The 110,997-nt window shown below is 42.0% G+C and overlaps 1 protein-coding gene across 1 annotated transcript; it reads left to right on the top strand.

Annotated features, from left to right (window-relative positions):
* The first annotated feature begins 37,025 nt into the window (after positions 1–37,025).
* Positions 37,026–106,358, top strand: met (MET proto-oncogene, receptor tyrosine kinase). Its single transcript, XM_033967963.2, has 21 exons — positions 37,026–37,234; positions 43,211–44,399; positions 68,402–68,605; positions 75,481–75,597; positions 76,169–76,342; positions 78,518–78,675; positions 79,494–79,608; positions 80,195–80,331; positions 80,525–80,689; positions 81,361–81,460; positions 90,399–90,608; positions 93,210–93,350; positions 95,276–95,429; positions 95,558–95,692; positions 97,887–98,135; positions 99,068–99,148; positions 100,355–100,536; positions 100,968–101,077; positions 101,178–101,343; positions 101,776–101,912; positions 103,178–106,358. The coding sequence occupies exons 2-21, from the start codon at positions 43,212–43,214 to the stop codon at positions 103,470–103,472; spliced, it is 4,218 nt and encodes a 1,405-aa protein (XP_033823854.1). The 5' UTR covers positions 37,026–37,234; position 43,211; the 3' UTR covers positions 103,473–106,358.
* The last annotated feature ends 4,639 nt before the right edge of the window (positions 106,359–110,997 follow it).

Raw genomic sequence — 110,997 nt, 5'->3', positions numbered from 1 at the left:
GGCAATAGAGAGAAGAGAAGAGAAGAGGAATTAGAGGTGAAAGAGGAGGAAAAAGAAAAGGAGTGAGGGAGACGAAAAGAGAGAGGTGGAGAAGAGGAGTGAGGGACAGCAAAGGAAAGGGGGGGAATAGAGAGGGATAGAAAGAAAGAGATGATGGAGCATGGGAGAGAGGAGAGAAAGGGGTGGAGGTGAAAGAGGGGAGATAGAAGGAAAGAGAGAGAGTGTATGAAAAGCGGTAGAGAGGGAAAAAGAGATATGAGGGGTAGAGTATGAGTGAGAGAGAGAGAGTGAGAGAAAGAGAGAGGAGGCGATGGCGGAAGAGAGGAGAGAGGGAAACTCCTTCTGAACGTATCATTAGTGACTAAACTAGACCCGTAATCATCGCCACGGCAACCAATGAAATAAAAAATGTTTACAGGGAAAACCTTGAAAGCAAAAAGTCATTTAAGAACAGACTTGTGCGTGAGACATAGCTTTGCCTGAAATATTCCACAGTATGGCATTAAATGATTGTTTTTGTTTGGGTTTTTTTCTCAAATATGATGCATGCAGGATCGCCTCTGCACAGATCTGACCTGGTGGTGTCACTTGCTTGTCTCCATGGACAGAAGATAAATTTAGAGATATATATGAGGGAGCAGAGGATGAGTGAGAGAGAGGAGAAAGAGGAGGAGATGAAGAGAGAGGAGGAGATGGAGCGAGAGGAAGTGATGGAGAGAGGAGGAGATGGAGAGAAAGAAGGAGATGGAGCAAGAGGAGGAGATGAAGAGAAAGGAGGAGATGGAGCGAGAGGAAGTGATGGAGAGAGGAGGAGATGGAGAGAAAGAAGGAGATGGAGCAAGAGGAGGAGATGGAGAGAAAGAAGGAGATGGAGTGAGAAGAGGAGATGAAGAGAGAGGAGGAGATGGAGAGAGAGGAGGAGATGGAGAGAAAGAATGAGATGGAGAGAGAGGAGGAGATGAGAGAGAGGAGATGAAGAGAGAGGAGGAGATGGAGAGAAAGAAGGAGACGGAGCAAGAGGAGGAGATGAAGAAAGAGAAGGAGATGGAGAGAGAGGAGGAGATGAAGAGAGAGGAGGAAATGGAGAGAAAGAAGGAGATGGCGAGAGAGGAGGAGATGGAGAGAGAGGAGGAGATGGAGAGAAAGAAGGAGATGGAGAGAGAGGAGGAGATGAAGAAAGAGAAGGAGATGGAGAGAGAGGAGGAGATGAAGAGAGAGGAGGAAATGGAGAGAAAGAAGGAGATGGCGAGAGAGGAGGAGATGGAGCGAGAAGAGGAGATGAAGAGAGAGGAGGAGATGGAGAGAGAGGAGGAGGTGGAGCGAGAAGAGGAGATGAAGAGAGAGGAGGAGATGGAGAGAAAGAAGGAGATGGAGAGAGAGGAGGAGATGGAGCGAGAAGAGGAGATGAAGAGAGAGGAGGAGATGGAGAGAAAGAAGGAGATGGAGCAAGAGGAGATGAAGAAAGAGAAGGAGATGGAGAGAGAGGAGGAGATGAAGAGAGAGGAGGAAATGGAGAGAAAGAAGGAGATGGAGAGAGAGGAGGAGATGAGAGAGAGGAGATGGAGAGAAAGAAGGAGATGGAGATGGAGGAGGAAATGGAGAGAGAGGAGGAGATGAAGAGAGAGGAGGAGATGAAGAGAGAGGAGGAGATGGAGAGAAAGAAGGAGAGGGAGAGAGAGGAGGAGATGAGAGAGAGGAGATGGAGAGAAAGAAGGAGATGGAGAGAGAGGAGGAGATGAAGAGAGAGGAGGAGATGAAGAGAGAGGTGGAGATGAAGAGAGAGGAGGAGATGAGAGAGGGGAGGAGATGGAGAGAGAGGAGGAGATTTGACCTCAAGTGGACTAAAGGAATGCGACGTCACCCATAACATTCAGCTCCAGCCAAATGAAGCTCATTTCAATAGAAAATGAATTGGAGTCAATGGAGTCAGAACCGTGCCCATCCTCACTTTCTGATTGGAGCACGGCGGCTAACAGGTTAGCTATGTGCATGTATATATAGAGTCTATGTTAAATACATGTGTGCAGGGTTTTTAGTACGGACTGTACTGTTAAAGCTCGAATAGGAAGAGAATGAATACTGTTTAAAAAATGCACTTTATAAAAAAAAACAACACATGATTCTTTTCTGGAGTGAACGGTGGAGCAGGTGGAGGAGATAAAGATGATTTAAATCGCCATGGAGATCCTGGGTCCTGGTTCCTGTCTCACTTTAGAGCCCTTTCAGAAGCAGTGAGAGTGAAATATTGTTGACCGAGTTCAAAGTCCACAGTTAGCGATGGAGAGTTAAAAGAGGAGTGGAGGGGTGGATAAGAGAGAGGAAGAGATGATGAAGAGAAAGAGGGAAGGAGAAAGGGAGGAAGAGGGGGCGAAGAGGCAGAGGAGAGAGAGGTAAGAGGGAGAAAGTAAAGACAGGGGTGAGAGAGGGAGGAAGAGAGACAGGGAGAGAGGGAGAGGGTGGAGAAAGAGAGAGGGATGGAGAAAAAGGTGTGTCCATACAATGAGCAGTGCGAGAAAGGGAGGGAGAAAATGAGGACGGGTGAAAGGGGATAAGGGAGAGACAGAGTGAAAGAGAGAAAGATAAGGTGAGACAAATAGGGTGAGGAGAGAGAAGTAAGGGAGAGGGGGGAAATGGAGACTATAAGAGAGAAAGTGAAGAGAGGGTGTGAGAGATAGAGATGGAGAAAGAGAGAGATGGAGAAAAAGGTGTGTCCATACCGTGAGCGGTGGATCTGAGGGAAGAAGTAGAGGAGATAAAGGGAGGGGTGTGTGAGAGAGAGAGAGAGAGAGAGAGAGAGAGAGGAAGATAGAAGTGAGCAATGGACCTGAGGAAGAAAAGGAATGAGGTAGAGAGAGAGAAGAGTGAAGAAGCAGAGGGGAGAGAGAGAGAAAGAGAGAAGTGTGAAGAGGCAGAGGGGGAAGAGAGAGAGAGACGGAAGGGTGAAGAGGCAGAGGGGAGAGAGAGAGATGAAGAGAAACGGGGGGAGAGAGGTGAAGAGGCGGAGGGGAAAGAGAGAAAGAGAGAGATAGAGGGGTGAAGAGGCAGAGGGGAGTGAGAGAGAGAAGGGTGAAGAGGCAGAGGGGGGAGAGAGAGAGAAGGGTGAAGAGGCAGAGGGGAGAGAGAGAGAGAGAGAGAGAGAGAGAAGGGTGAAGAGGCAGAGGGGAGAAAGAGAGAGAGAGAAGGGTGAAGAGGCAGAGGAAAGAGAGAGGTGAAGAGGCAGAGGGGAGAGAGAGAGAAGGGTGAAGAGGCAGAGGAGAGAGAGAGAAAGAGAAGGGTGAAGAGGCAGAGGAGGGAGAGGGAGAGAGAGAGAGAGAAGGGTGAAGAGACAGAGAGGAGAGAGGGGGTGAGAGAGTATTAGAGAGAGGGAGGGGGTTAAAGATACAAAAAGAGGAAGAGAGAAGAGATAGAGAGAGGCAGTAAAGAGAGAGGAGATAGAGAGATATATAAAGGTGTGTCCATTTGAGAGCAGTGGATGTGAGGGAGGAACATTCCAGGAGCGGAGGAGTGGAGCTGACCACACACAGCACTCACACAGGAGGAGGCGCTCTGGAGAATGTAAAAAGCAAATATCTGAGCTACATTTAGAGAAAAAACAGCTACAGTGATCATTACTTTAGGCTTTTTTAAAACTGTGAACAGGGCAAACACTCCTCTGTCTAAATATATATGTTTATTTATCTATTTCTATATCTGTTTAGCTCCGACAGTAGCTCGGTATGGCGTGCTTGTTCTCGGACCCAAAGGTCGCTAGTTCAAATCCCGCTGTTGATGTGTGAGTGATTTCTTGATATAACATGTGTTGAAGGTACAAAAGTGACTATCTATATATCTTTTTATTTATCTATCATCTAGCTATATATAAAAAATAAAAAAGAGCTCCGGCAACTCTGGCTCCAATTCACTTTCTATTGAAAAACTGTCATCCCTCTCTCTGTAACTGCTGCAGCGAGCCTCGTCATTTTGGTCTTAAAATGTTCGTATTCACCCGCTGTACACGATCTTGTTGTTTTTATTTCACAATTTTATTTCGCTAAACCTAAATGTGCAGTGTGTTGTGTGTTAAACATGTGTGAATGAAACAAAACACAACTCCAGGTCTGTTTGTGATGAGGAAACTACATTAGAACAGACCAGAAAATAGCCTAATATGGGCTTTTTAAACAAGATGGAGCCTGATGCTGAGACGTGGTGCTGCTTAAACATTTATCTGCGCTGTATCTCTGGAGAATCTCATATTTACATTATATTTACAGCATATGCAGGCCTGTGTTTCATTCTGCATCTGCTCAACTGGAATCAGGCTGTATGATTATTGCGTTTCCATGGAGATGTGGTGAAACAAGTACTACATTTTGTTACTTAAGCAAAAGTGCAGATACCGAAGCAAAAAAAAACCAAAAAAAAACCAAAACTCAAGTAAAAGTATCACATGAAACAAGTATTAAACTACTCTTTTAAAATGTACTTAAAGAGTAAAAAGTAAAAGTATTCTGCAGAGATTTTGAGACCTAACAAAGCTTCAAATGTAGTGATTTAGATAAAGATTTTTGCTGAAGTAAAGTACAGATGCGTAAAATTTAAACTGTATACTTAAATGCAGTACTTTCCTCCTTATATACAGCTGTAACGTAGCTATTTCCAATACAGACACACAGGTAGCACGACACGACCAAGTTACAGGTCAGATCTGTTAAGAGGCGACCCTGCTCACAGTAAGATATAGATTTGTGAGCAAAACATCAATGAATAAATGAATAAATGAGCTCAGTTGGTAGAGCGTTTGTCCACTGATCTGCAGGTTAGTGGTTCGGATCCCGCTCTCGACATTAGCATTATTGGTTGAGCGGTCTGAACCACTAATCCACAGGTTGCCGGTGCGATTTCAACTCCTACAGATGAATACTGTCAACTATTTACCAAAAAAAATAGGTCTAGTGTGTGTGAACAGGAGCGTTGAAGAAGTCCAGCTGCTGACTTTGAACAGTAACTTAAGTTCTTTTAGGAAGCGCCCCCTGTGGCCACTTCTTCTCACTGCACCCTCCCATTATGTCCATTTTACCCTCATCATTATTTATTTCCAGTTTCCTGCGTTTGACAAATGACAGTTTAAGTCTGATTTATTTAAACTTTAGCTTTACATTAGCTTGACGTTCGCTGGTTTTTAGCTTCTGCGGCTCATGTCCTTTTATAGACACACAGCAATAGCCCAGCTCACTGACCAAGACAAAACTTAGCTCAGCCTTTATTTTTAGAGAGTTATTTTTAGCTCCTCTTGTCTTGAATCACATATTTTTTACATTTAAAAGTCCATAACTCTCCAGAGGAAGTGAGTGTTCATCATTTCTAAAGACTGTGGTCCTTGTTCATATGCTGTAGAACATGTGCAGAAGTGTCCAGAGAGATTTGTTCATGTAAACCGTAGATACATTCAGCCTTAAACACAGTGCAGTCCTCTGGGGATGGTCCAGACTCACTTTCCCAGAAGTCTTTGCTCTTAAATATATCTAAATCTGCAAACAGGAATCTTAAAGACACGACTTCTAGTAAAATGTAAAGAAAAAAAATTACAGGTGCATGATATAACTTTTTTGGAGCTAGTGACACCAGCAAGCTAAGTCAGATCTGTGGAGAGGCGATCCTGCTCACAACTTAGACATGGTTCCGGGTTCGATCTCTGGGTTCCTGCATCAACCCAAAACGCGCACAATCCTCCAGCTGAGGTAGTCCTGACCAAGAATAGACCAAAATCTGGAGATGTGTCCCACTGCTCCTGACACGTTTAACCCAGAGACACAGAAGGATGGGTCAAATGTAGATTTAAACCAGAGACAATGTAGGATAGGTCAAATGCATAGGGGACAATGATGTGTACCTTAACTTTAACCTTAACTTGATTGTATTTGCTCATATGTTTAAAGTTGCACCGTGTAACTTTTCTGATGTTGGGTTCAAACTGGGACATATTTTATCAGACCGTCCTGAGTGTCCCTCCTCAGGGTGGCACAGTGAGGAGGGGCGGAGGAGTGGGAGGGGCGCAGGGTGGAGGAAATGTGGAGATGCAGAGGTGCCAGTGTTTGGGATGAGCTCAGACTTCAGGAATCCGCTCGGTCGTCCTGCCAAGTTTAATGGTGCTGCTGCGAGGAAACTGATAACACGAGCACTTCACTGTACAGGGAGAGTGTAGGAAAACTGTGTGTCCTCCTGACCACTTCACTGTCCTGTAGGAGAGTTGGAAATCTCTGCATCCTGACCAGTCCTAATCCAAGGTCCAGGGTAGGAAAATCCAGACTGCTTCATTGTCCTTTAGGAAAACTCTGTATCGTTACCATTTCCAAAAGCAGTCAGTGTGTAACCTCCACAGATCTGACCTGTAACTTCACACCAACTGCTTGTGTCCATGAAGATTGATCGAGAAGACATCTACAGCTCCGTGACATGTCCAGTCAGCTGATTTAAACACGTTTTGGTGCTGTCTTTCTACCGGTGGACGCAGAGAGTATAAAAGCCCCCTTGTCCCGGTTTAAAGTCCTGTGGGCACTTTTCCGTATTTCGATTGCCTTCTTAATCCAACGACGATGTTTTTTGTCCTCTGTCCTGATGGCATTTGCTCCATCTTTTCGTTTTACAATGGTCTGAAATGGACGATTTGGAGATGCTGAAGAAATCGACCTGCAGATGGCGCTGTCGTCCTGCCTCCACCGGTAGAAAGATAACGCCAAAATCTGCTTAAATCAGCTGTCCGGACACGTCACAGCAACATCACGTAATCACGGGTCATTTTACTCTATCACTGTTTCCATAGTTACACCATCTCTTCCGCTGTTGTAAATTATCGTAAGGCCAGATGAAGGTCGTTGGTCTGGTGAGAGGGGGAGTACCATCTGCTCGTCACCATGGAGATGTTCTTGCATTGCCTGGAATGTTCCACAGGATGACATTGAACTTGAACCTGTTACTTATCAAAGTCGAGCCAGATGTTTAACCCCATACTTTGGAACATTCTGGCAAGCAATGATGTATCCATGGAGACAAGCACATAGTTTACTGACTGACTAGCTGAACGCACCCTGCTCGGGTTCATTGAATCATTCCGGAACATTCCTCGCGTCTCTCTCGTCCTTCATATTTCCTCGTGTGGGATATTTCTGAGGTTATGACTCCCCTTTTTCAAATGTTTAAATGTTTGAGCATTTACGCCAAAGGAAGCGTCTGACTTCCTGATGGAGAGTGGGATTGTTTCAGCCTTGGAAACCTCTCAGGGCTCTGCTAACAGAACACACCACAAATGTTTCATAATACGGACAGTGATATCAAAATATTTGGAGTGTTCGGCCTATAACCAGAGGGTCGCCAGTTCAAACCTTGCCTGAGTGCATTCTGTTGTTGTGTTCATGAGCAAGACAACTCCAGGCACAGTGTTTGGATTGATGGGGACTGGAAGAACACAAACAACAACAGCAACAACAAAGACGTATCTATCTCCATGGAGACAAGCGGGTAACACGGGCCAAGTTAGAGGTCAGATCTGTGGAGAGGCGACCCTGGACATAGTAAGAATGTGTGTTCTTTCAAGGAACGTGTGACGAATCAAAGCAGCTGTCATCGAAAATGCAAAAATACAAAATGATTTGATACATTTATTAATGCTATACTGTGGAACATTTCAGGCCAAGTAATACCATGGAGACAAAATGGCAGACAAAAAAGGAGCATTGTGAGCCTTTAGACACAATGAATGACTATGAAAAGGTTGCTGGTTCCTCTCTCTTCTTTCTCTTCTCCTTGTGCATTCTGTTGTTGTCTGTTGTTGTGCTGTTGGGCAGGACACTTCCTCCACATGGCTCACTCCAGTTACAGGAGGGAATCTCTCTGTGGTTTTGGATTTGAATCTAAAACCTAAAATAGCCATGTCTCATAAACTAATGACAAACTCCCACCAACTTACACTGTGATTAAATATGACAGATTTACATGAGAACAGGAAACAGAGCTCTTCAGGAACTAAGACCAGGACTGAACCAGGACTAAACCAGGACTGAACTAGGACTAAACCAGGTCTAAACCAGGACTAAACCAGGTCTGAACCAGGGCTGAACCAGGTCTAAACCAGGTCTAAACCAGGACTAAACCAGGTCTAAACCAGGACTAAACCAGGACTAAACCAGGTCTAAACCAGGACTAAATCAGGACTAAATTAGGTCTAAACTAGAACTGAACCAAAAGAGAGAGTGAGTGAGGGGGATGAGTGGGTGAAAGGAAGGGTGAGAGAGAGAGATGGAAGAGAGGAAGGGGGGGGGGGGGGGGGTAGAGAGACATAAAGGGTGAGTGAGTGGGACGAGGAGAGAGAATGGGAGAGGAAGAGATGAAGGAGGGATGGGAAGAGAATGGGTGGGGATGAGAGAGAATGAGGATGCGTAGACAGCAAAACAGAGGTGCAAAGGGAGGGAGAGAAAGTGGAGGGGGAGAGACAGAGTGGAGAGATGAAAGGGGGTGGTGAGACAGGAAACAGAGGGAGTAGAGAGGGGGGAGGAAGAGGAGAGGGGGAGAGAGAGTAAAAAGGGATTGGAGAGAGAGAACAGAGAGAGAGAAGAGGAGGGGGAGAGAAGGGGAATACCTCCGGCTCGGACCATCAAATCTGAGGGAACTCCTGCGGAAAAACTGTGTCACAACTCAAACAGTCAAATAGTTTACACCTCCTGTACACACCGGCTATTCAGAGAGACGGAGGGAGGGAGGAAGCGAGGGAGGGAAAAAGGGAGGGAAAGAGGGAGCAAGGGAGGGAGGGAGGGGGGGTAAGAAGCCTGTGAAGAGGGAGAGAGAACCAGAGGGGTGAGAGAGAGAGGGAGAGGAGGAGGAGAGAGAGAGTGGAGAGAGAGGAGGAGGAGGGAGAGAGGGGAGGAAAGAGAGTGGAGAAAGGGAGTGTGAAAGAGTGAGGAGGTAAAGAGAGAGAGGGAGGGACAGAGGGTAAGATAGAGGTGAAGCGCGAAAGAGAGGGAAGATGGTGGAGATGGGGGGAGAAGGTGGTGTGAGGAGTGAGAGAGAGAGAGAGAGAGAGAGAGAGAGAGGAGGAGGAGGAGGAATGAGGAGGAAGAAAAGCAGAGAAGGAAGAAGGGGGTGGATAAGCGGGCAGAGAGAGGGAGATGATGGGGGGGTTAAAAGGATGTGAAGAGGCACAGAGTGACGGGACAGAGAGAGTAAAAAAGAGATGAGAGAGGAGGAGGGGGAGAGAGGAGAAAAGAGAGTAGAGAAGGACTGAGGAGGTAAAGAGAGAGGGAGGAGGAGAGGTAAGATAGACGTGAAGTGGGAGAGAGAGTCACAGAGAGACAGGGAGAAAGAGAGAGAGAGAGGTGGTGTGAGGGGGGAAGAATGAGGGGAATAAAATGAAAAAAGGAGACGGAGAATGGGAGAGGGGGAAAGAGGATAGGGAAGGGAAGAGAGTGGTGGGTCTACATCAGGTCTAAACCAGGTCTACAGCAGGTCTAATCCAGGTCTACAGCAGGTCTAAACCAGGTCTACATCAGGTCTAAACCAGGTCTATAGCAGGTCTAAACCAGATCTACAGTAGGTCCTGACTAACCTGATGTGTAATGTCTCGTAATTGAGTTTCCATTGTTTTGATGTTAGCGAGTGCAGCTAACCCTCTGCAGCCTCACTATAACATGTGTGGTCGGAAACTACTTTATATAGTTAAATCAAACCTTTCTTCTCTCTCCCTGCATTTCTCTCTCCATACCCCCTCTCTCTTTCTCTATGTGCTCCTTCTCTTTTGTTTCTCTCCTCTTGCTCTTTCTCGTTCTTTATCCTCTCTTCCTCCTTCCACTTTATCTACCTCATGTCTCTTTCTTCCTCCTTCCCCTCCGGCCTCCACCCTCTCTCTTCCTCCCTCTCCTTTTCTCTATCAGGCTCTCGCTTTTTCTCCTTTCTCGCTCTCTCCGTCTCTTTCTCCCTCTTCCCTCGTTAATTCTAAACTTAGATTAAATGAGTAGCAGACACAGCACAGGGGGACCTCCTATAATCACATCCAGATCTTTGGTTTGAAAAGCTCCAAAACAAGAAACCAGCAGAGTCAAACCAGGACACACAGAGAAGGTACCGCAGAGGAACAGAAAAGAGGAGAAGAGGATCAGAGAAGAGGACAAGAGGAGCAGAGAGGAGAAGAAGAGGAGCAGAGAGGAGAAGAAGAGTAGCAGAGGAGAGGGTCAGATGGAGCAAAGGAGCAGAGGAGACAGTCAGAGGAGGAGAGGATGCAGAGGAGCAGAGAAGAGGAAAGGGTGCAGAGGAATGGGTCAGATGGAGCAGAGGATGCAGAGGAGGAGAGGAGCAGAGAAGAGCAGAGCAGAAGAGGAGCAGAGGAAAGGATGCAGAGGAGTGGGTCAGATGGAACAGAGGAGAGAGTCAGATGGAGCAGAGGAGCAGAGGAGCGGAGAAGAGGAGCAGAGAGGTGGAGAGGAGCAGAGTAAAGGACGCAGAGGAGTGGGTCGGATGGAGCAGAGGAGCAAAGGATGCAGAGGAGTGGAAGATGCAGAGGAGAGGGTCAGATGGAGCAGAGGAGAAACTCAGAGGAGCAGAGGACAGTAGCAGAACAATGGAGTGAGGAGCGGTGGAAACTTCAGGTGTGGCTCTAACATGAGATACATGTAAGAACAGTTTCCTCTCTCCCTCTCCCCTCTCTCATTTCAGAAACACCAAACCAAACAAAAGAGATTCAACAGATATATTATATAAACAGCTGTTAAGGTCAAAATAAGTCCACTGTGTACTGTCTGCATCTAGTTAGAAAGACTTTTATTGTCTTAAAACCAGGAAGTGATGAGAGTTGGGAAAAGCTCTTTTAAACTCATCATGGTGAATAATTATGATGCTCTGAATGCATAAGATCAGTGAGGAATAACTTTGGACCACTGCAAACTGTTTACAATGAACTAGCTCTGTTTCTTAGAGCAGTAGGACGTCAGCGCCATCTGCAGTCTGACTCCTTCACAACAGTATCCCGGGTGTGAGAGACTTGGTACACCCCCTCGTCCCAATTCACAGTCTGGTGGGTACGTTTCCGGCCTCCCTGATCCAACGATGGGACTGGTTTTCCATCTTGCAGGGGTCTGAGATTACAGACTTGAGCTGTTACTGTTCTGCTTGACACGTAGTTGCTTGTTTCCTCATCAATTTAATATTTTAGTAAGGTATGACAAAAACTAGGGGTGTCGAAAATCAGATGCTAATCAATGTTAAAACTTGTGTCGAAACTATATACTCATTTAAGCAGGTATAAATACTAAAAAACACACTGGACACAAAACAATTTAACTATAAACCGGGACGAGGGGGCCTTTTTACTCTCACACACCTGGGAGATTGTCCTGAAGAGCTCGGGCTGCAGATGGCGATGTTGTTCTGCCTCCACCGGTAGAAAGTAGTAGTTTGAATCAGCTGACCAGAGACGTCACAGTAATATCATGTGACCGTTCTGAGGAAGAGCGCTAGTGAGCAGTCCAAACTGTGAGGTATGAAACAAACTAAACCTGGTCTGGGTAACTAGGGTTGCGGAAAGTTTCGAAAATCTGCCACTAACCGTTATTATAACTAGTATTGAAATAAGACACTCATTTGAGCAGGTATCGATACTAAAAAAGAACAAATGGGACGCAACACAACTGGATCAAACTGAACTGTTCACGAAGGTTTATCTTGAGTTTTATCAGATTTATTCGCTTTTAAAATGATCATTTGGGGATCAAAATCAGTATTGAGTAGCAAATGTGTTTGTTAGTATTGAAAATCAACATTTTATTATTGTGACAACACAGGAAAACAGGTCTGTTCATGAGAAACAAATCAGATGACCTAATGAACCCGTAATCTAAGTTTAGAGATAATAACATTATGACTATGAGATCGAGCTATGAAACATTTTTTCATCTACACGATTCCCTCCGTCTCACATATTTAGAGAAGGATAAGTCTTCTGTCATCTCTACGGCGTGAGCTCACAGATAGACTCCTCATTCAGAGATAAGACGAGTGTTATTGTGACGTGAGCCAAATCAAATCATGTTGTACTGATAAAGAGGAGGAGAGCGCCACTGACAGAAACGCTCTTTCAAAATCAACTTTATATATATATCATGTTTCATGTAAAAAAAAAAAAAATGTCTTCTGCCCCAGCACAGATATATTGTAAAAGCAGCTCTTAAGGTTGAATTGAAAGCCACAAACTAGGAAGTGATTGTTAGCATACTGGTTCTTAGTATAACCGAGATGGATAAACTGATTTATGGACAAAATAGTGAAATAAAAAACACCAGAATCATGTAGAGCAGGTAAATACGAACATTGCAAGACTAAAATGATGAGTCTGAGAGCAGCAGTTACAGAGAGAGGGGCCACAGCTTTTCAATAGAAAGTGAATTGGAGCCACAGTTAATAGAAAACTGTTTCCGTGAAAAGACTTAAAATATGTAGTAAAAACGCTCATTGGAAAAGTGCTGTAAAGAGTTCAGCTGCTGTAGTTTAGCTGGAGGTTTGTGTGAGCTCTGAGTGAAACCAGGATGAAACCATGACGACAGGAGCAGAGACAGAGCGGGTTGTTCCTCATTCTACACATTTGTTCATTTTGACTTTTACAACAACAGCAGCAGCAGCACAGAGAGGGGAGCTGACAGGAGACAGGACAGGGACAGGGACACTAAAGGAGACAGGGAGTTTCAGTGAATGTAATCTAAAACAGGGTTAATATAGGACTAAACCAGGACTAAACCAGGACTAAACCAGGACTAAACCAGGACCTTGAACTTTCTTATTGCAAAAAGAAATGATAGCAATATTTTTTTCTGTTGAAATGTTCCAGGTAAAACAAAAAGATCTCCATGGAAAAAAGAAGGTTCCAGCCTCTCCACCTAAAAAGTTACACAGTGCCCCTTTAGCTAGTATTATGGTAATTTAACGATAGACCAAACTCCTGCTGCGAGTTAAAGAATAATAATATTACAGTAATGATTTAATCAACTTATAAAACCAGAGACTGAGCTCAAATCAGCCAAAGAGCAAATGTGGTTCATTTCATAATCCAGACATTGTTACTACATTACAGTTAAACCAGTGTTTGAAACACACTGTGTGTATAAATGGACACAGATAACCTGCAGGCCAAATAGGAAGTGAGCGTGGGCGCACTTCCAGCTCCATCAACATTGAAAACCTGTGTCCCCTCTCTCTCTAACTGCTGCTGTCAGGCTCTTCATTTTGGTCATCCTCTGTTCATATTAACCCGCTCTACATGATCCTCGACGTGGAGGAGCAGTGGAAGAGGAGTCAGCTGAGGTGGCTCGGGCATCTGTTCAGGATGCCTCCTGGACGCCTCCCTAGGGAGGTGTTCCGGGCATGTCCCACTGGGAGGAGGCCCAGGACACGCTGGAGGGACTATGTCTCTCAGGTGGCCTGGGAATGGCTTGGGGTCCCACCAGAGGAGCTGGGGGATCTGTCTGGGGTGGGAAGTCTGTTTAGAGTGCTGCCCCCGCGACCTGGCCCCGGATAAGCAGAAGAAAATTGATGGATGGATAAATGATCCTGGTGTTTTTATTTCACTATTTTTTCTGTAAATCAAGATATGAACCTTAATAACAGACAAATCAGGCGCCTTCTTCTCTCAAAGTTGCTCCTCCTAGCATTAGCAACATGTTTGATTGATAGCGTTGCTAAGTGCCCACTCCCTGCTAAACGATCAGTACAGGGGCGTTACCTTCAATAATCTCATTCTGAATTCCTAATATAGAACTCAGCTCCAAATTCGCCTCTATAACTGCCAGACGTCACACTCCCTTAGTCCACTTCTTTATACAGTCTATGGTTTGAAAGTGAAATTCAGATCTTGCCGTTATTACCTCTGTGTACATAGCACATGTATTAAGAGTTCAGAGACAGCGAACAAAAGAGAAACTAAAGGGGAAGTTCAAGCTGTCAATATTTGAACTGTCACCAAAGGCAGCCATGTTGGATTTGGTAACGCACATTCTGAAATGCTTCCAAGTGTGAATTCCGAGTGGGAAGGCTGTTCCAGTTTAAATTTATTAGTGGAAACTCAGGCTTAAGTGGTTCACATCTATTTCCTCCTGTCTCATATCTGCTCCTGACAGGTTTAAGCCAGAGACACTGAAGGATGGGTCAAATGCAGAGGACACATTTCTCTTTAAGAGCATTTATTTGTTTGTAAAAGCGGCCATGGGTCTTCTCTTAAATGTTTACACAATCCTTTTCCTTTTAAGCACATGTGAGTTACAGCGCCTCTTCAGAAGCACTTCCTGGGGTCAAAGGTCAAAGCTCCTGCTCTGTTTTGTGTTGATGGATTCTTCTCCTAAAGCACATTCTCCACAGACCCAACACATAATTCAAACTCCCATATCCCTGTGTATCAGATGCCCTCCCCGTCCTCATTTAAAGGTAGAGTATGTTATTTTCAGGAGATGGCATGTCACCTGCATGAGTCCATGGAAACAGAAAGTTAAAACCATACTTCGGAACATTCTCCATGGAGATAGATGAGATTTGTGCCATATTACGGAAAGTTATAACTGAAGGAACAATGATCCAAATGATTCTATTGAAGGTGTGTGGAGTTTAAAAACACAGTGGAGCACTTCCTGTATTACCACATGACATCATAAGGTGGAACTGAGTGTTTTCAGTTTGAGAGAAGAACTCAGCCTAAATATGCAGACATTAAACATGTGTGTATGAAACAAAACACAACTCCATGTCTGTTTGTGATGAAGAAACTACATTATAATATATCAGAAAAAAATGCGTAACACGGGCCCTTTAAATTCAGAATTATAAATACAAAACTCTGCTCATCCTTTTCTCTTTCTCTCTCTCCTTTTCTCACTTGTGGCTGAAGCTTATCTTTATTCAAACCAGGCTCTTTAAACTCATGACCAAATAAGGAGACCTGACCAGAGACAAGACCAGAGACAAGACCAGAGACCAGAGCAGAGACCAGACCAGGGACTAGGACTAAACACCAGAGATCAGAGACTAAACCAAAGACCAAAGACCTGAGACCAGACCAGAGACCAGACTCCACAGACCAAACCAGGGAGTCAGGACTTAATGTTGGTTTTGGTCTTATCTAGGACCAGACCACAGGGAGGAGGAGGAGGAGGAGGAGCAGGAGCTAATGTGCAAAATGGCAGGCCAAAGTAAATAAGGTCAAAATGAACTAAACAAGAGATTTGAGATGGAGGAGGGAGGGTTAATGTACAGAGGAACATGGAGCTTGGGAGAGCATCATTTTAAACATGTTGATTATTTTAAAGAAGACATTTTGCAGAATTGACCACAGCTTTTTATATTCCCCTTCTCATTTACCCTCTCTAAGTTGTATTTAGAGTGATTCATGCAGCGTGAGTCATCTTTACTCTCCTGTATTCAAGACGTCATTGGTCCAGAAATCTCTGTTTTCTAACCCCCTACACACCAACTGGCACTTACTTCGTTCCCCAATTTTTGTTTTATTTTTTTCTTAAACAGTGATACACGTTGGATTCAGCAGCAAGTGGTTCATTTGTCACCTTCAGTCCATTAGTTCACCAGTTCTAATCTCTCCACGTGGCCACGCTGTTAGTCACATGTTACATCTGAGGGGAGGGCATCTGGCTTAACATTATGCAACTAAAACAATAAAAAAAATTGAATGAAAATGTCAGATCTGGTCCTCTGCTCCTGACAGGTTTAATCGCTGAAGGTTGGGTCAAATGCAGGTTTAATCCAGAGACAAATGCAGGTTTAATCCAGAGACACTGAAGGATGGGTCAAATGCAGGTTTAACCCAGAGACGCTGAAGAATGGGTCAAATGCAGGTTTAATCCAGAGACAAATGCAGGTTTAACCCAGGGACACTGAAGGATGGGTCAAATGCAGAGGACATTTACAAGGAAAATAAAAGAACACAATTGTACATACATGTAATAACATAACATTTAATATACAATTTTAATTATTTTTCTGTTAAATTGAAGAAAAAAAAAAGTAGATACCTTAAAAATTTGGTCAAACTGAAAACTTTACAAAACCTAAACCAGAACCAAAACCACACTACACTTTACAAAACAAATATTACTGCATTTTGACATTGTTTAGTACAGTTTAAGTCCCAACAAGTCTGTGTGGAATTTGTGGTGTGTCCCAGTCATCCTCGGAGGTCGGATTTTCTTAGTTCCGACTTGTACATGACGACAGGAACGCACCGGGATGTCGGAATTTGTACTTGGAAACTCAAAGAACATTTCAGAGTCTGAAAATCCAACATGCATTTGGATTGATGCTACTTATAAATGTGCTAATAACATGCTAATATTATGCTAATATTATGTTAATGCTGCTAACGTGTATCCGGACTTAATGTCAATAAAAGCAGAAATTCACTCTCAAACGTTGCTTTATTAACTGTTGCTGTAGTAACACAGTCCGAGTTACTACATTAACTTAACTGGATCCTCATTTTGGCTGATTTGAACTTTCCTCATAATCATTACTTTATAATCTTTAGTTTGGTCATTGTTTCTTCCAACTTGAAAACTGGAATGGGCATCCGATGTTGAACTTGGACATTACGTCAGTCCGAGTCTCGATCTCGGAGGGCGACGGGAGCACAGCATTATGTTGTTGTGAAGGATGGGTCAAATGCAGAGGAACAGAGTCCATACTTTCCTTTAACCTTCACAAACTCAGTGTTTTTAATGAAGACGTTTCTCTCTCTTCTGTATCTCAGCCCTGTCAGCTTCGGTGTCAGAGGTTAATCCTTGTCATTCCTCCTCCCTCCTTCAGATCACTCCCTTTTCCTACACTCCTCCATCTCTCTTTACTCCCTTTTCTGCCCTCCCTCTCACCCTCTCCACACCTTCTCTCTCCTAATCCCTCGCTCTCCCTCCTTTTCCTCTACTGCCTCTTTTGCTATTGCTTTTTTTCTCTCCTTTATTCTCCCTCTCTCTCCTTCATACTCCTCTTTTTTCTTTTGCCTCTCCTCTCCCCCTCAGTATACTTCTTATTCTCTAATTTCTTCTCTCCCTTTCTCTCTCCCTCTCCTTACCCTTCTCTTCTACCTCTTTCTCTCTTTCTCAGCCCCTTTTTTCCCCTCCTCTCTTCTCTCTTCCCCTTTTCTACCTTGCTCTACCTGTTTCTATTCTTGCTCTCCCTGTCTCTATTCTCTCTTTCCTTGTAGCAGAGAGTAAGTCCTTGCGCCCTCTACTGACAAGTGGTGACACTGCCATTTTCTCTTCAATTTAAGATGAGCAAAATTAAAGCTGCATGGTGTAACTTTTCTGTGGGAGGGTTAGAAATTTTCCTGTGTCTATAGAAATCTCATTGTCTTGCCTGAGATGCTCCACACATGGCATTAAACATATCTATCGCCATGGAAACATGCAGGCAACGCCACAAGGACATTATTTTTTTTCAGCAATAAAAACACCTATAATTGAAATGCAAAATAAGTTTAATGCCATACTGTGGAACAATCCAGGCAAAACAATGGAGACAAGAGATGATAGTCTCTAACAGAAAAGTTACATAATGCAGCTTTAAACACAAATATTAAGGAGTTTGATTTTTACAAAAGAGTTTTCGTATTTCCAATGCGTCAGGAATGACCTCTTTGTTTTTCCATGTTTCTAATCTGTCAAATCTGGTTCCATCGCCGCGGTAACAGTTGGATTGTGTTTGTGTTCTCATTGTTGTCTTGCTCATTAACAGCGTCCGGTTCTATTCCCGCTTCCGTTTCCCGTCTTTGTGGAAGTTTGGAAAAATCTTGGAGCTAATGAGTCACGCTCTCCGAAACTCCAAAAACAATGGAACAATATGAGAGGGTCCCACACGCGCACGAGGACCTGAAGCTAAAGTGCAGATGACAGTTTACTCTACCACAGCTTCAGCTAAACAAAACTAACACATTTTTACTTAACATTTCTTGAAAGTCTTGCCTAGTTTTTTCTCGTTTGCTTAATTTATTTTGGTGAAGTTTATCATTTGACTTCCTGCTTTGACCCAGGCATGACATGAGAAATTTTAAGAGTCATTTTTCCCTTTAGATTATTTGGCATTTTTATTATAAAGATGCAAAACTTTAGTTCACAAATGATGATTTCTGTCTGTGACTAGACCTCAGAAATCTAAACTTTACCACATTAATTCTGACTTTTCTCCATGTGTGTTAAATGTTAAGACCATAGACTGTTCTACAGAGTGGCCCAAAAGTCACTGACAGTTGAAAAAAAATCATCTCTTTTGTTATTTTTTCAGAGCATTTAGTACTTCCCTTCCGACATTAATATGAGCAAATACAGCACCGAGGAACGAACTCTCATTGTACAGTGATAATTTGAGTCACATGGGTCAAATTCAGAAACCCAGCTTGGTATTAAAAAGTCAACAGTGTTACTGTCGACATTTTAATACCAGAGATGTGCCGAGCGTAAATGCCATTAAGAGGAGGTTTGTGAAGAAATTTGAGAAAAGCACAAGAATATAAGGTGTGGCAGTGAGTTCCAAAACAAAATACCTCTACCTATGTCATCAACACGGAAAATGCCATCCAAAAAAGCAGGGACAATTGTATTTTTCTGGCATGGTAATCTCATGATTTAAAGTCCTTTCAACTGAAGACAATCACGCCTTTAGACTTTAATAATACCACCACTTTCTGAGGTTATTTTGAAAAATAACATTTAGAAAAAAAAACTTTTTGAGTATTTATACTGACAGAGAAGACATTTACTTTTGTGCCAATTTTTGTTTCATGTGGGTAGGGCCACTAATTGCAGATAATAACCATAATCCAAAAAATCTGTAATCTGACAGTTAAACAAAGGAAATTCTACCATAGAATTCTGACCTGTCCTCCAGCTCAGTGTAAACTATAGGGATCCTAGACTGTTGTGATCTTGTGAATGCAGCCGATTACTCCTGACAAATCCAGACTCAGGGTTACACTTTATGGTAACTTGGTATACTATACTGAACCCCATAAAGAAATATGTACAATGCATTTGACCCATCCTTCAATGCCACCTGTCAGGGGCAGTGGACGACTGTCTTAATAAAACCTGTAGGAGTGTCATGGTCATAACATATTAGGCACTTTTTAAGATTAGTATATAGTAGTGTTAAATTGAATTATGTAGCTTCTCTTATGTGATGTTTGTGCAGTTTTCCAAACCTAAATTGGAAAGTGTTGTAAATTGTAATAAAACATCATTTATAAGTAATACACAGGTATGAACAATGGAAAATATGATGTGTGCATATAATACATACACATACATAATACAGTTATTTGAAGATACACAGAAAACCAGAGTCAATATTTGAGCCAATTTAATATTTATTTTCCTTTTGAGCCAATGTAATATGTATTTTCCGATCCTCGCAACTATTTCATAAAGTAGCTGCAAGGATCAGTTGGTCTTTACATCAATTTATCAATTTAGTTTTTTTGAAGAACCCCTCCACCCCATTATCCATTCAAGCAACATACGGGTAGGCAAAATGGATTATTATCAGATTTCTAGAGTTCTAAGACTATTAAACTGGCAAACAGCAAAGTCATCTTATAGTTCCAGAAATGGGATAATAATTAGATTTTATTGTGCATGTGAACACAGCCAGTGATTGGTGGTGGTTGGAGAAGCAGCAGAATGGTTGCCACATCCCTACCATGTCTAATCACTCACTCTAACAACAAACACATTCACGCATAGGCCAGACTGGTGAAGTGTCTTGCCCAAGGACACATATTTTTCTCCTATGTGTATAATAAGGGTTGCTTTTCTAGTCTTTCCTCCAGTAGTTGCATGATGGTCTCAAAATCTTCCTTTAGCTTAGCCATCTCCTTTACAAGACAGACTATAGTTTCTTGAAGCTCAGCATTTGTCACCCTGAGGTACATGTTCTCATTAGAAGCTCAATTCTTCCGACTTTGCTGTTTTGTAGGATGCTCCAGGTGTGAGGTGTTATTTTCTCAAACATTTTTGGCATTTCGAAGTCTGGTGTTTTCCAATTTCAGCTGTGCAATCTCGCCAGCAAAATCAAGACTTTTCAGTAACTGTGCAGCCAACTTGTCCTCCAGGTCTTCTATAACTGCAAAAATGTCTCTTTGAAAGTCTGTGACGGTCTCTCTTGCACAAGCTTCAATTTTCTCATTTTAGGTTCTCAGTTGATCTTCCAGACTTGAGATTTTATTTTGAAGTTTGGTGTTTTCCAGGTTCAGCCATGCAGTCTCTTCAGCAGAATCAAGACGTTTCAGTAACTGTGCAGCCAACTTGTCCTCCAGGTCTTCTAGACTTGAGATTTTATTTTGAAGACTGGTGTTTTCAAATTTTAGTTGATAAATCTCTTCAATGTAATCTTGAGTGGTTATTTCTTGAGGCACCAACCTCTTCAGATCTTGAAACGCTAGAGTTTGTCTTTCAAAGTCAGACAAATTTGTCCGGGGATCATGTTGTGTCGATTTCAACTGCATCATTTCTCCAGAGTGACTGTTCCTGTCCTGTTGGACGTTGGTATACTCCTCATTTTGTTCAGTTTGGATTTTTAAGTTCTTATTTAAATCCAACCAACTAAATCCTTCAGCTTGAAATTTTCATTTTTGGTTTCTTGCAGTTCTTGTTTCAGAAGACCAATTTCATTTTCAAGTGAAGATATTGCTGCATTGAGGTTCTGATTTGCCAGTTTGAGCTGATTACTTTCCTCTTTTTGGATGCAGAGATTTTCTTCCAGATCCCAAATAGTTTTCTTACAGATTTCCACTTGGCTGAGGTTTGTGTGGTTACGTTTACAGTTCTCTTCTGTCACCTGAAGATCGTGGACCACCATCCTCAGCTGTGAATTCCACCTCTGAGATTCACACAATGCTTCTTTAAGCTGAGCGATCTCCGCTTTGTCTCTTTGGGTTTTCAAATCTTGGTTCAAAACACTTATGACCTCATTGTGATTGTCCACTATCATTTGGAGGTCCACCACATCTCCTTGGGTCTCCTGGTTCAGCTCTCCAAGCTCTTTGTTTTCCATTTTGAGGCGCTGTAACTCCTTTTTCAGCTTGCTTTGCTGAATATTCTGCAGTCCTCCTCTCCTCTGATCTTCGACTTGGCCATGCCTGTGTATTTGGTGACGTTCTTGGCCAGTCTGGAAAACTTACTGGGATTCTTTTGGTCTTTTCTGTCTGGGCCACACACAGTCATATCTGTCTCCGCTGAGTCGTCATCGCAGAGCAAAAGGTCAGAATTATCCCAGTCCTCTAGACTTGGATCAGTCAAGTATGGTAAGAAGTACCAGGGACTCTCAAACTCTGATATGAATTCCTCTTGGAAAATTGTGTTTGTCTTCCATTTTTTATCTTCTTTAAAGTTGAGTAGCAACTATTCTTTCGTCTGCTGTCTCTCTGCTGTGACTTTCTCTGTGGCGTCTGCACTATTTGTGATATCAAATAAAGAAACGGTTAAACAATCTCCATCAACTTTGCGTCAAAGGACGTGGATGGAGACCGAATAGAGCTGCATGACACCACTCGACCCGGCACAGAAAAAGAAAATCTGTGCTGCGCACAAAAAAATCGAACCGGAATTGAAAATAAAATAAACACACAACAATTCAATCTGCGCTATTTTTCAGTGTGAGCCAGTGAGTGTGGCCGGGACGAGCTGCTCCAGACAATTATGTGATTCACAGACGTATTTGCGCAGCTTGTCCACGTCATTGACAGGCTCCTCATGCGCCGCTATCAGAGTTTTAGCCGATGTGGCCGATGTGGAGTGAAAACTCGCTAATGATGCTAATGATGCTAATGATGCTAAGTGCTGTTTATCCCCTTAACGTTCCGACGGCCCGCGCTCTGGCGCACTGTTTTGTAGCAGTTTTGCTTTTTAAACATGACGAAACGGACAAAACAAAGGAAGTACGTGACCGAGGACACTGTGGATGTTTGTACAAGTTAAACTAGAGGCATCTCGGACCCGGAGCGGTTCGTGGAACCGAGTGAAGATCTCATGGTGGACTCAGGAGCAGAGGACCTTATGTGCTGATGGACTGGATGCTGTTCCTGATCGGTAAGCGTGGTTTATTCTGCTATTGACTTAATTGTGGGTCAAATATATCATGCGTAATCATTAGCGTTAGCTAATGCCAAAGTGTCTTGCCTAAGGACACAATGACAGAAGTTGGTCCGAGCGGGACTCGATTCTCCAACCTCTAACCACTGAGCCACTGTAGCAGAATGACTGTCACACTGTACAATCATGTACAGTGTGTTCTTAGTTTCCAGTGTGTGTTTGTTTACATATTAAAGTTTGTGTTTGTTCACTGTTTGCAGTGTGTGGTTTGTAAATATATATTTATTTTGACCCATACAACTTGTTTTGAATATATTTTATATACAAATACACATTATATATTGTGTTTTGATATGATATATAAATGTACAGTGATAGAGCAGCTGTGCAGATACAGATTCCTCTCAGTGTGTGTTGGTCATTGATACTGTCACTAGTTTATGAGTTGTAAAAATCAAGCAAAAGCTTCACACAATGGCTTATACTCATAATACAAGTCAGAGCTTTATTATAAAAATGTTAAGTGTGTTTTCAACATTGGAGTTTACAGTTGTCTTGGTTTGGTTGGAAGCTCATGTTTTGCCAAAGTTAAAATTAAATATTTATACTTCCAATAGCATTAACATACTACACAGGTCATGAGCAAGATTTTTGTTTGATTTTCATTGTATAAGTGGCTAAAGCACTTAATTAAAAGTCTTATAACAGAAATGTAAATGCGGTAATTTGATTCTTTTAATAAACCATTTAACTTGGATGGATGTGATGCAGCATGACCACAGTGCGCACGTCTGATGTCGCTCACAGTGGCCCATGGGACGCTCAGGGAGTTTGTGTGTTTGCTCAGACTGGTGAAAAATTAGAGGGAACATTGATCACAACCTTTTATAAGGTAATATTTAATACAGATGAGAGCAGCTGAAGTTCATATTGTTCACATGCAGATTTGTGTTGTGATACAGTGAGTGCTTGAGTCTAGTCATAATAAAATGATCAGGTTCAACATTTGTGGATTTACCTTTTGCTTATTTCATGGTCAAGTACAATGTAAACAATTAATAATTTGCAGCTGATGTCATCAACATGGCTTGGGACTTTAATCTGAGCTTTATTTTAACACAATCTGACCATAAAGGACTGACTTTAAGAGTAGAGATTATTTGTGCTGTTAAACAAGTCTCTCACATAAATCATAAAAGCAAAATCAAACTCCTAAACAGGACCATAAACACTTTTGATCACAGGCTCCTGAAAATGTGCTGCTTAAATCCATTTTGTATTTTTCTTGAGTTTTCAGGTCTTAAAACTCTTTTGGCAGAACATTCCACCATAGATGTATATTGATTGATTGATTGATGTAGTTTATTATTGTGTCTTGCATACAAAGAATACCGAGCCCTTTAATGGGTTTATAAGACACCATTAACAAAAGTACAATAGTCCAGACGTGTGATACAACAAAAAAACAACAATAAACTCATTTAAACAAACTCATTTGCCACTTCTTCCAGGCTTTATATAGAAATGATACCAACTTATAAACATTAGAATTAAACAACCATTTCATCTTACTGTCATCATCACACCAGAACATTTCAGGCCGTTGAGTGAACATTTCATCAAATAAAGGATTTCTAAATTCATCATAAAATGGACAATACAACAAAAAATGAACTTCACTTTCTACCTCGCCCAACTCACATAAACCACAAAGTCTTTCTTCTTCAGGGGTTTGAGAAAACCTCCCAGTTTCTAAGGCCAGGGGAAGGATCCCTGTATGTAACTGTGCCATCAATGATCTTTGCTTCCTGCTCAAATTTGCTCTGACATAAAACTCAGCCTTAAACGTATCTTTTAATTGAATGTATGTTCTCAACTTGGGTTTAGCCAAGATCCCATTCAGCCACTGCTCTTCATAATTAGATATCAGTTTTGTTCTTTTTTTTTTTTTACGCTACATGACAAATTATTATGAAATACATACTGAAGTTGTGCTTCAGCAAAAACAGCCCGTAGCTCTGCTGCCCAGGGTGACTTAGGCTTACTCCATTCAAAGACCTTTTTAGAAACTCTGTCATCAGGTTGATTAATAATTCGATTCCACAATCTGACCATATAACACTTTCTTTGGATTAAGCCAGGGACCCAACCCGTATCACCCTGTGCTGCCAAGACTGGGACAAACTTGTGCACTCCCAAAAAACAGCGGATGGCTTGGTTTTCCACAGCATCCAAGGCTGAACTTTGTCTAGCCCCCACACACCAGCAGCATAGTTTAAAACAGGAGATACACAGGCCTCATAGAGGCTTTGAATATGTTTCATAACGAGATCTTTACACATTTTCACTTTGTTAATCACAGAGCCTAGAGCTCGACTGGCTGAAGCAGCAAGGATTTTTACCCCACTGTCAAAACTCATAAATTCATCAAAAGTGAACCCCAGATATTTGTACTGAGGGACATACTCAAGATTTACATTTCCGAATGTAAGGACCTTTTTTACTTTGAGGAGCTGTCTTTTTTCTAAAATGTATTATTTGGGTTTTAGCTTGATTGATAGCAAGTCTCCACCTACAGCACCACTGTTATAATACATTTAACATTGACTGTAGGTCCTCTTCTGTTTCAGCCAGGAGTGCAACATCATCAGCATAGAGCAAAATGCCCACAACAACACTGTCCATATGTACACCAATGTCCAACTGTTTGATTTCAAGAGCCAAGTCATTTATAAAGAGCGATAACAGGCTTGGGGACAGAACATCCCCTTGTTTTACACCAGTAGGTATAGGAAACCACTCAGTCCTTAAATCATTTACTTGAACTGCATACAGGGATTTTAATGCTTGATAAAATCTCCCATCAACCCCGGCCTGAAGAAGTTTCAAACACAACAAATCTCTATTGACCCAATCGAATGTACATGTAAAACACTCCCAGCATGAGGAAAAAAACTAAAGTCCGATGGCAAAGTATCCCAGAGAGAGATCGAACACTGAAGCTCTCAGATCCGAGTGTGGAACAGTGCCGTCGTGTTGATGAAACACTGTAACGACACCACTCTGAAGGAGCTGATGGAGACGAGGAAGAGGCTGAGAGAGGAGGAGGACGAGAAGAAACACATGGAGAAAGAGTCATAGGAGGAGGGAGGCAGACGGAGGAGGTAAAGAGAGTAAAAAATGATGTGGAGAGAAAGTTAGAGGAGGAGAGGGAGAGGAACAGAATGATGCAAAAACATATACAACAATTGCAGAAAGAGAGGGATGAGACAGAGGAGAAGAACCAGGAAGATAGAGAGAAGTTTGACTAGCAAGAAGTACACCGAGGAAGTAAGAGACAAAGGTTAATGCTGCATAGTATGCGCCGGGGGAAGGTTCAAAGTGATAGAATTTAGAAAACGGGCTGAAGTTAAAGTGCCACAGTTCATGTACTCAGTGTGCATCTAATTATACAGCACTGTACGATAATCTGACCATTATCAGACTAGAATGCATAAAACAATTTAACAAATGGGTCAGCAAAAACGGGTTTATATATATCATGTTTAGACCTGGTTTAGACCTGGTTTAGACCTGGTTTAGACCTGGTTTAGACCTTATTTAGACCTGATTTAGACCTGATTTAGACCTGAGTTAGACCTGATTTAGACCTGATTTAGACCTGGTTTTGACCTGGTTTTGACCTGGTTTTGACCTGGTTTAGACCTGGTTTAGACCTGGTTTAGACCTGGTTTAGACCTGGTTTAGACCTGGTTTAGACCTGATTTAGACCTGATTTAGACCTGGTGTAGACCTGGTTAAGACCTGGTTTAATCCTCCCCATGTTTCAATATGCATTGTCAGTGTAAACGGACTCGCTTCATCACAGACCTGGCGTCACCGTCTTCATGGTGATAGACAAGTTTAATGCCATACTGGGGAACACACTCTCCATTGAGGCGGGCAGATGGCAGACTCTCCTGGAAAGTTACATAGTGCAGCTTTAAAGTACACACAAAACAGAAACAGTGTGGAGGTAACTAAACACATGTACTGCAAATATATGCGGAGGATACACATGTTAAGTAACTGTATTCTGTTTCTTTTGAGGCTATTCAGAGTACATGTACTTTACTGAAATCAAAGAAATGTATTGTGGGATTGGATCATGTGATTTAGGATTTGAACTTCGTGTCTCTTTTGTGGTGAGTGCATGTACCATTTTTCTTTCTCTAAAACTGAAATTTGAATGATATAAATGTAAATGGCACAAATAAAATTAAAACTGTTTAAATCCTGTTGTATTTTCACACTATAACAATACTCTGGTTGGTATTCACTACTCTGTAACTAAACACATTTCAAAGTATTCTTCCCCAAACTGTTTAGAACTTAGTAACAGAGAGTGCTTTGAGAGGGGTTCAGTTCAAGTACCACATCTCTAAAAGCAGAACAACAGCGTCACCTTGTGGTAGTGGCTGTTAATTGCTGCTACACTATATTGAACTTAATGACTGTGAACACTGAGAGGTCGTGTTTATGAAATACTCCATACAACATCTTTAAACTATCAGGGAAGTATTTATCTAATGGATAAAAGTGAAGTCTGCTCCGTGTAAAACTATGGAAAATCACATGTAATAGTCTATAAACTGTTTAAAGGGCCATTTTAGGAGTTTTCTGATCTATGTTATAATGTAATTACCTCATCACAAACAGACCTGGAGTTGTGTTTTGTTTCATTCACACATGTTTGAATAACTCTTTATTATTAATCTGTCTACATCTCTTTATGTTGTTTGCATATTTAGGCTGCGTTCTTCTCTCAAACTGAAAACACTCTGTTCCACTTTGTGATGTCATCATGTGGCAATACAGGAAGTGTGTTCTCAAACTCCATGCACCATCACCAGAATCATTTGTATAATTTCAGTCCTGGAATTGTCAATCTGTGCTGAACTAAAGGTAAATGCAGCTGTTAACTTAAAAACTACCACTCCATGACATCACAAGGTGGAACAGAGCATTTTGAGCTTTTGGAGATGTAACAGACTAATTATAAAGTGTTACTCAAACATATGTGAATGAAACAAAACATAACTTCAGGTTTGTTTTTGAGGAGTTAACAGTATTATAACATGGATTAAAGTTCACAAGAGTCAATTTCATGTAATATAGAACCTTTAAATATATAATGTGTTGCTTTTTTTTCCTGAGTAATTAGCATTAAAGGTCCTGTACAGATGTATTGTAAAGCAGCTCTTGAGGTCAAGTCCACTGTTTACTGTACTGAATTTAATGGGAAAGTGTTTTATTGTCTGGTAATCAGGAAGTGTGCAGTAGCATGCAAGTAACTCCACTCTGGTCTGGGGGAGCTAACAGTGAGTGGAGAGAGGGGGTCGGTGAACTGACATTTTGCAGGATAATACAGGATTAGGCTACTCAAATAAATCAAAATACAACTTTGAGGCCTAAGATAATACAGGAGAACCACAGATAACCCCAGGAAACACTTTTATTTAAAATTTCATATAAGTTGATTTTGCATAATGTTAAGTTTAAATGAAGTTTAAGTTCATGTACGTTTCTAAGTTTGCATATGTTTCCTATGTTTTGGCTTTTCTGATCTGGTAACACACACTCAAGATATTCACCAACACAGAGCTCCACAGTGACAGACACTGAGGAGGTGTTTATCCCAGTGCAGCCTGCAGGGGACGCTCGTGGACTGGGAATCAGCCGCAGCGCTCGGCCTCAGACATATTTATATAGCACAATTCGTAGACAAACAAATCAAAACATAAATAATCACAAATAATCATCATAAAATTAACATTAAAGGAGAAAAGTGCAGAATAAAAACCTTTCAGTCACATGCACAGCTAAACAGAACTGTTTTAGCCTGGATTTAAACATGGTCAAAGTCGAGGCCTGTCTCACATCTTCAGGAAGATTGTTCCAGGTTTTAGCTGCATAAAACTTAAACTCTGATTCCACATGTTTAGTCCTGACTCTGGGACCAGCAGGAGGCCGGTCCCTGAAGTCCTCAGTGTGCGAGATGGGTCCATGGAGAGACTTATACACAAGCAGAGCTGCTTTAAAGTCTATTCTTTGAGCCACAGGAGCCAGTGCAGAGACCTGAGCACAGGACACATCTGCTCGTACTTCCTGGTTCTAGTCAGGACCCGAGCAGCAGTGTTCTGGATGTACTGCAGTTGTCTTAATGCTCATTTGCAGAGGCCAGTGAACAGGCCATTACAGTAGTCTAACCTACTGGAGACAAATGCATTTATAAGTCTCTCTAAGTCTTGTTTTAATAGTAAACCTTTGATTTTTGCAATGTTTTTAGATGGTAAAAAGCTGCAGATGTTGATTTGATGTGGATGTTAAAGTTCAAGTCTGAGTCCATTATTACCCCTAGATTTCAAGTCTGATTTGAAGGTTTTAGAGAGAGAGACTGGAGGTGACTGCTGACACTTTCTCTATGTTTCTGTGGGCCAAACATGATGACTTCAGTCTTGTCTGAGTTTAGCAGAAGAAAGTTGTTTTTCATCCACACACTGATCTGTTGGATGCAGTGGTAGAGTGAATCCACTGGTCCATGTACGCCTCAGAGCGCTGCTACAGAGGCATATGAAATGTGTTTGTGAGTTGGTATCTTAGAGCACTTTTGTTTATGTTTCATGCAAATGTTGACATATTAACATTTTTCTCTTGTAGACTCTAAAAGCACTTTGGAGAACAGTGCGTACTTTAAAATGTTTTAAAATGTGCTGTTTACAGTTCAGTGATTACACTTGTTCAGTGTCATTTGTCATTTTGACATTTTTTTGCAGATGAAAATGATTTGAAACAGATGAGCCACTATTTTAATGACATTTTCACAATATTTTAACTTTTGTCTTTTTCCCGAGGTCCTGCTTCAGTCCTCATTCCTGGTTCAGCCCTGGTTTAGTCCTGGTTTAGTCCTGGTTTAGTCCTGGTTTAGTCCTGGTTTAGTCCTGGTTTAGTCCTGGTTTAGTCCTGGTTTAGTCCTGGTTTAGTCCTTGTTCAGTCTTGGTTCAGTTGTTGAGCCTGAGGACATAGTTTGATGAATGGGACAAAGCCTGAGTCTGTGTGTGTAATGTTTCTGTTTGTTTCGTTTGAATAAAAAGTGAAAAGCTGCTTTGTTTTACAGTTTGTTTGTTTTTTGCTGTTATTCACAAAGATACAGGTATTAAGACACAACACAGAGAGTTTAAGAACTGTAGCCTGGGCTTTTACCATTTAAAAAAAAGTTAAAAAGGTGCTACATTCACAGAGCCTTAACCTGCAGACACAGACACACACAGTACAAGTGAGTCTCATTCTCAGTTTATGGACAGGCCTCATGTGAAAGAACCTCCAGAAAGAGTCCTGATCTGCTGCAGGTGCTGGAGTTTAAGTAGAGAACATTCAGATCAGAGAGAGGAATTTTAGGTTTAAACAATTGGATTTCAGCTTTGAAACTGGCAACTCAAATGAGAGACTCGGGTGAGGCTCATTCTGCTTTTTGATTGGATAATCATCTTGAACCAAAACACCAAATTACAATAACATTTGATTTGAACATGAGGTCAAGTTCAAGCAATTTAAAATCAAAATACAGCTGCATACAGTTCCTTTAAAAAAATACATACTTTCTTTCACCTTTTTGCTGCTCTCTCTGTCTCTCTCTCCCCTTTCTCTCCCTCTTTCATTCCATTTCTCCTGCCCTCATCCTCCTCTTCCTCCTCTTTGATGACATAATTCCAGATGTTTCTTCACACCTGGATTCTCACCTGTTTCTTCTCTCTGAGCTCATCTGGAGTCAGAGCACAATGTCATGTCCACACTCATCTGAGGGGAAACCAAAACACACATCACTCTCCTTCTGTTTTTCATTTCATTTTAGTTGTGTTTACTGCACTGAAAATCACAGAAAAACGTATGTCCTTACTGTGAGCGGGCTTGCGTCTCCACAAACCTGACTCTTATTTAACCAGGAGGAGCTTGTTTCCATGGAAATGTTGTTCCTTTGCTGATATTCTTCCACCGTATGGTATAAAACGTATCTATCTCCATGGAGGATGTTCTGAAGTATGGTTTTAACTTCTTAATTTTCATGGAGTCATACAGGTGACGTACCACATCCAGAGAGTTACATACTGTAGCTTTAACATGTTCCATGTTTTCTTCAAATACCTTTTCAGCATTTTTGGTTTAAATGTAATCCAGTTTATTACAAGTCTGTCCTTGTAATCTCACCATGGACTTTTCCTCTGAGCCAATCATCTCTCAGGAGAGTCATAATTCCTGATATTTCTATGGAAGGTTCACTGCATTTGAAGCTTCATCTGAAAATCTGCACAAAATACTTTTTACTGTTTCAGTACATTTTTAAAGAGGTACTTTGGTACTTTTTCTTAAGTAGATTTTTCCATGTGATACTTTTACTTTTACTTGATTATTTTGTTCTGGCGTGTGTACTTGTCCTGATTGCTTTTTACCTGATATACCATCTTGATATATGCCCTTTGTGCCAGTTTTTGTTTCATGTGGACAGATCCAGTAATTACAGAGATATGAACCATAAACCAGGTCAAACATCTGCAGTCTGACAGTTACACAGGTTTATGTCATTGGTCCAAACCAGGGGTCAGCGACCTCTGACACCCAAAGAGACATTTGGACCTGGTTTCCACAGAAAAGAATACACTGGAGCCGCAAATATTTTTGACATCTAAAATGAAGATAATACTGTGTTTTACCTTCTGCTCTGAACCTCTGCACAGCTTCTATAAAATGGGGCTGTATGAAGTCACTTTCATCTTTACACAGGACTGTGAGCTGTCGTTTGTGAGGCGTGAAAGCTGTTTGTTTTTAACATAGTTCATGGTGGAGAATAGCAGCTCACAGACATACGTGGATCCGAATATCAACAGGACTTAAAATGCATATTTCTTCATGTTTATGTTGGTGTCGGGGATGGTATTCCATGTTTTAAACACAAGTTTGCCCGGTCTTGGAGGGTTCTTAATATCCATTTATGAACAGCGGCCTTCTGATGGGCAACATCTTCAAGATGCTCTGTCAAGTGTTTAAATTTGGACACCACATGTCTTTGTCATCCTGGTCAGACAGCTCCAGATCAGGTTGACCTACACCTGCAAATGCGTTTTGGGCGGCGTTTTGGAGGGTATACCAGCTTCCGTGAGTGTGACGCTTTATTTTAATATTTCTAGATCAGAATAATCTTCCAATTTAAAAATACTATTAAAAAAGAACTAACCCAAATAAAATACACGTTAATTAAACTTATAATTTATTTTCCCAAGCCACGCAGAGTACAAGGATGAAAGAGCCACATGTGGCTCCGGAGCCGCGGGGGGGGGGGGGGGGGGGGGGGCTGTGTCTGTGTACACTGGTGTGTTGAATGTGTGTTGAATGTGTGTGTGAATGTGTGTGTGTGCGTGTGAATGTGTGTGTGAATGTGTGTTGAATGTGTGTGAATGTGTGTGAATGTGTGTTGAATGTGTGTGAATGTGTGTGAATGTGTGTTGAATGTGTGTGGGGGTGAATGTGTGTGTGTGTGTGTGTGTTGAATGTGTGTTGAATGTGTGTGTGAATGGGTGAGTAGTTCCTTGATGTAAAGTGTTTTGAGCCTTGTAGGTTGAAAAGTGCTATGTAAAAAAGTGACCTTTTACAATTTTAGACAATGGGAGCCCTCGTAGTCTCCTGTATTCAAGGCAAACACTGTACATTATGTAACTTTCTCAAGAGGTTACGCCACCTGCAAGATTCCATGGAAAGAGAAAATTAAAAACATACTTCGGGACATTCTCCATGACGGTAGATTTCAAGTTTCAAGATACACTGTAGCCAAAAGAAGAATATTTCCATGGAAACAAGGAGGAGGTCCAAATACGAGTCAGGATTGTGGAGATGCAAGCCCGCTCAGTGTAAGGATACATGCTTTTTTTTTCAGTGCAATTAGATTTTTGTTAAAAAGTTACATACTGTGGCATTATGTTCTATCTACTGATGTTTTTGTATGTTTTGCGTTGTCATGGCCGCACATGTTCCACTGTTCATCTTGTTGTTATTAGTTTGACAGCTCCTCTGACCCGCTCTGACCTCTGCTTTATCAGAGCAGGTGAGTCAGACATTATAACGCCTTGTAGAAAATCATCATAAAAACACAGGAAGTGACAGGGGCCCGCTGCATTCCATTTCCTGTTTACTATCGCGCCGCCATCTTTGATTTCCTCTGTCAGCTCGGGCCTTTTATTAAAGAGAACACAGGACACATCAGATACGGTCTAATGTTATACGCTCTGAAGGAGAAGAGGGTTCATCTACACGCCTGGATTTATATAATAGACTTCATATTTAAAGCTGCACTATGTAACTTTTCTGGAGGATAGTACACTACTGGCTTGTCTCTATGGAGATGTTGTTACTTCACCTTGACACTTTCACAGTACAGCATTAAACATATCTCTAGCCTTTAGTCAATTACACATGTCTTTATTGCTTTAAAGCCCTTGAAAAACAGACTGGCCTCTCCACAGATCTGACCAGTAACCTGTAACTTGTAACCTTGTGCCACTTCCTGCTTGTCTCCATGGAGATAGATAAAAGACATAGTGCAGCTTATACAATAATGTTTAGGCTTTAATTACAGAACTGCCTGACGTGAAATGGGGGTAAAGAGTGGGTCAGACATTCAGCAAATTTGTCCTGATTTAGTCCGAGTTTTAGTTCTAGTCCTGGTCAAGTTGTGGTCTAGTCCTGGTCTAGTCCTTGTTTAGTCCTGGACTAGTCCTGTTCTAGTCCTGGTATAGTTCTGGTCTAGTTCTGGTCTAGTCCTTGTTTAGTCCTTGTTTAGTCCTGGTCTAGTCCTGGTTTTAATTCTATTTGTTCTAGTTTTGATCTGCTATAGTATAGTTTGGTCCTGTTTAAGACTTGATTAAGACCTGGTTAGGTCCTGGTTCTAGTCCTGGTTTAGTCCTAGTTTAGTCCTGGTTTTTAGGCCTTCCTGTGTTTTGTTTTTATGCATGATTCAGGTCAGGTCCTTGTTAGTTCCTGGTTTAGTCTTGGTTTAGTTCTGTTAGTCCTGTTCAGTTTAGTACTTGTTCAAATCCTGGTTTTGTCCTGGTTTTGTCCTTATTTATACCCCGTTTAGTCCTAGTTCTAGTCCTGGTTTAGTCCTGGTTTTGTTGTTGTGTTGTTTTTGTTTAGCCCTGCTTCAGACCTGGTTTTGCGGTGCGGTCTAACAGTAGTTGCTTGCGGTGGCTCGGTCTAATTCCTGGGGCATTATTCACTCTCCATTGCTTTCTATAATAAACTGCAGGATTTACCCTCCTCCTTCATGACGCATTATTGTTGTTTACTGTGGTTCTCAACATGTGGCCCCACGCCCCTCGGATGCGGTGCACTGCGGAACATTTTAAAGCTAAATATTGGTTCAACAATAAACACTATGTTTAGTCAAACATGGGAACAGTTAAACATATGACTGTGGACAGATGCAGAGGTGTTTTGTACATTCAACAGAAATACTTAAATTGGAAACTTTTACCAGCTACATACTGTTAAACCCTGGTTTAGTTCCTGGTTTAGTCTCAGTTTAGTTCTGGGTTAGACTGTGTAAACCCCGGTTCAGTCCTGGTTTAGCCCTAATCTAATCCCAGTTCACTTTAGTTCTAGTCCTGATCTGGTTCTGGTTTAATCTTGGTATAGTCCTGGTTGAGTTCTTGTTTAGTCCTGGTTTAGATCAGTGGCAGTAGTAGTACCAGTAGTAGTAGTAGTAGTAGTAGTAGTAGTAATGTCAGCAGTAGTAGTAGTACAGTAATAGTAGTAACCTTAGTATCAGCAGTACTACTACTACTACTACTAGTAGTAGTAGTGGTAGTAGTAGCAGTAGTTGCAGTAGTTGCAGTAACAGCAGTAGCAGTGGCAGTAGTAGCAGTAGTAGTAGTTGTAGCAGTAGTAGCAGTAGTAGTAGTTGCAGTAGCAGTAGTAGCAGTAGCTGCAGTAGTAGTAGCAGTTGCAGTAGTAGCAGTAGTAGCAGTAGCAGTAGTAGTAGTTGCAGTAGCTGCAGTAGTAGTAGCAGTAGCTGCAGTAGTAATAGCAGTAGTAGCAGTAGTAGCAGTAGTAGTAGTTGCAGTAGCTGCAGTAGCAGTAGCAGTAGTAGCAGTATCAGTAGTAGCAGTAGTAGCAGTTGCAGTAGTAGCAGTAGTAGCAGTAGTAGTAGTTGCAGTAGCAGTTGCAGTAGTAGTGACAGTTTTACAGTCCTCTCTGGAGGTAAGCGGTTACAGATGAGAGATTAGAGCCTTTTACACAGAGCCATAAAACTCTCACTGTTCAGAGTGAGTTCACTGCAGACACGTCTGTTTAGTCTCTGCACTTTATACACACATTTTACACATCAGAAAGATCTGCACAAAATACTTCAAATAAAGGCTGTAACAAACAAACAAACAACAAAGATTAGGGTAAACTGGTGCAAAACATCCCCCCATGTGGGATTAAACCTTTAACTGATGATCGAGGGAGGGCATCTGGTGCACACCATCTATCCATTTTCTTCCGTTTATCCGGGGTGGGGTCATGGGGGCAGCAGTCTAAGCAGGGATTCCCAGACTTCCCATTCCACACACACATTTTACATACTGAGGCATTCCCAGGTCAGCCAAGAGACATATAGTCCCTCCAGTGTGTCCTGGGTCTTCCCCGGGGCCTCCTCCCAGTGGGACATGAACACATCTCCAGGGAGACGTCCAGGATCCACTTTTGGACGTGGGGGAACAGCGGCTCTACTCCGAGCTCCTCCCATGTGACTGACCTCCTCACCCTCTCCCTACCTCCTGATAACTTGAGTTTAAACTGCCAAAGTCAGGGTCGGCTCTGGGTATATCTGCTGGAGGGCGCGCCAAACTACGCCCATAAAGAAGAAGGTGCCAAACCTCACCTTCACCTGGTGCACCTAGTTGCCAAGTTACCTAGCGACGCCTCTGAGTAATACGACTCATGTGTGTCACTCAGGGGAGTTCTGCATAATCCATCTGAGCTGTGAAAACACTGGAGAAAAGGTGTAATGTTCAGGTGAACACTTGAACTTGACTGGCCGCTGGCGTCGCTGTCTTTGTTTTGGTTTGTTTGGTGCTTAGTTCTGGTTTAGTTCATATTAAATTCTGGTTTAGTCCTGAATTTGACCTGGTTTAAACCCAGTCTCTCATGTGACTGACTGCTCCAAACTCACCCGTCAGAGAACGCAGTTTTAACTATAGGTTCTTTCAGCTCCTTTACGCAATTACACACATGTCAGACCCTCCTCTCTGTGTTTATCTTTGAGGATCAGAGCCGGACATGTCTCTGATTCACAGTTTGAGTCTGAGCTCAGGTCTTTAGCGGCAACAGACACACAGGAGCAGAGTCTGAAGTCTGAGTCAGATCTAGGTGGGACATTCCTCGGGCCTCTCTTACATGGAACTGACTTTGATGTTAAAGAGCAGGTGAGACTAGTCATTGCACAGTAACATAGTTAACACCAGTAGATCTAAAGCTACAGCATGTAACTTCCTGGACACAGCACGTCACCTGCACAGTTCTACAGAAATAGCAAGTTAAAACCAGATAGACAGATACGTTTTATGTTATACTGTGGAATATTATAGTCAAAGGAACAAGCAGGTGGAGGCCCTTCTTCAGGCCATGTAAGAGTGAAGTCTGTGGAGATGCAAGCCCACTCACAGTAAGGATGCACATTTTGATATTTTGCAATAAAAACATCCACTACATTAGTCTATTTTTGGCCAAAAAAGTTGCATACTGGTACTGGGGCTTTAAGATTTTACTAAAAAAAAAAAGTTTACAATTTTACTTCCTGGTTGGACACAGGCAGCATAGAGGTAATTCCATAGCTGTTACCTAGCAACCGTAAAGTTAACAAGGGCCTACTCGTGTCTATGCAATAGATATGTTTAGACTAATACAAATAAAAGACAAAACACAAACTGAAAAATGCTTTACTTAGACTTAGAGTAGAGTAATAGACCTGTCATCACACCTCCTAGAATTTTCAGTGAGCCCAGTATTAAACCACTGGATATTTTAATTTGCTAAATGCTAGCGTTAGCATTTATTCAAACCATAGTGTGAAGAATAGTGACCAGCAGGTTATTCCACAGTTCCACGACACATCTGTGTGTTTTGTGTGTCTAAAAGTGACATAAAGATTTTGGATGATCCCAAGCTCTATATTGTTTTAAACTATATTTTATTACATGTTTATAATTTCTCTATCCCTTCTGTTTCTTAAAGGTCCTACATTACACACAACTGACTCTTGCGAGGTTTAAGTCATGTTATAATGGTGTTACCTCCTAAAAACATGCCTGGAGTTGTGTTTTGTTTCATTCACATGTCCACATCTCCAAAGCTCAAAATGCTCTGTTCCACCTTGTGATGTCATAAAGTGGTAGTTTTCAAATTAACAGCTTCTTTTACCTTTAGTTCAGCAGAGATTCACAATCCCAGAGTTGAACTGATCCAAATGATTCTAGTGAAGGTGTGTGGAGTTTAAAAACACAGTGGAGCACTTCCTGTATTACCACATGACATCACAAGGTGGAACAGAGTGTGTCCTGTTTGAGAAAAGAACTCAGCCTAAATATGCAGGGTTCGTGTGTTAAACATTGTGACGAGGAAACAACATTAGAACAGAGATCATAAAATAGTGTCAAATGTGGTAGAATTCCTTCTGTTTTCTGTTTGGTTTTATTGTTTTACCTGTCTGTATCTGTATGTGTCTGTGTGTGTCTCTCGCACGTGCACACCTGTTTGTACGTCACCGTGCGCGTGTATGTGTGAGGGGGCGGGGCCTGCACGCGGGGGGGAGCGCGTGTAGAGGCTCGAGCGCTGGATGCCCTCAGTCTCACGAGAGAGGCTTGAAGTGGCACAACGTAACTCCGTGCGTCACTTTACGTGCTGCAAACTGCACAAACACGAGCGAAACTTTGGATTTAAACTTTTGCGGATTATTTTTGGAAGAAAGAGAAGAGAAAATATTAAGTTTTTGGAGCGGAAGAAAGAGTTTGACGGGAATTTATCGGAATATGATTTGAACTAAGGAGAAGGCTGCTGCTGCTGCTCCGAAACAGGTGACTTTATACTGAGCAATATTTCACTATGAGATCTGGTTTAGTCCTGGTTTAGTCCTGGTTTAGTCCTGTTTTAGACCTGTTTTAGACCGAATTACAGCCCATTGATCATTTAGTCCTGGTTAGTCCTGGTTTAGACCTGCTTTAACCCGTTTCAGTCCTGGTTCAGTCCTACTTTAGTCCCTCTTCAGACCTGTCAGGTTCATGTTGATCCAAGTCTAATCCCACATCTTTTTACTTTAAATCACCTGCCTCTTCTTCTCTGCGTAAACGTGCGTCTCTTTCTCTCCCTCCTTCTCTTTCTCTCCTCTTATTTTTGTCAGATTTATTTCTTTTTTCTCTACCTCCGTCGCTTTCCCTCTCTCCTTATCCCCCCTCTCCCACTTTTCCTCCACTCATCTCTGTCTTTCTCCTTCATCTCTCCTCCCTCTGCCCCTCGCTCTTCTCTATTTCCCAGTCTTCCTCCTCTCTCCTTCACTTTCTCGTATCAAACTCTCCCCCTTTTCCCCTCACTCTTTTCTCTCTCCTCTAACTCTCAGCCTCTCCTTCCACTCTCACCTCTTTTCTCCTCATTCTGTTATATACTTTATCCTCTTTTCCTCCTTCACTTTTTACCCCCTCACTAACTTGCTCTTTCTCTCTCCTCCTTTCCTTTTCCCTCTTCTTCTTACTCTCTCTTTCCTTCCTCTCTTCTTCCCCCTTTCTTCCTTTTTGATCCTCTCTCCCCTCCATTCTCTCACTTTACTCCACTCAACTCTCTCTTTCTCCTTCATCTCTTCTCAGTCTGCTCCTAACTCCTCTCTATTTCCCTCTTTCTCCTCTCTTTCCTTCACTCTTCCTCACATCAAACTCTCCCTTTTCCCCCTACTCCTTTCTCTCTCCTCTATCTCCCTCTCAGTCTCTCCTTCAATCTCTCACCTCTTCTACACCATCTCTTATCTTCTCTCCTCACTCTGTTATATGTCCCTCTCCTCTTTTTCTCCCTTCCTTTTTGCCCCTTGCTCTTTCTCTTTCTCCTATTTTCTTTCCTCCCTCTCTTCCTCCCCCTTCTTCTCCTTTGACCCCTCTCTCCTATTATCTTTCCTCCCTCTCTTCTTCCCCCTTTTCCCCTCTCCTCTTTTCTCTCCTCCCTCTCTTTCTCCCCCTTTCTTCTCCTCTGACCCTCTCTCCTCTTTTCTCTCCTCCCTCTCTTCTTCCCCTCTCTCTCTCCTCTTTTCTCTCCTCCCTCTCTTCTTCCCCCTTCTTCCACTCTGACCCTCTCTGTCCTACTCCCCTCTTTTCTCTCCTCCCTCTATTCTTCCCCCTTTCTTCCCCTCTCTCTTTCTCTCCTCTTTTCTCTCCTCCCTCTCTTCTTCCCCCTTCTTCCCCTCTGACCCTGTGACCCTCTCTCTCTCATACTCCCCTCTCCTCTTTTCTTTCCTCCCTCTCTTCCTCCCCCTCTGACCCCTCTCTCTCCTCCTCCCCTCCCCTCTTTTCTCTCCTCCCTCTTTCTTCCCCCGTCTCTCTCTTCTCCTCTCCTCTTTTCTTTCCTCCCTCTCTTCCTCCCCCTCTGACCCCTCTCTCTCCTCCTCCCCTCCCCTCTTTTCTCTCCTCCCTCTTTCTTCCCCCGTCTCTCTCTTCTCCTCCCCTCTTTTCTCTCCTCCCCCTTTCTTCCCCCGTCTCTCTCTTCTCCTCTCCTCTTTTCTCTCGTCCCTCCCGCTGCCTCTCTGTGTGTCTCTGACTCAGTTTCCCGCTCCTCACTCTTGTCGCGTGCTTTTGTCTCGCGCTCACAGTCGGACCCTCGCGCTCGGCCTCATTGTGCTCGCGCAGGTGCCTCGCGCTCCGGGAACATTACTCACGCGCGACGTCGCTCCCGAAAACAAGCGCACCGTGACTCCAGTGCTCTGAATGGATTTGAGTTTCATGGTTGTATAGAAACAATCCCTGACATTAATACGCACACAAAACATATTTAAAGGTGCACTGTGGAACTTTTCACGTGGGGAATAACCAGTCTTCTTCTTATTTCCATGGAGATGTTATTGTTTTGCCTAAAATGTTTCCCAGTATGGCATTAAGTGTACGCTTGTGCAGCTCAGAAATACCTTGAAAAAATGTATTCTTAGTGAGTGTAGCATCGCCTCTCCAGAGATCCAACCTGTACTTTGGTCTGGTGCCTTGATCTGCTTGTTTCCATGGCTGTGGAACATTCAAGAAAAGTTACACAGCGCAGCATTAGCCCTTTCCAGGTGATAATATTATTTATGTTGATCCAAAGCAAATAATGGACTTTTTTAGATGACGGATTAAAAACACTTTCAACCTGAATTAAAATTGAGAAAGCACTTTAAAGCTGCACTGTGTAACTTTTCTGATGTATGGCACGTGACCTGCTCGTCTCTATGGACATGTTAGAACTTTGCCTGGAATGTTCCGCAGTATGACATTAAACCTACTTGCGTTTTTATTTCTAGCATAATATTTGGCTCGTTGGCATCACCTGCTTGTTTCAGTGAATACAGATCGGTTTAATGCTATGCTGTGGAACATTCCAGGCCAACCGGTAACATCTCCATGGATACATAAAGTAACAGATACTTCGCCAGAAAAGTTACACAGTGCAGCTTTACAATTTGAATTCAAAATAAGAATAATAACGTACTGATAAGAGGCAGACAGAGACTCAGAAAAACACGAGGTCATAAGAATGCCTGTGGATGGATTGTTACATTTTACATGAGTCCATCCTGTTTTTTTTCCCTGTTTTTTCCCCTGGTCCTTGAATGTAGCGCTCTGATTCAGCCCTGTGTTATCTGTGGAATCCAGTCTCTTTTGGCGCCAATGGCAGGGCCTCCTCCACACCTGCCTCTGCACCTGTCACTGTCACTCCTCTTCATCATTTTAACATCATTTTTCAGCCCTGCCAATGGTCATTTTTGGTCATGTGTAACGCTGTGTTCAGGTTTGGACACTCAGTGGAGATTAGACTTAAAGGAAACATGCCAGAATTACTCGTGAAGGTCCAAAACTGACTCTTGTGAGCTTTAAGACATGTTATAATGCTGTTACCTCCTCAAAAACACACCTGGAGTTGCGTTTGTGTTCTCTTGTGTGTTCTCTACCTGCAGGTTAAGGCTCTGGTTCAGTTGTGATTGTAAGACCACTTTTAAAACCTATAGTTCCTTTGAGAGAGTTCAGCCATGTTTCCCTCGTCACAGACACGTTTTACTCAGAGTCAGCGCTGTGCTAATAATCCAGTTTGAATAGTGATTATAAGTCTCGCTCCAATCAATACCAAAATGCTGTAATCACATAAACATTTAATGAACGTTCAAACTCACTTTTCTTCTGGCGGAGCGTCACCTACTCGTTACTATGGAGATGTTATTGCTTTTCCTGGAATGCTTCACGATATTGCATTACCATGAACACTATACATATACTTACACTTATAAAGTAAATACATTCTGTGCCAAGTATTCACGGTTTGTTTGCGGTTCAAACCACATCTGTCCAAATCATGCAAATTCATATTCAAATGTATCTGTGTATTTGTGTTTATGGCAGGACTGCAGCCGCCACTTTTATAAGAGGAACTGTATCAGAAGGAGTAGTAGTAGTAGTTGCATAAGTAGTAGTCGTTGTACTAATAGTTGGAGTTGTAGTAGTAGTAGCAATAGTAGTAATTGTACTAGTAATCGCAGTAATAGTAACATTCGTAGCAGCAGTAGAAGTAGAAGCAATTGTAGTAGCACAGTGTTTGTACTTGCTACCCTGGTTCAAACCTGTTTAAGAGCCGGTGTAGTCTTGGTTAGCTTTAGTCCTGGTTTGATCCTGGTTTAGTCCCTGTTCAGAGCTGCTTTGGTGCTGGTTTAGTCCCAGTTTAGTCCTGATTTAGTCCGGGTTTAGTCCTCGTTTATTCTTGGTTTGGTTTGTGGTGAAAGTTCCGGTCTTAAGGCAGTGTCCAGTCATGTGCTAACCCATCATCAGAGTTACTCAGCTCCTTCAGTGAAAGGGAGAGTGACCAGAGGAATGCATGAGTGTGCGCCATGGTAACGGACGTTCTGATCAAATCTCTCCACTGGCAAAATATGAGAAAAATGTCATGATAATTATATGGCTGGGTTTCAAATGACATCATAACATTGTATAGGCCAATAATATTTAATACAGATGGGAGCAGCTGAAGTTCATATGGTTCAAACGCAGATGTGTGTTGTAATACAGTGACTTCTTGGGTCTAGTCACTGATAGAAATGATTAGGCTCAACATTTGTGACTAGGGAATAGCAAAGCAAAACAGTCGCTTTTATTAAAATCTAAAAACATAAAATAAACAACCTATTCAAATTCAAACTAATAAAAATAAAAACTACCCAATTATTTTTGTATGTAGAAGACCTCAGTTTGTGGAGCTGTTTTCTCTTTCCAAACACAGAAGAGTCCGCTGGTGAAGTATTAATTTGCGTTCACTGCCCTCTGTCTCTGTGGGTTCAGTCGGCGGTGCGTTCGCTGTCTGTGGAGCAGTGAGTAAATCTGTGTTCTCTGAAGGCTCTTTGTTTGGGGCAGTTGTGGTTCATTGGAGATAAGATCATTCACAGATATAGGGATACACTCAGAGCTGTTGATTCACACTCAGGCCTGACACAATAACACAGTTTAAAGTATGATATATTACTGAAGATATAAACCGTAATACTGATACAAATTCATGCCACTGACACAATGACCCCTAAAGGAGCTGTACCTGTTTTTACTGTCATAAAAAAACAGAACTAGTTCATTTTAAACATTTGCAGTAGTCCAAAGTTATTCCTCACTTTATAGGCTGTCGAAGTTTTGTTGTTACAGGAAAGCTAACAACAACTAGTATGCTAACATGCACTTCCTGATTATCTGACAATAAAGCACTTTATAACTAGATGCAGACAGTTCACAGTGGGCTTATTTTGACCTCAAGAGCTGCTTATATAATATATCTGTACTGGGCCAAGACACATTTTGAACTAGACCAGGACTAAACAGGGGACAAAACTACTAGGGGACAAGTCTGACGGGACCAAACCAAGTCTATATCAGGACTGAACAAGGCACAAACTAGGACTAAATCAGGACTAACCAGGACCTAACCAAGACTTAACTGAAACTGAACCATTACTAAACCAGGATTAAACCAGGACTAAACAGGACTGAAACAGCACATGAATTCAGACAACTAAAAGAACCTGTTTTTGTAAGGCATCAGACCAGCACTAGGGGGCGCTGGAGCAGGATGTCTTTAGTGTGAATTTGTTGATCCAGAGTAAACACTCTAAAACAATAGGTCACTTTCATGACATTTAAAAATGAGCATTTTGTGTTTTTACCCTGAATAGAACAAGCTTTGTTTTAAATGTCAGAGATCACTGCTCTGTTCTGGCAGTTACTTGACTCACTGTAGGATAATTATAAGGGGGGAAAGGTAAAGGAATATACAGGAAGTTGAAGTTGTTGGCACTAATAGGTAGCTCCAATTCAATTCAATTCATTTATTTTTGTAACGCCCAAAATCACAACAGTTGTCTCGAAGGGCGTTCATGTTTTGGTTGATGGGGGAAACCGGAGTACCCGGAGGAAACCCATTCAGACACGGGGAGAAACATGAAAAACTCCACACAGAAAGGCCTGGGCGACCCGGGGATCCAACCAAACCCTCTTGCTGTGAGGCATGAGTGTTGCCACTCAGCCACCGTGCTGCCTACACACAAAAACAAAACAACAGGAAAAATCAGACAAAACAAGAAAAATCCAATCCAAGCTAGTGAGTTGCAGTTTTTTTTTGTTTTTTTTCATTTGTACCAAAATTACTACTGCTAAATCCTATGCATATCACTGATTAAGAAAATCAGCTTTGGGTGAGTAAATGGTGAGAGGATGTAACACTATAACATGGTTAAAAGCTCTGAAAAGTCCATTATGCAGAATAGGTGTGATTTAACATCTTTTTCTCTGTTTCAGGATGTCTGCCTCTGGTCTGTACCCCTCACTGCTGCTCCTCCTCTGGTCTCTTCTCTCCTCTGCCTCCTCTCAGTGCGACCACTCCTCTGAAAACTCCAAAATCAACTTAAATGTGGACTACAAACTTCCCACTTTCACTTCGGAATTCCCAATCCAAAACATGGTCACACTGGACGGAATCATTTATGTCGGTGCTACGAACCGGATCTACGCCTTGTCGCCAAATCTCACCAAACTCTCGGAATACAGCACAGGACCATTGAGAGCGAACGAAACTTGCAGACTTCAAACACACAATCCGAACACTAAACTCGACAATCGGAATATTGCCTTGGTAACGGAAAACATTTACGATAAAGGATTGTACAGCTGCGGATCTGCAGATAACGGGATTTGCAGACGGCACGTTTTGTATGAAGATGACGAAATTGGCCCCAAAATGGTTGATGATGAGGTCTACTGTTTTACCGATAGAGCTAGGCTCCGTAAAGGAGTTGATTCGGATGTTGTTGTTAGCGCTTCCGGATCACAAGTTCTCAACGTAGAAAGCAACCTAATCAAATTCTTCGTCGGAAATTCGGAAATCCCTGGTAACACAACAACACCAAACACGCACACAATCTCTGTACGTAAAATGAAAACTAGCCAAAACGGATTCACGTTCTTTTCTAGCGGCGCGCACATGGATTTGCTAGCATCTTTACGTGGAAACTACTACTTACGCTACGTTTATTCCTTCAACAGTGGACCATTTACGTACTTTCTAACAGTACAACACGTCAGTAAAGATTCAACAGCTTTCCACACCCGAATTATACGAATGTGCGCAACCGATTCGGTAATTAGACGCTACGTGGAGATGCCACTCCAGTGCATTAGCACGGACAAACGGCGCAAGCGCTCCACGGAAGACGTTCAAGTTTTTAACATCCTGCAGGGGGCGTACGTGAGCAAAATCAAGGAAGACACGGAGTTGCAGAAGCAGCTGAAAGTTGGACCGAATGACGATGTGTTGTTTGCTGCGTTTGCCAAAGGGAAACCGGACTCTCCCGAAGCTACGTCAGATTCGGCGGTCTGTGTCTTCTCTTTAAATCACATAAACAACATGATCCGGAGGTACATGCAGAGCTGCAGCACCGTGGAGCCGTACCACTTCACCGGCACCGATCACAAATCCTGCTACAACGTGGTAAGAGACATTTAAGCTTTATTTTTAGTGTTGTTTAAAGGTGCACTATGGAACTTTTCTGGTAGAGACTGACCCCTACCCTCATCATGGCTCTTAACCCTACAACTAGGCCTGTCACGTAATTATTTTATCGACTTACCATTCAATATTTATCTTGAATACTTTTTTCTTTGTACTAGTGGGAATTTTTGACAACACAAGATTTTAGCTGTAGAAGGCTGAATTATGAACTAAAACTGTACAATCTAATCTCCATAAAGTCACACACATCTCCGTAGAGACACACACATCGCCGTAGAGACACACACATCTCCGTAGTGACACACAGCCAGCGTGGTGTGCTGTCTACAAGAAAAGTTACATAGTGCAACTTTAAAGAGTGGTATGACTGTGAATGTTTCTAGTGTTTGGAATGTTGTCGATTCCCTCTTGGAAAACATGTCTGAAATGGAACAGAGCTGAAGTTGTGTCTCTTCTATTTGTTTATGAGGTTGGTGGGTAGAATTTGTTAGAGGATGCAAAGGAGAGGGTCAGATGGAGCAGAGGAGAGGGTCAGATGGAGCAGAGGAGAGGGTCAGATGGAGCAGAGGAGAGGGTCAGATGGAGCAGAGGAGAGGGTCAGATGGAGCAGAGGAGAGGGTCAGATGTCAGTTTATACCTCTAAGCTCATTTCTATGCATTGTCTACATTTTCACCCATAAGTAGTTTGTGCAGACTCCCTTATGGCGGTCTCCGATGGACGTTTACCCTTGACGTGCTAATCCCGTGTTCTCGCTTCAGTCCTTAGCGTGTCCTGGGTGGTCCTCCTCCTAATCACACTTGTATTAGTCTCATAACTCCAGCTCAGTTTGAAGACCGACTTTCTTCAAATTGACCTTTGAATTCTGACCTATCTGAAGCTTAAGTAAACCCGGCTAACGTCCACATATATGCAGCCTGTGTGGCTACGGGGCTGTGTGTGATCTGAGATAAGTATGTGCTCACTAAGACCGACAATTTGAACATAAGGGAAAATTAAGTCTAAACCAGGTCTATGTCAGGATAAACAAGACAGGTTGGAAAATCAGAAGGACTAAACCAGGCTAACCAAAACCAAACTCTAAACTACGTCAAATCAAGGACTAAACCAGGACTTGGTCTGAACATGCTAAATATACTGAGCTTTTCCAAACACTCAAAGCCACAACTGCCCTGGGGTCGACTGAAGCAATGCTGCCAATCTGCACCATCGGCCCCTCTGACCACCACCAACACTCACACCCACACCACATCAGGGGCAACAAATCGTCATTGGTAGAGGGGCCAGGTCCACTGACCTACCGGTTGGCGATGTGTTTCCAGCTCCCACAGATGAATGCTGCTGTTGTGTCCTTGGGCAAGACACTTAACCCACCTCACCTCCACTGTCTGTGTCCACTCGTGTATGAATGTGTGTGTGATTGGGTGAGTGATTCCTTCATATAAAGTGCTTTGAGTACCTTGAAGGTGGAAAATCGCTATATGAAAATGCAACCGTTTGCCATTACATTCATACCATTAAATGTGGGTAAAGTGTCTTGCCTAAGGACACAACAACAGTTTGCACTAGAGCCACTGCTGCCTCATTGTGGCACCTGGTATTCCCAGCGGTCTTCCATCCAAACTGAAACTGAACCAAACCACATCTAAAACAAGTACTAAACCAGGATTAAACCGGCTCTAAACCAAGGTCAATAGGGCTACACCATAAAAATGAAAAAAACATCAGTATCTTGTCATGAAATATTATTCCATATATAACCTCTTGCAGCGGTTTGTCCTTCTCATCTCTCAGTGATGAATGGCTGTTGCATTACTGGAGCCCTGAGTTTGCACAGAGCATAAATTAATGGCAGCAGTAGCGTTTTCAATGACAAAGTGCTTATGTGGCGAAGGTTCAGGCTCCGCTCACTCATTTTGGCTTTGGGAATTTCTGTTTCCAAATTCACTTAAAAGGAAATGAGAGTTATTCAGGGAAGCTCAGTTTGAGGAAGAAAAGCAAACATACTGACTCATGGGAGTGTGTGGTGTTTTTGATATTAAAGCGGCACTAAGTAACTTTTCTAGTGTTGGGTTTTGCCACCTGCTTGTCTCTATGGAAATCTATTACATTGCCTGGAATGTTTCACGATACAGCATTAAGTATGTCTGTGTTACATTTATTCAAATACATGTACTTAATTAGTTTTTAGGCAAAAAAAAAAAAAGCTGAAAAATATCCAATCCATTTTTATCTCTATAACAGAAACTAAAACTCTAAACTGGTCTCTTACTTGTCTCCATGGATATAGATCATTTTAAAGCAATGCTGTGGAGCATTCCAGGCAAAGCAATAACATCTCCACGGAAACAGGTGGCCAAAAGAGTCAAATAAATCAGAGGCGAGTAGAGTGGTGTCATCATGTTCTCATGGACACTGGACTTTTAGGCACATTGTGTTTTGCAGTTACCCAGAACCAGCGCTGATGAAACAGTTTGTTTTTCACAATCTGCTGAACTTTACCAGTGTGTGTGTATGTGTGTGTTTGTGTGTGTGTGTGCGTGTGTTTGTCTGCGTGTTTGTTTGGTAAAGTTTCCTCAGGCTTACCCAAACATGCACATTAATCCTCCAGACCAGGATGCTGCTCAGACCTGGTCCACTGCTCCTGAGGTTTAACCCAGAGACACTGAACAATGAGTCAAAAGTGCAAAATGCAGAGTCCTCAGACTGCTGCAGTGTAGTCATTACTCACTCACTCCATTATCTGTGACTGTGAGATACCACTGTAGCCACAGCTGCCCTAGGGCAGACTGATGGAAGTGAGGCTGCCAAACGGCGCCATCAGGCCCTCCAACCATCTCTCCTCACTCACCACTTTCATACTAGGCATTGTGGGTAAAGAGCCTAAGGACACACTGTCTGTGTAATCATCCAGGTATGATCCATAGTAAATGAAAAAATCTAATTCACTCATAAAACTTTTTGTCCTATTGACAGGTTTGAATTTTTCTTTTATGAAGGGCACAATGACAGAAGTGGCAATTGAGCGTCCAACCTTATGGTTAGTGGACGTGCGCTCTAACCACTGAGCCACTGTGGCCCCACTGGGACTGGCCTCCTCAGAAGCGAGTCTGTTGTTTTTGAAGTCATGTAGTTGTTTAGCTGTAGTTGAGAAACAGTGATATGATAAGTGTGGTTTTTGTGGTTTGAGATCAGAGTAGGTTAGAAACTCCATACACTGCTCACAACCAAGCCCAAGAGCGGTCCTGATTTGGACCAGACCAGAGACCAGACCAGAGACCAAAGACCAGACCAAAGACCAGACCAGAGGAATGTGGGGCATGCCTGTCTCTCATCGGAGCGTGATCGATTTGCTTATGGCTGCAGTGCCTTTGAGCAGTTGGGAATTCAACTACAGACCACAACAGGCTAATAACAGAGGGTCCCTGAAGTACTCACTCAAACCACAAAATCTAACGCAGGGTCCCTGAAGTGCACACGGGTCACACCTGTCTAAAGGACATGGAAGAATCAATAATAAATATACATAAATATACAAAATCATGATAGGAAACAATACACTACAACTTCACAAACCTGATTTGATGTGTAGTAGTTTCATTAGCGGGATGCACTGATTGTGTTGTGATAGTGTTCTGAAGGGGGAGTGACTTAGCATGGAGGGTAGGGAAGAGTCATTTTAATATGTTATTTTCTGTGAATATAACATTTTCAAAACAATAAAAGGAAACATGGTGATGTAAATATGTTATGTGTTACAGTTAATACCACGCAGAAGTAAAATATCTCCTCTTTAAGTCCTACCTCTGTTTTGAAATTTGTACTACATAGAAAATATGAGCTGTCACAAGTGTCACAGTTTACAGCCCTATTTCATACACTGTCTGCTCAATACTCTGATTTCCCGAGTGTCCCTGAAGTGGCCTCAGGCTGCACCTGTCACACACACATGGGAAACAGATATTTAATATGGACACCAATACTGAGGGATTAATGCAGAGAACGGGTCTGAGTCTGGGTTTAGTACTGGTTTAAGTCCTGGATTTAGTCCTGGTTTAGATCTGATTTATATCTACAGTTTTCCCATGAAAAATGTAAGTGGTCGAGTCTATGGTCAGTCCAGATCAAATGATACTGAGAGGTTGTGTTTGTTTTTGTCCAGTGCAAATCTCCAGAAAAGGAACAAAAGTATTTACAAGTATATGTCTCAGTTTTGGTCTTATATTTATTATTACTAAACCTTTTTCATTCAATAAGTAAAAGTTGACTAAAGGGGTGACCATATCTTAGTCATAACCTGAAGGTCTGTGCTTGAAATGGTGGGGCTGATGGTGCAAGATCTGGAGATGTGTCCCACAGCTCCTGACAGGTTTAACCCAGATATACTGAAGGATGGGTCAAATGCAGAGAATCAATTTCACACATGAGGGATCAATATCATGTATACCTACCTATAGTCGAATCTATCTGTAGTTCATAGATTTGCACTCCCCTTAGCTCTGTTTGGGTTTACTGTTCATTGTACACTCCACTCCCTAATATCTCACTCCTCCAGGTTGTATTGTTCTGTTTGTGTCTAAATGTGTTGCCTGAAGGCACTAAAACAGCAGAACCTTGTGTTATACTCCCCATAAAGACACACGGTTCGACCTGGACCAGCCTCACTGCAGCGTCACAGGGAAAGAATGTGCCATCATAATAATAGGAGACTACAGTATGATGCTGTGATTTAGGACGGAGGGCGGGGCCTATTTAAGATCACTGTTTTAGAAAGAAATCTCCAAACTTATGATCCACAAATCTCAAACCTTATCAGTCGCGTATACATTTAGGCCAAAGTAACTGTGTCAGGTGCCTTTTCTGTGTCTCCATGGGGTCTTATTCTGTTTGAAAGCTGCTAAACCCTGTAGATTATACCTCTACAAACATGTTCTGAAATGTCCCTGTTTGCCAGATGGCCTCCTCGTGTGTCAGATGCCCTACCTGTGTCTCTGTGTGGTCTTATTCTGTGCAAAAGCTGTTAACCCTGTAGTTTTGACCTCTACAAACATGTCCTTGTGTGTCAGATCCCCTCTCGGTGTGTCAGATACCCTCCCTGTGTCTCCATGGGTTTTATTCTGTGTAAAAGCTGCTAACCGTGTAGTTTTGACCTCTACAAACATGTCCGTGTGTCAGATGCCCTCCTTGTGTCTCCATAGGGTTTTTATTCTGTGTAAAAACTCTAGTTGGGACCTTGACAAATGCATGGGATTCTTGTATTAGTTTATCAGTTCATATTTACTTTGATCCAGAATATCTGTGTTATGATTCACTGCAGAGGTATTGCTTGTGTAATTGTGGCTCTGGGGGAGTCATGATTCCTCTGCAACTGAGACGTGCCACGACAGTTTGAAGTTTGTAAACAGACTTCAGATGCTGGAGGTTAGCACTAGCACGGATTAGCAGAGAGAAGACCTGGATTAGACCTGGTTTAGTCCTGGTTTAGCCCTGGTTTAGTCTTGTGTAATTGTTGTTGTTGTCCAGGAGAGTTTGAACTTTGTAAACAGACGTCTGTGAGCTACTGAGGTTAGCATGGGTCTGATCTCCCTCTCTTCATATTCCTGTCTGCCCCCCTCCCCCACCGTGTCTCTCACTCCCCTCTCTTTCCCTCCTGCTTTCTTCTTTCCCTCGCCCTCTCTTCCTCTCTCTCCCCTTCTCTCCTTTTCTCTCTCCCTCTGTTTCTCCCCCGTCTTTCCCTCCCTCTTTCTTCTTCCCCTCACCCTCTCTCCCTCTCTCTCTCTCCTTCTGTTTCCCCCCCTATCTTTCCCTCCCTGTCTCTTCTTTCTCTAGCCCTTTCTCCCCGTGTCTCTCCCCCATCTTTCCCTCCCTTTCTATTCTTTCCCTCACCCTCTCTCCCTCTCTCTCCCTCTTTCACACTCCCCTGTCTTTCCCTCCCTCTCTATTCTTTCCCTCGCCCTCTCTCGCTCTCTCCCTGTCTCTCTCACTCCCCTGCCTTTCCCTCCCTCTTTCTTCTATCCCTCGCCCTCTCTCCCTCCTTCTCCTCCTCTCTCTCCCCCTGCCTTTCCCTCCCTCTCTATTCTTTCCCTCGCCCTCTCCCCCTCTCTCTCACTCCCCTGTTTTTCCCTCCCTCTCTCTGCTTTCCCCTGCCCTCTCTCCCTCCTTCTCCTTCACTCTCTCCCTCTGTCTCACCCCTGTCATTCCCTCTTTCCCTCTCTTTTTCCTGCAGTTCTTTAGTGATAGTGTCTTTATGATGGTGTGTTATCAGTGCAGCTGCCTCTGTCACATTAGTTTTATCAAACCAGACTCCAAACACTCCACACGGCTCCACCGCTCTGCACCATCAAAACACTTAAGATTAAAATAGATTGGTTCATATATTATTTCATTTGCTTTGATTAAAAGGCTACAAAGAGGAAGTAGGTTTGCTTCACAGTGAAAGGTTTGGTCCTGGTTTAGTTCTGATTAGGTCCTGGTTTAGTTCTGGTTTAGTCCTGGTTTGGTCCTGGTTTAGTCCTGGTTTGGTCCTGGTGTAGTTCTGGTTTAGTCTATGTTTGGTCCTGGTTTAGTCCTGCTTTGGTCCTGGTTGAGTCCTTGTTAAGACCTGGCTTTTTTTTAGAGCTGTTTAAGTCCTGGTTTGGTGCTGTTTAAGTTCATTAAATACATGTATCTCCATAGAAACAATCACTAAGTTTTACACTAAGTTACAAATCTAATCTGTGGAGAGGCAAGATATTTTTGGCAATAAAAACTGCTGCAGTTGAATAAATGGTAGATGGACAAGTTTAATGCCAACTGATCAGAAAGTCTAAGGTGTATGAAGTTTAAAACCACAGAGGAGCACTTCTTGGATTGCCACCCCATGACATCACTACGTGGAACTAAGCATTTCACTAAGCCCTTTGGAGAGGGAGGCTGACAAAATATTCCAGTTTAGGGTTTTTAAGAGTTCAGATGTGATTTTATGAAGTAAAAGTTGTGAGTCTTAAAACCAAAAGAGTGAAGTTTGCTTTTGATACTTTCTACTGTTATTTTACATCCCAGCTGCTCAGTGGTGTTTTCTGGACAGTTTTAAACCAAATCACAAACTTTATTTCTCAGTAAAAGTCAAACTGTAATTATTGTGTTAAAGAGGTTTGAAGCCAGAGCTCAGAATAACATCAAGAGCCCTCTAGTCCTCCACTGGACCGCATCACAGACAGATGCAACCGCAGACAGAAAAGAACTGAGTTAGACCTGGTTTGGTCCTGGTTTAGTCCTCTTTTAGTCCTCTTTTAGTCCTGGTTTAGCCCTGGTTTAGTCCTGGTTTAGCCCTGGTTTAGCCCTGGTTTAGCCCTGGTTTAGTCCTGGTTTAGTCCTGGTTTAGCCCTGGTTTAGCCCTGGTTTAGCCCTGGTTTAGCCCTGGTTTAGTCCTGGTTTAGCCCTGGTTTAGCCCTGGTTTAGCCCTAGTTTAGCCCTGGTTTAGTCCTGGTTTAGCCCTGGTTTAGTCCTGGTTTAGTCCTGGTTTAGCCCTGGTTTAGTCCTGGTTTAGCCCTGGTTTAGCCCTGGTTTAGCCGTGGTTTAGTCCTGGTTTAGCCCTGGTTTAGCCACAAACTAACGGAATAAAAACACTAAGATCATGTAGAGCAGGTTGAACATTTTCAGACCAAAATGAGGAGGCTCGCTGCAGCAGTTATAGAGAGAGGGGACACAGTTTTTCAATGTAAAGTGAACTGAAGCCGATAGAGCTAGAAGTGCGCCCATGATCGCTTCCATGGCGGCGAGCAGGTTAGCTATGTCCATTTATATATACAGTCTATGACTGGACCGCATCAGAGCTAGAGCTAATCAGACAGAAAAGACCTGGGTTAGACCTGGTTTGGTCCTGGCTTAGTCTGTCCTGAATCAGTAGTTTAACATGAACTGAACCATAAGAACATGTTCATGTTAAACTATGTCCCAAGAAAAAGCTTCACACAACTATTAGCTCCCAGGTTTGTTTGTTTGTTTACTGGAGGTATTTTGTTCCTGTAGTCTCCATCTTCTTCTCCTGTCCTCTCTCTCTGTCCCCTCCTCCCCCTCTTTCCTTCTCTCTTTCCCTGCCTTCCTCTCCCTCATTCTTCCTTTCTCTCACCCTTCCCCCTCTCACCTGCTCTTCTTCCCCTCTTTTTTCCCCTCCCTCTCTCTCCCCTCCTCCCCCTCTTCTCCCTCTTTCCTTGCCTCCTCTCCATCTCTCTCCCTCCCCTCCTCCTCCTCTTCTTCCTCTTTCCCTGCCTCCTCTCCCTCTCTCTCCCTCCCTCCTCCCCCTCTTCTCCCTCTTTCCTTGCCTCCTCTCCCTCCCTCTCTCTCTCTGTTTATTTAAAGGTGAATGATTAAACTTTTCTTTGAGTTCAGATCCTGAAGCTGAGCCATACTTGTGTGTTTGTCCAACGTTTCTCCACTCTCCAGAGAAGGACTGATACAGAACTAAACCAGGACTAAAACAGGATTTAAACAAGACTAAAACAGGACTAGAACTGGACTAAACAAGGATTTTGAACGAGATTAAAATAGGACTAAGCCAGATTTTTATAGTAGGACTGATGTAGAACTAAACCAAGAACTAAAACTGGACTAAAACAGTACTAAAGCAGGACTAAGCCAGGTTTTTATACTAGGACTAATGCAGAACTAACTGTGGAGGATATACAAATGTAATATGGCTTACTTTCTTTATGTGCAGCAGTGGCCATATGTCACACTAAGGGAAAATAACAGCTGTGTTCTGGTCATTTTGGTTAAGTCCTCATCTCTTAATGTGTGACCTCCACTCTGGGTATTATAGAACACTGATGCAATCACATCGTTTGACTTCCTGATGTGATCACATTGTTCTACTTTCTGATGCAATCATATCGTTTGACTTATCTATAGAATGTTTTATTCCCACTCTTCAAGTAGTATAAAACATTGGTGCAAGTTCACCTTCTTTAGACTCTGTTTTAGACTCTGCACTAGACACTATTAACTACACTCTGCTCCAGACATCGCTTAAGACACTACTCATTTGACTCTGCTTTGAATTTTGCTGCTACTTTTAACCCGAATGTACTGCTGTAACTGAAAAAAAAGATCTACAGAACAATCCAAACACCTCTGCGCCTGTTCTTCATGCAACAGGACAGAAAACGACATAAACCAGGACTGAAACAGGACTGAAACTGGTCTTTATAATGTAATTAATCTAGAACTAAACCAGGACCAAAACAGGACTAATCTAGAATCAAACCAGGTTATGTGACTAATAACTAAATTACTGCGTTACTCCTTGTAAATCAAAATTAAACCTGGACTAAACCTGGACTAAACCTGGACTAAATCTGGGCTAAATCTATTTTTTATTAGGACTGAAAAGACCAGAGTCAAACAAGCAGGTTTATTTTATTCACTTATGAATAATCCTGGCTTATCAATAATGAAGTAGAAACAGGGAGGGAGTGGTCATGAGTGCTACACAAAGTACTGCACAAAGTACTGCATGAAGTACACATTCACAGTACATTTATACAAAGCACAGGGAGTACCCAGAGGAGCAGGCAGAGGCATGTTTACTCTGAATCACTAAAATCTATTGTTAAAGATACGGGTCAGGACTAAACATTGCACCATGTATCTCTATGGGAGATTCACTGTTTTTGAAAGAAATGTACAAACTTATGAAATCTTGAATCTTATTATTTTTGTTTGGGATTGGCTCCACAAACTTGTCATTAATTTTATGGCTAACGTCCTTTCAACTGACAATTTTCTCACTTTTGTTTATTTAAAATGACAGAGCAGACATTGGACTTTGTGCCAGTTTTTATTTCATGTGGATAGAGCCAGTAATTACAGAGATATTAACCATAAACCAGGACCACAAATCTGCAATCAATTATGCAGCAAATAGACTCTGTACATAGTAGCACACTAGCTCACTGTGTTTCAAAACTAACATTAAATTCGGAAAAGTTTTATTTATATTAAAATAAAGATTACCCAATTATTTTTATATGTAGTTTGTGGATCTGTTTTAATATTAATTAAGTCTCAAAATTAGCATTAGTATTGAGAAACAAACATATCCCTTTCTAAAAGCCGAGGTAAAGTATTCATTTTATTTGTGTAGTGTTTAACATGTTGTCAGTGACATCCACACACAGCTCCCTGTCACTGCCTCGTCTTTAAATATTGATTTATTTTAGTGTGACATGGCAAAAAGCTTATAGAGACCAAAGGTCTGTTGGACAGGATGTAGTGACATTTATAATGATGTTTGTGTCTCAATGCTAACGCTAATGATCATGTTGAGGCATAATACATTTTAAAACACCAACAGAAACTGAAGTATTCTACATATAAAAATAATTGGTAGTCTTTATTTTATTTTGGCCTAATTAGAATTTTAATAGGTTATCTATTTTATATTTTCCAATTTTAATAAAAGTAGCTGTTAGCTTTGGTAGGCAGTGAGCTAGCTAGCATGCTACTGTGTGCAGCCTATTCCACCACAGAATTCTGACCTGTCCTTTAGCTCAGTTTCTAATGTAGTATAGGCCTATATATTTTTTATTTTATGCAACAAACCAAATTACAGATCATATTAGTGGTTAGACATATCCCTTCATCTTTACTTTTCAAATGACGCCACCAAAGCCTTATATTTTATTGACTTAGCTTCACAATGTCCCGTTTCCATTAAAACCCCACATATTTCTTAGCGCGTGGCTAATGTAGCGCGCTAAAATCATTTCCAAAGCTCCGTCTCCCCATAACTTAACCCTGTGCCAGTTATCATCTGATTAGCATTGACGTAGCGGCGCCTGGCTACGCTAACAGCTCGCAAACCCAATCTAAGCGTGATGGATTCGATTCTGTTGAATGTACTTGTGCACCGAACGGGCGGCCATTTTAATTAAGAGTCTTGCTTTTATAAATGGGGAGGTTGGTAAAAGGCGCACACTGATTTATGAGGTAATTTTCAAAATCTATAGAAAAAATATGGTTAGTTCAATGGATAAGTGAAATAAAAGTACAAGTACAGGAGGACTGCAGTAAACCAGGGCTGAACAAGGTCTAAAGCAGGACTAAAACAGAACTGAACCAGGACGAAACGCAGGCTGAACAAGGATTTAAACAGGAATAAACCAGGACTAAAACAGGGCTAAACAAAAACTAAACCAAGACTAAACCAGGACTAAACCAAGACTGAACCAGGACTGAACCAGGAACCAGGACTAGTAAGGTCCTTGTTATCAGCACCTGCTGTGTGGACGGTTGCGTGCCTGTGTCCTGCTGCAGATATGAGTTTCATAGATTTATGACCATGACTGTGACATATGGTAAACCTCCAGACACTTATCTACTGAACCAAAGAGAGGGATGAGAGGAGGGTAAAACTATAAACAAACTACTCAACAAAAGAGAGGAGAGGAGGAGAGAGAACTCATAAAACTGAACAAGAGTTGAAAAGGGAGAGATGGAGAGAGAGAGAGATAGGTGGTAGAATGAAGGAGCGAGGAACAGAGAGAGAAAGGAGAGGACGAATAGAGAGAGAGTGAGGAAAAGGAGGGAGAAAGAAGAGGGCTGTAAAGTCATATCAAAACTACTGGATGAAACAGGAGGAGGAGGGGAGGGAGAGAGAGAGGGAGAGGGAGGGAGAGGGATGGGGGAAGGGAGGCAGAGAGGGAGAGAGAGGGGGGGGGAGAGAGGGAGGGAGGGAGAGGGGGGGGGGAGAGAAAGAGAGAGAAGCAAATACTGTGGAACATTCCTACATTCCATATCATCTCCATGGAAACAATCAAGTGGCAGACCCTTCACTAGAAAAGTTACATAGTTATGCACCAAGCTGGACTAGCTCTGTCTCCATGGAGATAGTGTTTCAAAGTATGACATTAAACAGATCTGCATCACATTCACGCATCACAGATCTGACCTGTAACTAGGCCCAGTGGTGTCCCTTGCTTGTGTCTATGGAGCTGGATACATTTTAATGCCTCACAGTGGGACATTCTCCTCCAGAAAAGTTAAGACAGTGCACTTTAAAGCTTATGTAAGGTCTATTTGTGAAATGTAAATGCGTTCTGTCATTTGTCTCCTAAACTGGAGCGTATCGAATCTCTGGCCTCTCTCTTCTCTCTGACACAACCTGACTCACCAGGGCACGTTTCCAGACGCTTCAAATCACCACTTCCACATCCAAAACCTCAAACTCTGCTTTTAACTTTGTCTGAAAAAGGAAACGCCGACAGATCAAGCGCCAGTACATCAAATCTGACACGAATTCAACTCACAACCACATTCATGAAAGCTGAGGGAAGTGTCTTGCTCAAGGATGACAGCTGCTGACAGCAACAGTCAGAGCTGGAATTGTACCACCAACTTACTACTGAATTCTACTGCCACAGCTACTGTTACTTCTATACTACTTACTATCTACTATTACTACCACAACTGCTACTAGTGCTACTACAACTGTTACTGCTACTGCTACTACTACTACTATGATTACTACTACTACTGCTACTAGTACCACTGCTACTACTATTACTGCTACTACTGTGACTAGTGCTACTACTACTGCTACTACTACAACTGCTACTACTACTTCTACAACTACTAGTACTACTGCTGCTACTAATATCTCACATTTTGTCAGGACTCCAAAGTACTTTTTTCCACGTCACTAAACAGGTCTGCAGAGGCCGTGAGCCTGAGCGCTCTGATAAAATGTGCTGTAGGGAACGAGCTCGTACTAATTGAAAACAGGTTTAAAACACATCATGTTTGACATTTGAAAGTACAGCTGGGAGCACACCTGTCTCACTGCAGTTATATGTGGGCTTCACAGTGTTTCTGGTGAATGTTCCACAGTATGGCATTAAATAGTGCTGTGCTTCTAATGGTCAGTGATCAGTTTGGGTTTTCTAATGGTCTACAGCCCATCCTGAGGCTTTGTTTTCCTTATTACCCATCCTTATCAGAAGGATGTGATTGACAGGTGGATTAGACAACCAGGGACATGTCTGGTTTGTCCTCTCCTGCTTCTGAGGAAAAAAGAGATGAAAAAATATGACAGGGGACTGAAAAACATGGAGGACTTCTTCAGAAACAATCAGTAAAGCACTAAACTCTGATAATCTGAGGGGAGAGAAATATGATTTTGTTTGTAAATGCTGAGTGACCAATGTGCTCCTTCGTTTTACATGCGTCACTGAAATAAACAAATCTGATTGGACGATCGTGTTTGGTTTTGGCCCGAGATGCGACAGAGTGGAAGACTGAAATCCCTCTGTATAAAAAATAGAGATATGATTCTGGATGTGCAGGGCAACTTCCTTAAAGCATTAAACATATCGATCTTCTTGAAGACAAGCAGCAGTAGTGCCACTAGGTTAAGTTACAGGTCAGATCTATGGAGTTGCAAGCTGTGGAACACTCCAGGTAAAACCATCTCTATGGAGACAAGCAGGTGGTGGACTCTCTTGAATATAACAGTATACACAGACCCTTTGCGACAGCCTTTCAGTTTCACTGCTGTTTCAGTTTTGTTGGTTTTGTTGAACAGGAGGAAACTTGAATATTTTCATTCTTGTGTGAAATCCACATGTTGGTGCTTCAGGCTCGGACTTGTGTCATGAGCCCAGGCCTGAGCTTCTCTCAGTGTGAATGTGAGGTCTTAATCTCAGATGGAGGACAGGGGCAAAAACTCCTGTAATAGAACAGAGCCAAGACAGAAATTTAAAACAATACTGTGGAACTTTACAGGTAACATGGGTGATGGGACAAGTGACCCTCTACTAGAAATGTTCCACAGTCCACCATCTTCTTTGAAATTGTACTTGGAGTGATTCTTGTTTGAGTAATCTTTATTCTCCTGTATTCAAGAGTCATTGCTCTGATCTATCCCTGTTTTCACCTCCTGGTACACGCCCACTGTGACCTACGCACTTCACACATGATACTCGTAGGATTCGGCAGCATCGTTTAGTCATTTTTGTACAAATCATGGTACAAATCTGCTATTTGCTGGTGTGATCTGCAGCTATCTATAGGACGGGCCAACAGCATGGAACAGCGGGAATCGTCTGTTAGGAACTCACTGAGCTCAACACGTTTCCAGTTAAGAAGTCAGCGGATTTGTTTCTTGTATTAAATAGTTTAAAATGAATATTACAATTTAAAGGTCCTGTATTACACAGAATGGACTCTTCTGAGCTTTTACCCATGCTATAATGTTGTTACCTCCTCAAAAACACACCTGGAGTTGTGTTTTATTTCATTCACACATGTTTGAGTAGCACTTTATTATTAGTCTGTCACATCTCCAAACCTCTAAATGCTCCACCTTGTGATGTCATGAAGCAGTAGTTTTCTACTCCTTTCACCTTTAGATCAGTAGAGATTAGCAATACCATGACTGAAGTGATCCAAATGACTGTAGAGAAGGTGTATGGAATGTAAAAACACAGTGGAGCACTTCCTGTATTACCACATGACATCACAAGGTGGAACACAGTGTTTTTTCTATTTGAGAGAAGAATTCAGCCTCATTATGCAGGTTTTTGTGTGAAACATGTGTGAATGAAACAAAACACAACTCCAGGTCTGTTTGTGATGAGGAAAGAACATTATAACGTAGATCAGAAAATATCCTAATATGGGCCCTTTAAAATGTGCAAGTTATAACATAATGATCCACAGGTGTCATAGATTAAAACTATGGAACAGACACAAGCACAATATGTCTTCTTTAAACTATTAGAATGATGTAATCTGTCATGAACCCAACCTGCTGAGACATCTGCATCACTTTTAAATGTAAATGAATTGAAGCGTACCGTTTGTATCCCTGTCATGCTCCATAGAAATGAGCTTTTAATCATTTCTGACAGCCCTGATCTTTCTCCTAAGAAGCAATTGGTAAAACATGTCTCAACAACCTTTTCACAATAATAGGACAAAAACTTAGAGGAGCAGAGGAGCGTGAGCATATTAAAGATCGTATAGGAACAATGTTAGCATGCTAGTTGTTGTTAGTATTACTGTGATGGCAAAAATCTGGTCTCTGAAAGTTTTGAATAGCACTTATAAACTCACTGTGGTGAATAATTAGGATGTTCTGAATGTGTAAGGTAAGTGAGGAGTAACTTTGGACCACTGCAAATTGTTTAAAATGATCTAGTTCTGTTTTTTTTTGTGTTTTTAAAACGGTAAAAATTAGGTACAGTGCCTTTAACACAGATAAAATAGTTTTGAGTAAAGGTATGTCAAAACTTTGAGCCTATAACAATTTCCTCTAAAGACTCTCTCCCTCTCTCCAATCTCTCTCCTCTCCCTCCTGTCCTTCCCTCCCTCTCTTCCTCCTTCCCTTCCCTCCCTCTCTCTCTTCTCTTTCCCCTCCCTCCCTTCTCCTCTCTCTCTCTCTTTCTTCCCTTTTCTCCTCTGTCCTCCTCCCCTCTCTCTACTCTGTTCTCCTCCTCCCCTCTCCTCTCTCTCTCCTGTCCCCTTTCTCCCCTCTCTTCTCTTCTCCTCCCCTCCCCTCTCCTCTCTCTCTCCCTCTCTCTACTCTCTCCTCCTCCCTCCTTCCCTCCCCTTTCTCCTCTCTCTCTCTCTACTGTCTTCCTTCTCCCCTGTCCTCCTTCCCTCCCCCTTCTCTTCCCTCTCCCTCTCTCTCTACTCTGTCCTCCTCCTTCCCCTTCTCCTCCCTCTCCCTCTCTCTCTCTCTACTCCGTCCTCCTCCTTCCCCTTCTCCTCCCTCTCCCTCTCTCTCTCTCTACTCCGTCCTCCTCCTTCCCCTTCTCCTCCCTCTCCCTCTCTCTCTCTCTACTCTGTCCTCCTCCTCCTCCCTCTCCCTCTCTCTCTCCCTCTCTACTCTGTCCTCCTCCTTCCCCTTCTCCTCCCTCTCCCTCTCTCTCTCTCTACTCTGTCCTCCTCCTCCCCCTTCTCCTCCCTCTCCCTCTCTCTCTCTCTCTACTCTGTCCTTCTCCTCCCCCCCCCCCCCCTCTCTCTCTCTCTCTCTCTCTCTACTCTGTCCTCCTCCTCCTCCCCGTTCTCCTTTCTGTCCTCTGCGTTTCAACACACAGTTATAAATCCGTTCTCATTCGGCTCCTGTCTGTCAGCCCTCTGCTCAAACTAAACTTAAAACACAACTCTCATTTCCTGGTGTCTTTGAAAGTCACATTCACAGAGGTCAGTGAACGCGCCATAAACCCCCGACAAAGCAGCTCCTCATCCGTGCACTCGTCTTCTGTGTTTTCTGTTGTGTACAGTGAAAGATCAAGACTGTGTAACTTTTTCACCACTTGCTTCTCTCCATTGACATGTTATTGCTTTGCCTAGAATGTTCCACAGTATGACATTAAACTCATCTATATCCATGAAGAGGTCACAAGTCAGATCAGTGGAGGTGCGACTGTGCTCACAGTAAGAATGCATGTATTTTGAGCAGTAATGCCACACTGTGAAACATTACAGGCAAAGTAATTACATCTCCATGGTGCAGCTGACCCTCATCGAGAAAAAATACATTGTACAACTTTAAAAAACATATTACTTTTGGGCTTTGAATATGTATTTGAATATGTATATGTATATGTATTATAACTGTTATACTCTTAAAGAAGTAGTAGAAGTAATAATGAAATGATTGATTTGAAGTGTCTTGCCCAAGCGCACAAGTGTACTACTACTAAAACAACAACTACTACTATTGCTACTACTACAACTACTACTACTATTGCTACTACTACTACTACTACTACAACAACTACTACTATTGCTACTACTACTACTACTACTAAAACAACAACTACTACTATTGCTACTACTACAACTACTACTACTACTACTATTGCTACTACTACTACTACTACTACTACTACTACTACTACAACAACAACTACAACTATTGCTACTACTACTACTACTACTACTACAACTACTACTACTATTGCTACTACTTCTTCTAGTAGTACATTCTTGTGTTTGTAGACAACATAATGTAAAACTAAATACTGTATTGTGTAGAGGGTAGACCACATGTGTCAAACTCAAGGCCCGTGGGCCAAATGCGGCCCGCCACATCATTTTATGTGGCCCGCAACAAGGTCAATTAAAAGGTATGACTGTCTTAAAATATCAGTTTATCAGGAGATACACAGTTACACAATCATTTTTTTTCAGATCCATGCAATATTTGTAACTTGAATAAGTATACAAAAACGATTAATTAACAAGATTAAAAAGTAGTTGCATTTATTTTACGTTACATTTGGTTACATTTATACTGTCTTAAATTATATCTGGCCCTTTGATAGCAGCCATTTTATTTATGTGGCCCTCGGTGAAAATGAGTTTGACGCCCCTGGGGTAGACTGTAGCGTTGACCCATACCTCAGACGTCCTGTTCAGACCTGCTCCTGCTCTGGTCCATAAACAGAAGTGATCCAGGCTTTAGTAAATCTCACTTTAGAGATCCAGGTCAGTGCAGCTCAAACTCAGGTTTACTCTGGTTTAATCCAGGTTTAATCCAGGTTTAATCCCACAACAATGCACTGGAGGAACTCTGGTTAAGAAAGTAAGCAAAATCTCTACTCAATGTGTGAGCTTGTATGTCAGATGCCCTCCCATCCTCCTGTATACCTGTGTATCAGGTGTCCCCCATTCTCCTTTATCCCTGTGTGTCAGATGCCCTACCATCCTCCTGTATCCCTATGTACCTCTCTGGGTCAAATCCAGTTCTCTAGTACTCTTTTCTCTGGTATCTGATAACAAGCACATTTTGAAATACCATCGAAAGAATTAATTATACAGTTTATTTTTTATGAAACTCAGTATTTTGATGTGAGAGAGTGAAGGAGTGGAGACATTAGTGAGTTTCTGTGTCAGTCTGACCCAAACTTAAATACCTGTATGAAATATGCACCGATACTGAGATTAAGATTGAGGGTGCGACAGAATACACTATCAGAGGGGGTTAATGCTAAGGGGTTAAACGAGTCTAAACATAAACCAGAGCTAAACTAGAGCTAGAATTTCACCAAGTAACATACTGTGCATAAAGAAAATACATTTGACATAGGCCTACCTATAGACTGTATTTATAAATGGACATAGCTAACCTGCTAGCCACCACAGTCCACATAGGAAGTGAGCATGGGCACACTGGCTCAATCAGCTCCAATTCACTTGCTATTGAAAAACTGTGGCCCCTCTCACTGTAACTGCTACTGTCAGACTCGTAATTTTGGTTTTAAAATGTTCGTATTAACCTGCTCTACATGATCCTGGTATTTTTATTGGGCTATTTTGTCTGTAAATCAATATATGAACATTAATAACAGACAAATCAGGCGCCTTCTTTCCCCGTCGTCGATCCCACTAGCGTTAGCAATAGGTTTGATTGACAGCATTGCTAGACACCCACTCCTTGCTAAACCAGCGGTGCAGGCAAGAGGTGGAGTTACTTTCAACAGCCTTGCTCCGGATTGGCTCTTTGGTTGCTATGATACTTCCAAATATGGAACTTGGCTTCAAATTGGCCGCTATAACCGCTAGCCTCGATGAGCTTCATTTGACTAGAGCCGAACGCAGTGGGCAACGTAACACTCACTCGGTCCACTTTTTTATACAGTCTATGGACCTACTCAATGTTTGTAATTAAGATACATGTGCAAAAGCTTTATCCATTTTTATATCAGGTCAGAGTGTGGATTTCAATTTTGTTTAATTTTAGAGGGAGGGATATTATCTACAAAACTATGTAACTATATAACTAGTAGCCTACTTACTGTAATAGTAGCAGTAGTGGCAGTAGTAGTAGTAGTAGTCTTTTTTTACCGTCTACTTCTCCATGTGTTGTTTATCACCTCAAGAACATGCGCTAGCAAATTTCCACACACTTTTAAACCATTAGCACCTCACAAATGTATTAGCTTACACAACAACGTGCCAGTGTAGCCCAGGTGAGGAGTTAGCCCTTAGCACGCTAGTGACACATGCTAACAGACTGCTAGCTTTCACTTTTATTCACTCACGGCTCAGGAACAAATGCTACAGCTATAAATGTTAGTCTCAAACCCGCAGGGGTCAAAGGTCGAGTATTCGAGTCTGAGTTTAGTCTGAGACCAGCTTAGACCGCGGATAGTCCTCGATAAGACCCAGGAATTTCATAAGAATTTTGTAGCATTAGCCAGAGATGTGTCTATTCTGGTTGTAGCTGGGCAGGCATAGTTTAACAAATTATCAAGGCTTAAAAACAATAGAAGAGGTATTATGGGAAATTATGGCCTTGACGTATTTATACTAAGGATTTTTAATGGAAATGGAATGATAACTTACTCAGTGCAATGTTTGAATTTTCATTTAACCTACGGCTTATAATAGTTTGACAGCTTTATTTGTTAGGGTCAGAGAAGCAGAGGATGCAGAGGAGAGGAGCAGAGGAGAGGGTCAGATGGAGCAGAGGATGCAAAGGAGAGGGTCAGAGGATCCAGAGGATAGAGAGGAGAGGGTCAGATGGAGCAAAAGATGCAGAGGATGCGGAAGAGAGGGGTCAGAGCGTCAGCCCACTGTGAAACAGTCAAGCAAGTGGCAGACTTCATGGAGATGCTTGGAATGATCCAGAGTATGGTATCAAACTTGCATCTCCATGGCAACTATCAGGCAATGCCACCAGGCAAAGTTACAGGTCAGATCTATCGAGAGGCGACCGTGCTCAAAGTGAGAATACATGTTATTCAAGCCAATAAATCAGTGCCAAATTGAAATCCTAATGCCATAGTGTGGAACTTTCCAGGTAAAGGAATACCATCCCCATTAAGACCAGGACCTGGTAAACCCCAGAAAAGTTATGTATTACAGCTTTAAATATTAACATTTCTAAATAAATACTCCCAATATAGTGATTTGACTTCATATTTCATAGTGTCTTCTTGTGTCCCGTCTCCTCTCTCTCCTCTGTGTCTTCGGTCACACTTATAAAGCCCACGATAATCCACTGCTCTCGGATTTCGCTCCTGTTTGCGCCTCCGCATGGCCTGGAGGAGCATGGCGTGTGAAACCTTATCTCCACTCGTTGTTCTGGTCACAAAAGCGTTGGAGAGCTGCGGAGGTGTATATGTCCCCTGTCCCTCGGTGAATCAAAACCAAACGCCAAAAATGTCCAAAATCTCATAAAATGTGAGCCCGACCTGAGACCAAAGCAGGTTTACACAGCGCCATAATGGGGCGGAGTCAAGTTACTGGGATCAGAATACACAAGCTATTATACAAGTGTTTTAAGGTCAAAGGAGAGAGCGGTTTTATCACTTTACTTAATGGTGTTGTCACGATACTAAAATTTCAAACTCGATTTCAATACTAATGAACAGACTTGAGACTCGATACCACAATAAAAATAAAAACACTCTTTTTTCAGACAATGGTATTTGATCTTCCACATTAAATGGTAGTACTTTATTTTCTATTTCCATGTGTCTTATATCTCAGTGTCCAGTAGGTTCCATAGTGGTCCATGGGTGTTTACTAGTCTATGTGTCTTATATTGGTTCTGATACAGCTCAAGATCAAGGAAAGTTTCATTTCTGTCCTGTGAATGAGACTTTTTTTTAGTATCGATACGGATCAAATGAGTATCTGGTTTTGATACTTAATACTTTTGATACTTCAAGGTCTGAAAAAACAATACTATTATCATCAATATTTGGCTTAAAAACAGAATTAGTTCATTTAAAATGGTTTGCAGTGGTCCAATGTTATCCCTCACGTATCTTATGCATTCAGAACATCCTAATTACTCACCATGATGAGTTTACTAGGGCTTTTCACAACTTTCAGATAAAGGCCAGAGTGGAGTTTTGCGGGTTTGTGTGTTAAACGTGTGTGAATGAAACAAAACACAACTCCAGGTCTGTCCAAAGAATTCTGACCTTAACATGGCCAATTAAAATGTGATGAGGTGAGCAGGTTAGTCACTCTTTAATGAACTTTAACCCCTAGACCTTGTTTGTTTTCTCTAAAAATAAATTAGTCCATAGGTTTCTCACCACACAAGCAGAAAAGACCAGAGATGTTAGTTGCTTTCTTTCAATAATTCTCCCTGTTACTCATTTATATAGATCTATTTTCAACTGGACCCCAAATAGTTTGAAATCAGTGAAGTGTAACTGGGGCAGATGAGTTTGTGTGAGGCAGTTCAAAGCTGAACAATAGTAACGAATAAATCATGTTTTATGTTTTGTTTTTTTGGTCTGCGTGAAGTCCAGGTCCGCAGAAAACCCCGGAGAATTCAAACCTATCGCAACAATTCAAGGCTAAAGGACAATAAGAGGAGGAAGTCTGAGAGAGAGGAGGGCAGCTGCAGCTAGAAGAATGTAAAGATACAAACTAGAACTAATCCAGGACTAAAACAGGTCTAAACAAGAACTAAACCAGGACTAAAGCAGGTCTAAACTAGAGCTAAACCAGATTTAAATGAGAACTAAACCAAGACTAAAGCAGGTTTAAACCAGGACTTAACCAAGAATAAAACCAGGACTAAACCAGAACAGGTAACAAGCACTAATCAAGACAAAACAGGACTAAACTAAGTATAAACCAGGACTATACCAGTACTAAACCAGGCATGAACCAGGCCAAAACCAGGACTAAACCAGGTCTTGACCAGGTCTGGGTCATGACCTGTAGATTTTGTCATTAATAAAGGTAGAAGTAGAAAAGTAGAAAAGTAACTCGAGAGCTGTGACTAATGACTGGAGCAGGGAGGCTAGCACACAGCAGATTTATGCTACTTCTAAAACTATTACTACTACTACTACTACTACTACTGCTGCTACTTCAACTACTACAGGTTGAGAGTAACAGATAAAAGACAAAGAGATGACATAAAAATTCACACAGACTGGAGTCAGAGCACGTCTCATAGTCCAAGGTTCGACTCCAGTCTGTGGCCTAAACCTGGTCTAAGCCAGGACTAAACTAGGTCTAGTCTTTGTTTAGTCCTGGTTTAGGCCTAGTTTAGTCTTGGTTTAGTACTGTCTTAGATCTGGTTGAGTCTTTATCTAAATATGGTTTAGACCTGGTTTAATCCTGGTTTTAATCTTGGTTTAGTCCCGGTTTAGTCCTGGTTAAGGCCTGGTTCAGTCCTGCATTAGTCCCGGTTTAGTCCTGCTTTAGACCTGGTTTAGTCCTGCTTTATACTTGGTTTAGCCCTCGTTTAGTGCTTTATTAGTCCTTGTTTAGCCCATTGTTTAATCATCAATTGCTAAATCCAGAGGTCATGACACAGACCTGGTTTAGACCAGGTTTGGGCCTGGTTTAGTCCTGGTTTAGACCAGGTCGAGGCTTATACCTGTTGTCGACTTGACTTTAGTGGTTTAGGCCTGATTAAGACTTTGTTTACTCCTTGCTTAGACCTGGTTTAGTACAGTTACGTCTAGACACTTTAAAAGAAATAGCTATAGTTCAGACTCATGCATATATTTCTCGTTCTTCTCATATTTACTTCACAAACTCCATAATAAAACCTGATCCGTCCTTATTAGCATTATTCCGATTAGGCTCTAAACTCCATGTCTGCTCTCCCACACTTTCCTTTTCCCTCCGGAGCTCCAAAGACAGTCCCAGGACAACATTACGAGCTGTCCCCGATGAAAGATGAGCTCGAGTGGGCTTAAGTTCTGAGCTAATGCCCCCTCTCCTCCACCCTCCACCCTCCACCTGCCCACGCACCCCAACAATAAAGCACCAAGCACCCCCCCCCCACCCCCTCATGCTCCAGAGAGGGGCAAACACAGGGGTCAGATTACACAATAGCCTCCTGCACAAATGCACTTTATACCAGGTCTTTACTGTAGCGCCCCCTACGGCTCTGTTATAGTCGTCATATTAACAGGGTTTGAACAAAATATTAAATCAAATGTTTTCCTTTCTAGTTTTTATTGTTTATTTTTAAATTCAAAGTAATGTTAATATGTAATAAATATGTAATAATATGTATGTAATAATATGTAATAAAATGTTAAAGGCGCTGTACTTTTTTTTTATTATTTAAAATTGTGAAAAACAGAATTAGTTCATTTTAAACAGTTTGCAGCGGTCCAGAGTTATTCCTCACTTACCTTATGCATTCAGAGCATCCTAATTACTCACCGCGATGAGTTTATAAGCTCTTTTCCACAAGTGATCAGAGCCGTCACAATTATGTTAAAACAACAATCCGTACTTCCTGACTCTAATTATTCACCGCAGTGAGTTTGTAAGCACTTTTCACAACTTTCAGAGAGTGGAGTTTTGCTATCACGGTAATGCTAACAACAGCTAGCATGCTAACACATACTTCCTGACTCTCTGACAAAAAAAGCTATTTAGCGTCCTGTTTAGAAAAAGACCCAAAACACTGGTACGCATTGGTTTCTTTTTCCTGCTGTAGGTGACATTTTGAAGACATTTTGAATTGTTAATCGCTATGGCAACGGTGCAAATTTTTCAACACTCTGAAAGTAGCCGTGAAATCAGGACTGAACGGGGCAGCTGTGGACCAAACGTTGTAGTATTTGTGATGGGCACAGAGGGAGCGTGTGCAAAGAGAGAGAAATATCTGAAAAACTGACTTAAGGATCAGTGCGGGCAGCTGTCGGCCATGTTAGAGTCGTACTTTTAACAAGGGGTGTCTAATGCGTGGACATGCTCCGTGTATTCACAACAATATTAAAGGTGCGGTGCTGGTTTGGTTTTGATTTAGGGCCCATGTTTGAGTCGTGGTTTAGTCCTGTTTTAGTCCTGGTCTAGTCCAAGTTTAGTCCCATTATGTGAACAAAGTCGAGCTAAAATGCTTGTGGAATTGTCAACCTTTACAGCATTAATTCATTTTAAACAGTTTGCAGTGGTCCAAAGTTGTTCCTCACTTACCTTATGCCTCTTTCTCTCTCTCTCTAGCTTTTCATATTTGTTTATGTTTGTTGACACACCTCTCTCTCTCTGTCTCCAGACGTCTTCAGACGAGTGTGACCCTCATGAGGGCATGCACGAGGGCAGAGAGAGCACATATCGTCTGCAGATCACACAGTTTCTGCCCAGACTGGAGTACTGGCACCAGGACCTGTCCCACACTCTCCTCACCTCCATCACCGTGGCAACCGTGCACGCCAGGACGGTGGCCTACCTGGGCACCAGCGACGGTCGCCATCTACAGGTCAGGGTGGTACAGGCCAGGTTTAGTCCTGGTTTAGTTCTGGTTCTTGGTGTTGACCTGGTTTACTCCTGGTTTATGTCATGGGTTTGTCCAGGTTTATTCCTGGTCTTGGTTTAGACCAGGTTTAGTCTTTTGAAGACTTGAGGTGCGTTCACACCCTTGTTGGATCCTGGTTTAGATCAGATTAGTCCAGATGGTAAACCTGGTTTGCTCCTCTTCTAGTCCTTGTTTAGCCCTGGTTTAGTCAAAGATTAGTTCCTAGATTAGTCCCAGTTTACTCCTGATTTTGATGTGGTCTGTATGATAGTGTGAACACACCTGTGTTTTTTGTCCTGATTTAGACTTAGGTTTAGTGCTGGTTTAGTCCTTGTTTATACCTGGTAAAATGATCAAATGAGCCTGGTAAATGTATATAGACTTTAAAAACACAAAGGCGTTCTCCTGGATTACCACCTAATGACATCACAAGGAGGAGCAAAGCATTTTGAGCTGAAAAGAGGAAGGCAGACTATATATATCAGGTGCACACACACACACACACACACACACACACACACCCCCACACACATATTTTAATGTAATAAATGTAATAAACTCCATTATTACAGTGCTGTTTTAAAGCCTGTAGTGTCTGTGTCACTGGTTGTAAGAGAGGTGTTTGTTCAGATGTTTGAGCTCAGGACGCACTGAGCTCGAAGTCACAGGGTTCATGGGGTCAAAGGTGAAAGGTTGCCTCACTGAGGCCAGATCAGTTTGTGCACCACCTGACACTCCACACATTTACTTTACGCTGACAGGACAAAATAACATCATTAGTTTAGGGTAGTTAAATTTCAAACTGGATTTCAGTTCTAAATAATAGACTCTATTATTATTAGTTATATTTTGTACTATTTTAAATTATTCAGTTCAGGGATCTCATATGAAGTGGTAGTTGGTTTTCTAGCTAGTGCTAAGTTGGTTTGAAATCAGATATTTTTGAGAAGTTATATTTTATTTTTTATTTATTATAACTTTTGTTTAAATTATTATTGTTGTAAATATCTTCATTATCATATTGATTCTAATTATATGTCCTAAAGGTGTATGATGTAACTTTTCTGGTGGAGGGTCCAGCATCTGGTTGTCTCCATGGAGATTATTTCTTTATCTAGAATATTCCACATTATAGCATTAAACGTATTTGTCACCATGAAGACTAGCAGGTGTCGCCAGGTCAGATCAGTGGAGAGGTGACTCAACTCACAGTAAAAAGTGGCTGTTTTCTATAAAAAGATAAGTTTAATGCCATACTGTGGAGCATTTCAGGCAAAACAATAACATCTTTACGTGGAGCCGTGAAGCCGGTAGACAAGCAGGTGGTGGACCTTTTAGTTATTTAGTTTGTTTTAACCATTTTCAGTTGTAGCCCCTTTGCAAAACAAATGAGACAAGACCAAACCCAAACCACATGCAAATATCTGAGACCAGAAAGTGGCTCAGGGGTCTTGGGTTAGACCTGGTTTAGTTCTGGTTTAGTTCTGTGGTTGTCCCAATTTAGTTCAGGTTTAGACTGGATTTAGTTCTGTGGTCTCGTTTTAGTTCTTCAGTAGTCCTAGTTTAGACCTGGTTTAGTCCTGGTTTAGTCCCGATTTAGTTCTTGGGTAGTTCTGTGGTAGTTTTACTTTAGACCTGGTTTAGTTCTGTGATAGTCCTGGTTTAGTCTGGGTTTGTTCTCAGTTTACGTGTGGTTCTTATTTTTGTTTAGTCATAGACATATTTTAGTCTTATTTAGGTCAAGATTGAGGTCGAGTAGTAGTAGTAGTAGTAGTTGTAGTAGTAGTAGTAGAGTAGCAACTGTCATATTTACTCATAGTAGAATTGGCATGTGTGTATGTGGGCCTACCAGAGTACAAAACAAGTAGTAGTAGTTGTATCAGCAGTAGCAGTAGTGCCTTGGTTTTATCCAGTACATGCTTCACAGTTGTAAAATGTGAGGCACGTGAATGATCTAGTAGTAGTAATGGTGGAAGTAACAGTTGTAGTAGTTGTAGTCATCATAGTAGTAGTACTTTGTTTTACCCAGTACATAGTTGGCAGTTATAAAATGCGAGAAACGTGGATGATGTCATGTATTTTTGAAACAGAATCTGAGTCGGACGCGCGGAGGAAACAGCTGCAGAGAAAGTGTGGCCAAACAGGTTAATGTGAGGGCGGCCATGACACCTCCACTGTACAGAGCAGACAGCTGTTTACAGAGGGGAGGAGAGAGGAGGAGAGGGGGGAGAGAGGGGGGGACGAGAGAGGGGGGAGGGAGGGGGGGAGGGAGGACAGAGGGGAAGGAGAGGGGGGAGAGGGGGAGGAGAGGGGGAGAGGGAGGACAGAGGGGAGAGGGGGAGGAGAGGAGGGAGGAGAAGGAGAGAGGGAGGAGATGAGAGGAGGGGGAGAAGGAGAGAGGGAGACAGGGGAGGAGAGGAGGGAGGAGAAGGAGAGAGGGAGGAGAGGAGGGAGGGGGTGAAGGAGAGAGGGGAGGAGAGAGGGGGGAGGGAGGGGGAGAGGGAGAGAAGGGGGAGAAGGAGAGAGGGAGACGGGATGAGAGGAGGGAGGGAGGAGAAGGAGAGAGGGAGGAGAGAAGGGAGAGAGGGGGTGAAGGAGAGAAGGAGATGGGGAGGAGAGGAGAGGGGATGGAGAAGGACAGAGGGGGAAGGGAGAGGAGAGGGGGTAAGAAGGAGAGAGAAAGAGGGGAGAAGAAGAGAGAAGGGGAGGAGAGGAGAGAGGTGAGTGAAGGAGAGAAGGAGAGAGGGGAAGGAGAGGAGGGAGGGGGTAGAAGGGGACAGGGAGGAGGAGGAGAGAGGGAGAGGAGAGGAGGGATGGGGTAGAAGGAGAGGCAGGGGGGTGAAAGAGAGGAAGGGGGGAGGGCAGCAGAGGGAAGGAGAGAGAGCGAGGGAGGAGGAGAGGGGTGAAAGAGAAGAGGAAAGGTAGAAGAGGAGCGGGAGGAGGAGGAAGTAAGGAGTGAGTGGAGAGAAGAGGAGATGTGGAGGGAGAAGGTGGGAGGGAAAGAGGGGAGAGAAAGCATGGAGAGAGGAGGCGGCGAGTAGAGGAAAAAAGAAGAGGATAAATTTATTCTAGGTGAGAGAGAATGGGGGAGAATGAGAGAAGGGGAGGAAGGGGGGAGAGGGAGAGAGAGATAGTGAGAGAAACAAGAGATCGAAGGACCTAGAATAACGAGAGAGGAAGGAAAGGGAAAGAGGGGAGAGAGGAGGGAGGAAAAAGAGAGGGGATAGAAAGTGTGAATTGAGGAGAGGTGGATGAGGGGAGGAAAAAAGAAAGGGGAGGGGGAAAATGAAAGAAAGGGAGGAAAGGGGGAGAGGGAGATAGTGAGGGGAACAAGAAATAGAAGAAAGGAGGGAGATAAGTAAGGAAAGACAGATTGCAAAAAAGGAAGGGAGAGGGAGAGAAGGAGGAGATAACGAGAAAAGACAACGGGAGGAGAGGGGAGAAAAAGAGGGAGAGATATAGGAGGAGAGATGGGAAATGTGCTTAGCGAGGGAGACAGTGAGTGGAAGAAAGACAGAGGAGAGAAGGAAGGAAAGAGAAAGAGGAGATGGGTAAATGAGAGAGGGGCCGGGGGGGGTGAAAGGAATTTCAGTGTAAATTGGGAAGAAAGCATGAACATTTCTACGACAACTGTCTGAGGTTTATGAGCCGAGAGACAAAGATGTTTTCACTGAGGTCCAGATTTTACTGTGGCCCCAGTGTAAGATTAACAGCATTTTTACTGATTTAAACACGTGAAAAACTGAACTAGTTCATCTTAAACAGTTTGCAGTTGTCCAAAGTTACTCCTCACTTACTTTATGCATTCAGAACATCCTAAGTATTCACAGCTATGAGTTTATAAGCACTTTTTACAACTGTCAAAGATGAGAGTTAGCAAGTTAGCAACAATTAGCAACAGAAATTTGGGGGCTAAACGGTTTATATGGGCCCCTGTCTAATATAAATTAACAGGCAGAGTTTACAATTCTGTTTGGGGCTTGGGACAACCCCTTTGTTCCCCTCTGACGAGTCCCCTGATGCTAACTACGCACCTCCTGATTATTGGACAGTAAAACACTTTATGATTAGACACAGGCCGTACACAGCGGACTTTAGTAATAATTCTAACTACTCCTTTTTCATTTTCTTAACTAAAACATGCTCAATATCTCCATCTAGGTTCTTTTGAGATTCTGGCTTAGATCTGGCCCACTTCTCCTGACAGGTTTAACCCAGATACATTCAAGGATGGGTCAAATGCACATACTATTTAACCAACAACACTGAAGTTTCACTATGTAACTTTTCTGGTGGAGGGTATATGCCACATGCTACATCCTACAATATGGCTTTAAACTTGTATATCTCCATGGAGACAAGGAGGTAACACCACCAAGCGAAGTGACTGGCCAGATCTGTGGAGAGGTGAGCCCATTCATTTTTTCATGACACTTGTAAATGAATTCAATCAAAACATCAAAACAGATCGGATTAATGCAATACTATGGAAAGCAATAACATCTCCATTGTGGCGTTTACCCTCCAGCAGAAAAGTGACTTAGTGCTTCTTTAATGATTTGCCCCCCCTCCATTAGAAACTATTATTTAGATCTGTTTCGTGGTGTATACCCAGTAGGCCTATAGTGTACAAAGTAGGTTATGAGTTTGACACAAGTGTTTGACAAAAGCTGAGAAATTGTATACTGTCGCATTGTGTGAGTGAGTTTGTTTGTTGTGGTCTCTGTTCCCACAGAAAACATAACCTAAACCACATTTCAAATCGCTTCTTTCTATTTTTGTGACATCACAATGTGGAACAGAGCATTTGTAGTTTTGGAGATGTAGACAGACTAATAATAAAGGAATACTCAGACATAAGTGAATGAAACAAATCACTGCTCTAGGTCTGTTTTTGAGGAGGTAACAACATTCTAACATAATTTAAAGCTCACAAGAGTCAATGTTGTGTAATACAGGACCTTTAAAGAGGGGCTATTTTAATTCTTTGGGGTATTAACTTCTAACATATAACATATTTAGATTACCATGACACCTTTTATTGTTTTGAAAATGTGAATATATTTGCAAAAACAACATAATAGCAGTCCTCCCTCACTTTGCTCTCCACACTAAGTCACTCCCCCTTCAGAGCACTATCAGAACACAATCAGCGTGCATCCCGCTAATGAAACTACTGCATAATACCCGCTCTAGGTTTTGTCAAAGTGTACTCCACCCGCTTATCTCCATGTAGATGTTATTGCTTTGCCGTTGTCATTTAATTAAGCAAATGGTGGTTACAGGCCGAGTTACAGATCAGTTCTGTGGAGAGGTGAGTTTGAGAGGTGACTTTCCCACCGACTTTCCATTCTGGTGTATGCACTGGTCTCCCCCCTCTCAATCTCCCGCTCTAGCCTCACTCCTCCCTTCTTTTTCTCCCAATCTCCTTCCCGTTCTCTCGCTCCTTCCCTCTTTCTCTTCCTCTCTCGCTCATTCTCTTCCTCCCTCTCTCCCTCTCTCCATTCTGACAGAGTCCTTTGTGTTGTCTAATGTGTCTAATGTGAATGATGTGGTGTTTCCTCTCCACAGACTCTCCCTGTTTCACTAATGTCACTCTCCAGCACGGATCATTGTATCAGGGAGCAGTTTGGGACTGACGGAGAGGGGGAGAGAGAGAGAGAGGAGAGAGGAGAGAGGGAGAGAATGGAAGCAGGAGGAAAGGAAGAAACAAAGAGAGAGATGCTGAGAGACAGACAGGGAAAAGGAGAGAGATGAAGAGAGCAAGGAAGAGAAGGGTGAGAGAGAAGAGGAGGAAGAAGAAAGACATAGGAGAAGGGGAAATAGAGAGAGAGTAGGAGAGGAGAGGAGGAGAGCTAGAGAAAGATGAACAAAGAGAGAGAGTTAGGGAGAGACAGACAGGGAAAGGGAGAGAAATGAAGAAAGCATAAGAGAGGAGGAGGGAGAAAGAGACAAGAAGGGAGGGAAGGGAGAGAGAAGGGGTTGAGAAAAAGAGTGAGATAGAGATAAGAAAAGGGGAAAGAGATAGGAGGAAGAGGGAGAAAAAGAGAGGAGACAGAGAGAGGGAGGCAGCAGAAAAGCGAGGGAAAGGCAGGAGAAAAAACAGGTGAGAAAGGGGAATGTAGGTGAGGAGTTACACGGAAGAGAGATGGAAAGGGGGAGAGAGGGCGGTGTGAGAAGAGAGATCAGGAAATGAAGGGGGAGACTAGGAAATAAATGGGAGAGGAGGAGGAAGGAGAGAGAGAGACGTGAGAGGTCAAGAGAGTGGGAAAGAGTGAGAGGGGGCGTCAGGCTAAGGAAGTAAATATGAGGGTCTGACAGGTCTTTCTTCACCTTTAAACAATGAAACAAACACAACTCATTGAATCGAGCAGGTGCCAAAGGTCACAGGTCAAAACAATGGCACGTCTTTGAGAAAGTTGTAAAGGAACTGTTTAAAAAAACAGACATAAATTTGAGTTTGTTTGAATAATGTCAGAAAAACAAAGGTCTAAACAGGTCTGAACCAGAACTTAAAGGAGCTGCGTGTTTCCTGAGCTCGTGCAGCTTTAAATACGGTTCTACATTAACAACTGAACCTATGCTGCCAGAGCCTTAACCTTTTAGTTTAAAAGTTTAAAATAAAATAAATAAAAAAAACATACAAGAAGTTTCTTTAGAAATTACACATCAAAATCATAATAAAATACAAACTACTTCCTCTGCGACTGCTCATCCCACTCTGCATGAGTTTAAACTAAATGAGATTTGAACTTGTGCTTAGCGGGTTTTCTGGTCTGTACTTTGCGTTTGAGTAGAATTTGTTTTGTAAATGTTGTGGTTCACACTGTGTGTTTCAGATCCTATTCTCGCGCTCCTCCTCTCCTCACGTGAACATCGCTCTGGACTCTGCACCCGTCTCCTCCAGCCTCCTCCTACAGGACCAAGGAAGGCTCCTTGTCGCCACCGGCAACAAGGTACACTACAGAAAAAATCTGATACTTATCGACATTACAACTAGTATCGAACATTTGATCAGGTATCAAAAAAACTCATATTTACAGGACAGATTTAGTCCTGGTTTATTCTCTAGTTTAGTCCTGGTTCAGTCCTGGTTCAGTTCTGGTTTAGTCATGGTTTAGTCCTGGTTTAGTCTCTGGTTTAGTTCTGGTTTAGTCCTGGTTTAGTCTCTAGTTTAGTCCTGGTTTAGTCCTGGTTTAGTCCTGGTTTAATACCTGTCTGACTCCTTTCCTCTTTCGACTAAAAATAATACATGGGTTATATATGAGTAAGTAGTAATGAGAAAGTAGAAATAACCTGACCTGTACTTTGGCGTGCTGGCTATACTGCAGAATATTCAAGGTAAAGCAACAGCATCTCCATAGAAACAGGCCGTGACGGATCGTCCATCAGAAAAGTTCCATAGTGTACATTTATAGTCAGAGAAGAAGAGGCTCGATTATAGAAATATCAATACATTCCACCACATGATTTCATTATATTAATTTATGGGGTTTTTTGTGTTTGTGTTCGGTTTTGTTCCTGCAGATCACATCGGTGCCTCTGATTGGCCCTGGCTGTGATCAGCTGACCACATGTACTTCCTGTTTGCTGTCTTCGAGAGTAACGGAGTGCGGATGGTGCAACGGGCGCTGTACGAGATCCAGTCAGTGTTCATCTGCAGAGTGGAGCCAGGAGTACTGCGCTCCTGTCATTACTAAGGTACAAATACTACTACCACTAAGTACTAAGGTACTACTACTACTACTACTACTACTACTACTACTATAAATACTACTGCTCCTACTACTACTATTACTACTACTGCTAATGTATTTTCAAAAAAACATTAATGGTGATCAGAATGTCAGCTCTCTGTTATTCTGCCCCACGGCATCTGTGGCACACTGTGTAGAAAACAGTGTGATGTGTGTTTCCTGATATTTAAAAGAATGAGCTGTATTCAGACTGAAGAGAGAAAAGGAAGGAAGAGAGGATTGAGAGGGAAGAGAGAGAAAGGTATACATAATAAAGATGTAACATAACTACACAGTGATACAGTGGTAAATAACGGGAGAAAGGAGAGACAGAAAGGAGAGAGAGAAAGGAGAGAGAGGGAGAAAGGAGAGAGAAGAGAGAGCAGTGAGCTATGAAGTGTAAAGATGCTTAACTCTAACTGAAGTGCACTTTAATCTCTGACTCAGAAATGCATCAACAAGTGGAACTGCTGACTGTGACCAGAACAGTGCTTACACTTCTATGTGATCTCTGGGTCTGGTTTAGTCCTGCTTTAGTCCTGCTTTAGTCCTGCTTTAGTCCTGCTTTAGTCCTGCTTTAGTCCTGCTTTAGTCCTGGTTTAGTTCTGGTTTAGCCCTGCTTTTTTCCTGGTTTAGTCCTGGTTTAGTCCTGGTTTAGTCCTGCTTTAGTCCTGTTTTAGTCCTGCTTTAGTCCTGGTTTAGTTCTGCAATAGTCCCGCTTTAGTCCCGCTTTAGTCCCGCTTTAGTCCCGCTTTAGTCCTGCTTTAGTCCTGCTTTAGTCCTGGTTTAGTTCTGGTTTAGCCCTGCTTTTTTCCTGGTTTAGTCCTGGTTTAGTCCTGGTTTAGTCCTGCTTTAGTCCTGTTTTAGTCCTGCTTTAGTCCTGGTTTAGTTCTGCAATAGTCCCGCTTTAGTCCCGCTTTAGTCCCGCTTTAGTCCCGCTTTAGTCCTGCTTTAGTCCTCGTTTAGTCCTGCTTTAGTCCTGCTTTAGTCCCGCTTTAGTCCCGCTTTAGTCCCACTTTAGTCTTGCTTTAGTCCTCGTTTAGTCCTGCTTTAGTCCTCGTTTAGTCCTGGTTTAGTCCTGCTTTAGTCCCGCTTTAGTCCCGCTTTAGTCCTGGTTTAGTCCTCCTTTAGTCCTTCTTTAGTCCCGCTTTAGTCCCGCTTTAGTCCCTCTTTAGTCCCGCTTTAGTCCCGCTTTAGTCCCGCTTTAGTCCCGCTTTAGTCCCGCTTTAGTCCCGCTTTAGTCCCGCTTTAGTCCCGCTTTAGTCCTGCTTTAGTCCTGCTTTAGTCCCGCTTTAGTCCCGCTTTAGTCCCGCTTTAGTCCTGCTTTAGTCCTGCTTTAGTCCCGCTTTAGTCCTGGTTTAGTCCCGCTTTAGTCCTGGTTTAGTCCTCCTTTAGTCCTTCTTTAGTCCCGCTTTAGTCCCGCTTTAGTCCCTCTTTAGTCCCGCTTTAGTCCCGCTTTAGTCCCGCTTTAGTCCTGGTTTAGTCCTCCTTTAGTCCTTCTTTAGTCCCGCTTTAGTCCCGCTTTAGTCCCTCTTTAGTCCCGCTTTAGTCCCGCTTTAGTCCCGCTTTAGTCCCGCTTTAGTCCCGCTTTAGTCCCGCTTTAGTCCCGCTTTAGTCCTGCTTTAGTCCTGCTTTAGTCCCGCTTTAGTCCCGCTTTAGTCCCGCTTTAGTCCTGCTTTAGTCCTGCTTTAGTCCCGCTTTAGTCCCGCTTTAGTCCCGCTTTAGTCCTGGTTTAGTCCTCCTTTAGTCCTTCTTTAGTCCTTCTTTAGTCCCGCTTTAGTCCCGGTTTAGTCCTGGTTTAGTTCTGCAATAGTCCCGCTTTAGTCCCGCTTTAGTCTCGCTTTAGTCCCGCTTTAGTCCCGCTTTAGTCCTTCTTTAGTCCCGCTTTAGTCCCGCTTTAGTCCCGCTTTAGTCCCGCTTTAGTCCCGCTTTAGTCCCGCTTTAGTCCTTCTTTAGTCCCGGTTTAGTCCCGGTTTAGTCCTGCTTTAGTCCCGCTTTAGTCCCGCTTTAGTCCCGCTTTAGTCCCGCTTTAGTCCCGCTTTACTCGCGCTTTAGTCCTACTTTAGTCCTGCTTTAGTCCTGCTTTAGTCCCGCTTTAGTCCTACTTTAGTACCTGTCTGACCTCTCCTGTTTCCCTCAGTTCTGGCCGATCAGCGCCCCCCTTCGCGGCTCCACGTCCCTCACCATCTGTGGACACAACTTTGGCTTTGATAAAACCGAAAGCTTCAGGTCGTCCATGGTCAGTGTGGAGGTGGGAGGAGCCTCCTGCAAACTGGACCGACACGGAGGGTTCAACAGGTGAAACATTCAAGTCAAGATTCAAACATTATATTTAGAGAACGATAAATAAACTTGCAAGATGGACATCCACTTTTACAATCAATTTAAAAAAGAAAAAGGTGGAGGTGAGGGGGGAGTCAGTCTTTTCCAGTAGTTTATTGCCTTGTTTCCATGGATATGTTATTATTTTGTCTGCAATATTCCATAGCATTGCATTAAACATATATATTTCTAATAGATATAAGCAGGTGATGTTGTTGGATCAAGTGTATTTTAGCAATAAAGGCACCTGTGACTGAATATGCAATCTCCATGGAGACAAGGAAGTAGTGAACTTTCCACCTGAAAAGTTACAGAGTCCATCTTTAACAAATATCATGTTGGATTAGTACAGGGACTAATTTGTGGTTAATCCCATTGGTAGGATTAGTAGTAGTAGTAGTAGTAGTAGTAGTAGTAGTAGTAGTAGTAGTAGTAGTAGTAGTAGTAGTAGTAGTAGTAGTAGTAGTAGTAGTAGTAGTAGTAGTAGTAGTAGTAGTAGTAGTAGCATCTCTACTGTATTTTTTGTCCCTTGTTTCTCACACAAACACTGTCCTTTTGTGAATGAATGAATGCTGTTGACTCGTACTTCCTCGTTTAGTGATCACATGACTCCGCTAACTCCAAAATGAGTGGGAAAAATGCACCGTCTCAGCTCCAGCCCCTGAACAGTGTGTCCCAGGCCAATCTGTAGCACAACAGTCCATTCTACCTCACAGTTATCCAATAGAGGCCCTAATCACACTCAATGAGGCTGTAATTTGTGAGAGTAATGCGATTGTTTCGGTGTTGTGTAGGTGGACAGAGCTGCAGTGTACGCCGGTTTTCAACGGGAATTTTACGATAAAAAATAAAGATGTAAAAGTGACCAGTGGAACCAAAGTGGCCAAGATGGAGGGCTTCGCTTTTGGGGTAAGGAAGTTTAAGATGTATATATTTTAATTGATATTTTTACATAAATTAAGAAGCAGACTGGTTCAGTTCCAAGTTTAGTTTCTGGTTTAGATCATGGTTTATTCCTGGTTTAGTTCTTTGTTTAGTTCCTGATTTTATTTCTGGTTCAGTTCCTCGTTTACTTCTTGGTTTACTTCCTGGTTCATGGTCTAAACTAAACTACTAAACTAGGACTATGTCAAGTCAAAACCAGGACTAAAATAGAGTCTGTACTGTGTTCACACTAACACATGGACCACATCAAAATTGAGAAAAAACAGGACTAAATCAGGACCAAACCAAGTCTACATCAGTTCTAAATGTATCGTAAATCAAACCAAAACTAAACCAAAAATATAGACTAAAAACGGGATTACTAGACCATGACTAAACCAGAACCAAATCAGTTCTTAACCAGGACTAAAAAAGGACTAAATCTAAACAGGACAAGGATGGACAGTAAATATATTCTACAGAGGAGAGGGTCAGATGGAGCAGAGGAAGCAGAGGAGGGAGTCAGATTATAATCTCAGTAATAGATTTTTGTTTTTGTTTTTTCCTCCAGGAGCCTGTGATCCATGAAATCTTCCCGACATTTGGGCCTAAATCTGGGAACACGATGCTGACGATCCGAGGAGCGTTCTTAGACTCTGGAAATAAAAGGGAGGTGACAGTGGGAAAAGGAGCCTGCAAGATACAAAGGTGAGGTGTACTGGGCTCCATAAAAACTCTACAAAAACATAAAGACACATTTTAAAAAGAACAAGATAAACAAATGTCAAAAAATTCCATGGAGTGGCATTGATATTTTAGTTTTAGTTTAACATCAATGTGATTAATCGCACAGTCCTAAAACATGGCCGCCGTAGATGCCTGATTTCTTCTCTCTGTACAGCCTGTCGTCGTCGATGGTAACCTGTAAGACTCCGCCTCAGCCCCTCCCCTCACAGGAAGTGGTCCGGTTCAGCCTGGACTCTGTGGAGCTCAGGGCCCCAAACGTCTTCTCATACAACCAGGACCCCATCATCAACAGCATCCAGCCCTCCAGGTCCTTTGTGAGGTGAGGAACTGGCTCTCCCGCTCCCCAGACGCTTCCTTTTCTCTTCCTTAACCCCAGACACTGCCCTCTGTCCTTTCTCTCCCCAGACATCTATTAAGTCCTATGTCTTGGTTTAGTCTTATATTGTCCCTGTTTTATCCCCATTCAGTCCTGAACTGACCCAAACCTGCATAGATTAATAGTATTTTTGTGACCCTAATCCCATATGTTTTTGAAATCATGAGACTTCGAGTCGCTTCCTTTGGGTTTTATTGCGTAGTGTTGTGTTCTGAGAGGTCAGGAGACGGGCGAGCTAGCCCTGAGCGAGGATGCAGTGAGAGAGTGAGGAGGAGGTGAAGAATGAGTTCTTTATGGAAATTTCAGGACAAATGTTCAGAACTGGGACATTTTATTACAATTGGAGGAGGATAAGACAGGAGGAAGAACTGAGGCTGCAACAGTAATCATGTTTGTTGACATTGAAATTAGCATAACTCAAAGTAAAGCAGCAACAATATAATGTCCTTTAGTTTAGAGCTCTGCAAACAGGAACAGAAATGCATGGGATTCTTGTATTAATTTAACAGTTCAGATTTCAGTCTTATAAAATAAAATGAAATAAAAACAGCTGTTCAAAGCCTCTATACATATATTATCCAGTACAATGTTTATTTTGTGTGTCTCTGTTGCAGTGGCGGCTGCACAGTTTCAGCTCACGGTTTCTTCCTTCAGTCTGGACTTCAGCCTGAGATGGTCCTCACCACCAGTCACGACCAGCACGTCTTCCATGTGGTGAGTAACTCTCTGCGTGTGTGAAAATGGCTCAGTGGTTAGAGCGCTCACCCATTGACAGTTCAAATTCTTTGTGTGAGTGTTGGTGGTAGTCGGAGTGCACACGGCAGCCTCCGCTCTGGCAGTCTACCCCAGGGCAGCTGTGGCTATAATAGCAGTATACCACCAGGTGTAGCGTGAATGATAACTACACTAATGAGAATATTTGTTATGAATGAATAATATCTAGAGTGCAGGAGGTGTAGAATGCCAGCCACATCACTGTCAGTCTACCCCAAGGCAGGAGTAGTAGTAGTAGCAGCAGTGAGTTGTTACAGTAGTCACAACAATATAATTAGCTGTTTCGCTCTTGTCTAGCAGTAGTAGTGGTAGTAGTAGTAATAGCAGCAGCAGTAGTAGTGGTAGTAGTAGTAGTAGCATGAAAAGTAGCAGTATATAGTTTCTCTCTGTCATCACTCTCTCCTCATTCATTTTCACTTGAGCAGACATACTTCCTGTTCCTCTGGTCTGGACGTCCATTTATGGTCTTGATCATGATGACCTCACAGGTGCTTTTCCCATAATTCCACATGTGTTTTGGTCATTTTGTAGCATAATGTCCTCACTCAGCGCTGACAATAGAAAAGTGAGACGTAGAATGAGAATCACACACAGGAGCAGAGGGCTGTGGTTTCAGATGGAAGGAGGATTTATGGCACAAACATATGGAAGAGTCAGAGATTAGACATGACCTCAGCTCTGAAGAGGAGCTCTGCTGTCCATAAGGAGCTCTGAGCTGAATACAGGTGAAGTGAAGTGCAGAAAATACAACAAAAACACAGAAAACGATTTATAAGAACAAGGTGGGCAAACTTCCTTGTCAAAGTCTGATCTCATCAGACGTCAGAAGTTAAGTAGGGCTGGGACTGGTTAGTACTTGGATGGGAGACCACTGAGCAGGCCTATTGACAGAAATGTGGGGGCCTGGGACAAGAAGCCTCACATGGGCCCCTCTCTAATATAAATGAATAGGAAGACGGTCCAATTCCGGGCCTCTAAGTCCCTGGGTGCCCCCCTCTCATGTTGACTTCCCTGCCACTGGGAATACCAGGAGCCAAAGTGGGGTGTTAGGTCGTAAGGGTTGATGGTGCAGATTGGCAGCTTCACTTATGTCAGTCTGTCTCAGGGCAGCTGTGGCTATAATAGCAGTTCACCACCTCCGAGTGTGAAGTGAATGAATAATCTATAAAATTGTAAACCAACTTTGAGTGCCTGGAACTCTTCACTCACTACACAGCCCTGGACTCTTTAGTGCACTGTAGAGAGCCTCATTCACAGAGTGATTCAGACACACTGCTTTCAGATCACATGACTCTGGCGTCTGGGGGAAAAAAGTAAACTAAACTCTCATAAAACCTGAGTTGTCATAAATAATTCCACTGGTATTTATGGACTAATAATAACCATACAAGTTTATGTCATGCTGGATCTCATTTAAACGGACTGGATTTATTTATTTTTATCTGAGATGTGGAAATTATCGCTGTTAACAGCTCAAGCTGAGGTAAGCGGCTAACGCTATAAGCAATGGTTTATTTAAGAGTGATTTATTCATAATCAGGGATCAACAGTGAGATAGACCAGCACTTCTCTCTGCTTCATTCAGTCATGGTGTGTCCAGTTAAAGACTTGTCGCTGTCTATTGGTGTTTTTCTGATTTTCCCAATGCATTGTGGTTTATATGGACCACTCTAACAGCCACCAATGCCCACTACTTTTCAAGGTGCATTGTGGGAAATGTTGAGTGCACTACTGGACATTAGGACACCACTAAAAATGGCGTGACCTCTAAATAGTGCTCTACATAGAGAATAGTGTCTGCCCTGGCTAGTATAGAGCAGTAGCATTAACATTAGTCCTAATAGCTGTTATTTTTATTACATAACGATTTGTCTTGGATCAGTCCCGGGTCAGTTCTTTCTTTGTGGTTACTCAGGGTTTTGGCTCCTCTTGTCTACAATGTCACTTTCTTTCTCTCATTTATCTTCGCGGTGCTGATCTAGACCATATTGTGCTCATGTTAAACCCATTCAAACAGATGTTAAAGTCCAGCTGAAAAACACATTATTTTAAGTGGAATCAGCTGAGACACAGTGTACAGACAGAGACTTATTACATTTATATAAGAGCCATTTAAACAGCAGAGATAGGAACCCTGTGCGTCAGATGCCCTCCCATTTCATCTGAATCCCTGTGTGTCAGATGCCCTCCTATCCTCCTATTCATGGGTTTCAGCTTCCTGTTATATGGTGCCATTTTGAGGACTGCTGGCCATTCAATACAGTATTTGCTATGGCAACAGTCCTAACTTTTCAAAATTCTGAAACACATGGATATCCCTGTGTGTCACGTGCCGAACAATCCACTTATATACCTGTGTCAGATGCCCTCCCATCTTCCTGTGCATGAATTTGAGAATGATGAGAAATGAGGACAGTTGCCATAGCGATTAACAATTTCAAACTAAATATTTAATGGGAAAAGTCATCAAAAATGTTGCATATAACAGGATGCTGAAGCCCATGAATATCTCTGTCAGATGCCCTCCCATCCTCCTATAACCCAAGTGTGTAGTGGTCAAATGTTTAAAATCCCAAATACTGCATACAGAATAGTACCACATCAGCTCATTCTACTTTTAAAACTATTCCAAAACAGTAATTACTGCAGTACTCTAGTGTCGAGTTTCTGTGTACTAATATTTGAAGTACGTCGTCGTGTTCCTGTCATGTTTTCAAGTGAACCATAACAAACTTTGGCAGCTGGCTGTGGCGGTTGCCCGCGGCGACGTGTTTAAAAGGCTAATCCTCCGCGCTGATCCGATCTGTCAGGGGGAGTCAGAATGCATCGGCCGGAGGGACAGGCTCAGGCAGGCCTCGAATATACACCAGGATAAACAGACAGAGTGAACACGGATTTATGCAACAGAGAGGAAGAGATGGAGGGATGGAGAGGGAGAGAGAGAGAGAGAGGGAGTCAGGGGAACAGAGAGGAAGAGGGAGATAGTAAGAGAAAGGAAGCGAGAGATAGAGAGGTGGGAGAGAGGGGGGCAGAGAGAAAAAGGGAGAGCGGCAGACAGCAAAAAGTGAGAGGGAGAGAGAAGAAGAGATGTGGAAAGAGAAAGAGGGGAGAAAGATAGAGGGAGAGAAATGGAGAATACAGAGAGGGAGAAAGAGAGGTTGACCGAGATGGAGGGAGAAAGAGATGGAGAGGGGGACTGAGAGAAAGAGGGAGAGAGGCAGACAACAAAATGTGAGTTGGAGCAAGAGAGAAGAAAAGAGAGTGGGAGGGAGGGGGGTGAAAATAGAGAATGAGGGTAGAAAGATAGAGGGAGAGAAAGGGGAATACATAGAGGGAGAAAAAGAGTGGGGTGGGGGAGAGTGGGAGGAATACAGAGAGGGAGAAAACGAGATAGAGATACTGAGGGAGAGAGAGATTTTCACTTATGTGGTTGTTTTTAAGAGACCTTTTGATTTTATGTAGACAAGGATCCAACTATAGGGTCGATTAATGTCTTGAGTAAAAGTTGTGGTTCCTCTTCCCACTGTGAGTAAGTCTACAAGTGACAAAAACTTTATGTCGACAAGATGAAATGATTTGAACATTTGTGTTTCTTGCAGCTCCTTCTGATATGATTTAGTTTGGCTCATTTCCTTTGAAAATACCAGATTTTGTGCATTGTTTTATGTTTTTAAAGTGGTAATTGCAGTAGTCGACCTACACTTGTCAAATCCTCGTTTTAGCACCAGGTTGTGTTTCTTCCGGAGCTCATTAAACCTATTCAGGTCAGAGCTTAATGACCCTCCGAGGACACTGTAGTCTAAAAAACAATGAGGAGACAGGAAATGCACACTCTCAATACAAATCTGTTTTAGAGCACGTCTACTACTGTGACTACTGCTGCTATTACTAGGCCTACTGTATATATTGATACTTTACGGTGATATCACGCTGGGGGTGTTCTAGGTATGTGTATGGCCAAATGTTCATCAGTTACCATAGTGACACAATGCACAAAACTCAAGAAAAAATACAAAATGGATTTAAACAGCACATTTTCAGGAGCCTGTGATCAATCTGAGCATTCATGGTCCTGTTTAGGAGTGTGATTTTCAACAAAAAGGTGAAAGTGACTAACTGAAAAACTGTTGGCTAATGCTAGCTAGCATGTGTCAGTTCTTTATGGTCAGATTGTGAACTAAAACTAACGTCTAACGTTAAACTAAAGTTTAACAAAGCTTCAGACAGAGCAGTGCCTCCAGTTAGCATCACACCCTCAAGGAATGTTGATGACATCAGCTGAAAAGTATCCATAAGAGTATAACTGTACCTGCACCACAGAGAAACACGTTTTTTGAGAAACACGTGTCAATCATCAGTAAATGCAGATCTGAGTTTTCCCACAAACATGAAAGAAGTCATACTGATATATACCTTCTCTCTCTTTCCCTTTCTCTATCCTCTGCCCTCTCTCTTTTTTCTCTTTCTCTCTCTCCTTCTTTCACACTCCCCCTCTCTGTCTCATTCCCTCATTCCCCTCTCTCCTACGTATCTCATCCTCACTCCCCCCTCTCTTTATCTTCTATCCTTGGTCTCTCTCCTCTCTCGTTCTCCCTCTATCTCTATCTGTCTCTCACTTCCCTTCCCTCTCTCCTTCACCCCATTACTCCTCTCCCTCCTCTCCTTCTCAATTTCCATCTTTCTATACTCTCTTTCCCTCCCTCCTCCTTCCCCCTCTCTGCCCCCCTCCCTCTCTTTTCTTCTCCTCTCCCTCCTTTTCTTTCACCCCTCACCTCTCTGTCATTTTCTTTCACCCCCTTCTCCTTTTCTTTCTCTCCTTCTCTCCCTCCTCTCCTCTCTCTCTCTCTGACACCTGTTGTCTCCTAGAAAAACTGTGAAATTCTCAAATTATCAGGATCAACTCACAGCTGGAGACATGGAGAGAGAGAGAGAGAGAGAGAGGGAGGGGGGACAGAAAGAAAAAGGGAGGGATAGAGAGAAGAGAAGGAAGAGGGGGACCAGGGGGGAGAGAGGGAGATAAAGAGCAGGGTGATAAGACTTTCATAGTTGTGTATTGACTTAGTTTGCACATGCTCAGATCATTTGCAGCTGTTCAAAGCTTCAAATTATTCCATGAAAAATATGAAGTTATAGATTGTCCCTTTAAAACCTTTAAAACAAAATAACTTTTTACAAACTTTTACTTTAGTTTTTTTTTGTTTTTTTTTTAAATTTATATATTTTTTGTCTTTGTTCCTATTTACATGTGTATCTGCAGTGTGAACTCATTTGCACAGCTGTGATACTCCCACTTGTTTACCTGACCCCAGTGAACTAGGACTGAACCAGGACTGAACCAGGACTGAACCAGGACTGAACCAGGACTGAACCAGGACTGAACCAGAACTGAACCAGGACTGAACCAGGTCTAAACCAGGACTGAACCAGGACTGAACCAGGTCTAAACCAGGACTGAACCAGGACTGAACCAGGTCTAAACCAGAACTGAACCAGGACTGAACCAGGTCTAAACCAGGACTGAACCAGGACTGAGCCAGGACTGAACCAGGACTGAACCAGGACTGAACCAGGACTGAACCAGGACTGAAGCAGGACTGAAGCAGGACTGAACCAGGACTGAACCAGGACTGAACCAGGACTGAACCAGGTCTAAACCAGGACTGAACCAGGACTGAACCAGGTCTAAACCAGGACTCAACCTTGAACCAGGATTAAAACAGGACAAAACAGGACTGACCCAGCACTAAACTGAATCCTTAACTTTAGTAGGACTGAACCATGGACTGAGCTAGGACTAAACCAGGGATTTAACCAGGACTAAACTAAATGAAACCAGGACTTATCTTGGGCTAAACCAGGACCAACCAAGCTCATCCCGCTCTTCTGTGGTCTGACATGAATGAGTATCGTAAAAGGTTAAATTCAAGCTTTAAATCCAAGCCATTTTCAATATTAAACCAGGACTGAACTGACTTCCATCTCTCCCATTGTGAACTATTTCCCATCAAACCCCATTGTAAATCCTTCCATTTAACATTTCATCAGTCTAGTTATTATTATGTTGTTACTGTCATCACTTAAAAACACAGGAAAACCAAATGAAAACTTCACTGAATTATTATCAGGCCACAGAAGTTAGCGTCGAGTTTGGACCGGTCCTTCCCATTCAAAGCCTCTTGGGAAAACACTGTCATCGGCCCAAACGGCAGCTGTTTTTCACCTCTGCCAAAAACTCTAAAAACTCAACAATGAAACTGCACATAAGGGTCCTGGTGTGGGCCAAAATACTGCAAGGGTTAATGTGAATAAAATGTGGTGAAAGGTTGAAATTGTGATCGTTTTTGGAGTGAAAAGTTGAGTAGATGCTTATAGGTCTAAAGAGAATACTTAGACATTTCTGGGGTAAGTTCGGCTTCGGTTAAAAGTAAGATTTTAAAATTAAAGGTCCTGTAACCGATTTTTCCCCATGTTTATGAGCAAAATGTGTCTTGCCCCAGTACAGATATATCGTATAAGCATCTCTTGAGGTCAAAATAAATCTGTTGCGAGCTGTTGAATCTAAATATAAAGCGTTTTATTGTCCAATAGTGCAAGCATTGTCCCATGTGCACGATTAGCATGCTAGTTATTTGCTTTACAGTCACAGCTAAACTCCGCTTTGGTCTCTGAAAGTTGTAAAAAGTGCTTAGAAACTCATCATGGTGAATAATTAGGAAGTTCAGAGTCCAAGTTAAGTGAGGAATAACTTTGTTCCACTGCAAATTGTTTAAAATTAATAAGTTCTGTGTTCATGTTTTTAAAATGGAAATTTTTTACATTTTAAAGCTCTACCATGTAACATTTCTGGCGGTGGGCACACTCCCTGCCGGCCATAGAGTCATGAACAGATAAATGCTTTATGCCATTCTGCGGAACATTCCAGACAAAGAAAGGGGATTTGCATAGAGGCCAAGTTATGAGTCAGGTCTGTGGAAATCACAAACAGACGAAGTATATATTTAAAACTATTCTTCGTGTTCATAGGTTTCAACTTTCTGTTTAAAGGTGACATTTTGAGGACTATCGAGGAGTTTTACAATGTCACGGTAATGCTAACAACAACTAGCATGCTAATTTCTAGGTTTATGGACAATAAAAACACTTTAGTCACTCCCCCTTCAGACCGTGCATCCCACTGATGAAACTATTGCACATCGCATCAGGTTTGTGAAGTTGTAGTGTACAGTTTTGTATCATGTTTTTGTATATTTATGGAGAATTGTCATGTGGGAGCATGGGTGATGTAGGGTTGTGGGTGGAGCATTGGACAGCTGACCGTAAAGAGGGTTTGAATAGTGTCTGGGAGAGACTCAAACATGCATGGATGACATCTAAAACATCTTCAGACATGTTTTTGATGAGGGAATAATGCTATAACATGGTAGAAATCTAAAAGAAAAACAACATTGTGCCTAATACCCCTCTTTAAAATCAGCACAAGTCCTGAACCACGTACACCCAGCGTTAGAGCAGCTATTCAGTATATCTGTACTGGAGCTAAGCCAATTTTATTTTACTACATAATAAAAATGAGGCCTCTATAATTACTATGGTAGCAGTGCTAATTTCTCATAGGGCCTTAAATTTTTGCATGTTTTGTAATTTTCCAGCCCGTACGTTTGTTTTTAATGCTCTTGACACGTCTAGAATCCACTGAGCCGCTCCCTCTCCTCACGATTCCTTTTGTCTGAATTCGAGCGGCGATAAAACGCACCCTAAGGAGACGTGTTTGGACTGGAGCTTCAGATCTGCTCTGGATTACTGCTTTTGTATCGGTCCCATTTAAAAAAAAAAAAAAAAAACACTTTAAAACATCGCCGTGGTGACAGGACGAGATGCACCGGGATTATTATGGGATAGACTCCATTGTAGGGACAGTGAAAGACATGGCCCTGAGGGAGATAATTCAGCTCACACGTAATGTTAAAATAGTATTAATTTTAGGGACTGAAAGTCACTGCTGCAGGATGTATGGCAGTTATAGATGTTATTACACCAAAACAACTGTAATTTAACTGTAGCCTTCAGCCAAATGTGTCCAATCTGTCATTAAAGCAGAAGAAGAACAGTGTAATTTTGTTATGTTGTAGCGACAGTTTCTTGGTTTAAGATCACACCACAGCATTCTACGGGACAGGGAATTTTAAAGGCACCTTCCTGATTTACTGTTTTAAAGTGGTCAAAGTTATTCCTCACTTATTGTATGCATTCAAAGCATCCTAATTATTCACCACAATGAGTTTATAAGCACCTTTCACAACTCTGAGAGATCAGAGCAAAGTTTTGCTAGCAAGAACTAGCATGCTAACATATTACCACAATAAAACGCTTTCAAGGACTCATTTTGACATCACGATCTGCTTATACGGTATATCTGTAAATGTGCAAGACACATTTTGCTCACATACATGGGAAAAAATCAGGTAGAGGGGCTTTAAATGTGCACTGTGTAACCTTGACGTCAAGTTACAGGTTAGACCTGTGGAGTTAATTAGTTTTGCCCCAGCACAGGTGCGTTGTAAAAGCAGCTGTTAGGGTCAAAATAAGTCTGTTGTGTGCTGTCTGCATCTAATTATGAAGTGTTTTTATCCTCTGTGAACCAGGAAGTGCACTGTTAGCATGCTGTTTGCTGTTAGATTTACAGTGACAGCAAAATCCCTCACAGAAAGTTGTGAAAGGCCCTCATAAACTCATTGTGGTGAATAATTAGGATGTTCTGAATGAATAATGTAAGTGAGGAGTAACTTTAGACCACTGCAAACCCTAGTTCTGTTTCATGTTTTTAAGATGTAAAAATCAGCTACACCGCCTTTAAATATCTGTTCTGTTTTTCTTCCAGAGTTGTGTTTATGGAGAGAACCACACATCGATCCAGTGCACGACCCCATCCCTGGCCAAACTGTCTCTGCAGCCCCCCCTAGTGACCAAAGTGTCCTTTATCCTGGATGGATTCTCCACAGACCAATGGGACCTGGTCTATGTGGAAGACCCGCTGTTCCAGGACCCAAAACTCACCTCCAAGGACAACAAGAGCATAGTGGAGCTGAAGGTAAGAGACAGGGCTAAAACAGGATTAAAACAGGACTAAAACAGGACTAAACCAGGACTATAGCAGAACTAAACCAGGACTGAACCAGAAGCAAAACTGGACCAAAGTAGGACTAAAGAAGGACTGAACCAGGACTGAACCAGGATTAAAACAGGACTGAACTAGGACTGAAGCAGGACTGAATGAGGACTAAACCAGGACCAAAACTGGACCAAAGTAGGACTAAACGAGCACTGAACCAGGACTGAACAAGGACTTATAAGAGGAATTCGGTCTGAACCTATTCAGGACTAAACCAGGACTAAATCAGAATTCATCAGAGACTTAAACATGTTGTACCAGAACAAAGCATAGCATAAACCAGGACTGTACCAGGACTGTACCAGGACTAAACCCGGTCTAAACCCGCTCTAAACTAGGACTAAACCAGGACTAAACCCAGTCTAACTAAGGCTGAACTATAACTGTGTGGTGTACAGTGACCTAGACTTGTATCTCTTGGGAGCAATGATCTGAACAATGGTGTGATTGAATAGAGCACTGATGAACTCTGGGAAACGCAGTCCACTTCCTGTTTGTGTTTTATTACTTCCTGTTTCTCTGACCTTCACCTCTACACACTCAATGGACAATTATTACAATAATGTCATTTATATCATTTATAAATAAAAAGTCGGAAATATGCAGAGATCAAAGACATTCTGAAACTGAAGTCAAAGCTGTTTAGACCTGGTTTAGTCCTGTTTGGTCCTGTTTAGTGCTGGAATAGTCCTTCTTGCTCAGTCCTGATTTAGTCCTGCTTTAGTTCTAGTATAGTAATGGTTTTGCCCTTCTTTAGTCTTGGTTTAGTCCTGGTTTAGTCCTTGTTTAATTTTGGTTAAGCCCTGGTTTAGTCCTGGTTCACCCCTGGTTTAGTCCTGATTTAGTCTTATTTTAGTCACAGTTTAGTCCTGGTTTAGTCCTGGTTTAGCCCTGGTTTAGTCCTGGTTTAGTCCTAGTCCACTACTTATTTGCATTATATTTCCAAACTTCACATCTATATTATCAGTCTCGGTCTATTAAACTCCATCCATCTGTGTGTGTTTTGGGTCCAGTTTTATCCTGTGTCGTCTGATTCGGAGTTTGTTGATTCTGGCTCATATTTGAACACTTCGCTTCACGGGAGAATGACAAACCATCACACACAATTAGCATCACACTCTAACACAAGCTAACAGCCTGGGAACTGCACAGCTGCTAACTTTAGCCTTTGAGTCTTTACACACGACTTTAGGGGTTAGATAATCAAGATGTTTTTAATGTTTTTAAAGGGCCCATATTACGCTATTGTCTGATCTGTGTTATAATGTTGTTTCCTCATCACAAACAGACCTGGAGCTGTGTTTTGTTTCATTCACACATGTTTAACACACAAACCCTACACCCTGGTTTAGTCCTGGCTTAGTGTTGGTTCAGTCCTGGTTCGGTGCTGGATTAGTTCTCAGACAGAGAGAAAGATTAAATCAGGATTGTATTTGCAATATTTTGTAGTAGTTATTGTTTTCTGGCTGTATATTTCTCATTATTTATTTTGTTGTGTTTCTTGTGCGATGACCTCCAGCTCTTGAGTGCACAGTGTAAATAATCTGGAGTTAAAAGAGAGTTAAAACGGCAGAACTAAACCACGCTGAGATCCGGAGCAGAGAGCGAACAGGTGCAGAGTGTGTGGAGAATCTGCAAATCCACTGGTCCTCAAGAATGTAACAAGAGGGAGAGGGGAATGAGAGCAGGGAACCAGGACTAAACCAGGACTAAACCAGGACTGAACCAGGACTGAACCAGGACTGAACTAAGACTAAACCAGGGCTGAACTAAGACTAAACTAAGACTGAACGAGGGCTGAACTAGGACTAAACCAGAACTGAACCAGGACTAAACCAGGACTAAACCAGGACTAAACCAGGGCTGAACCAGGGCTGAACCAGGACTGAACCAGGACTAAACCAGGACTGAATCAGGACTGAACTAAGACTGAACTAAGACTGAACTAAGACTGAACGAGGGCTGAACTAGGACTAAACCAGAACTGAACCAGGACTAAACCAGGACTAAACTAGGTCTGAACCAGGACAAAACCAGGACTGAACCAGAACTAGACCAGAGCTGAAACAGGGCTGAACCAGGACTAAACCAGGACTAAACCAGGACTAAACCAGGACTAAACCAGGACTAAACCAGGACTAAACCAGGACTGAACCAGGACTAGACCAGAGCTGAAACAGGGCTGAACCAGGACTATACCAGGGCTAAACCAGGACTGAACCAGGACTGAACTAGGACTAAAAGAATTGGACCAGGTCTGAACTGGGACTAAACCAGGGCTGAACTAGGACAAAATCAGGACTAAACCAGGACTGAACAGAGTCTAACCGAGACCTTAACCTGGACTAAAGCCGGACTGCTTAGAGTGTGACTGAATAGCCTATACGTGAATCTTTAAAATGTGAAATATCAAGGTTTAAGTGATCAAAGGAGCCCCAGAATGCTTGAAAAATGCTATAAAAACATGTTTGAAATTTTTTAAGTAGTAATTTCTGACCTATGTCTGTGTTTTGTTGCCAGGGTGACCGGATGGATCGTGAGGCAATGAAGTGCCAGGTCCTGACCGTGTCCAACCACAGCTGTGAGAGTCTGACCCTGGTGGGGAACACACTGGAGTGTACTGTGCCCCACGAACTACAGCAGAAGGAGCTGCAGGTCCAGGTGAGGCAGCGGTTAGACCAGGTTTAAACTGGGTTTAGACTGGGTTTAGACCGAGTGTAGACTGGAGTTAGACCGGGTTTAGACTGGCATTAAACTGGGTTTAGACTGAGCTTAGACTGGGTTTAGACCCGGTTTAACCTGGAGTTAGACTGGATTTAGACTGGAATTAGACCGGGTGTAAACAAGGCTTAGACTGGGTTTAGACCTGGGTGAGACTTTGGTGGGAAATTCACTGGAGTGTACTCTGCCCCATGAACTACAGTAGAAGGAGCTGCAGGTCCAGGTGAGGTTTAGACGGGGTTTAGACGGGGTTTAGACCGGGGTTAGACTGGGTTTAGACCGGGGTTAGACCGCGTTTAGACCAGGGTTAGACCAGGTTTAGACCGGGGTTAGACTGGGTTTAGACCAGGGTTAGACCAGGTTTAGACCGGGTTTAGACTGGGTTTAGACCGGGGTTAGACCGCGTTTAGACCAGGGTTAGACCAGGTTTAGACCGGGGTTAGACTGGGTTTAGACTGGAGTTAAACTGACTTAGAAGAGCATATTTTTGTCCTGGTTTAGGCCTGGCTTAGTCAGTTTTAGTCCTGGACAAGTCCCGCTTTAAATCTGGTTTAGACCTTTCTGGTTTAGTCAAGGTGTAGAGTGAGTTCAGACTTGGTTTAGCCCTGAATTAGACCTGGTTTAGATTTGGTTTCAAACTGGTTTATACTTGTTTAGATCTTTTTTAGACCTGATTTAGACATAGATTATTCCTGGTTTAGGTCTGACTAAGTATTTCTAAGGTTAGAACTGGTTTAACACAGGTTAGTTAGTCCCTCACTTTGATCCTGATTGAAACCTTATTTTGATCACTAGGACTATTAATTTTACTATTACTATGACTAGTACTACTACAAGCAGCGTATTTCTCTTCTATAACTGAGAGACTAAATCAAAATAATTCCTTTGACAAAATAAATGGGTGCTGGTCCGAGCCTTTATTAAATCTGTCTGCAGACTTTATCATTGGCAGATAACACTGGAACATGAGGAGCAGAGATAAACAGGAGTGAGACCTCTCTATCGACAACATCATATCTGTGTATCTGCAGTTTTGTCAGCACATTTACAGTTCATAACATATCTCTGTATCTCTGGTTTGGGACATTAATTTTGAATATGCGAGAGAGTTCAGGCCCTGCTCTTATCAGAAAATGAGAACAGGATTATACTCACTGAAATGAAATCACACCCTTAATAAAACTGAAAATCTAGCTCTAAATATGAACAAAAACTGTCTCTGAGGGATTTGAAATTGAAAACACATCCATTTTGCATGTGTCAATGTTTAGGAATAATTATATTTGAAGTAGACACTTGTTGTCTTAAAGGGCCCATATTAAACTGTTTTCTGATCTATGTTATAATGTTATTTCCTCACCACATTCACACATTAAACACACAAACCCTGCATATTTAGGTGTATTTTAGGAGTTCTTCTCTCAAACAGAAAGCATTCTATTCCACCTTGTGATGTGGGGTTATAATACAGGAAGTGCTCCACTGTTTTCTTAAACTCCACACACCTTCACTAGAATCATTTGGATAATTTTAGCTCTGGAACTGCTCTCTATTGAACTAAAGGTAAAAGGAGCTTCATGACATCACAAGGTGGAACAGAGCATTTTGAGCTTTGGTAGACAGGCCAATAATAAAGGGTTACTCATAACAAACAGATGACTGACCCTTCCCCCAAAAAGTTACATAGTGGACTTACAACCTAATGCCTGGAACCTGGAAATCTGGAAATAAACCTGAACTAAACAAAGACTAGAACAGGACCAAACCAGGATTAAACCAGGACTAAACCAGGACCAAATCAAGACTAAACCAGGACCAAACCCATTGTTGTCCTAACCCTAACCGTCTCTCTGTCTCTGTCTCAGTGGCGTCAGGCGGACTCAATCAGGTCTCTGGGTGTGGTGACTCTGGCTCAGGAGCAGGACTTCACAGCTCTGGTGGTGGGCTGTGTCTGTGTGTCTGTGCTGCTGCTCGGGCTGGTCTCCCTGCTCCTGTGGAGGAGGAACAAACACATCGACGGTAAGATATGAGCTACTGATACTACTACAATCATCAGTACTAGGAATACTCAGACGGAGCAGAGAATGCAGAGGAGAGGGTCAGATGGAGCAGACTTCACATATATGTTTTGTGTTTTTGTGTTTTAGATCTGTCTGAAGTGTGGTACGATGGCAGAGGGCACATCCAGCACTTGGACAGACTGGCCAATGCGCGCAGCGTCAGTCCCACTAACGAGATGGTGTCCCACGAGTCTGTGGACTACCGCACCACACTGCTCGATGGTATGTATGCAAAACATTGCAAAACATCACAAATATCAGCTTTTGTCATGTCATGTTAAAGGTTCACTGTGTAACTTTTCCACTACCTGCTGGTCTCCATAGAGATGTTATTGCCTGGAATGTTCCACTGTATGGCCTTTAACTTAACTCTAAATGTGTATATATATTAGAGCGACTGATTTTGACTGAAAAACAACCGTCTCATGTGACACTGGAGTTTCAGATTCCAGGAGGGCAGTGAAGGCAACTTGAGAATCATGGACCAAACTTGTAAACTTTAATGTTCCACTCTATGGTATTTTACTTAACTAGCGTCATGGAGATAAGCAAGTGACACCATGCTAACAACTTTTTAACAACAAAAAGACTTGTATTGGATAAGTGATCAGTAAGTGTAATGCCATACTGTGGAACATTCCAAGATTCCAGAAGCAATAACATCTCCATGGAAACAAGCAGGTAGCAGACCTTCTACCAGAAAAGTTACTTTGTGGACCTTTAAAATAATCGTGTAAACTATTCATTGGTTTCAGCTTCCTGTTTGTAGGTTATATTATTTAGAACTTTTTCCCTTCAAAAGATATATTATGTTTTAAATTGTTAATTGCTACGGCAACAGGGCTAGATTTTCATTACTTTGAAACCTATGTTAAGCTCTGCAAGTAATTCCACAAAAAAAATATCATGACATCCTGATTTTTTCTGTCTTAAAACGTGAAAAACAGAACTAGTTCATTTTAAACAGTTTGCAGTGGTCCAAAGTTATTCCTCACTTACATTAAGCATTCAGAACATCTTAATTATTCACCAGGATGAGTTTATAAGTTCTTTTCACAACTCTCAGAAATCAGAGTGGAGTTTTGCCATCACAGTAAAGCTAACTGCAACTAGCATGCTAATAGCACACTTCCTGATTATCAGCAAACACTTTATACTTAGACACAGACAGCACACAGTGGACTTATTTTGTCCTCCAGAGCTGTTTATACAATATATGTGTACTGGGGAAAGACACATTTTACTCAATGAACTATTTGGCTCTTAAGAGTAACTACTGAAATAATATACTGACTATGGTCCTGGTCAAAAGTCTGCTTACTTAAGGTGTATTTGAGCTCTTGAGTGGCACAGATCACATGTGGCTCCTGGTTTAAGAAGAATCGTTCGGTAAAATGGTGATTGATGGAGACGTGAGGAGTGAGGTTTCCAATAATGACACGACCTCAGGCTGAAGGAGAAACAGATCCTCAATGTTCTCATCTACTAATGATTCTGCTGTTTAAACACTATGAGTGAGAGGGACGGGGAGATAGAGAACGAGATCAGAGATGAGTAGAGAGAGAACGGACACATATAGTGAGAAAGAGCTAAAGGGATGAGAGTGTAGAGAGAATAGGTGAAATGAAGGAAGGGTGGAAGAGAGGGAAAGAGAGAGGGGAAGGCAAAAGAGAAAGAAGGAGATGAGTAGAGAGAGGGGTCACAGAAAGAGGGGAGAGAGTGATAAGGAGATTACAGGTGTGGAGAGAGGGAGAAAGAAGAGAGGGAGGGGAGATAAAGAGTGGATAGGTGGATAGAGAGGGAAGAGAAAAAGAAAGTAGTTTTTTAATCATATCGCGGTGCATATAAGTGTAGTTAAGAATGTATTTCCTTAGCCAAGTTATAATCAGTAACAACATGTATAATAATCAGCCATCTATAATTTCACAAAATGCATCAAGAAACTTGGACAAAACCAGGATTAAACTAGAACTAAACCAGACTTAAATCAAGATTAAACTGGGACTAAACAGGACTGGACCAAACCCATTGCTATAGAAAATGTAATCAATGTATAACCACTCATTCTCATTTGGGTTGTGTTTTGTATGCTACTGTCGGCCATTTTAGGGCCTGTTTTAAACTTTTTTTTCTTTTTCGTGCAGTTTGAGTGTATAGATTTCAAAGACATTGTGCTGCATTTCAGAATTAGTTCCAGTTTCAAATTCCCCTGAGCTTTTCTTGACCTCAAATCTGATCACAACGTTGGACTTTAGTGACCCCAAAACTCAAACTGTGCATGGGGAATCTAACCCGCAACCTGGTACAGAGTGGAAGAGACAGGCTAACCACTCTGCCGCAGGAACACGGAGAGGATATGCACACTCCACTCAGAGAGATTAGGAGTCTAACCCACAACCTCTCTTCCTTGTTTCAGATCCAAATAACGAGCGTCCTGAGTCTTGCCGCGCGGTCCCGGTGTACGGAGGGAGTGGAGAGCTGTTGCACCACCGTGGAGCGATAGGGGGTGCTATGGGGCCGGATGAGTTCATGTCTCCTCTGCTCTCTGGGGCTCCCGTTCACATAGACCCGAGCTGTCTGCACCCAGATCTGCTCCGAGAGGTTCAACATGTGGTGATCAGCAGAGACCGGCTCATACTGCACCTGCACCAAGTCATAGGGAGAGGTGAGACCAGGACTGGACCAGGACTGGACCAGGACTGAACCAGGACTGGACCTGGACTAGACCAGGACTGGACCTGGACTGAACCAGGACTAGACCAGGACTGGACCAAGACTGAACCAGGACTGGACTAGGCTTGAACTAGCACTGAACCAGGACTGGACCAGCAGTAGAATGATGTTGTTGGAACTACATTGAGTTTCTCCTCCACAATAAAAGTCCTCTACTCTTTCACAATAAAATCTGTCCTTTCACACCATAATTCAGTAGAGGGTTTGGTTTTGTTCTAATTGAGACGTAACTTGATATTTTCAACCTTTTGTTTGAACATGATCGAACCGTGCTACGGCAATTACTGACCCCACAACCCTAAAAAAACTCTGGAACAAAGCAGAACTAAACCAGGACTTAAAGAGGATTGAAACAGGACTGAAGCAGGACAGAAGCAGGACTGAGACAGGACTGTACCAGGACTGAACCAGATCTTAAAGAGGACTGAACCGGCGCTGAACCAGGACTAAACTAGGACTGAACCAGAACTAAAGCAGGACCGAAGCAGGACTGCACCAGGACTATTAGCTAACATATAAACATATTAGATAACATAGAAATTATTTTTCTAAAGTAACTAGGACCAATCTAGAAATCAAAACTGAGGAAAAAAATTCTATTACTCCAAATCTCACATAAACTAAGCGACTGATTTTGACAGAAACATTCTCACATTGACACTGGAGTTTCACATTTCCCAAGGTCCGTGAAGGCAACTTGAGAATCGTGGACCAAAGCGTGTCAACTTGAATGGGACTGTGTGTAATTTTGATTGACCTGATGTTTTATTGTTATGTTTACAGGACTATTGTGGGGTTAACTGATAATATTTCATACATTTGAGTTGTTAAACTGTATTAATTTGAATATTAATTTCATTCCAGGACATTTCGGTTGCGTTTTCCATGGAACTCTCCTGGAGCCTGATGGACAGAACCAGCACTGCGCCGTCAAGAGCCTCAACAGTGAGTCACGTTTTTGGTTCAAACTTTATTCAGAAAACGAAAATCTGATTCTGACTTGGTTTGGTGGGAGAGTACGTGTGCTAAATATTTATCATAGTTAAGTTACAGTAAGTAGCAATTTGAAAAAATTTGAACGTTACAGGAAGTAGCACTAAGTTTTATCTATGCTATCAACACCAAATATCTAAAATACAGAGACTATTTACGCACAAGGAAGGCTTTTTCTCACATTTTAAAACTTAATTTAATAAAATAAAGGTGTTTAATCATGACTATTGTGTAATTTAAAGGTTTTGGCCCTTGTTTACATTATTGTTGCTAGGTAACAGTTATGGTATTACCTGTACGTATGTCATATCTGTAGTCTATGTCCAACCAGGAAGTAAAATTATAAACTTCATCAAAAGGGTCCAACTAGGGAAAACAAGGCAAGACCCTTAGCTATGTATATCTGAAATACAATGACCACCGTGTAACGTCTTAGCAAGAAAATGCACTACAATTTCTTTTGACAGTTTGAAACATATTAAACAAAGCCCATGTCTGGTCTTTTCTGTTTGTAAGCATGGCTGCATTGTCCCGTCCCTCAGCTGTGACCTGCTCAGACCTTATTATGAAATTAACCCACAATGAAATTAAATAACGAGAATTGTTCCTCAGACAGAGATGGATGAGTCTGAGGGAACACAGTGACAGGGAGTCTGTGTAATCATGTTAGAATACCACAACACCCAAGAGAGAAGACCTGGGCTAGACCTGGGCTAGACCTGGTTCAGTCTGGGTTCAGTCCTGGTTTAGACCTAAAAAAAAAGTTCCAGATAAGACCATGTTTACTACTTTAAACTGATCTGTGTCTAATTACTATATTTATGTACTGTCTGTATGTACTTTAAATGTATCTACTTCCACCACACCCAGTTTCAGGTCAAATCTGACTTCATAAGCTGACTCACCTCATTCATAGTAGGCCAGGTGGGTGAAGTGTCTTTCCTAAGCACACAACAACAAAATGGACAACTATGTACCTGGTATTCCCAATGGTCTCACATATAATTAACAGTATTAACCAGACCCAACTCTGCTTATCTTCTGAGATGAGACAAAATTGGGCCAAAATTCCCAGCCTGGTATTGCTGTATAAGGGAAACATTTCGTTCTAGTAACCAATGGATTTATTTTGATAATGATTGAGTGCTTTTATTTCAGGGATCACAGACCTGGAGGAGGTGTCCCAGTTCCTAAAGGAGGGAATCATCATGAAGGACTTCAGTCATGAGAACGTTCTGTCGCTGCTCGGCATCTGTCTGCCACCAGAGGGCTCCCCGCTCGTCGTGCTGCCCTACATGAAACACGGAGACCTGAGGAACTTCATACGTGACGAGGGACATGTGAGTTCGGGTGTAGACCTGGTTTTGTCTTGGTTTAGACTAGTTTAGACCGGGTTTGGATGGTTGCAGATTAGCCGCTACAACTGTTAGCCTTGACCTGGTTTAGTTCTGTCATCAATAATGGGCAGAGACTTCAGAAACTTCATACTGTAAAACAACACATTTATGATTTAGACCTGGTTTAGTTTGGGTTAAGTTCTTGTTTGGTCCTGGGTTCATCTTGATTTACCCAAGACAGGAACAGGAAGGGCGTCTGATGTAAAAACACAACATTACATTAAATTTTCCCTATAGACATTCTCATCATATTTATAGGTAACAAGTGTATTTGTATTGAGTTAGTGTTTCTTACATGTGCTTGGCTTTACTTTCTTTCTACTTAAGCCCAATGCACAGACATTTTGAACATGTTTGGGGATTTTCCTCCACAGAACCCAACAGTGAAGGACCTGGTGGGCTTCGGTCTGCAGGTGGCCGGAGGAATGGAGTATCTGGCCTCTAAGAAGTTTGTGCACAGAGATCTGGCTGCACGAAACTGCATGTAAGTCATTTATATCATGTGTGAAGAGGAGCAGAGGAGGAAGAGGAGAGGGTCAGAGGAGGTTCAGATGATGCAGAGGAGTCACTGTCCCTTGTTGCAGGTTGGATGAGAGCTACACGGTGAAGGTGGCAGATTTTGGTTTGGCTCGAGACGTTTATGAAAAAGAATATTACAGCGTTCACAATAAGAGCGGAGTGAAGCTGCCTGTGAAGTGGATGGCCCTGGAGAGTCTGCAGACGCACAAGTTTACACACAAGTCTGACGTGGTATGTGCCCAAATAACTACTACTACTAATGCTACTACTACTTTTACTATTACTACTGCTCTATCTGTGTCTGGGTGGGTTTCCTCTGTTTCTCCCATCAACACAAAACATGCACAATAGTTCAAATCCTCCGGCTGAGGTCGTCCTGACCAAGGCTGAAGATCTAGAGATGGGTCACACTACTTCTGTTTAACCCAGAGACACTGAAGGATGGGTCAAATGCACAGGACATATTTTCCTGCAAAGACAATGAAGTGTACCTTAACTTACTTAATCACTACAACTGTTTGTTTGACTACTACTACAACAACATGACTACTACTATTACATCCACTATTGCTACACTTGTACCTAAAAACTTTGAAGCAAGTCTATATATGAAGGAGGACGGTAGGGCATCTGAGTTTAAATGTCTTTTGTATTTCCTGTCAGTGGTCGTTTGGCGTGCTGCTGTGGGAGCTGATGACCAGAGGAGCTCCTCCGTACTCAGACGTCAACTCCTTCGACATCACAGTGTTTCTAATGCAGGGACGGAGACTACTACAGCCAGAGTTCTGCCCAGACGCACTGTAAGTACTACTAATACAACTGCAAATACTACTACTACTGCTACAACTACTGCTATGACTTCTGCTCCTACTACTACCACTGCAACTAGATAATAATCCAAACATATGTATTTCTATTTAACTTTTATTCTACCAGGTAAAACACATTTTTACTTGACTTAAATTCCTCATTCTTTTGTGATTTCCAAACAAATGGCCCTAACCATGATTTGATTCTACATTTGTCATGATCTGCCATGAGCCAAACCATGAGTGTGTTTCTCTCAGTCTGTATCAGAGAGGAGGACTCAGGTAAAGTTACAAAGAAAAACTACACAGACAGGAGGGGGTCACTGTGAACACTCATCTCCATGGAAACACATTCAAACATTTGCAAAAGCATGACCAAAATCTCACGTACAATGTAAAAAAAACTCAGAGCAGCTAGACTCTGAAATCCACAGTTTTAAAGACATGTTGGGTCAGTGATTTGAGGCTGGGATGAAAACTTAGAGAGAAAGAGATAGAGAGTTCACAATGAAAGGAACAGTTTTGGAAAAGGTATGACAAGAGGACACTAGCACCAGTACTGATTCATGGGCTTTTTGTAGTGAGGATTCAGATCAGAGAAAGTCCTTTTAGGTTTAATCCAGCTGCATTTCAGCATTGAAACTGGCAACCCAAATGAAAAACTCATGTGAGGCTCATTGTGCTTTTTGATTAGATAATCGTGTTGAGAACCAAAACACCAAATTATAACACAAATAGCTTGGCCATCATGTCCAATCATAGACTGAATAAAGAAGAGGACTAAGTGAGTGTGACGTCACCCACAGCGTTCAGCTCAGGTCAAGTGAAGCTCATCGAGGCTAGAGCGGTTATATAGGCGGTTTGGGACCGACTTCACCTGATTTGTCTGTTATTAATGTTCATATCTTGATTTACAGACACAAAAGCAAAATAAAATCACCAGGATCATGTAGAGCGGGTTAATATGAACATTTGAAGACCAAACTTACAAGCTTAACAGCAGCAATTAGAGACAGAGGAGCGATAGTTTTTCAATAGAAAGTGAACTGAAGCCCATGCTCACTTCCTATTTGGAACCTGGCAGCATTAGAATTACTATCAGTAAAAGCTCAAAATCTTACATACAATTCTCTCCCTCGGACCAGACCAAAGGCTGACCTGACATTGTACTTTGCCATGAAATATCCAAAAGGTAAATTCACAAATGTTGATCTTCTTTTTCTCTTTCTCTCCCTCTCTTTCTCTCTCCCTCTCAGGTACACAGTGATGATCGAGTGCTGGCATCCCAAACCGGAGCGTCGTCCTTCCTTCTCCGAGCTCGTGTCCCGGATCTCCTCCATCTTCTCGTCCTTCAGCGGCGAACACTACGTCCTCCTCAACACCACCTACGTCAACATCGACAAGCTCAGTCCCTACCCCTCTCTGCTGCCCCCCTCTGGAGGCGACCACAACTGCACCTCCTCCAACGATTCCAGCGGGGAGAGCGCGCTACTCAACCTCACCACACAGGGGGCGCTCTTCTGCAACCCCAAGCACCACTGTTACGCTTAAACCGGCGGCGGAGATGTTAAGAGACTCGTAATGAGAGACACAGATGTACAGATAGTGAAGCGAACACTGCCATTTTGAACTTTTATTCCTCAAAACTCAAAAATGTGAAGTTTTCAGACAGGATTTAAGAGGAGAATTCTAAACCTACGCTCAGAAATATGAAATAGCTTTAAGTAAATGTTTTATGTCAAAGTTTATGTTAAAGGTCCTTTATTACACAAAAATACAAAATGGACTATGTTATAATGTTACCTTATGAAAAACAAACATGATGAGGAAACATTATAACATAAATCAGAAAACAGCGTAATACGGGCCCTTTAATCAAAATTACACGTTTTAAGTATATTTGTTTTGGCTCAAGCTCAGACTGCCCTCGGTCCAGCGACGACTGCAGTGTCAGAGGCGTTTTGTTGTGGTTTGACACTCACTCTGCTCAAACTATAACTATTCCTTTATGAAGGGAAAAGGCTGCAGTCGGCGTCCGGTTCCCAGTGGAAAAAATCAGGAGCTCCTCCATCAGCACCACCTCTGTGTCACTGAGGGAGTGCTTCTTTTATAAATACAGTGGAAAATACAGCCGAGTGTAGATTCCATAGGTTTTTTCATGTTTTTTGTGTAGGTTTGTTTGCTTTTACCTGGCAACCGTGAACCACCGGACCAGAGCTGAACCGTGTGCAGTCTGAGCCCAGGGTATTGTGTTTTTCTCTTGTTTTTTTAACTTTTTTAACAAGATTTTGCCAATACATAAGATTCAATTAATAACATTCAATCCCATTCTCTAAATAAAATATGGGATAATATGTTTTATTTGAAATCAGTAGCCCATTTTTGATCTTTTGTGTTCGGGTCTCATTCTGCATAAATAGAGTCTGGACAATGTTGAGTTTGCTTAACTCACAAAAGGACAGAAAGATTATTGTTGAAGAAAAAAATGAAAAGAAGCCTTCACTGCCATTTTATATTTTTGATTTCACAGAGACAAAAGTTAAAAATGTGAAATAGACAAGATTCAGACTTGACTGATTTGGAAACGTACGGATCACATTCTGTAATATGGGAGTTTGGACTTTGGATTTTTTGCTTGAAATCTGTTTTTAAAAAGATAATTGTTGCTTGTGGGTGTAGTTCTTTACTGCTACCTGTTGGTGACGCTGTTCTGGGTCAGTTCAAAGCTACTGTAGTGTATTACTTTTGTCAATAGAAGTTTTGTTTTTAATCTCAAGTCAAGAAAACATTTACCTACTCCCTGTTGATCATTTTGGGGGGAAAAAATTTCAAACTGTACAATATTGTTTTGATTTTTATTTTATTTTATTTTATTTTTATTTACTAGTTTTTGTCCCTGTCCACAGAAAAATGCACTGTATAAATGTGGACTTAAATTGCACTAAAACTAAAGCAGGCCAAAAATAATGAAGAATCATAACAGGAGAAGAGCCAAAACATTATGACCACAGCCATTTTGTAAACTGCGTGTGACTCTACTGTACAGACGACTTTCTAAATGTCCGTTAGTGTAATGTTGTTTAGGTAAATTAATTCAGATGCCCTCCCTAACACAAACTTATTTCTGTATTACAGCCCCTGGTCATTTGTTTTAAAATTTGAAATACATTTACTGTAAAATTTGTACAACATGAAAAAAATATCTACATGAGTTAATATGGCTTGAATAGTTCAGAATATTAATAAAGGTGCACTGTGGAACTTTCCAGGTAAAGGGTCTGCCACCTGCTTGTTTCCATGGAGATGTTTTGCCTGGAATCCATCTTGCATTATTATAATTACAGGCATTACTAAAGCTAAAAATAATACCTGCTTGTTTCTGTGGAGATATGTTTAATGCCTTATTGTGGAACATTCCAGCCAATGCCATAATATGTCCATATAGACGAGCAGAAAAGTTACACAGTGCTTCTTTAATATTGATAGGAATGTTACCACAGAAATTGACAATGTAAGTTTACTTAAATTTAATCCTAGTTTAGACCCAATTTAGTCCTGATTTAGTCCTGGTTTAGTCCTGGTTTAGTCCTGGTTTAGTCCTGGTTTAGTCCTGGTTTAGTCCTGGTTTAGACCTGGTGTAGACCTGGTTTAATCCTGGTTTGGACCTGGTTTGGACCTGGTTTAATCCTGGTTTGGACCTGGTTTGGACCTGGTTTGATCCTGCGTTATTCCATGCTCTATATTCTTTTGTTGCTCTTATCCTGGTTTGAATGAGAGCAGAAAAGTTACATAGTGCTTCTTTAATACTGATTTGACTACTTGCGTTATTAAGTCAACTTTTTTGCTTTCCATGTATTTCAAATTTAAAATACATTGAAAACAAAATTACAATCAATGGAACAAGTAAATACATTGAAATTTCAAAATAAATAAAAACACTTCAAAATGACTCAAAAATATTACAATTTTCAAATAATTTTAACTCATGCTGATATGTTTTTGTGGTGTAACTGTTGCCATACACTATTGTAATTAACATGCAATTTCTTCTGTGTAAAATAAATGTGTTTTTGAGCCATGAGTGAGGGATCCACTTCAAGGAGGATGTAACACTTTGGACTGGAAAATTCTCTTAACTGCTCTAAAAATGGAACTGTTTCTCTAAATTTAATGTTGACGATGTTCAAGGACTTTCAGAAGAACATGAACTTGAAGAAAAGACTGAAGCTGGAGCGTGGAACTACTGCAAACTGTAAATACTGAACCAAACACTGGAGGAAGTGGAGCCCTTTGTAAATAAAAGCCTGTATAAACTATATGTGTGTTTCAAAATAAGAGTCCTGTTCTGTCATATGTTATATAAACATGTCTGTGAATATGAGGTTAGTGCTGTAGAAGTGAAGTACTATCAAAATAAAATATGTTTTGTAAAATAAATGATTTGTTGTGATTTATTTTGAAAGCGAAATTAACCAGTGTTTTCATTTTATGAGGAACTTCTAAAAGGGATACAGGAAGATGGGAGGGCATCTGACACACAGGGATAGGAGGGTGGGAGGGCATCTGACATACTTTTGCGTTTTAAATGTACTTTTTGGCCTTAAAACAACCGCACTGCAGATATTAGTTACCACGTAGCTGGTTAATCGTCGCAATGTCTTTGAACTCTTTTAATGTTTGGGAATGGGAAAAATTACAGGAAAATTTGCTTCCAATGTACCTCAACGTGGGCGGGGCTTTAAATTCTTTTTTTTTTTCGACACAGAACTCAAATATCCCCTCCTGTCTTCTCTTATTTCTCTACAAACTTAAACAAATGTTCTTGTATTGTGTCCCTGACAGAGCTGCACCTCCAGAACATGTCCTGTGTCCTAAAGAGGAGCTTACATCTGGACCTGTGCCGGGGACAGCTCCGGTTACACTCAGAGAAAACATGGAGGCGTGTTTTTAACCTCAAACACATCATTTATATTTAATTATGATGAAACGGGGACGCACTCACCTGAAAAGCTGCGGAGGTTAAGTTTTTCTAGTTAAAACGCTGCATTACAGGAGCGCACTTCAAAGTATGAGGAAACAGGGAACGGGGTAGAGACATGGTTTAGTAATATTATCTTTATCTTTAAATTAAGATAAAAAGTCCTTAACTATAACTGGAAAATGAATGAATAGTCCTGGTGTTGAGTTTTTCCACATTGTTTATTTTTAGTTGGATCCTGGTTTAGTCCTAGTTTAGTCCTGGTTTAGTCTTGGTTTAGTCCTTGTTTAGTTCTAGTTTAGTCCTGGTTTAACCCTGGTTTAGTCCTGGTTTAGTCCTGGTTAGTTCAGGCTTAGTCTTAGTTTAATTCTGGTTTATTCCTGGTTTTGTCCTGATTTGGTCCTGGTTTAGTTCTGGTTCAGTCCTGATGTAATTCTGGTTTGGACCTGGTTTAGTCCTGGTTTAACTCTGGTTTAGTTCTGGTTTAACCTTGGTTTTGTCCTGGTCTGGACCTGGTTCAATCCTGGTTTGGACCTGGTTTGGTCCTGATCTAGTCCTGGTTTAATCCTGGTTTATGATCTGGTTTAATCCTGATTTAGTTCTGGTTTAATTCTGATCTAGACCTGGTTTAATTCTAATTTGGACCTAGTTAAGTCTTGGTTTAGACCTGGTTTAATTCTGGTTTGGACCAGGTTTAGTCCTGGTGTAGATCTAGTTTGATCTTTGCTTGGACCTGGTTAAGTCTTAGTTTAGTCCTGGTTTAGTCCTGACCTCATTCCTCCATAGTGTAAACACTTCCATTTTCTATAACATTTGATGAAGATGGTCACATGCACTGAGGCTTCTCATTAAGAGGAGGACGGGAGGGCATCTGACACACGGACGTACTTATATAATACTTATTCTATTACATTACAGCTGAACATTGACTGATGCTTGAGCCCGTGTAAATGTGTTAAAATGGATTTAGCTTCTGTCTCGTGGTGAAAAATCTCTCTTTGATTTGATGTTTTTGACCTTTGTAAATTTGATTCAATTATTTTATTACAGCGACTCTGGCTCCGCCCACACTCATGACCTCATGTGACCCCAGGCTCAAACGCAATATGTCTGTGGAACCATTTAAACATCAAACCTCCTGTATCCCTGTGTGTCAGATGCCCTTCCATCCTCCTATATCCCTGTGTGTCAGATACTCTCACATTCTCCAGTATGCCTGTGTCTCAGATGCCCTCCTGTGCTCCTATATCCCACACAGATAAGAAAATGGGAGTCAGATGCCCTCCCATTCTGTTACCTGTGTGTCAAATGCCCTCTCATTCTTCTATGTGTCAGATGCCCTCCCATCCTCTTATCTCTGTGTCCCAAACTAATTGAACCGCTGTCACTATCAAAGCCCAACATCACCTCAGTGAGTCAGACGAGAGAGGACAAAAACAGGACTTTATCTTCTGAAAGTCCTGAGTCATGTTTGATCATTGGGCTGTATCTGAATCAGTCAAACCTTGTCTGAATACATCTCATTGTTCTACAGAGGAGGAGGTCTATACCAGGACTAAATTTGACAGGTCAAATTCTCCAGCTGAGGTCGTCCTAACCAAGAATAGACCAAGATCTAGAGATGTGCTGCACTGTGGCATTGAGGGATGGGTCAAATACAGAGGATGCATTTCTGTACCTTAATCTTAACCTCAACAGTGATAAAACAAGATCTCAAAACTAAGGCTAAAACAAGAAATAAAACCAGGGTCTAAACTTGTACTAAACCCAGAAAAAAGCAGACACTGATCCAGACCGTAAGCTTAAAGAGCCCATGTTACACTATCTTCTGATCTTTGTTATTTATAATGTTGTTTCCTCATCACCAACAGACCTGGAGTTGTGTTTTGTTTCATTCACATGTTTAACACACAAATCCTGCACACTTAGGCTGTTATTTTCTCAGACTGAAAACACTCTGTTCCACCTTGTGATGTCATCATGTGGTAATAAAGGAAGTGCTCCACTGTGATTGTAAAGTCCATACACCTCCACTAGAATCATTTGGATAATTTCACCACTTCGTGACATCACAAGGTGGAACAGAGCATTTTGAGCTTTGGAGATGCAGACAGACTAATAACACAGGAATACTCAGACATGTGTGAATTAAACAAAACACAACTCCAGGTCTGTTTTTGATTAGATAACAACATTATAACATGGCTTAAAGCTCATAAGAGTCCATTTTTGTGTAATACAGGACCTTTAAAAACATGCGCTAACTAGTGATAAACCAGGACTGTATCAGAATATCAACTGGTTTTGAACTGGGACTAAACCAGGACTAAACCAGGACTAAACCAGGACTAAACCAGAACTAAACCAGGACTAAACTAGGGCTATCCATGATTTACACTTTTGTTTAATCCTGGTTTATTTCTGACTTAAGTTGAGTCTAAATTGGGTCGACTTTAAACCAACAGTGAACCACATGGAGCACCTCCCATCACCAGCAGTATAATAAAGCAATATTAAAATCAGGCAAAATTTTAAACCTTGTTAAAGAAATAAACTCCAGCTACTGAAAGCATCCAAACGGAAAGTCACTGAACATTCACAATAAACACCTCAGTCACTGCTGTCTCCATGGCGACGCCTCAGACTCAGTTTAATAAAGTTAATGAGTAAAACGTGATTCAGCTGTTTAACGAGAGTTTCATGACTCACGGTTTTGGTTCAGTAAAACAGATAAAGCCCTGCAGGATCACCTCCAAAATGAAGACTTAACACAGCCCTATTGTGCTTGTGTCTCTATAGTTATAATCTCTGACATACGTGGATCATTATGTCAGGATTTGCACATTTTAAATCATAATATTAACCAAAAATGACTTAATAAAAGATACAAGTCCACATTAGAAAACTCCTATGGGTATCTGCCCATCACACTAGCGAGCAGCAGATTTATTTTTTCATTCATACCAAAATTACTACTGCCAAATCCTATGTGTATCACTGATTAAGAAAATTAAATTGAAGTACGTATTAAGTACATCACAGTGGACGTGTACCAGTGGCGGTGAAAACGGGGATTGATTAGAAAATAAGCTCAAACATGCTTGAATCACTTCAAGTACAACTTCAGGTGAGTAAAGGGTGAACGAAAATAACTATACCATGGTTAAAAGAAAGGTGCGCTATGTAACTTTTCTGGAGGAGGCTTTATTCCTACATGCTTACAGACCTATATCCATCCTCCCAACTCTCTCTAAAGTATCAGAACGAGTAGTATACTCCAGACTTGTAGAATATTTGGATAAGTATAACATTTTAGTACCTTCACAATATGGCTTTAGGAAAAACAGCACCACATGTATGGCTATTTTAGATCTTGTTGAGAAAATTAACGATGCTTTTGAAAAAGGAGAGTGCGGTATTGGGGTGTTTCTAGATCTTTCGAAGGCATTTGATACTATAGATCATGAAACTCTTCTTGGTAAATTGATGCACTATGGTATCAGAGGAGTAGCACTCCAGTGGTTTAGAAGTTATATCTGTGGAAGAAAGCAATATGTGCATGTTGAGGAACAAAATTCAGACACAAAAATCATTGAGACAGGAGTCCCACAAGGATCCATTATGGGGCCACTCTTATTTATTATTTATATAAACGATTTTGTCTTTTGTTCCAACAACATTCACAAAGTACTATTTGCTGATGACACGAATCTGTTTATGTCACATAAAAACCTGGATCAGTTAGGGAAACTTCTAAATGAACATCTCGTAAAGGTAAATACTTGGTTCAAATGCAACAAACTGTCTTTAAATATTAACAAAACCTTCTTTATTGTCTTCCTGCCAAACAGACATAAATCCTGTGATGAGGACCTATGCATAAAAATAGATGGCCAAGTTATCCAACAAGTTGATTCCACTAAATTCTTAGGAGTATATATAGATAAATCTTTAAATTTCAAAAAACACATTGATGAGCTGGTTAAAAAATTATCCAAAATTGTTGGCCTACTGTTTAAAATAAGACATGTACTTCCATCAGAAGCACTGCTGACACTGTATAGATCCTTGTTTGAGACGCACCTGAATTATTGCAAT

The sequence above is a fragment of the Periophthalmus magnuspinnatus genome, chromosome 6, assembly GCF_009829125.3.
Source record: "Periophthalmus magnuspinnatus isolate fPerMag1 chromosome 6, fPerMag1.2.pri, whole genome shotgun sequence".
In the NCBI taxonomy this organism is placed as follows: Eukaryota; Metazoa; Chordata; class Actinopteri; order Gobiiformes; family Gobiidae; genus Periophthalmus; species Periophthalmus magnuspinnatus.
This window is presented reverse-complemented; position numbering and strand designations above follow the sequence as displayed.

Coding starts and splice junctions, on each gene's coding strand:
- met (XM_033967963.2), top strand. CDS start 43,212: ATGTCTGCCTCTGGTCTGTACCCCTCACTGCTGCTCCTCCTCTGGTCT. Junction 80,690..81,360: donor CCCTCCAGGTCCTTTGTGAG/GTGAGGAACTGG, acceptor TCTCTGTTGCAG/TGGCGGCTGCACAGTTTCAG. Junction 98,136..99,067: donor GCACCAAGTCATAGGGAGAG/GTGAGACCAGGA, acceptor ATTTCATTCCAG/GACATTTCGGTTGCGTTTTC.